The sequence below is a fragment of the Eumetopias jubatus genome, unplaced genomic scaffold (assembly GCF_037043125.1).
Source record: "Eumetopias jubatus isolate StellerSeaLion01/CBP00866 unplaced genomic scaffold, mEumJub1_p1.0 scaffold_7, whole genome shotgun sequence".
NCBI classification, from domain to species: domain Eukaryota; kingdom Metazoa; phylum Chordata; class Mammalia; order Carnivora; family Otariidae; genus Eumetopias; species Eumetopias jubatus.
In genome coordinates this window covers 5,110,014-5,231,909 of record NW_028274813.1, presented here as the reverse complement: position 1 = coordinate 5,231,909, position 121,896 = coordinate 5,110,014, and the positions used below count along the sequence as shown (strand labels likewise).

The 121,896-nt window shown below is 55.2% G+C and overlaps 2 protein-coding genes across 2 annotated transcripts; one reads left to right on the top strand and one right to left on the bottom strand.

Annotated features, from left to right (window-relative positions):
- Positions 1-1,221: 1,221 nt before the first annotated feature.
- On the top strand, positions 1,222-75,037 carry EVL (Enah/Vasp-like). The gene is made up of 14 exons (XM_028099485.2): positions 1,222-1,407; positions 19,690-19,858; positions 25,841-26,018; positions 56,231-56,294; positions 59,554-59,624; positions 61,306-61,535; positions 62,273-62,394; positions 65,445-65,505; positions 66,928-66,991; positions 68,654-68,720; positions 68,822-68,884; positions 72,281-72,347; positions 72,657-72,714; positions 74,554-75,037. Exons 1-14 carry the CDS (start codon positions 1,397-1,399, stop codon positions 74,589-74,591), a joined length of 1,263 nt encoding a protein of 420 aa, XP_027955286.1. The 5' UTR covers positions 1,222-1,396; the 3' UTR covers positions 74,592-75,037.
- Positions 75,038-77,230: 2,193 nt separating this feature from the next.
- On the bottom strand, positions 77,231-95,710 carry DEGS2 (delta 4-desaturase, sphingolipid 2). The gene is made up of 3 exons (XM_028102579.1): positions 95,629-95,710; positions 79,189-79,931; positions 77,231-77,377 (listed from the first exon to the last, which is right to left on the bottom strand). Exons 1-3 carry the CDS (start codon positions 95,708-95,710, stop codon positions 77,231-77,233), a joined length of 972 nt encoding a protein of 323 aa, XP_027958380.1.
- Between the last annotated feature and the right edge of the window lie 26,186 nt (positions 95,711-121,896).

The window sequence follows — 121,896 nt, the reverse complement described above, 5'->3', positions numbered from 1 at the left end:
AAGCATCTGCCTTTGGCTTGGGTCATGGTCCCAGGGTCCTGGGATCGAGCCCCGCATCGGGCTCTCTGCTCAGCGGGAAGCCTGCTCTCCCTCTCCCACTCCCTCTGTTTGTGTTCCCTCTCTCGCTGTCTCTCTCTCTCTATCAAAATAAATAAATAAAATCTTTAAAAAATAAAATAAAAAAACACCAAAGAGTGAGAAATTAAAATGCTTCTAAATAATCCATAGATAAAAGAAGAAATCATATGGAAAAATAGAAAATATTTTGAAGTAAAGGAAAATGACAAGCACAGTTATGTCAAAATTCATGGTTTGCTCCTAAAGCAGTGCTCGAAGGGAAAGGCATATCTTTGCAAGCCTCTTGAAAGACATGTTCAGCATTCAGAGTGCTTTTAGCTGTCCAGTGAGAACTGCTCTTCCTTTCGGACAGTACTCTGGGCAGCTGTTTTTCACTGTATCAATCGTAGCATTTTAATACATGTGTTCATTAGCATTCCAGTGTCTTTCTAGACTCCGAAAGCCCTTCAAGGACTTTAAAGATTGCCATCCTCTTCAGCGTTCCGTCTCTTGGTTCTGGCACAAGGCCTGAAAGAAAGATTGGGAATGAGCCTCATCTCCACGACAGCCCGGTGGAGGCGGGCAGGGTCAGGCTGTGAGCCCCACCCCATGACCGAGGAGACCGAAGCCCCAGCTCACTGAGTGAACAGGTGACAGAGCCAGTTTTCCAGTATTCCTCATGTATTTCCCTGGCAGGCCCTCAGCTGCTGACGGAGCTGTCAGGGTTAGAAGTGTCTCCTCAACGGAGGGGCAAAACTGCTACCAAAGTCACTGTTAAACCTTCAGCAGCTATCAGAACATCATCATGTAGCCTTCTTGCTCCGGAGGATCGGTGAGGGTACTTCTCAGTTCTCGGAGGCTTTTCATAAAGCCTGGAGGACGCCGTCCACACTGACCCCCACTTTCTGCGGCAGGTGGGAAAAGCGAGTCCTGGATGTGTCGGGGGGCTGTGGCCGAGCGGGGAGGCAGTGAGCAGGTGGGGGAGCCCGCAGCCCCACAGGTCCCACCCCCAGCCTGCTGCTGCACCCTCACAGGAAGTGCTTCAGGGCTTGAGGCCGGGGCCTGGGGGTTCCGGGTGGTGCAGTGGTTGCGCCGCCCACGCCAGTGAGGCTCTGCGCACTGAGCCTCTCGTTTCTCTCTCTGCTCCCTAGGTTTCAGTTTGTAACTGGGGTTTGTTTCCCCTTTGTCTCTGGTGCAGCTTCCTTTTCCTGTTTGGTTTTAAGTAGAGTCTAAAAATCAAGTTGCTGCCCTCCGAGGGTCTGTGGTCCTCTGATCGGCATAGGCTGTGGGAGTACAGGACTCACCTCCTCAGATTTCCCTGTGCTAAAGCCTTTCAGCCATGGCCACGGGGTGAGTATGGGGACCAAAAAGGGGACAGAGGAATGTCAAGAGGAAACCTAGACTCATAATGGCGTAGAGCTGAAGGGACCATAGAAATCATTCCAGATCCCCTTGCTGTATTAATGGGGAGATCAAGGACTAGAGGGCTAGGGACTTACCCAGGGTCACACAGCAAGTTGGTCACAGAGCCCACCCACTCTCCATCTGCTGCTCTGTCATTTCACGGGCCCATGGCTCCTGATGTCTGTGATCTTTAATGGCTTCTGTGTTGAAAGCCTTACTCAGAAGTCAGCTGCCTCAGATTGTAGAGGGGGTCTCAACCATCTAAGGGGGTTGTGGTTTGGCTCTGAGGTCTTTGGCTCTTCTCTCCAGAATGGCCTGAAAACACTCAGGTTGTTTTCTCTAAATACGGGGCAAAGAGGGGGCGCCTGGGTGGCTCAGTTGGTTAAGCGACTGCCTTCGGCTCAGGTCATGATCCTGGAGTCCCGGGATCGAGTCCCGTATCGGGCTCCCTGCTCAGCAGGGAGTCTGCTTCTCCCTCTGACCCTCTTGGATCTCGTGCTCTCTCTCTCTCTCTCTATCTCATTCTCTCTCTCAAATAAATAAATAAAAAATCTTTAAAAAAAAAAAATACTGGGCAAAGAGGGAAGCACTGAGGTTCCTTTTTTAGTAGAAACTTCATGAACTGACTAGCAGAGTCCTGACCTACTTGAGAGGCTGGTGACTGACTCAGGCCATCGGCCGCTCAGACTCCTGCTCAGTCCGTGTGTAGGCGGCAGCCAGTCCACATTGTGCACGTCTAATTGTGAGTGCACTCTCTAAAGATGGGGTGGCACTTTGGATGTGATTGTCCCCACCGTGCGACCCCATGAAAGATTGTAGGTGATAAGACAGTTTCATCCTCTGGGATTTTTGATGTTTGCTTGATTAACTCATTACAGCTTTGTGTCTCAGCATGAAATGATAATCCCTCACCTTACAAAATACTTCACAGTTTCCAAAGTGCTGTTTCACCAGTTTTCTTACCTGGTTCTTTTAGCCGCGTCGGGCGGATCAGGAAGGTGCTGTCACTCCTGCTTTGAGGAGGAAGAAGCCTAGCCTCTGGAAAGCAGTGGCCCTGGCCCAGGGTTGCACGGCTAGGAGAGGCAGGACAGCTGCACCCTGCATTTTTTCCAGGGCTCCACACAGGCGCTCTGGAAGCATTTGGCGGTGAGCTAATAACACCGGCCCTACAGGAAGTAGCTCTTGGCGGATACTTCTTAAGCTCAACAGAAGTGGGTATTTGGTGAGGGGGCGCAGCAGCCTTAGCCGGGCTCTTGGAACCCTTTCCTCTAGGCCCAGTCGCCAGAGCCAGGGAAACCCGCTGTCTCTTTATGGTTGGCTTTATTCCTGCTCCTTTGCAACCGGGTTTCTATCATTTTAGTAATTTTCCTGTAACTTTAAAGGACTTGTGGGTGGAGCTGTGGAGAACAGAATACTTTCAAAGGCATGTGAACTTCCAGAGTGGGTAAGAACCAGAGTCGTTTTCAGCTGTGAATTACAGTGTGAAAAGCCCAGGCAATTTGCTCTATCCTGTCAACTGCTGCTGCAGAAAAATGAATCTGAAGTAAATGGGGAGGAAGCAAAACAATTTTTTTTTTAAAGGTCTTTTAAAATAGTAAGAGTCTTAAGAGTTTTCCATCTTGAAAGGCCCTTAGAGACGATCCACAGTCGATCCTCCAGGTTAGTGGTGCTTTAGGCCTTTTACCCTCCACTTCAACCAAATTAACTGTCTTTTTTCTTGTTTAAGTATTATTCAGTATTTCTTTGAGGGGGAAAAAAATGTGTATTGTTGGCAGTGTTGGTTTTGAAGTCTGAAAACTTCCTAGCGAGTCCAGTTCTGAGGTGTACAGATCAGGAAATGGAGGCCCCGAGTCCAGGCAGGACTGGTCTGGTGACTGAACTAGTGGCCCAACCAGAGGGAAAGCCCAGGTGTCCTGCACCTGCCTCCCCATGCAAGGCTGGTGGGGCACCATCGGTAGCTAGAAAACCTGCAAGCTTTTTGGTTCTCCTCCTGCTGACCTAACGGGAATATAACATCTAGGTTCCAGAGTCACTGTCGTGCCTGTGGTGGGGATCCACGGGGCCTTCAAACAATGAAAACTTGTCTTCCAGCCCCCACTCTGGCCACCCATAAGCCAAGAAACGTTTCCCCGAGTGCTTAGCCGTGGGCTGGGAGCGGGAGTGCGCCGAGCCCATGGCTGTGTCCAGCCTGCTCTCACTGGCAGCGTTGCCTTCCATTCTGTCAGCAGTCCCGCGGGCAGCAAGTCTGGTTTTTATTGCTTCCATTGCACAGAGGAAGAAACCAAGTTAGAAAAGGAGCACCTTGCCAGGAAACATAGCCTTGAGCCCCTGGCTCCTGACTCCAGAGGCTTTATTCTTTGCCCTTCCGCACTGACTGAGAGCCGGTGTCTGCTCAGAGATGTAGAGACACACAGGGGTGGGGAGACCGCACTCAGGAGTGGAGAGCCGCGAGTCCCCAGCGCCATGCGGCACACACAGTGATGAGTGTAGACGGGAGGGGCAACAGGAGCTGAGAAGTTGGGGCTGCCAGGAACGACTCTGAGGAGAAAGTGGGACCTCGGGTGAACTCTGAAGGATAGCGCATGATCTTTAGGAAGGAACCAAACAAGCATCCCGGTCAGCATCGGCCAGGGGCTGCTCTAGGTCCCAGGGAAACGGGAACAAGACAGGCCGTCTTGACCTGAAACTGCACTGGAGGCAGGGTAGGGAGGAGAGTCAAGAACACGTAAGCCAAAGATAAGAGAGAGACCAAACAGTACCAGAGGCTGGTCGCAAATGACTGGGCACCAGGTGAAGGACATTTATTCAGACACCTCAGCCATCAGGTCACGAGGCCACCCTGCAAAAATCTGGAGATGGAACATGAGGTGGGGGCATGTGGGGAGAGACGGCAAATGTAAAGGCCCTGACAGGGGAACAGTTTGGTGGGGTCAGGGGTCAAAGAACAGGGAGGCTGAAGCTACATGAACCAAGGGAGAGGGAAGGGTGATACGGGCCGAGAAGTGGACATGCCTTCTCACACAGAGCCGGCAAGCGTGGTGAGGACGTTCGATTTTATTCGTTGTGTCTCAGGAAGCCTTTGGAGGGTGGTTAGCACAAGGAAAGGCATCCGATGGAGATTTAGGAAACTCATTCGGGCCACTGGGTGGCTAATGCTATGTGTTGTGACAAGAGTGGAGGCAGGAAAACCTCCGGGCACCCTTGCGGTCATCCAGGTAGGAGGGGGCAGCTGGGCCTGGGGCTGGGGCGATCAGTGTAGGTGGGGAGCGGTGGCCGGATTCGGGATGCGCTTTGGAGGTACGGCCTCCAGGACATCCTGCTGGGTCACCTGTGGGTATGAAGGAAAGTGAATCAAACCAGACTCAGGTGGCCTGTGGTTTCTTTTGCCACAGTGGGGGTGGGGGGCTTGATGTAAGCAGCTGGAGTGCCAGCTGGGGGGTCCGTAGGGTTTTTGAGCCTGTGCAAGACAGGCTCCCGGTAAATGTCAGTCAAACAAGTCTGCACTAAGTGGGAACCAGCTGATCCCAGAGTGCGGTAGGAAAGGCTCCGGGAGAGTGTCTGCCCCTTTCCAGTGGAATCAGCTAATTTCAGTCCCTTCCCTTGTCTCCCTCTTGTCCTTATTGTGCTTGGCTGGTGTTTTGTTTTTTCTAAAGGCTTATCACCTTCCAACATACTACATAACTTATTTTTTTTTAAACCTACATTGTGAAGTTCCTTTTTTTTTTTTAAGATTTTATTTATTCATTTGAGAGACAGAGAGAACACAAGCAGCGGGAGAGGCAGAGGGAGAAGCAGAAAGCAGACTCCCCACTGAGCTGGGAGCCAGACATGGGGCTCAATCCCTGGACCCGACCTGAGCCAAAGGCAGACGCTTAACCGTTTGAACCACCCAGGCGCCCCTTACTTATTATTTTTATTATTTATCCATCCCTCCACACCTGTAGAATCTAAGTTCCAAGAGGGGAGGGACTTCTGTCTGTTTTTCTCACTGATGCAAAAACAATATACATTTATCAAATTGCTGGATTTAATTAACTACTTCTGATGTATGGTTCTGGAGATGCCCGGGCTACCAAAGCTCCTAATCAATGGTGCTTCCCAGTGTGGCGTGGTAGAGAAGAGGCCAGAAAAGCAGACGTTTTGCTTGCTCTCAGGTAGTGAGGGTGCCACAGCTCCCCGTACAGTCGGTAGTTGGTGGGCTGCTTAGGCACACTAACTGCTGCTTGCCCCCACTGCCCTGCAGATGTTGAATTTGTGAAGGTGTGAGAAGCCTCACACAGCCTGAGTCCGGCCCACACCTTCGCCTCTGCAGCAGGGCTTGGAAGACCCCCTCTAAGAGGAGCTGGCGTTTCCTTGGACGTCTTATCCTCACAGGCGAGTCAGAGAGTCCCAGAAGCTTACGGTCAGACCAGCCCTTGCAGATCACGTTGTTCAGTAGCTGCTCCCAGGGATGTGTAGGCAGATCATTTGGAGAGCTTCTTGAAACTTCTCTGTCTTGTCTTGTTCCAAAGAATCAGATATGCCTCCAATCGAGGCACATTACCACAATGATTCTAGGCCGTTCTCATGAGAGTGTGTTGTGTTCCTTGGGTGTCCTGGGCCGAAGATGGCTGACAACCGGTCTCATCCAGTGGTTTTACTTTGGTAGCTGAACCCGTAAAGGCGGAAAAAGAACAACAGCTACCCTTTCTAGAGTGTTCCGTGCCAAGCATTTTTCCGATCATGTGATGTACGCTGTATTTAATCCTCATCCTCTGAGGTGTGGTACCGTTAGTCCCAGCTTGCAGGGAAGAACAGGGGTCAGCAAAGAGGTCACTCATTCCAGGTCACGGTGGTATCACTTGACAGAGTTGGATTTGAAACCAGATCTCTTGTGTTCTCAAAAGCTAAGCGTAGCTGTATCCTCTTGAAGGAACTTGCCCCAAACTGCAGAGTCAAGGTTAGGATCAGGGCCTCCTAATTTCTGTTATCCTCTGCAGTCTCTGATTTTACACCGTTCCTACCACGAGAGACAAGGAGACCTCCTCTGTCCTCCTGTGGCACCCTGTGCTGTCTCTGTCAGTCATTCACCATCTGCGCACCCAGCCTGCCACAGGACGTGGTATCACTCCTTTCTGCCTGTCCCTGCACTTACTTAGATGTGTAGTGAACTGAGCCGATTGCCATGCTGATGATCAGGGATATTAGCTGCGGCTCGGCCAGGTCTCGGCCAGGTCTCGTTCCTCGGCTATTAATTTACCCTTGGAGATAAGCATACTGCCCCAGTCCTTGGTCCAGCCAGATCTCTATAGCTGTCCCAGGGCTGTGTTGAAACCCATTCCATTTCCACACGTGAGCAGAATCATAGACTGTGAGGACACAGGCACATATTGGAACTTATAAATGTTTTTGAGCTTTGAGTAGCACCAGTGTCCACATGGACAATCAGATGGCTCCCCACGGAAACGGCTATGTTGGTGGCCTTGAGAGAAAGTGTGGGAAGGAGGCGTGAGACAGCTTTTGTCTACGAATATCAGACTCTCTCAACAGTTGGTTGGAGTGTTTTTTCCAGATTCCACTAGACTCCACAGAGAAGTGGAGAGCAGCTGTCCAAGCATCTGGGCCGGTGGCATTGTAACAGGGAAAAGGCAAACATCTTGATTGCAGGTGACGTAGCAGTCTGATCCTCCCAGCCAGTTTGGATGGAAGAAAAGATGTCTGGGCTCACACTGAATTTAGGGTTGATTCACCCAAAGCCTTCCTTTCATTCTGACGCTTACAAAAATGGGCTCAAACAGTCAACATTTGAGTTTCTGCGTGTGAAAATACGCGGGCCTCGCCCACTGCTTTCGTTGCTGTAGTTCAGCCGTTCTCAAATGTGGTCAGGAGAACCGCCCTTGTAGGGGTCTGTGAGTCAAAACTGTATTTATAACAACACTAAGACACTGTCTGCCTTTGTCACTCTTATCCCACAAGCACACAGTGGAATTTTCCAAAGGCCACCTGACAGTGTGTTGACATTGTCACTGTGACAGGTAATGAAATGTGTGCTTGTGCGTTCCTGTGTTTTAAAAAAAATTCTGTTTTAATTTCAACTATGGTAAATACAGATAGACTTAACCTACCTAAACAGAAGCTTTTTAGCATCCTCAATAGTTTTTATGGGCATAAAGGGGTCCTGAAACAAAAAGTGTCAAGAACCACCTCTGTAAAACAGTCCATTGTGTGCATGTACTGCAGGCAGCATGCATAGAGTTGGTAAGCACACTGTTCAAGACAGCGGCTCCTGCGGCAGAGGAGGGGCCCTGAGATCTGGGGAGAAGGTGCAGGGTTCCACTTGAGGTGACACCACATTCCTAAACTGTGTGGTGGGACTGTGGGAACCCACTTCTCACAGGTATGAAATATTTCAGAATACATGTTTTAAGCTGAGAAGATAACATTAAACATGTTTCGAACCTGTTGCCCCTAAAGGGGGAAAAAGTCACCCTATGAATGGTTAACTAACTCCCAAGGGGGGAATGTACCTTACACTGGAGAGATCTGGCGGCCATTCCCTTAATCCACTTTGCCTTTGGAAAAGGAGGCAACTCCCATTATGTGCCTCCCGCTGGGCTGGAATCCAGTACGTACGCACCATCACCTATGTTGGGTTCTTGCCGTTCACTCTGAATCTAGCCGTGAGGAAACAGTCCAGAATGTGGACAGCCTACAAGGCAATTGGCTTGAACTCTTCACACAAAAGAGTCAACATTGATGAAAAACAAAAAGTGGCTTAACATTCTAGCTTAAGAAAGAGTATGCACAGGGGCGCCTGGGTGGCTCAGTTGATTAAACCGCTGCCTTCAGCTCAGGTCATGATCCCAGGGTCCTGGGATCGAGCCCCACATCGGGCTCCCTGCTCATGCAGGATGCCTGCTTCTCCCTCTGCCTGCCGCTCCCCCTGCTTGTGCTCTCTCCCTCTCTCTCTCTCGCTATCTCTCTCTCTGTGTCAAATAAATAAATAAAATCTTTAAAAAAAAAAAAAGAGTATGCACAAAAACTAAGGATGTAATGTATGGTGATTAACATAACAATAAAAAATTTTTTAAAAAAGTATGCAGACAGCCCATCCAAATGTAAGGCATGAATAGATCCTGGACCCATAAAAATCAAAACATTTGGGGGAAATTGGATAACTTTATATAAGGGCTCTGTATAGCTATTAGTAAAGTATTTTCTTAGATGTAATAATGGTATTTGAGTTATACATTAGAATGTCCTTATTTTAAAGAAATGTGTGCTAAAAACCTTAGGATTGAAGTATCATGATATCCGCAACTTTCAAATGGTTCAGAAAAAAAAAAAAAAAACATAAAGAGATAAGTCACATGTGGTAAAAATGCTTTACTAAGTAAAGCAGAAAAACCCCACTGTATGGCAGAAAGGAAGATCTGTGGTCTAGACACGGCCCTTCCACAAAGCACCACAGGATGCTGGGAAACATACTCCCCTTCTCCAGGCCTGTTTCCTCATCTAAATAAAGTACTTGTGATTATTTCTCAGCTCTGACAAAGCTGTGATTCCAAGTCCCTCTGTTCCTCAATCACTGAATTGGGACATCGTAGTGTAGGCAGATTTATCCAAAGGTATTTATTGAGCAATCACTAGTCACAGGTACTAGGGCTACAGAGATGAACAATGTTTTTACTTTTTTTTAAGGTTTATTTATTTATTTGACAGGGAGAGAGACCCAGCGAGAGAGGGAACACAAGCAGGGGGAGTGGGAGAGGGAGAAGCAGGCTTCCTGCGGAGCAGGGAGCCCGACGCGGGGCTCGATCCCAGGACCCCGGGACCATGACCTGAGCCGAAGGCAGACGCTTAACGACTGAGCCACCCAGGTGCCCCTGAATGATGTTTTTAAAACAAACCAGAAAAAGAACCATCCTCATGGGGGAGAGAGAAAACCAAAAGACCTTCAGTACAGTGATAAGTGGTATAAGGAAAAGTGAAGCATCCTCTTCTCAGTGGGAAGGGATCACTCTCCCAGGAGGTGACACAGAGGACAGGCTGGAGGAGAGTCCCGGCAGAGCAGGGCCTGGCACTTGAGCTACCCTGGCATCAAGGCCTGGCTGGCGGGCTCTGCGCCTGCCCCTCCAGGGGATGAGCCCAAGCTCTGGACACTCCACAAGACAGAACCCAACGGTCCAAGTCCCGCCTGGAAACCCGAGGTGATTCTCCAGGCCACAGTGAAGAATCTGCTGGAGACCTTGGTTTTCTCTGTAGAGATTGACAGAATAAGAGGTCATGATGGCTCTGCGTGTGGGGACAGAGGCACTTCATACTGATTCCACCCAAGTCTCCACTCATGCAGATCTGCCATTACGAGAGCCGACATTTCCTCACTCAAGATGGTAGCTCAGGAGCTAATCATGTTGGTAAACTACACTCCTGTTTATCTTCTCAGATGTATCCAAGCTCCAAGAAACTTAAAACCTAGTCAAGAAAGAGCACATCCCTCATTTTACAGAGCCTTGCATATACTCCCCTGAAGCCAAGTGGCTAATGACAGGCCACGCCTGGGCAGAGCTCGGACTTCGATGCAGGGCTCCCTTCACTTCCCACACCGTCTCCATGATGGACAGTGTTGATTGGATGCCCCTGGCTTGTGTTTTTGATATACCTCTGGTCCCTGGCTCACACCAGCCACCCAGACTTTTCCTGACTTTCTGCCCCTGCTCACTGGGAAACACTGGTCAGGAAAGAGGCAGTGTAGCAATGAACCAAGCTACTAGACTGTCAGAGAGCCAACAGAAAGTTGCAGAAAGGGGCTAGGAGGGGGCACCTGGGTGGCTCAGTCGTTAAGCATCTGCCTTCGGCTCAGGTCGTGATCCCAGAGTCCTGGGATCGAGCCCCGCATCGGGCTCCCTGCTCAGCGGGAAGCCTGCTTCTCCCTCTGCCACTCCCCCTGCTTGTGTTCCCTCTCTCGCTGTGTCTCTCTCTCTGTCAAATAAATAAATAAAAATCTTAAAAAGGGGGGGGGGCTAGGAGGATGAGAACGAGGGCAAGTCTGTCACCTCTGGCGACTGGAAGGCCACCGATGGCCTGGAGAGAGGGGCTGGAGTGGAGCAGGTGGGGGCCTGCACTCTGCTGGCAGGGGCCCGGAGGAGCCGGCATAGTAGGCAAGGGGCGAGGGGTACAGCGTGTGTCCATGGAGGCGGAGTTGAAGGGTGAAGGAGTGAAGCCCTAGAAGCCAGCAGAGGCCTCCAGAGATGGGAGGAAGACATGTTGGGGACAGGTCACTTCATGTAACATGGGGACAAATGTGATCACTTGCTCATGAGGGTTGTTGAGCATCCCATGACACCACACGGGCTTTGACTGCGAGGGACCTGCACATTGGGCAAGAGGGGCGCTTCATGCTTCAGAGAGAGAGGGTGGCGAAGGAGAGGACGGTCCCCTCCCCACTGCACCTTGCCGTGGTGCTGGGGGGTAGCTTCGCACACCGGAGCGCCCAGACAGGTTTCCATGGCCCCCGCCCCCCCCCCCACGGCAGCTGCCCTGGTGCCAGCCGAGGGGCTTCCTTCCGGATGCTTCTCAGCCCGCTTTTCAAGTTCACTTTTGTTGCTTACATGTTGAAAGTAAACAAGTCAGGACTTTACCAGCTGCCTCAGAGTCTGGCTCTGTTTGTGCTTGGCTTTGGGAACATTTATTTATGGCCACTTCTCTCTGGCCTCCCCTGTTCCCTCGTCATTTACTAGTTCGCTTAGCGGCTGCTGAGCCTGAGCTCGTGAGGGCCGTGGCCCCGGACTACATCCGGGAGGGTGTGGGGAGGAGCTGATGGCTCACACTGGGGCCTGCCCTCCAGCAGCTCCCCTTCTTGGGAGGAAGATAAGCCAGAAATAGCTATCACCAAAGCTTGAAAGTGATCGGAGGACACAGAGCCAACGAGGGTGGCAAGGGGCAGACACACACTTGTTGAGCACGTGGACTGTACTGGGTACTGGACACCTGCATAGAGAAAAATAGCTACGTTTTCTTGGCTCTGTTCTATAGAAGAGGATTCCTCCCGCAGAACCCATGATTTCCCCGTGATGGCACTAGCATGTGCCCATTTCGTAACTGTTCATCTTTCCTGCTAGATTGTGATATCCTTCAGGGCGGGGACATGTCCTGTTCATCCCCAGAGGCTCGCAGCGTGCTTTTCCCTTAGTAGTTACCAAATGAATGGGAATGAACCAGATGTTTGCTGAAGGCAGTAGCACTTGGCCTGAGCTTTAAGAAAAGGTGAGGCGCAGACCTGTGGACGTAGGAGGGAGAAGGCACCTTAGGCGGAGGGAACTCCTTTCTTCTTCAACTTCTTGAGTAATACTGGCAAGACATTTTAACTGGCCCAGCGTCAGGAGGATGCTTTTGCAGTCAGCCCAGGTTTTACCACCAGGCTGCCAGTTGGGCTGTGCGGACAGACTGCCCTCCTTACAGTTGGTGCCAGGCACAGTGTGGGCAGCCCAGTGCCCAGAGAGCACAAAGAATTTGCCCTATTGTCTCGAGACACCAAAGACAAACAGGTGGGACAGGAATTGTGGCCTAAGCCTTTGACTGCCCCACAGGGAAGCCTTGAGGAAGTGGTCCTTGTGTTGGTGGCACTCATGGCCAGCAGAGGGACCCGAGGTAGAAGGCTGTTGGGAGTCCCCTGCCGTGAGAGCTGTTCTGTGCCAAGGCACAGGATATGCCAGCTGGGTTCAGAGAAGGACCATCTAACTCAGCCTGGGGCTTCCAGGAGAGCTTTCTAGCGGAAGTAATATGTATCTCAAGTCTGTAGGATGAGTAGGAATTATCGGTGAGCTAGGCTGGAAAAAGCATCCCAGGCCGAGGGCATAGCAAGAACTAGAGCAGAGAGGCCATAGAGAATAGGGACAGGGGTTCACGAACAAGGTAGGCAAGGCACGGAATGTGAAGGGCCGCCGGCCAAGAGCGGGGAGCGTATCCTACTCTCTGGTGCTGTGGGGGCTCCAGGTGCTGCTCCAAGTGTTTGTACATGTGAAGGATCTCCTGAAGAGGGGTCTGAGAATTTTGCATTTTAATAAACACCTTACCTGATTCTTAGGCTGCACAGTTTTGAGAACCATGGGCACAAAGGGAGAAGAGAAGAAATTCCAAATGGTTCGCATTGGGGAGCACCAAAATTTAAAGTGGTTTTACAGTCTGTTTTGGAGCAAAGACCCCTTGAGAACACAGTAAAAGCCTCCTTCAGAAAGTTTGCACACTCACTTTTGCAAATAATTTCAGGGAATTCTTAGACTCGTTAAGCCTTTCTGTGGCCCACTTTAACACCCATCCTGTAAGTGGCAAGTAGAAAACTTCAAACGGAGAAGCCTTCAAGGAGCCGCCAAAGAGAAATGGGAGCTGGGGAATAGACCGAGGCAGAGGCAGGAGAGATTTTCAAAAGTATGGACATTGTCACGGCATTTGTTCAGTAAGAGAGATGAGAGGTCTGAGAACTGCAGAGCAGCTGCCTGCACTGGGAAGTGCGCACCAGCGACCTTGTGCGGAGCTGTTTAAGTGTACGTCAGGGACAGACGCCAGGTTCCAAAGGGGCCTGGAGCATGAGCAAGTGTCAAGGAAATGGGGGAAGCAGGCAGGCAGGAACCTGATGGAAGAGAAGGGAGAGCCAAAGGGAGCAGCCAGCGGTAGGCAGCGGGCACCCACTTGCACCGACTGACATCAAACTCTACGTTCATGGGTGTTTAATCAGGTGCTTAACCCTGTGATGGCTATTGAGTGAAAGATAAAGAAGGCACTCTCAGGAGGGTGACTGCTCACCCTGGTCTACCTGGGACTGTCCAGGTTTTCGTACCAAATAACCTGCCTCCCAGGAAACTGTTCAGTCCCAGGCGAACCCAGTCCCCAGTCCTGCCAGGGAGACAAGAGTCGGACAGTGTGATGAGCTGTCTGCAGGGGGCGACTATGTCAGGGCACTGGGCTGAGCAGAGGGCTTTGCCAGAGCTGGGGGACAGGGAGGTACCATCTGAGGACTGGGCGTGTGGCTTCTTGGCCAGAGGGGTTGGGGAGAGCAGCCTGCCCTTGCCCAGAACAGCCTTCCGTCTCCCCGGGCCTGGGCAGGCAGGCGGGTGAGGCTGAAGGGCTCCCGCAGAGGCGGCCGCCTCCCCGGCACTGGGCACGGTGGGCCCACGTCAGGAGTTGCAGCTTCCTGACTCTCCAATCCCAGCCGTCATGAGACAGAGAACAGCGTTGGTAATCTGTGACAGATGCTTCTACTTGGCAGCTACTCGCCCTCTGAGAATAAATGGAGTAGGGTTGTAAATGGAGCGTTCCCACGGGCTCACAGTCATAAACGCACTTACTCGGAGTTGTGTGTTCAACAAACAGTCATCAGTGTCTACAACATACAAGGGACTGGAGTTACAAAGGGGAAGACAGCAGGGTCCCGCTTCGAGGAGCTCACAGTCCAATGGGGAAGGGGATGCAGACGCACATACTGAGGAGCAGGACCAGCTGAAGAGTGCTGTGATAAGCCGCAGGGACAGCACTTCGGGAGCTGCCTCTGGCCAGGAGGCTCAGTGCTGTACTGTTCCCAGCCCAACCCCAGACCTAGTTCCCCTGCAGGCGTCTGTGGTTAGCCCTGTTCCTCTCTGTTCCCTTTTTGGCTTTATGTCCTTTGTCCTTACTTGAATTTACACACTGTCCTTTAAGCGTTTGTTGAAGAAGCCTTGAAAGATACTTGGAGGGTGGAAGCACTGCTGCCCTGGAGAGCACGTGGCTGGGATGGAGTGTGTGAGCCTGGGAGAAGTTCAGAAACTCCTTCCCAGTCATGTCAGTCCCACGGCTGGTGGGGCAGAGATCCTGCACTTTTCCAGAAGCACTGATAGGGCAAGAGCGTAAGGTGCACTTCCGGCTGCCTGCGGGGCAGGCTGTGCCACAAGCCAGTTTTCTCTCCAAACGCATGAGTGGTTTTTTTTATGTCAGGTCGAGGAAGATCCCTGGTTGCATACGGAAAGTTTGGGATGCGGCTTGCTCTTTTTCTTTTTAAGTGAGGGATTTCAACAGATCTTCAGTAGCAGTCTCCGATGTGTGGTCTGAAGGGGTTAAATGCTGAACCAGTGACAAGACCTTGCTTGGGGCTGGGCTCAGTACTGGGGGCGCCTGGGTGGCTCAGTCAGTGAGGCGTCTGCCTTCAGCTCAGGTCATGATCCTGGGGTCCCGGGATCAAGCCCCTCAAGCTCCCTGCTCAGCGGGGAGCCTGCTTCTCTCTCTGCCCCTCCCTCCTGCTCTGCTCTCTCTTGCTATCTCTCAAATAAATAAATAAAATCTTTAAAAAAAAAAGTACTCACTGCTGTCTGATGGACCCCCAAGGTCAGATTAGCCTTGAACGGATGGGGAAACCGAGGCCCAGAATCACACAGTCTTTCTCCTCTAAGCTCCTGACAAAAAGTTTCTTCAAAGCTTCGTGAATGTCTCACCTGCCACTAGGAGGGAAATGACAGGCTTCAATATTTTACAAATTCCTGTGCCCACAAATACCTGTACAAAAGCCCAGATAAGGGGGTATAGCTCAGTCGTAGAGCATTTGACTGCAAAAGCCCAGATGACAATGGGATTGGACGACTTTGTTCCAAGAGAACCTTCTTCTGGGAGAGAGACTGGTGGTTCCTACTGCTCAGAGCAGCCTGTTAGGTCCCCAGGGGGAAAAGTCCACCAGCCGGGTGATGCGGCACCATATGAAACAAATCAAACACTGTATTTTGACTGATTTTCCCCCACCAATCAGCTCGTTGTTTTGATCACAGAAAGATAGCCCGTCAGAGATGAAGCCCCCCTCAGAACTGACCTCAGCTTTCCCCCCAGCTTCATGCACTTTGGGGCTCCTCAGAGCCGGGGAGGGTGGGGAGCTCTTGAGGCCATGTGGGCACAGGCGCAGATTATATTCAGCCTGCTGAGGGGGAAGGAGGAACTGTCTGTTTTCAGTTAGTAAAGGGAATTTTATATGTAGGTTTTTCATAAATAGTTCATTCGTTCATTCAGTAATAGTTTTAAAAAAGAAAACATTTGTCTGACAGCCCTCAAATGATAACTGATGTAGACAAATGAAGTGTCTGATGCCTGTGGATAGTACAGAGTTTTCATATCCAGGGAAGACGCAGAGAAGACCATTGTCTAGGTGGAGCTCAGAGACAATGTCTGGGCTGGGTGGCAATCAAGATTTTATTAAAACAAACATCCCAAAGGGATATAAGCAAAATGAATCTTAAGTGGAAGAAATGGGTATTTTCTTGCATTTAGGTTTTGTTAGTGGATATAAAAGAAGCTGAGATTAGCAAGCGCTATTCAAATGGGGAAGAAAGAATAGGGTTTTTTGGAACTCCAAGTTCAATTTGAACCTGAAGTATTAACAAGGAGCCGTGGCTATAATTAGAACAAGAAAATTCGTTCTTGGTGTCCCAGCACCTACTAGGGGCAAGCACAGTAGTGGGTACCTTCCACTGTCCCCCACGCCACCCTAAGAGATGTGTGGTGACCCCAGGCACACGCCAGCCCCCAGGAGCTGCGGTTCCTGGCAGAGCACTCTGGCTGTGCGTCTCCCCCACTGAGAACCCCACATCCCCGTCCTCAGCTCGCCTGGGGTTGCAGCTCTTCGTCTGAAGCACACGCAGTGTTTTCTTCAGAAAGCCCCTCCAGGTTCACTGAAGTGTGTGATGAGTTGTCTCATTTTCAGGGTAGTTGCGAGCTGTCTGAGGGCAAGAACTGTCATATTCGTCCCTGCATCACTAAATGTTTTTGACTCACTGGCATCTGTGCTTGTCAGACTAAGATGAAAATATCCTACCCAGGGGCGCCTGGGTGGCTCAGTCGTTAAGAGTCTGCCTTCGGCTCGGGTCATGATCCCAGGGTCCTGGGATCAAGCCCCGCACCAGGCTCCCGGCTCGGCGGGAGGCCTGCTTCTCCCTCTCCCTCTGCCTGCAGCTCCCCCTGCTTGTGCTCTCCTTCTCTCTCTCTGTCAAGTAAATAAATAAAATCTTTTAAAAAAGAAAAAAAAATCCTACCCAGTCGTGGGACCCAGACGCTCAGGGAACACGTGTCAAAGCAGGACTCACTGGAGGAGAGTGCCCGGCGTGACAAGGGGGCTTGCAGCTCTGCCCCGTGGATAACGGGTGGGAGGACGAAGGTGTCCCTTCAGCTGTCCGGCGGGCTGTCACGGCCTATCCAGAACACCTCTGTAACTGCAGGGCAGCGCGTGCCGTGTCGCTCAGAGCAAGGCAGGACGGCCTCACAGCTAAAACCACGTCACAACAAAATGGGCTGCTTTGGAGAGCGGTTTCTGTTGAAGGCTTAGTCTGCCTGCACGTAGGGCTGCTTTAGAAGGCATGCCACATGGGACGCGACAGTGTCCTCTCTAGGCCCTGAGATTCTGCGGTGAGCGTTGATTAAGCATCTGCTACGTGCCAGGCTCTGGGCCCGCAGAGAACGAGACAGGCATGCCCCACCTGCGCTGTAGGCGCAGGGCATGTCACTTTGAGTGTTCCAAGAGACAAGACACCAAGACCCTTCAGATGATTAGGGTGCAAGAGATTTACGGGGAATCCTCAGTGAAGCACAGAGGGAGCAGGCAGGGGGAGCCTCAGGCCATGAAGCAGGTCTGCGGTGTGTGAAAGAAGGAAGGGTGCAAGGGCTGAGTGAGAGGCATCTCAGGCTGATGTGGGGCCCCGAGTGAAGGTTTCCCCCATGGAAGAGCCACATGTCAGGCAGGAATGAGCCAGCTCCGTCAGCCCTGCTATGTTAGTCATTGGTAGAGAGTGGCCCAGAGAAGCATGGCCTCTATGCATGCCTCGGGGAGGTTGGGGGGAAGGGAGGCGGCAGCTGGGACGTTGGTCAGCTCTGCTCCCAGAACAGGTTCTCTCTTTTTTTTTTAGATTTTATTTATTTATTTATTTGACAGACACAGCGAGAGAGGGAACACAAGCAGGGGGAGTGGGAGAGGGAGAAGCAGGCCTCCCGTGGAGCAGGGAGCCCGATGCGGGGCTCAATCCCAGGACCCGGGATCACGACCCGAGCCGAAGGCAGACGCTTAACGACTGAGCCACCCAGGCGCCCCACACAACAGGTTCTCTTGAAGGAGATCTGAAGGGCACACTTCAGTGGCTGCCACACAGGGATTCTAGAAAGCGTTGCCCATCACACCATATCTTCCCAATTTGCTTCCCCAGAATCCTCTCGAGGACTTCCGTGGTCACATGCCAACAGGTGGTAGAGCTGGGATTTCAGCTCAGATCCCTCTGACTTATGAAGTCCATGTTTTGCTGCGTATCTCGGGATCTCTCCTAGCTCCTGAGAGTATCAGGAACACACACCTGCTTGCCTATTCACGGTTAGCCACGGAGTGTGTCAGCAGCCGTAAGTGACACAATTTAGCCCATAACTTGATCTGTGCTCAGTTCACATTGGGATGGAACCATGATTTGAGCCAAGGTCTTTCTGCTTCTGTGGACAGTTTCCTCTCACTTCTACTAGACTTCATGAGAACAGGGCCCCAAAGACATAGCCAGAGGAGGAGGACTCCTCCTTAGTATAGTCTTTTGAGAAATACATGGTTTCGGGCTCCCAAACTCAGAGAAGTCAAAGCATAGCCACATTTTTGTTTTTTTCTTTTTTCTCCCTAATATGGCTATCTTCTGGGAGGACCCACGCCTATTTTGATCATCACTGATTTCCCCTTAAATATTTGTTGAATGAGTGATGAATTATGGGGGGGGGGGAAGTAGCACAGTTGTACAACCAAACCCTTACAGTTCACTCCGATACATCTGCTACCACAGAGCTCTCACACGGCGTGGTCGGCTGCCATCAAGCACATGCGAGACTCCTGAACCCCAGAGCACAGCTGGGGGGCCAGCAGGAAATTGGAGACCCAGCACTGACACATTAAGTCAGTGGCTGGACAGCTGTGAAATGTGTGTAGAGGTTCCTATAAAGCCAAGTGGAGGAAGATATGTGGGAAGGCTTGTATATGCACCGGACACAAAATTGCTGTTAAGATTATAAGTCCATACACCGGATCACCACTGTCTGAGTTACGTGGCAGCTGGGGCCTGAGGAAGCTCAGGCCTCTGGAACACTCAGGAACTGACTGTGTAAGCCACGTTTAGGTTTCCAAGTCACTGAGGGCTCATGCCATAGAAACCACTATTTTGTCACCCAACCACTGGGGGTGGGGAGAAGGATCGTTCTCAAATATTTTGTTTTCCTGTCTTCTTAAATATGGTAAAGTGGACATAACATGACTTTTTCTCAACTACTTAGTCTCATCGTTATGATTATCCGTGACTATACACACTTTTGCTTCTGTACTAATTGGCCTCAATTTGTTGGGCTTCAAATATGGTTTCTGATTCTTAAATTGTATCTGTATGGCCTTGCTTTCTGATAACCTCCACTCCTCACTGTTGTGGGCCTGCCTGCCTCTAACAGCATGCCTTCCCTTTTCAATTTGGGCATTCTTATATGCTAGAGACTAAGAAACTACATGTTCAAGATTATTTGGCTCATGTGTGAATGAAGAGGCCAGTGGGCTCTGAGAGACTCCCTCTGAACACCCTGGTCATGACCATTTTGTCTCTCCAGGGGCTTCTAGTGTTTGTTCCCTGGTTTTCTGTCATGTTCTGAACAGATGAAGTTGTTTGGGAAATGTCTTCAGCGAAGTTGGGTGCAGCCGTCTATTTAGTTTTATATATATCGCAGTGTTCTGTAGAAGATCATCTAATCATTTTGTTGGATGTTGTGGAGAATATTATTTATGTCATGTGCTTTAGAGTCAACAGAACTGGTTGGAAATCCCAAATTTAATCCCTGAATACCTTGTGAATTTGTATAAATCTTCCCAAGTCTCTGAGCCACTCTTTTCTCGTCTACAAAATGGGGGCAGTGAATGACTGTGTCCTGAGTCAGGACACTTAGGTGCTCTAATGCAGTGTCTTATCTAATGCAGTGTCTTATCTAATGCAGTGCCTAGAAGCACTTTCTCCCTGAGAAGAAAGCTGTAAGTCTTTTCTAAGCTATGGAAGCTGTTGGCACAGAACCTCCTCTCTACTTCCTGTGGTCTTTGGAGGATGAAATTCATCTCAGAGATCAGCCCTTCCAGAGACAGTTGGACGCTCTTTGTATCAAGGAGCAGTTGGCCTGTATTTCAGAAAAGGGAAAGCCCACTTCCCTCCCTTGTAGCTGAGGCTGACGCTTAGCTTTTCTGTTGGTCTGCAGTGAACAGAGTATCTGCCAAGCCCGGGCTTCCGTGATGGTCTACGATGACACCAGTAAGAAATGGGTACCGATCAAACCTGGCCAGCAGGGATTCAGCCGGATCAACATTTACCACAACACTGCCAGCAACACCTTCAGAGTCGTCGGGGTCAAGCTTCAGGACCAGCAGGTGAGCACTGGAGCAGCAGGCCAGACTCATGGGCACACCCCTCCCTACACACGTATAATGAAAAGAGGTTAGAAAAAAATAAGGTCAGGATTTGGAGTCAAAGATCCGGGTTCACATTCTGCCTGCGTGTTCTCATACTCCAAGGTAGGAGACCATGAGCACGCTATCTTTTCTGAACTTCATTTTTCACATCTGTCTTACAGAGACAGTAATCCACACGCTGTGTGCCTCACTGTGTTATGATCATATTAGAATAAAATAATAGACGGGAAACAGCTGTGAAAACGATACTCCAGGGCTGTGTTAATGTCTCCTTCCGCCTGCACAGCCGTAAGTGACATGCTGTGAAGATGTTTGGTTCCTCAGCCCGCAAGGCTTACTTTGGAAAGAATATCAAGATGATTTGGGGGCGCCTGGATGGCTCAGTTGGTTGAGCGTCTGATTCTTGGTTTCTGCCCAGGTCATGATCTCAGGGTCGCGGGATCGAGCCCCGAGTCAGGCTCCGTGCTGGGTGTGGAGTCTGCTTGAGATTCTCTCTCCCTCTCCCTCTGCCCCTTCCACTCATGCACTCTCTCTCTCTCTATCTCTCTGAAATAAATAAATCTTAAAAAAAAAATGATTTGAAGAATCTGGGATCATTTCTGTCCGTAAGGGTACCTCCTGGGCAAATCAGACAAGACTGTTTGTGAGTGTACCCGGTAGGTCTGTGCAAATGCAAGTCCAGCTCTGTCAGAAGTAGCCATGGAGGCGCCTGAGTGGCTCAGTCGTTAAGCGTCTGCCTTCGGCTCAGGTCATGATCCCAGAGTCCTGGGATCGAGCCCCGCATTGGGCTCCCTGCTCCACGGGAAGCCTGTTTCTCCCTCTCCCACTCCCCCTGCTTGTGTTCCCTCTCTCGCTGTGTCTCTCTCTGTCAAATAAATAAATAAAATCTTTAAAAAAAAAAAAAAGAACAAGAAGTAGCCGTGGACACATAACTAAGAGTAATCTGACGTGACACAGACTGAAACAGAGACTTGGAAGAAGGGATTGCGTAGCTTCACCACAGTGACTTTGGTTACTACTTCACGGTTCTGCCTCTGCTCTCTCCTTAGAGATCGACAAGGACATTTTTAGCAGTGAAATTAACAGTTCTGCGGTTTCAGCATTTATGAAAAACCCCTCCTGGCATCCTTTGTTGGTCAAGGCCTTGCTAAATCGAGCAGCAGGTTAGCTGCTATCTCTGTAAGAATCAGCACATTAGCAATTAGAAAACAAAGAACAAAAACTTGGGACTCTATTTTTAGTATGTTGCCTGTTGAATGGGTTTCTGCTTTGGCCAAAGTGGCCCTATTAAGTTTCAGATTCTTGTGGCTGAAAGGGACAGCCCCACTTCAGGACCCCTGGTGAAAGGTCCAACCTGGAACTCTTGGTACCTTCAGAGGCATCGCTTTCCCTTGTCAATGAGCCTTACTGGTAGGAAGGTTTTTCTAGAAACCTTCTGGAAGCTGCTTCCCTGTTCTTCCAATTCATTGGTTCTGTCTCTGCCTTTTAGAGGTATGCTGTGCTATATATTGCAGGATATATATGGTGACAGTTATGGTGACAACCAGAAGCATCCACACATTTCCCTAACATCCATGGGCGCAGGCCGGCAGGGCAATACCTCCCTGCTATGTGCCTTTGCCATAAGGTCCATGACTTAGTGCAGCTCCTAGATCACAGTGGGTGTTCCCTGAGTGATTTCTTTAATTGTGACAAGTTTCCCCCGCCCTTCGCACCTCATGGTTGCCCTCCAGGACACACTAGGAAGCCCCACGGTGTGCTGGAAATGCCACAGCACTGGAGAATCAGATTTCCCTGCAACCGACCCGCGCCGTGTTTTAGGAGCCTCGGCACCTCACAGCCGCCCTCAGCAGAAGCCACATGCCAAGGCTCGTGTGGGAGGAGACCTTTTCCCCACGCGGGGAGGGACTGTCGGCAGTCCTCAGTGGCCTCCTGGGTAAATTCGAGGCTGTGTTGACTCTAAGAGACTCCCAGAGTCTGACAGAGAAGTTACCAGCACAGCCTTCCCCCTGGAATTGCATGTTCAAGAGACAGGCTCCTAGAATGTGGTTGAGACTCTTTTCCCCAAATGGATGAGGTGTACGTACATACATAGTATACATACATAGCAACATACAAGGGATTCTTAGTAAGCCAAGGTATTAGAGAAAGTAGCAGGAAGCCTGGTCCACAGTAGCTTCTGTGGACCTCGGGAGAAAAGATTGATTTTCACAGATCTGTTTTCCAGTGTCTTTGGACTGCAAGGTTAAACATTTTATGATGTTTTGTTGATGATTTGATGTTGACAAGGTTAGGTAATGCCCTGCCGGCCTGCACCCATGGGTGTTAGGTTTATAACCAACTCGGGATATCTTACACATTTAATGTGCTTTATGGTTCATGGAACACTTTTCATGTCTACTATTTCAGTCTCCCAGGAACCCCAGAGGATAACAGTATTAGCATTTATCACCCCCATTTTGCTAAATAAGTAGGTGTAAAAGCAGATGGTCATTTGTGGAGGAAGGGACTAGTACATTGTAGTATCATTAGCTAAGGGCTAACCTGAATCTTACATTACAGGTGAAAAAATATCAAAAGATTTTTAGCTTAGAATGAGTTATGGCCACGAAAAATGTTAGTGAGTTTCCAGGCTGAATTAACGGTAGAAGTCCAGGAGAAGCGAGATTATAGTCCTGCTCTGCTGTGCACTGGTCAGACTACACCAAGAACGTTGGGACTGAACGTAAGTGCCACAAGCTGGAATCTGTAAGGGGGAGGGCATCTGGTCTGGTGAGAGGTCTGCCAGCAGTGTTCCCTGTGGAACAGCTGAAGGGGGCACAAGAGATACTTCCCAGAAGAGAAGAAAACTGAAGAGGGCAGGGCCACAGTCCTTAAACCTTTGTCAGGCTGTGTGGGGAGGAGAAGGCATGCTTTTCTTTGTACCCTTGAGACAGGGCTAGGAATACTGTGTGGACACTATCAGGAAGAAGATAGGAGCTCCGTGGGGCGCCTGGGTGGCTCTGTCATTAAGCGTCTGCCTTCAGCTCAGGTCATGATCCCGGGGTTCTGGGATCGAGTCCCGTATCGGGCTCCCTGCTCAGCAGGGAGTCTGCTTCTCCCTCTGACCCTCCCCCCTCTCATGCTCTCTCTCTCTCTATCTCATTCTCTCTCTCAAATAAGTAAATAAAATCTTAAAAAAAAAAAAAAAGCATGCTGGACAGTGTTTGGAGTTGCAGAGCCTTTCCTTGAAAGACAAGAAAGGCCCTCTCCTCAGTCCTATACCCCTCCCCCAAACATGATACCTATGGGCTCTTGAGCAAAAAAAAGTAGGACCTTTTAAAATAAGTTTATCCTGGGGTGCCTGGGGGGCTCAATCGGTTAAGCACCCAACTCGATTTCGGCTCAGGTCATGATCTCAAGGTCGTGAGATCAAGCCCCACATCAGGCTCCACGCTTTTGGTGGAGCCTGCTTGGGATTCTCACTCTCTCTCTCCCTCTGGCCCTCCCCTCCGCCCTGCTCATGGACTCTCTCTCACACACTCTCACTCTAAAATAAAATAAAATACAATAAGTTTATCCTTCAGCAATTGTCCAGATCAGTCCTTCCAAAGCTTGGAGAATTATTTTTAAAATAAAGCTGATAAGGACACAGGCTGAACGTGGGAGAGTGGAAAAAGGCAAACCTTACAAACACCAGAAGGACAAACTACAAACCAGAAGGAGCTGGTGTGAGTGTATTAATGTTAAATACAATAGGCTTTAAGACAAGAAGTATTACTAAAGGTAAAGAAGGACATTTTCAATGATGAAAGAGTCAATTGAAAATTGTACACATCTAACATTTTCAGATATATAAAGCAAAATTGGACAGCTCTAAAGGCAGAAATAGACAAATCCAGAAGCAGAGTTGGAGGTTCTAATCACCCAAGGTTCACAACCTCCAAGAAACTGAACAAGTAGAAAGAAAGTAAAGAGAGAAAAAATTGACCTAATTTACATTTATGGGAACTACAGCCAACAATGGTATATAGTCTTTTCAAGTGTGCACCGAACATTTACTGAAATAGACAATTCGCAGCGGTCGTGACACACTGGAGTCTTCTTTAATCTTGCTTCAAGATCCCTTAGCCATTCTTGATATAATGTGGTTTCCAGCCCTCCTTCCATTGAAAACATTTCCTTCCGGCTTGCTCTGGTTTTGTAATGTCCACCAAAAGTACAGCACCAAAAACCGAAACGCTTGAACACAGAACTTCTGGTATGGTCTTCCTGTGGCAGAAAGGAACAGGGTCTACTGCCTCCCTCTGGTCTCTACACCACCATGAGTGTGCTCTCTTAAGAGCATTTTAACCCGAGGTCACTATGCTCCTTACCATGCATACACACCACAAAACCTCCAGCCCTTTCCCTGAGGATCTGGAGCTAAACCTAGAGAACCACCCCAGGAACCTGGGTATAGACGCTGGCCAAAATTTCCTTGTGTCAAGATGTGAAACAATTGCATTTCTTTAGCTGATTCGGCTCGCCTGCTCACTTGCGCACACTCTCTCTCTCTCCACTATGGGATGACCCAAACCCACCTTTCACCTGGCCAAGACCTAGAAGAAAAGCTGTTGTGGATATTGGCCATATTTGCTGTCCTCTGGCCTTACCCAACAGCACAGCCGAAAGGAGAGTAGAAGAGAGTGGTAAAGCGGAGGTCACGTCTTAGTGCCCAGCCCACTGGCGAGGTGGCTTGGCCACGTCCCTTTGCATCTCTGAATCTTTTCCTGAGCTCCCCTTCCTGACTGGGGGCTGGGGCTGGGGTATAGGAGACAAAGCTGTCTCCAGCTTCAGATCACAGAACCATGGAGCCTCCGAGCCAGAGGAGGTCTGAGCAGTCCTCCTAAACATCTCCTAAAGCAGGTTCTTCCCACCACATCGCCCACGGGCTCCGGCAGACTCTGTAGGGAGCTCACCATATCCCTAGCACTCACTGACAGCCTACTGTGTGTTCTCCCAATGGACCATGGGGGTGCCATGCCACAGTCAGGGCGCACTATCCCCACTTCCCAGGCCAGAAAACTGATGGCTCGTAAGTCCCTGAGGTCGGCTCACATGACTCCGAGTAGAGTAACCGCTCCAGGCCTCCCACTGCCTTCCCTGAGCCGCACCTACTACGTCTCACCTTGAAGAGCTTGGAAGTCCTTCTCTGTCAGATGTCTTGAGAGAGTAGCTCCAAGTTCAGGCCGACCTGGAGCAGCTGCCCCGACCACTTGGGAGCCCCTGAAGCTCTGGGCTTGGCCCTGGTCTACTTTACCTTTCCCCGCTGGGCCTGGCTTGTTCCTTGCAGACAGTTGACGTTTGTTGATTGACTAATAATGTTGTGCATTTGTGCGGTGCATTAACTTTTCTGACTTATCCTTTTAATTAGTAACCCATTTATTAATGCATTCTAAGTACTAGACACTGTGCACACGGCAATGGGAGGCATAGATAGGGCTAGAAGATCCTGCCTTTAGGGTCTCCACGCCTAGAAATCTAGATAAGGTATGCATCGCAGTGTGGCCTTCCCGGTAACCCCACTAGGTTGGTAAAGCATTGTTACCCCTGTTTTATAATTGGAGAAACTGGGCCCCTAAGAAGTGCCATGACCGCCTTGGGTGACATGGCTGGGAGGAGGGACCAGCCCCTGGACTCTGGGAACCTGACTCCCAGCTCAGGCCTCTCGTCTGGAGGGCGTGACTATGCCGCATTGCTAGTGAGATGAAATAGCTGGTTCTCAAACCCTCACCGTTCTGTAGGTCTTACTGAAAAGCTGCCTGGCCACGATGTCACCTTCTCCTGACCCCCCCCCCAACCTCCCTGTCCTCTGGTAGCCCCAAGGGACACAGTATCCCTGCCCTGGAGCTGTGCTCTCCAGCTCACTTACTTACCTCGTATTTATTTACACGTATTTCTGTCTCTTTTCTCCTCCAGGTTGTGATCAATTATTCAATCGTGAAAGGGCTGAAGTACAATCAGGCAACGCCGACCTTCCACCAGTGGCGAGATGCCCGCCAGGTCTACGGCTTGAACTTTGCAAGTAAGGAAGAGGCGACCACTTTCTCCAATGCCATGCTGTTTGCCCTGAACATCATGAATTCCCAAGAAGGAGGTAAGTGGGGCTTTGTCTCGGCCCAGTGCCGAGACCCCTCTCCTTGACCTGAGCCCTCCCCCGGCTCCCTGGTGTCCCAGCCCCACAAGGGCATCAGGCTGATGTTCTGTGGGTTCTCGGAGAGGCCTGCTGCCTGACTCCAGCCTGAAGGGACATGTTAACAGTTTGAAGGAGGAGAGAATGGCGTTCACACCTTCTTGCCATTTGTGAGATACCACTTTGTACTGATACTGATGTGTTCCTGAAGCTAAATATCCTGATATGTTTTACGTGTGCCATCTTCCTTCTGTATTCTAGAACACGTATTTAGCAGAGGTGGGAGGAAATGAGCAACAATTTATTGTTGAATTCAAGCATTCGTGTTGTTAATGAACTTTTACTAAATATTCACTGAGTGTAAGAAACTGGCCAGACAGAATAGGTAAGGAATGAATAGATGGCGTCCTGCGCAAGACACGCCTGAGTAGATAGATTCGTAACCTGCTAACACCATGGGTCATGGTGAGTGCTGCAGACAGGTCTGGGTGGGCTACTTAGGGAACACAGAGAGGGACATCTGGGCTGCAGTTTGGAAGGGTGAGGAGGAGCTTACAAGGCAGAGGGGGGACAGCAAAGGCATCCAGGCCTGAAAGCCCAGTGTGTGTGGGAGAGTGCACTGCGGTGTTTCTGGGGCCTCGGGCACACACAGGAAAGAAGCTGGGCATGAAACTTCACAGTGAAGGGCCCCAAGGACCTAGAAGACGATGGGCAGATACTTGGGGTAGACAGTGGGCCTGGGGGAGGGAGCGGGGCAGGGTGGGGATAGCAAAAGTTTCTAAGCAAGGCAAAAATGCATGTGGCTTTTATTGGAAATTCGCAACCTTAGCTTCAGAGAGAACACAGAAGCCTTCCCGGGTTCAGGTGTCTTGACGTCCACGGATACGGTCCTGTGCTTTGCTAGGGGTCTGAACCTTGGTAGAGCTAGTCAAGAACAGGGTTGATGTTTGAGTCCTGGTTCTGCCACATTCTGGCTGAGGATCCTTTGGACAAGTTACTTCATTTCCGGGGCTTCAGTTGTCTTATCTGTCAGATGGCAGTGATAAAGGGTGGCTTTTAAGTTTCAGTGGGCAGAGTGTGCAATGCTTAGCAGGCTGCCCGACACCCAGCAGTCACGCGGTGTTGGCAGTTGTCCGTAGTGTCACTCCCAGGGTGGCCGCTGCCGCCGTCGCGGTGGCACGTGGGGGATGTGGTCCTTAGAGGGAGACGGCTTTTACAGGCCTGTTGGGCCTGACAGATGGCAGCTTTGGGACCCAGTGTGAACCCTAGGAGGATTTTTCTAAGTAAACAAAGAACATGTTTTGAGTATGCTCCCCGTGGGTCAGGTCACACACAGAACGGGGGCTTGTGTTTGCCCCACCTCAGCAAGGTTCCACGGTTTGTGGGAGACTTGGGACACATGGTGGGGAAGCTGCCCGAGCACAGCTGTGTTGAGTGACAGGAGCAGTGCCCAACACATGGTTCTTAAACTGTTTTCTACCCAAGAGCCTTGTACTTCCTGGTGAAGTGAACTGGGTTTGGGGTTTCTGATCTGAACCACCTCGCCTGCCCCAGGATGTGAGAGTTCAGCTTTATTTGATCTGTACAGGGGGACACATTGAGGGTCAAAAACGAAGTTTTAATTTAATCAGACAGCTAACCCTTGCGAAGCAACTGCTCATTAAATAAAAACTACTAGTTATTTTATTAAATTTACTATAGTCCCAGGGATATTAGCTAATACAACCCTCATTTCCACATGAGAAACCTGTGACCTTTATGAGGAAGTCACTCACCCATGGCAGCTAGGAACCCCGACCTCCTCTGCCTCCTTTGGGCTGGACGAACGCCCTTGTTGGGGTAGGGGTGGGGCCACCGTGTGAGGGTGGCCTAATTGGCAGCTTGCACTGTGAGTAGCAGGGGCCTGTCCCAGTTCATTGGCTGAGGCCCCATCTCCTGCTTCTGCAGATGTGACCTTTGGTGGAAGGAGATCCAGGCCCACTGAGCGAGTTTTGCTTTCCCTTCACCTGAGGTGTGACCTACTGACTGTACTGTTCAGCAGCTGGAGGCGTGTGGCTCAACGAGCTTTTATACATGTATATGCCAGCACCCCCCCCACCCCCGCAGGTCCCCAGAGAGACCATATCCCTCCCCCCTCTCCCCCCAGGACAGGGGGACAACAGCTCTGAGATGACAGAGCAGTTCTGCCTGTGTTTGAACTTCACTGTGTGTGTACTTCATACAGTGCATACGTTGTATCTGATCTCTCTCCCTCGGCATTGTGTTTGCGGGAGTCATCCGGGGAGTGGGTCACCTCTTTCGCTGGCTGCCTGTGACTGCCGTGTACCACTGCACGGTGCGGCTGTGCCACGTGGATCCACCCACCTCTGTCCACCAGCCACTGCAGAAGGCCTCATGCTGCCAGATCATTGTGCTGTTTTCTAGTGAATCCCCTCTGTGTCGGGAAATCCCAGCCTACCCTCCCTTGGTGGGAGGCAGTTGGCTGTAGCGTAAAAAGCATTTGTTGGGGGGCAGCTAGATCTTATATTAAGTCTTTGTTCCGCCACCTGTGGCCCTGGGATAATAGACCCAACTTCCCAGGGTTGTTATGAAGATTCCTTTTGAGATGTTGATAAAGCACTTAGCATCTGGTGCCTGGTATGTGATAGGAGTACAAATAATATTGGCTCTTTGCCTTTTGTTCTTGTTAAACGTGGTCATCTTCTGTAAGCTTCAGTTTCCTTCCTGGTACCGTAGGATTATCGTCCCGCTGCAGAGCTGCGGAGAGGACTCGAGGGCCCAGTAGGTTCTCTCCTTCAGCTCCTCCCTCCCCTCGCTGGCAGGCCTCACCCCCTGGCAGGCCTCTGGGCTTGTGCCTTCTAAGACTCGGTGTCTCCTCACGTTGAGTCCTGCTGGGCATTTCCCACCTCCGCCTCCGCGAGTGGGGGCCCCTCCGGGGTCTCTAGAGCCTGGCAGATACCAGATGCCTACATACAAACCTGAAAGTCGCCCGTCAGAGCAAACCATGGATGCCGAGCACTGTGTAGTGAACGGTCTTCACGCCCCCTCCTCTCCCCTGACTCTCCCCACAGCCCTGCTAGAGGAGGGCCCAGGTGACGTCTGGGTTAGCAAGCCGAGGCTCAGGGAGGAAGGTGACTTCCCGTGATTCCACCCCAGAGCTGTGCTCGCTCAGCAGTCTGCACTGTCCGTGTGCTGACCACCGGCAGAGAGCCACGAGCCTGTGCTCCTTCTTTGTTCCTTCCTGCCTCTCTCCACCTTGTGGGACTCACTGTTGGCCAGGATTCTTAAGGGTATTCTAGAGAAAGAATGGGCACAACACAGTCCTATTTGTGCTGCCTCATGCCTACATGGAAGTGATGGTCAGGCACAGGACCCTTGGAAGATCTGCTTGCTGACATCGTTCCTTGTAGCCACAAAATCCACTTTTCTTCAGCAGTGCCTTACAGAGACTCATTCGTCAACTTCAGGCCCCAACCCAGAGAGCCTAAAGTCCATTTAGCAAGTAAAATAAATAAATAAAGTAATCACCCGGGAACTCGGTGGCTTCAGTTCCCTGGGTGGAGGACAGGGGTGCAAAGCCAGCTTAGGGTTCTCTTGGGGACCCACAGTCTCTGGGTTCAGGGATGATCCCAGTGGCCAGGGGCAATCACTGGGTTATTGGGGCTTTTTCTACAGGAACTGACATGTGGAGGTGGTTTTGGGGGAGGTGGCTGTCTTAGGAGCACTACCTCCGTGTAGCCCCCGTCGGTGGAAATGGTGGGTCCTTCCTCGCTGTGATCACCGCTGTCCATGCAGGTTGATGGCCCCTGCTCTTCACTGAGCTTGGCTCACACACTGTATGGCTCAGCTTTTCTGGGGTTCTGGATGCTACATCACGGGGTGTGATGGCCAAGGATGGTGCCTGTGCTAAGGTAGGAACTCAGAATGAAGCTTCTTTGGCCTACTTGGATGACACAGAGTAATAACAATAATATCTATACTTTCTCTTAAAAGCCTGGGCACTTTGTTTTTTACCAGGCTACCTCTCCCACATGCCCCTTCCCTGCCCTTCTCAAGGAAAGGTCCACACTAATCAAACAGCCTCGGGTCGGGGGGTGAGGGCCACAGAAAGACCTTATCTGGCTAAGGAAGTACTTCCTTACACTCTAAAGTGCTTATAATTTGGCTTCTATCCCCAGGAGATAGTTAGGCAGCTACTGTTAAACACATTTATGCGGACGGGGAGGTGGGGGGGCACGGGAGATTAAAAAAGGTAGCACATCTGCCAGAACCTAGCAGTGGAACTGAGACACAAATTTCGGGCTTCTGGCTAGATATCCAGTGTTTTTTCTACAACTCCGTCTCAGGAGGTCATAGAGGAAGGCCAGCTGTGGTCTTCTCGCTTTGGGGATCACAGGGGCTTGGGCTGGGCAGCGAGCACAGCTCATGGCACATTACAGCAGCTCACAGGATGGCCGGAGACTCGGGCTTCTGTGTCCTGGGTCCACATCATCACGACCCCTGGGTCACTGATGTCAGCTCCAGAAAGCATTTCCCTAGACTTGCTCTGGGTTCTGTCCTTAGTGGGAGCACACCACCACCTGGGTAACGCCGGTTACCGGGCGAGGGGAGGAATGTTTACAGGCTGGACTTGGACACCCCAGCCTGGCTTGGCTTTCCTCCCCCTGAAGCGTATTCTCAGCAGATACCAGTTCACAGTTCAGTAGCCTTATAAACGCAACAGCTTCTACATGCTTCTCTGTGAGCCTGCTTCTGACCCACCATGTAACCTTAAACGTGGACCTCTCTGTGGGCCTTGGTTTCCCCATCTGGGGAAAGAGGGCTACAGACTTGAGCAGATCTCTGTAAGTCCTAGCAGTTTTGTGCGCAGCGTCGGTCAGGAGTGAGTTCTCGTTCACCACTGAGGGACCATGTCGCTGTGACCCTTGCTGGGAGCGGGCAAGAGCCCTGTGCAGAAACCAGAGTGGAGGGTTGCCCTCTTCACCTCTTGCAGGGCCCCTCCGCATCTGGGGTCCCTGAGCAAGTCGGTGCTTGGTTATCATGGAAAAGAGAAAATACAGACAAACAAAAATGGCCTGTAATCCCACAACCCAGAGATGAGTGCTGTTGACACTCATATACATCCTTCCAGACCTTTTTGTGTTCATATGTGAGTGAATAGCTATTCCTCGGAAATAATCTGTACATACTGTCCGTAACCTTTTCACACTTAGCACTAGGCTATGAATGTCTTTCCATGCCAAGACAGTCAGATCTTCACACCATCTGAGCGGCCAGAGTATCACGTTTGGGTGCCGTAAGACGATGCACCATGATGTCGCCAGTCTTCTGCTTTTAAACCTAAAAGCTGTCCCCATTTTTCACTGTTACATTCGTGTAATGGAGGACCTTCTTGTACATTTACGTATTTGTATGTATGCTTTGTGTCGTACAGGTGCATCCTTGCACACTTGTCCAGTTACTTCTCGGGCATATTTCTGAGTCAAACAATATACACATTTTTAAGGCTTTGATCTGTTTTGCCAAAATGCCTCCCAGAATGAGTGTACTAGTTGATACACTTCCCTGGCACGCATGGCAGTCACCTTCTGCCCCAGCCTTCCCCAGCACTGGGCATTCACACTCTTGCTAATCCTAGTAAGCACAAGGCAAGGGAAAACGTATCCTTTCAGTTTGTGCTTTTGTTTGCTAGTATGGGTGAACGTTTCGCGGACGTTAATTGGCAATTTCATTTTTCCGTTATTTGCAGCAGTGGATGTACTAGATGCAGGACAGCGTGGTCGAGTGTGGGCTTCCTGCACCTTTAGTCACACCTGCGTGACTTCCCACTCCCAAAATTGTGTGCATCCTCGAAGGACAACGGGATCTTGTATTTGCTTGGGCAGATGAGTGGAGGCAGTCTGGCGTCATGTGGTGGGAATCAGGCATGGGGTAGATCATAAATGTACCTTGCCTGGCAGGCCCCTGTGAAGTCGGGTCTGCGTTGTCTGTGTTTTAGGCATTGTTACTGTTCCTCGTGTCTGCACAGCCGCAGAAGAAAATCCTCTCTTACACTGTCTTTCATTCTCTGGACCTCTGCTTCCACTGGAGGAACTTGTTCAAATTCAGTATCTAGAGTTGTGGTGGTAGGTCACAGAGAGATTCCTTGGCTGTTCCTTCATCTGGCTTCTTAAAGGAGGGAAGGGTGATCTCAGAGTTAGACGACCTAGATTCTCCCAGAAGTGCAGATGGCAGGTGGGGTGGCTTGCCACTGGCCCCCCTCACCCTTCTCCCCCTCTTCAAGGGCATGTCTGGCCAGGGCATTTCCCTGCTGCCTGCTGGCCCTGGCATCCCCCGCCCCTCCTACTGTCCCCTGCCTTAAAAATGAACAGAAACCAGAGAGGCGGGATTCCATGGCTCTGGGGTTTGAGCAGGCTGGAAATGTTACCATTCTAAATTATCTCGGGAATATTTTTTAAAAGAAGAAAGGATACCAGGAGCACCTGGGCGGCTCAGTCAGTTAAGCATCCAACTCTTGATTTCAGCTCAGGTCATGATCTCAGGGTTGTGAGATTGAGCCCTGCATCCAGCTCTGCACTCAGTGGGGAGTGTGCTCAAGATTCTCTCTCCCTCTGCCCCTTCCCCCGCCCCCACTCAGGCTCGTGCTCTCTCTGTCCCATATAAATAAATAAATCTTTAAAAAAAGAAAAAGAAGAAAGGATACCAAATGTGACAAGAAGGGCAAGGAGAGCCTTCTGATGAGCTTGTGGTCTTTTCAAACACTATGCAACCAGTAGAATAAGGGCACGTAGCCAAGGACAAATCTAGAAAGGGCAGACATCACAGGGGTGGATGCCAAGCTTTTTCAAATATTGCTCCTTCCCTGGGGATGCTTCTTTCCATCTCTACTTCTCCCAGCCCTGCACTCCCTACCCTGCCCATCCAGCCCTGCCCTCCCTGCCCTGTCCATCCAGCCCTGCCCATCTCACCCTGCCCTCCCCAGCTCTGCCCTCCCCAACCCTGCCCAACCAGCTCAGCCCTCCTCCAGAAGCCCTCCTCCACCTTCTCAGCTCCCCTCCTCTGGCCTCTCTTTATTCATTCCTCCTTCTTTATGCTTCCTTGTGTACTTACTTTTCTCTCTCACTGGAATTCCTGTACGCCACCCCCTCCCCAGTCTGCGCCTCTCGTGCCGCCTTCCACACTCCTGGAGCTTCCCTGTCCACGTTGCCTTTGCCAACGTAATGCTCAAGCCTGGCTGCTGTGAGAGGCAGGGTCACGTCTGTCCTATCTCCAAAGCACCCCAGCACCTTCACCGTGCTTCCACATTCACAGGACCTGGAACAAGCCGTAGAGTGCTGAGTGCCTGAATGCATGCCCCTGAGAGTAGGGGTCGCCTATTTTCCATCTCTGTGCTCACAGCTGGGAGTCCAGTGCCCTCCGTGGTGTGAATCGTATAGGTACGGGGAGCAAGCTGCTTGATCTCTCTGTGCACAGGCTTCTAAACCGTAAAGATGGAATGTTAGTCATCACATCATGCCTCATGGGATGTCCTGAGGATTAGCTGTGCTCATCCCTATACAGTTTCCAGAGCAGTTCCTGACACATGGTACATGCCCGATAAACATACGCTCTTTTAAAACCCACTGTGATCTTTTCAGGGGGGCTGGGCTGGGGACGCACGCGAGAGCTACCAGCCTCTGCGTTCCCCAGTCCCAGAGGACTCTACTCTTCGAGTTCTTCTGTTTGTTGGGTGGTGGTTATTTAAATCTCCTCCCTCTCTGTCAGGCTCTTGGCCGTTACTTCTCATCTTTGATCAGATCCCTGGCTTTGGTGCTCCTTTTCTCCTATTTGTTAATGCCGATGATTCTGTTCCAGCCCTTGAGTTATTTCCCAGGTCATGCCTCCTAATTGGTGGCGTTGAGCCCATGGTTTGTTCGTGAAAATCCCAGGGAACGTGACGCTGTCTGCTGCAGCGGCACACATGTGTTGGCAGGAGGCCCCCCACACCCCAGCAGGGTGCAGTGCTCCAGGCCACTGCAGGGTCTGCTCCCCTGCGGTTCTCACCCCCCTTTTTCCCTCTCCATGGACAACGTTTCATAATCCCTGCGAAGCTCCCGTTACGGTGGGGGTGAAGTAGCTATGCGTTAAAAGTCATAGAAACGAAAACAGGAATAGTAATGGTCTTTGTTCTGTACTGTTGGGGTCTGGTGCTCATTGGAGACAGCATTTCCCTGAATGATTACCAGAAGTACCCTGGGGAAGAAATGCAACCGCTCCCTCGGAAAACCACCCATGCCGGTAAATTACTCCCTCGCTGAGCTACGCGTTTATATTTACTTATATTTGGAAATGAGCTTAGGCGCACCTGGATGGCTCAGTCAGTTAAGTGTCTACCTTCAGCTCAGGTCGTGATCCCAGAGTCCTGGAAGTGTGGTGTGTCCGTTGTCCCCCCGAGGTCTCTTACCAGGCCAGCGGCCGGTCACAGCCCTTTCTGTGTGGCGCTGGGTGAGCTGCCGTCCGTTCGGGGATTAAGAGGCCATGGTGCTGGGGAAGTCAGCAGACCCGGATGCTGGGCCTGGCACGACACTTAACCGATAGGCACCCTGAGCCAATCACTTCCCTTCTCTGGGCCTCAAATGCTTCGTCTGTAAGGTGGGTGGCATGTGTGCCTCCCAGCGGGGGAGTACGGGGAGGTAATGGGTGTGGACAGCTTCTGAGGCATCCTGCACAGCACAGGTAGGGAGGTCTGTGTCGGTGACCAGCTTGGCCACGTCCCACTAAGTAAGGAGAACGTCTCTCCTGCTCAGCATCTGAGTTCTGGGAACACCTGACCCTCCAGGAGTTCGCTTGAGCCCGTGGAGGAGCCGGGCCCGGATATGAGGAGTGCAGTTCTTGGCCCAGTCCGCCACGGCCTTCCACGTGGCTTCAGGCCAGCTCTAGCCCTTGTGTAGTCTAGAGCTGAAGTGGCGGGGCCGGGCTAGACAAGCCGTTCTCAGCAGGGACAGCTGGTGCTGGACGTCTTGCAGTGTGCACGGCAGGCCTTTGCATGTCCCACTGAGCACATGGAGGTAAAAAACTTTATCTGAGCCAGAACTTAGCTCTGTTTTAAGAAAAAGTACTCCTTTTTCCTTTAACCAGGTTTAATGTGCTTAATTTTCTAGGAATGCAACTACCACATACTTCAAACGAAAATTGTGAAATTTAGTTTGTTTGTAGCTTTACCAAGAATTATTTTCTGTTTTGGAAGCACTGTCACTTGAGAGATTGTTCGTCATCCAGCCGGCTCCCCTTAGTCACTGTGAATCTGGGCAAAGTGCAGGCATCGAGCGACCGCATCTCCTAGTGTAGCCAGGCCTGGTGCTTACAGCCTGCCATGTGTGCTTTATTACAGCTCACTCCTCTCTTTCTCTCCTTTACAGTACACTGAAGGCATTATTTTTTTTCTAATTTATGTAGGTAGGTTATATAACCTATGAATCTCACTGACGATAACACAAGGAACATTATAAAATGTTTGTAATAAAAAGAGGCTCTTGAGTCTGGAAGGGTGGACCAGAAGTTCTGTGAAAACCAGACTCATTCCTTCTTGATCTCGGCTGGTGTCTCATGTGATTGTCACATGACAGAGCCAGGTATTTAGCACATGTCTTTGCCCATCTTACAGCGGAGGAAACTGAGCCCCAGAGGGAGGAAGCAAGCCCTTGGCCAGGCAGTAAGAGGAGCTGGATTAGCTCACTTTTGTCTTCTCCTCCCTGAGCAAGGAGGTATGGTGGAAACAACCTGGCACAACGGGAAGAATGTCCATTTTGGCACCAGAGTTCCTTAGTGGAAGGAAGGCCGCTCCTGTCACACTCCTATGTGGCTCCTCTTCCCACAGTCCTTCACGGCTGACACCAGATGTGTGCGGTTTTCACACATCAAGCAGTCCGGTGGGGCCAGCAGGGTGTCCTACAACCTAACTCAGTGCTGACACCGTCCGCCAGGAGGTGGCGTCAGACCCTATAGGTTAAGGCTCCCTCCCACAAGACGGCCCCACCAGCCACTTCAGATGCCAATCAAGCCCAGGTCGTCACCCATGCGTCTGGCCAACAGGCTGTAAATCGGAGGTTCCCACAACCCCCTGGGGTTTGATTAATTTGTGAGAATGGCTCAGAGAACTCAGGAAAACATTTTACCTCATTTATAATAAACCAAGATCACTGGTTTATTATAAAGGACATAACTCAGGAGGAACCCGATGGGTGAGACGCAGAGGGCAAGGTGCAGGGGAGGTCGAAGGAGCTTCCATGCTCTCTGGGTGTGCTGCTCCCCACACTTGGGCTCAAATTTCTGCTCTACTGCTTACAGCAAGTCAGTGCGTCTATAAAGTGGATATAATACCCCGACTGTGGGAGGATTACCGGACACAGGCCCTGTGTAAGACTCATACAGGTGTCCAGTAAATACAGCTGGTTTCCTTCCGGCTGCCTGCAGCCTTGTTTCACCTTCTGTCCCCAGGGCCAGCACACTTCTGTTAGACTACTTGAGGTTCTCTTAGAATTTACCACAATCACTGTATCTTCATCTCCCACTGTTCCAGAACAGTAGGGCCCTAGTGACACCTGAAGCGAGACCCCAGGGTGATGGGATCCAGCCAGCTGGTGGAGGGAATTTGAGAAAAGCTTCCCCCTTGAAGCCACTGCTGGTGTGGAAGACAGCTGGTTGAGGCCCAGGTGTGCCGATGAGTGGGAACCAGGAGAGAGCCTTGGGTGTCATGAAACAGAGTATACATTCTGCAGATGACAGAACTGAAGCCTGGGGAGGGAAGGACTTGCAGGTCACACAGAAAGTCAGGAGCAGAGCTGGGGCTGCTCCTGAGGTCTCTCGTGCTAGCCCCAGAGACCCAGGTTTGATACGCCTGTTCCTTCCTAAAAAAGGGTTTTCCCTGGGACCTAGGACCAGTGGTTCTTTGAGAAGAGACCTGAGGAATGTGAAAGTCAGTGCTCAGGAAGGCTTGGAATAGCTTCATTTGTCCACTGTTTTCCCTTTTGGTTCTGATGACATTGAGTCCGGTGTTCCTGGTGGTAGAACAGCCTGCCCTTGTTGGCAGGCCCTTCCCCATTTTAGCCTCAAGGAGCCCAGGGCCTCACCTTTCCTACTGTCAACTCAGGACAGAGTGGAGAGGCCCCAGACCAAAACAGAGGGTTCACTTCTCAAATGCCCACTAAGACCCCAAGAAACTTTTGAAATCAGAAGATCCAACAACCTCCAACTCATGCCAAAGTCATGGCCTCTGCCAGTAGGTTACTAAGAATGACGGGGGGGGTGGGGGGGGTGGAGACTGGCCAAACTTCATGTTGTGACTGAGCCAGAATGTATCAGGAAGGGTAGAAAAGAAAGCCCCACAGTGGTTATGAGGCCTTCCACACAGATCTCTGGGGTCTGGGGCCCATGAACACTTCCGGTGGGCAGCCGTTTTACCCAGAGCTGGAGGAAGGAGCCTCTTCCCCAGGGGGTACACTGGAGTACACGGGTCCCAGCATCTGGCCTTCTGTAGCAGAACAGGCTGTCTGGGACAGCGGCTATCCGGCAGATGGTAACGTGAGGCTGCATTGCCAGCTTGAAGTCAGATAGGCTGTCTGGTCCCCGGCAGGACTGTTCCTCCGAGCCTCAGTCTCTTCATCTGTAAAATGAGCAGGTAATGCCTATCTCAATGAGATCCAGGGTATCCAGCAAAGCACAGTGCTGGTGGCAGGAGTTCTGAAGGCTAGCTGTCTAGAAATGAGGAGTTCATGCCTCGTGTATCCAACTCAGTGCTAGAAGGCAGATTTCCTTTACAGGCCTGAAGCCCAGACTGGACCCAGGAATGCCCGAGAATGTTAAAGCCTGGTGTTGGAGGGCTGGGCAGGGGCTGGAACAGAAGCAGTAGAGTGGAAGGCAATTTTGTTTATAGTTTCTGGGTGGGATGCAGTGAGTTTCAAACTGTTATTTTGAGGAGTTCCAAGGGTCCAGCTAGGTATGCCAGGGACCTCACCCTGCCACAACCAGAAGTGTCCCACTTTATCTGTTTTATCCATTTGGGCTCTGAAAGAAAGAAAAAGAAGAAAAACCTAGTAGCTTAGTGGAAATCCACATGGAGTGAATTAAAACATGATGAAGGACATATTTTCATTGGCCTCAAGGAATGTAATGGAATATCCTTTCCTCTCTTGGTTTGCTTGTAATGACATCATTGGTACATTCCGAGATCTGATTGTCCTGGTGCTGGACGAGGAATGTTCTCCTGGTTTTCCCAGTGTCCCGTGTCCTTAGCCGATCCCCCACGCAGCAGCGACACAGGCGTGGGAAGGAGGCCCAGCAAGGGACTTCTAGACACCCCTTCTTGCGAAGACAGGCCCAGCTCCATTTCTTCACATTGTTCTACTTCATAGCTTCTTAGACTTAGGGCTGAATTTCACTTCTCACAAACCTTTCTATGGAAAATGACCTACCTTTTCCCCTAAGAAAAACACTTGGCTGTCTTCATCTCTGGCCTGCTGAGGCCGTTGGCACTTTCCGCCTCACCTGTGACATAGCCAGGCCCCACCTGAATGACGAACTTCCTCCCACGTCCTACCCCCTCCTTCCTGACTACCCTCTGGTGGCCGGTTCCTGACTAGCCTCTGTGCTCAAGAGTCACAGACGGTGGGACATCCATGCCCAGTTACACCTGCTCGTCAGCACACTTCCCGGCATGCCCCTGGGGTCGTCCTGCTCACCTCCCCACACTTTCAGGCCCCGCTCCTCCTGTCCAGAAGTTCCCCCTCAGATGAAGCCTTCCCAGCCACTTTGGCAGCCTCATCCACCCCTACCCCATGCTTTCCTCCTGCTTCCACTTGACGTTGTCCCATGGGAATCCAGTCGGGTTGGGTGTCATTAAGTGTCCTGTTTGTCTCTGGACCCTCAGAAACCAGCACACTGTCTAACTTAGGAGCTCTTGTATCCATACCAGGTTGAATGAGCAAATCAAGACCCAGGGACTTGCCATGTGTTGGGGCTCAGCACAGGCCCCCAGTCCCATGCTCCATTGTGCCAGTTTACACTGATGAAGGTGTCCACTGCGCCCCACCCCGTCACATCTCTGACTCAGTCCATATGCTCGCTGTCTGTCCCCTGAAGCCTCATAGCAGGACCCTAACTGGTCAGCCTTTCTTCCCTTCTTCAACCTGTCCTCCCTGCTGGTGCTTTCAGCATGACCTTTCTGCAGAACCAGGTCAGGTCAGCAAGCCTGCTTACATTCTCCTCATCCCATGTGCATGAGTCGCATCAACTGTGCCATGCTGTCCCCTCCCAGGGCTACACTGCTGGGTCCTCGCCTGTGTGTGCTGCAGGCCCACCCCTCCTTCATGGTGCCATGCCAGGGGAGCCTCCCGGCACCCCAGCAGACCTCAGGGCTCTCTCCTCGGCTCCCAACATGCAGTCATCTGTCCAAATTGGTCTAGACTGTGAGCCCTTTCGAGGGCAGGCGTCTTGCTCCTCACTCTCCGGTGCCCTGGTGTGGGGGAGCTCTCCACTTCATTCCCGTGTCTGTTCTGTGTGCCTCACGTAGCCTGGCCCTTCCTGGCATCATCACGCCATCGTCTGCAGACCAAGACGGCAGTCCTGAACCAGCATCGCTCGCCAGCCTGTGAAACTGGGAGCAAGGTGAGGGGTGCTATCTGTGATTGAGGGACATGGCAAATAGAATTGTCTCACACAGAAATCGCACCCGTCACCTTGGCCCGCCTACCACCACCCCTAAACAAAGGAGCGCACCTTCCTCGGCCAGCAGCCCTGTGTTCAAGGACCTACGTTGTTTGCAGCCCTGAGGTGTGTGCACGTCGGACATGGAGTCAGGTGGATCTGGGTTCAAGCGCTGCTTATGCCAATTGCATGCCCTTGGGCAAGCCACGGTCCTTTCTGAGACCGTTTCTCCCTCTGTACGACGGATTCATACCTACCTCACAGGGTTGTTGTGAGGGTAATGGGACATACTTTGTCACCTGGAAATTACTCTAACAATTTGAAGTTACCCCTTTTTTTTCATATTTGAAAAGTTAACTAACAATATCAACTCCTGTGGTGATGCTGACCACCCTGCTTCGGGACACAGAGGGAGGCCAGGATGCAGGACTGGGCTGGTCAGGAGGGGGGGGGGGGGGCGGGGCTGGAACCTGGCTGTGACGCTGGGACTGAGCAGGGTGGGAGCAGCCAATTTGGGACTTCAAATCTTGGCTCTGGGAAGAAGCTCTGCCTGACCTTGGGGTCTCCCTCTGCCCACTGACAGCACTTTGTATCCTTCCTGGGGGCCCCTGATTTCCGAACATCCCACCATTGTCTTCCTTTCAAGAGCTGCTGATTTGTTTGCAGTTCACTTCCCGGAGAAAAAAGACCCCCTTCCACCAGCCCCAGGATGTTTTCCCTAACACTAGTGGGTAGATTTCTTTGGGGCTTTTGGTTTTCCATAGCTACGGCCTGCACACCAGGGCCCAGTCTGGGCTTGGGATGCTGCATGGTCTGCCTCATCGGTTCCTGCCCATATGCCTGGGGTTGGGGCACGGTGAACAGCCTGTGGTTGGCACAGGTGATTGGCAGAAATGACACAGACTCTCGGGGCAGATGACAGGGTGGCAGGCCCATGCTGCTGGCCCGGCGCATGGAGCAGCCGGGCAACCTTGAGCAAGCCCGTTTGCGGCCCCCAGTTTCCTCATCTTTACCATGAACACGGTAGCCACCTACAAAGTTGTGGTAAGGCCCAGTGAGACAGTAGATGGGAATGTGATCTGTCAGCTGTAAAGCATCCTGAGAATACAAGTGGAGTGTCATTGTTCCTGGAGCACCCAGTTCCAGGACACTGCCCTAGGACCTCATCCCTCAACAATGGTAGAGTCATTACACTGGGTGTGGGAGAAGCTGTGACGTGCCCCAGGGGCTCACCCACCCGCTCCTCAAGGAGAGCACATGCCCGCATTTCCCACACACTGTTGTGCTTGCTCATCCCACTGGGTCTTCACAGCATCCTCTGGGACCGGCAGGGAGACATTAGGATTGTTGTCCCCACTTTATGGATGAGGAAATGAAGGCTCAGAGCGGGGAGGGACGTAGCCCCAGCCTCCTAATTGCCAGTTCAGGTCTCTCCCGTCGCACAGATTGCCTCTCAGAAGAGACGCTGGTCAGCCAATGGCCTCCACACTTTCTACCTGATAGCCCAGCTTGATCATAGGTGGACAGTTACAGGCACTCAGCCTGGCCCATCTCTGTGGTCAAACGCCTGTGTCTTCTGAAGGACGTTGGAAATTCATTAGCATCCCTGTTCTGTTTTCTCACCTAGCATCTGTTTCTTTCCTAAAGAATGATCATTTCACAGGTCAGCCTTCTGCCAAGTTTAGCTCATACAGGATAGGAGCCAGCTCATATCTCTTAGTAAGTAATTGTCACAAGGACTCAGGAACCGAAGTGCTGAACTTGAAGTACGACTTGCAGTTTCTGGAGAGGACAGGGTGTGAGCGTTTGAGGCCCTGTCCCCCACCTGTTTGCTTCCTGCCTTCATTCTCCCATTTTATTCACTCAGCACATGACTGGGTTTTCACAGTGGACACCTACATGATTTGCCTGCTTCTACGCTCAGCCCATGATGGTCTGTTCTTCATGTGCAAGCACATTGGTCTTTTCAAGTCTAGGTCAGGTCAGTCTTTGCTCAAGACTCTCCAGAGAGGGGCGCCTGGGTGGCTCAGTCGTTAGGTGTCTGCCTTCGGCTCAGGTCATGATCCTGGGGTCCTGGGATCGAGCCCCGCATCGGGCTCCCTGCTCGGCGGGAAGCCTGCTTCTCCCTCTGCCACTCCTCCAGCTTGTTCCCACTCTTGCTGTCTCTCTGTCTCTCTCTCTCTCTCTCTCAATTAAATAAATAAATTTTTAAAAAAACTAAAAAAAAAAAAGACTCTCCAGAGACTTCTAGTCTTACTCAGAATCAAACCCAAATCCTTAGCAAGGCCTGCGTGGACTACTCAACCCTGGCACCTTCTGAGCCCACCTCCCCCGACTCTACTTCACCCCCCGCTGACTTCCCGTCACATTGGCTTCCTTGTTGCTTCCCTGTGCATGCCACTCATGCTCCTGACACAGGCTCTTAGACCTCATGTCCCTTTAGCCTAGAATGTTCCCCCCTGCAAATAGCCCGTGGCTCATTCACCTCTGCTCACACGTCACCTAATTGTCACCTGCCACCTCCATTTTCTTCCCTGCTGTGTTCTCGTTACATGTAGGTCTTGGTTGCATAAGTTCCAGGGGAGTGGTTTGTGTGCCTCACATGCTGATATTTGTGTGATGAATGAATGCACAGACATTTATGGAGCATCCATTCTGGACCGTGCCCCAGCACACAAAGATGAGTAAGCAGGTTCCGGGGGCTCAGGGGGAGAAGGGAGACTTGATGACACGTTGTGGCAGGTGCTCTGGCAGAGGGCAGGCAGGGCCTGTGGGAGGCGAGGGAGGAGGCCTGGCACGCAGGCTGAGGTAGGGGGACAGGGCCGGCAGGCCAGCCTGATCTGGGTCTTAAAGCGTGGGGAGAAGTTTGCCAAGGAGAGAAGAGACAGTTCCAAAGGGAGGCAGCCACGCGTGCAAAGCACAGAGATTTGCCAGAACCTGGTGCCCTTCACGGGAGCACCGCCCATCCAGGTGCCCTTCACGGGAGCACCGCCCATCCAGGTGCCCTTCACGGGAGCACCGCCCATCCTGGTGCCCTTCACGGGAGCACCGCCCATCCTGGTGCCCTTCACGGGAGCACCGCCCATCCAGGTGCCCTTCACGGGAGCACCGCCCATCCAGGTGCCCTTCACGGGAGCACCGCCCATCCTGGTGCCCTTCACGGGAGCACCGCCCATCCTGGTGCCCTTCACGGGAGCACCGTCCATCCTGGGCGCTGTGGGAGGTGAGGCTGCGGAATAGGCAGGGGCCAGGTCCTGAAGGACAGCCTTTTTGAGTATGACATTCTGAGGTGGAGCCCTTGCCCCAGAGCTGTGAGGAAGGAGCCGCCCCCTACCCCAGGCCCAGCCCTTCACAGCCTCCTCTCCCTGCCAAGCAGATCTTCAGAGATGAAGAATCACAGCCTGGATCTTTTTCCCCAGGCGGCGTGGCTCTTAGCAAGGGCCCAGCAGCTTCACAGTTGGCTCGCAGCTTCCTGAGGCCTGGGGGCTTCGGGCTCTGCCTGCCTTGCTTCTGAGCACCTCTGACTTCTTCCCAGTGGGGTCCGCAATGGTTTGCTCTGGAGGCCGGCCTCAGCACCCACAGTGCACAGACACCAGCCTGTCTCCCAGCTTCAGAGCAATGCAGGCCCTGTTCACGGTGGCAGAAAGGTACAGCTGAAAGATTCCTGGCTTGACCCAGCTCTAGATGGCTCTAGATGGGTGATTCATGCCTCTGAAACTCCATTTTCTGATCTATTACACGGGGCAACAATAACAGCTTGTCGCATTGTTTTGAGAATTTAACAAGGCGATGTGGAAACATAAATATAGGGTGTTTGTCTTATTCAAGGTGCTCGAAGTCCAGCAGGGGCGCAGACAAGCACCTAGACGGCTCTAATAAAAGGCAGCCTGGATGCCAGGCTGGGCAGGGCTCACAGGAAGAGCATTCCCTCACGCAAGCCCAGAGCAGGCCTTAGAGGATGGCGGACTTGTGGGGTAAAAGTGGGGACGTGCCGCATCGCAAGCAGAGGGACCACCAGGGAGAGGCAGGAAAGACAGAAATGTTTCAGGAAGATGCGGGTAACCCACTGGAGAGCAGCATCCGTTAGGCAACAGGGCCCCTGGGGCTGGGCTCGGAGTGCACGGGTGGGCCGTCAGTGCTGGCCGGGAGCCTGCCCCTCCTGTGCTGGTTGTGATGCAGCCCAAAGTTCCTCCAGACTCGTGCAGATTTTCTGTTGTACTCCATGATCTATCTGTGCTTATTTCCTGACTTTGAATTATTGACCTTTCAGTAAACCTGATTTCCAGGTGGTCTGTGTTCTCCGTTCCTCCCCATACCCCCAGAGTACCACCAAGCTGTCGGGGTGCTCATCCCCAGTTGGAAGGGCCTGCTGCAGCCATGGGAGCCCATTTCAGCTTAGGAGCAGAGGGCAGAGAGTAGACCGGCCTCAGAAGCAGAGGGTAGGAGTGACTGGCACAGGGGGACTGCTAGCCACCAGGTTTGACCCCGGGGACTCAGGCACAGCTGGAGATGAGCCAAGTCAGGCACCATTAACAGAATGTTCTTACATGATTCAGGCTAGAAATTACTTCCCTCAATTGCTCTCCTCCATCAGAGTACAAAATTGGGAATAAATGTTGAAGAAACAAATATATTTCATTAACTAGTTTGCAGAAGGCCTCATAGACTGCATCAGCCAAGACTCCAGTTTCTTTTTTTTTTTTAATTTTTATTTATTTTTGAGAGAGAGCAAGCACAAGTGAGGGGAGGGGCAGAGGGTGAAGCCGACTCCCTGCTGAGCAGGGAGCCCGATGTGGGGCTCGATCCCAGGACCCTGGAATCATGACCTGAGCCGAAGGCAGATGCTTAACCGACTGAGCCACCCAGGTGCCCCAAAACCCCGGTTTTATAGATGGAGAAACTAGCCCGGAAGGTCAGACTGCAGAGGCAGCGCTCTCAGGTCCAGCTACCTGTCTGCCTGCCCGTGTTTTGGAGCACACGTCCTCTCCCTTTTGCAAACGCTGATACTGGGACTTCATTACTGGCCTCCTGGGGCACCCAGCGGCTCAGCCAGGGTGAGGCCTGCTGGTGGGCATGGGCCCTGCCTAGCTGGGAGGGCGTGCAAGGCTGCAGGGCCATCCAGTGCACCTTCCTCGGGGGAAAGTCAGGGAGAGACTGAAGCTGAAACAGAATGAGCACGTGGGCCCGCTGAACCTGCAGCCTAGGCATGTGTGGCCTCCCCTTCTGTTCCTCTAGCTCCTTTTCCCTCACAGGCACTGCTTTTTAAGGAGAAGTGGCCCACGGCCGGTGGGCAGGCCTTGAGCTGGCTTTCTGGCTCAGCACTGAGGAGAGCCTGCCCCTGACGGCCTCACCTCCGGGCACTTTCTACAGCATCACCATTGCGGAGGTGACAGTGTGGGATTGGCAGCTGCAGGACCCGGTTCTGGCTCTGACTCTGTCACTCTCGGATTTGATGTAGGCAAGCTTTTAATGTCTCGGGGCGTCCCTGGCCTGGTGGGGTAAGGATCACACCACTCCTGGGATGTGTCATGAGAATTTCACAGACACGAAATGTCACTCAGGCGGGACTACCTAAAACAGAAAGCAAACCGCATCGGTGGGTCGCACCTCATCAGACTTGAGGCTGACACCAACGTGGTATTGCTCCACACCCCGAGACAGATGGTGCTTTTGTTATTTTTCAGATAAGAAAACAGAGTTACAGTAACCAATCCAGGAGTAAGTGACAGAGCCAGGGCTGCATCTAGCTCTAAGTGACTTCAAGTCCAGGTGCCTGGAACAGTGCCTGGCACATGGTGGGCACCAAGTAAACGCTGGGGCCACTGTCAGCCCTGTGAAGCTGCCTCTCTAGTTCAGCGCCACAGACAGGAAAATACAGCCCCAGAGATAGACCGTGACCAGCTATTCCAGGTTCCAAAGACCCTTAGAAGGGATGTCAGTTGTTTGGGGAAGGATCTGGACAAGCAGGACCGTGTGAGCCCTGCTTCAAGGAGAAAATAGAAGGGGAGATGAGGTGCCAGCCTTCAGGTGACCCTCCCAGGTAGTGTCTGGGGAAGAGGGAGATGCCAGATTCCTTTCAAGTCCAGCGTTGTCCCTTACGAATGTGTGCATATTTTGCATACTTGCATTTTATACCTAGGGAAGGAAAGAGGGAACAGGGAACAGTCAAGTATCCACAAGGGAAAATGGTAAGGAAAGTGGGGTCTGGCCCAAGTAAGTCATTGGTTGGCCAAGAGGGAGCTGGAGAAGGCATTGAGCAGCTGGGCCAGGCTCTGTACACGTCCTGCTAGGCCCCATGCAGGGTGCTTGGGTACAAGGGAGAGGCATGGGATCTGCTCTCGAGCGCACAGTTCAGGGGAGTAAACAGAGGAGAAACTCCGGTATTGGTCGTGGGTGCGTTCCCTGGGGCACAGTGGCACAGAGCACTCCAGCAGGGCAGGCAGCGGGAAGAGGGGAACTCTCCCATACAGCCCCATGAGGAGCCAGTGAATACTAACCTAACCTGGATTCTGGGGGTCCCGGGGGGGTCACCAATCAGGGAGGTGCAGACAAGTATTCCCGGCAGAAGGAACAGCCTCTGTGCCCATGGGTGTGACGACAGGAAAGGGTCCCAGGGCAGTGGAAGAGACGCGTGCCTGCTGGCAGGTTGAAGGACTGAGCTCTTGTAGGCCTTGGAGCTGGTTGGGCTGGGAGAGAGACCAGGAGTGGCGGGGATGGGTGGGAGGAAGCAAACATGATGGCAGGGAGGGAGGGGAAGCATGAGGAACAGCAAGCCAGGTCACCGGGGAAACCGGGGGAGAGCAGGTGGCCTAGGCAGACCGGGCCCAGGCTTCTGCCTTTGGCCTCTCCCCTGTTCCATTCTGGCTCTGCGCCCACAGGGGACAAGAGGGGAGCCCCGGGGGCGGGGGGCTTTTCTGGCAGATACCTGGTGTCACCAAGGCCTGTGAGCTGACCCCACAAGGGGTCTGGACGCTTGTGCACAGCCCCCAGAGCTGGCTGGAATCAGGTAGGCAGGAGGGTTCTGATAGGTTAGCTGGGAAGCCTCATTAAAGATTGAGGCACTGAAGCCCATTTGACGGCTGGCTGGCGTATCGGCTTCCCGCTGCATAAGCCGGGCGTCTGCGGAAGGGAGAGGTAAGTGGCCGGGACGCGCGCAGCGCCCTCCTGCACCGCGCCCGGGGCCTGCCCGTAATGGTCAGCAGAGAGTGGACCTGCCGCTGCTCCTGCTTCTGCCACTGTGACTGCACCGTGCTTTGCAGAGTGAGCTGTAGGTGGCGGGGCCCCTCCCTGCTCCTCACCGGGTGGGAAGGGGGCCTCCAGTCCTCATGGGGGGCTCCTCCCTGCTCCTCACAGGCCTCTCCTTCCTGTTCTTCGGAGGGCGGGGGAGGGAGACTCCCCTGTTCCTCGCAGGGGCTCCTCCCAGCTCCTCACGGACCCCTCCTTCTGCTCCCGTCTGCTCGGGTGGTGGGCATGAGCTCTGGATCTTGGGACGAAGCACCCATGAGTGGCTGACCAGAGGGTAAGTGCTGTTTTGCACTGAGGCCTTGCAGAAGTGTGGACAGAAGCAGCAGGGTGCAAACTGGGCTCGGGAGCTGTGGGCTCCTGTCCCAGCAACGTCGGTCACTCGAGACACGTGTGTCCTTGAGCAGTTGCTCATCCTTTCCGAGCCTCAGTCTCCTCACCTATAAGGAGGTCTGATAGGCCCAGCCCTGGATACTTGAGCAGATTAATGACCAGAATCATGCAAAGGCACTTTGTCACGCACACCATGAAGGTGTGACAGATTTTTATTGTACTTTATTCTGTTCGAGATTCTTTTCAAGGTTTGTTGTAGGTTCTAAAGTGAGCTTATTAGGAAAGGGATAACAACTATTTCAGTAGGAAAATAAGTGGCCTGAGACACAGCCTGAGGGGGTGAGGCAGGCTGGCTGGCAGTGTCCTGGCCTGGAAGCCAGGACCCTAGGTCCCAGCCCAGCTTCTCCTGCAAGCAAGTCCTCCTTTTCCCCTGAGCCTTCTGTGCAAGGACAGGGACAGGGAGGTGGAGCTGCTGCTTCCGCAGGCCTCCGGCTGCCATCGGCACCATGCAAAAGGCCTGCTCTCTCTAGCCTCCAGGAGGGTGCATCGCTGCCAGGACGGGTAGGTGCTTCTCCCTGTGTGGCTGAGGCCTTAGCTCCCTCTCTGAATCAGTCCCGCATCTGCACTGGCTGACCTTCTAGGACTACAGGTTGTTTAGACACTGGCCCCTTTGATACAGCTTTAGCCATTGGTCACCACGGGGTGATGGTTGAACCCTAACTGGCAGGCTCAGGAATGAGGGTCTGTTACAAAAGTCTAGTGGGTGAAACCTCAGCTGCTTCCAGTGATCTGAGCAAAAGAAAACAAGCTGCCTCACATAAGAGCCCACGGTGAGCCTCCGTTCCTTAGTAAGGCCTGGGCAGGAAAGGACTGGAAGAGTCACCCAGGGTAACTTCAGGCAAGCAACTGAACTGTCATTAAAGCAGGAGGTGGCCGTCAGGATTGTCTCCTGCCGAGCCACCCTAGCTTTGTGAGCGCGTCAGTGGGGAAGACAGCTGCTTGTCCAACCAGAGCCCTGGGCTGGGAGACACTTGTCCTGGGCGCTGGTCCCGGCTCTGCCACCAATTCCTGTGTGGCCTTGGAGAGGCGACTCTGAAGCCTCGGGCCCAGATCACAGACTCCATTCCCACCCAGACACCAGCGTGCTCAGCAGTAGAGGCCTTGAAATGAGAGGGGAAGGAGCTAAGGCATTGGTCTAGGAAGGCTGCCTCCCTCTCAAAGGGCCGCTCTGAGTCAATGCAAAATGTAGGGACCCTCTGGAGAGAGGGGAAGGAGCCAGCCAGAGAAATGGCAGAGGGGAGGAGGGGGCCTCAGAGGGGCTTGGGACTCTGCCTAGCCCAGATTAGGTAGCTGTCGTTTGCTGGCCAGAAATGCCATCAAGCATCACTGAGCAGGTGCTGGATCTTTTGTCCCTGGCACTCCTGGGATCTCAGGTTCCATCTTTTCGGGAGGCCCAGGGGATGCCTTTCCTATAGAGACTAACTCGAAACCTAGCCTGTCCCTCCCACCCCAGAGGAGCTGGGGGGCTGGCGGCCCAGTGCCTCATGAATGTTAATGGACAGGCGGGGGACACCCTCTCTCAGGAGGAGGTGTCCGCAATGCCTCAGCTTATCTGCGCACCTCAGGCTGTGTAATTTAAAGTGGGGTTTCTGGGCCAGGAGCTGTAAGGGCCTCCACATGCCCTGCACCCCCAGACTTAGGGGGATAGAGTCAGAGTCCCCGCTTGTTCCCTCCTTGGGGACTCCCAGCCCTGTGTTTCTTTATCATAAGGTGACACATCAGAAAGAGAAATAATCCCATAATCTGCAGATAACCACCGTCCCCATCTTGGTATATTTCCTTCTTCGTCCTTTTCAGTTGTAGAGATTTAGAACTGGTGGTTCTTGGTTCCATCCTTCTCACTTTATGGTAAACTGAGGCCCAGAGAGGGGAGGGACTCCCCAAGGCACCTAACTACTTAGAGCAGAACTCCAACAGGACGTTGGGTCTCCTGGCCCCAAATTCACTCTGGAGGGGATTTGTATAAACTGGAGCAATACAGAAGAGGCCAGCCAGGAACAGGGCAAGGACTGGCGAGTGGGACTGAGGGGTAGTGGGAGGCCTGGGCTGTCCTCTTTGGGGGGGGGGGCCTGAAGGGGCATGAGCACTGTCCACTGCCCAGAGGCCTCTAGGCCAACACTTGAAAGACCGCCTGTCTGGTCCCGGAGGGGGCCTTTGGGAGCAGTGCTAGCAGGATTCCCGCCCATGAGGAGGAGTCCTAGCAGTGAGAACCCTGCACGGGGCCTGGGCACAGAACATAGTAACTACTCGGTAAGCTTGGGCGCTCTCTTCCCTTATCCTATCCGTGGTCATTCCCGAGCACCGCCTCTGTTGGAGACCTGCTGTCATATCGTAAGGCTTATGAGGCACCGTGGCCGGCTTGGCCACTGAATGTTTTCCAGCCGTGAGCCAAGAACTTTAAGAATGTGTCGCCTGCTGTAGTCTCAGTGTTTGGTTGGAGATCTTCACACAGTCTGCCTGGGGCCTAATCAGTCACTTATCCAACAAATATTGACTGAGTGTTGACCGTATGCCAAGAACTACAGTATTGTGCTGGGAAGACAGAGAACGAAAGTTCTGTCCCTGGAGAGTAAAAGTCAGACCGCTCTGTTTGCCTGGGTCCGTTCGGTGGTCTTTTCTGGTCCGTGCAAGCCGACACGCGGCGTCCGAGTGGACTCAGCGCCTGCAGAGTCCCCGCAGGGAGGCGCCCTTACAACCGAGCAGACCTGGGCCGAGCCTGTTAGCCTGCGCGCTTCTCGGCTCCGCAGCGAGGCTGGGGGTCCTGGGGCATCGCACACATCTGGTTCGTTCTCCTGGAGCCGGTCACGCCACCAGGTTTTTCCTCCCACCCCTTTCTGTTAAACCAGGGTGGCTTTCCCAAAGATGATTGTACCTCACGTTGGAATCCTCTGTCAAATCTTTACATCCAGGACAGATGCTGTAGAAGCCTTTAGAAAGCACCAGTGCCACGTATGCTCTCGTCCCACCAAGGAACAGCCCTGTGTAGGGTGTGGTGATCATCAGTACACCAAGGTCCCAGGAAGAGGTGCTGCCCCTCAGAGATGACCTCAGACCCCCTGGCCCCACTTTCTCCTTTGGTCTGGCTGACACCACTGCCCCAAGGGCGGTCACACTGACTCTCCCTTTGGTCCCTCAGCCTCTGTGGGCTGAGGGCCAGCCCCATCCCCTCTAGCCAGGCTCCCGCGTCACCCCTCCCAGGCAGGCTCGTGGCTGGAGTCTGGCCCAGCCTCCGCCCCATCTAGCTTTTTCCCCTCTTCTTCTCCCACTTCATGACCCCTAAGGATGAACGGTCCTCCCGTGGGCCACCACCGTGTTCTGTAGGAGCAGGTGTTTGGTGGAAGCCATCTGGAAAGTGGGCCTCAGAGAAGGCAGGAAGTCAGCCCCTCCCCCAGGAAGCATCACTGTCCAGGGGGACTTGGAGCAAACGGGCCTAGCTGCGAGTGTCAGTGTGGGCCTCGCCCTGTGTCCCCTGCCCCTCACTCTGTTCAGACGGGAATCAGCCAGGCCACGGGCCACCCTCTCCCAGGCCATGGGCTGGGCCCACACACCAGTCATGCACAGGCACCCTGCTTCTCCCCACCTTTGTTTGCTGTTCCATCTCACATTTCCCTTTCTCTCGTTCACACTTCTGTGGTGCCGATAGGTTCTCTATTTGATTTTGGCAAAACTTCTCTGAGGCAAGTGAGAGAGGATGAGAGTTTTCCTAGTTGGAGCCCCAGACCAGCTCCCTACTCAGCAAGCTGCGACACTGAGGTCAGCATCAGGAGCCCTTTGGCCTCAACACGTCCACTCACCTCCCAGAGACACACCACCCCTTGTGTGGGGCTGTCGTTGGACCAGGGCAGGCAGGTGGTGGAGGCCAGCGGAGAAGGCAGCCCTCTGTAGTTGGGGAGAGAGGCGCCTTCCTAAAAGCACTAGCGGCCTGATTGGGGTCAAGGGCCGTTCGAGTGTGCAAGAACACAGGCAGGTCAGTGATTAGCAAGAGATGTTGGACTCTGTGGAGAGGCCAACCAAAGAATCGGCCTTTTTTTTTTTTAAGTAGGCTCCACGCCCGGCACGGAGCCCGACACGGGGCTCAAACTTCCGATCCTGAGATCAAGACCTGAGCTGAGATTAAGAGACGCCTAACCGACTGAACCCAGGCACCCCAAGAATTTGCTTTGAATACTAATAAAAACAAATAGTTTCCCGGCCTTTACAGTTTACAGAATACTTTTCCATGCAGTTCATTTATCCCTCACAGCAGCTCGGTGAGGCGTCACTGTTGGCTTTAGGGGTCCTCTTTATATTCATTTTATAGACAGGGAGGCCCAGCTAACGGGTGTGGGGCAGAGCTCAGGCCAGGCCTTCTCCCTCCCGACTCTGCCCCCCACCCCCGCCTGCCTGCCCAGATCGGTACCTTGGGAGGAGAAGGCAGTTGAATGTGCTCTCCCCAAACGAACGTCTGTCATACGTGTACAATGAGGGGTGTCAGCACACAGCTGCGTGCAGAGCAGGTCAGATGCCATGCCCTGTGACAAAGGCTGGGTCGCGCTGTCTCTCAGGCGTCCGGTCAACAGCTCAGTCCTGGTTATGGCAGGGAATACTTAGCCCGGGGACTGTCCCTTGGTTGGCCTCCTCTCTGAACAAGCCTGAACTTGGGGATTGCTTGTGTTCCTGGGGCTTATCTCTTCAGTGATTTTTCTTTTTATCTGAGCGAATTCACCCCCATCCCTTCACCTGTGCTTCCCCCACCTGGGCTGGTGGTTACGAGTTCCCTCTAACCGTCCCGACTCAGCTCAGCAGAATAGACCAGGTGTCCGGTGTGAGCCGGGCACTGTGCATGGGGTGATGAGTAGGAGATGTGCTCTCTGCCCTCAAGAAGCGCAAGAGCTCCTAGGGAAGAGAAGACTGCTTTCAAACCTTCAAACCTCTATAGTATTAGAGAGTTGGGTTGTGAGAGAGGCCCTTGCGTGTGGAGCAGGGAGGAGTGTGAGGGTGTGGGAAGACTTCCTGGAAGAGCAGACGATGGAGTCGAGCCTTGCAGACGGTACCCCAGGTGGATTGAGTGCCCCACACGAGGACAGAGAGGTGGGGAGCACAGCGTGTGGCGGCCAGACTCAGGGAGCAGATGCGAAAGGTCTGCTGCAGAGCTGGGGCCGGGAGCAGCGGCCGCAGCGAGGGCTGGAGTCTCTTCCACGGAGGGGGCACCCAACCCCCTGAGTGTCAAGCTTGGGTTTTCCACAGATCATGGAGCTGTGATGTCCGTGTGGAAGAGGGGCGGGAAGCAAGGAGAGAGAGAGTGGAGGCACAGGGTCCCCGTTGGTGGCCTGACGCATCATCCAGGAGAGAGATGGAGAGGCGGGCGGGCTCTGATCTCAGACAACGCCAGATAAGACCTGATAACCAGTTCGAAGTGGGGGGTGCAGGAGGAGGAGCCGGGTCCCCACCTGCTCCCTCCCCTGGATCCTGAAGGCCAGGTGCGGCTGACTCAGGTGACTCCATGGTGGGGGCCCTGCATGGCCTCCACCTTGGCTTCCAGTTGCACCACACAGGGACTCATCAGAAACAACCCAACGCTGGGACAGTGTTCCCACCCTGGGATTTCCCACTGAAGAAGCTCCTGCAAGGGGGCTGTGCCAGGGCCTTCCCAAGGAACCCTAGACAGCTCAGAAGGGGAGATCCTCCTCCCTGCCCCTCATCCCTGCCACTGGGGCCACTGGGGGGAATCGGCCAGGAGTAAGGAGACAGTGGGAGCCTCACGTCTGCTGCAGAGACCCCGTGTGACGCTGCCAGGCCCCTTCCCCGGGCCCCAGCTCCTACCTCTGAGACAGAGGGACCGTGCTTCCTAATGGCAAGGATCCTTGTAGCTCAAAACAGATTCACATTTTCTTAGTTTGAGAAGAACGGAAAGCCTTACGCAGCCAGGCGTTGTCTCTTCCTGCTCTGTAGGGTCTAAAATTCCAACCATCGGGTTTTGAAGTGTGTCTGCAGTACAGGGGGCTGGACCCCCTGGGAGCAGCCAGGCTCCCACTCTCTGGAGGAGCAGGCTGGCGGAAGGTATTGGGAGGAAGTCCAGCCCAACAGGCAGAATGAGGGACGGTAGCACAGGGCCACCACAGACCACGGTGTAGGCCGTTGGTTGCCATCGGGGGTCCTAATGAAGGGATGGGAAACGGTCCCAGTGCCCGAAGCCAGACCAGGCGGGCAGACACAGAGACGTCTGAGCCACTAGCAGAGCCCAAGCATCACGCAACCTTAGTGCTAGGGTGCCTGGCTCGGGTAGGGGTGGGCTCCAGTCCTTAGACCAGGTGCTAGACAGGGTCTCCGGGACGGGCTCAGCCCTGGAAGAAGGGCAACTCCAGATTCAGGCATGGGCTCGGCAGCCGAGGCCAGGCCCCCAGAGTGAGGCAGAGCAGCTCAGTTTTCCAGAAGTCCAGCCAGTGGCAAAGCAGCTCAGGCCTGAATCCCAGAATGGGGCGGGGAGGGGAAGCTGAGCTGTCTTGAATCCCTCCTGCCTCAGCCAGGACAAGCGGGTGGAGGCACAGAGCCTCTGGGTGGGGGTCAGAGGACACCTGTCCAACCTGTGGACACTGTGTGAGGGCTGCAGCCCCCTGTCCTGTGGCTCTTCTGGTGGCGTGCCAGCCTGCCACCTTCATTCTTCACCCGGTCCGACCCCATGGTGTGACTGAATGGGAGACAGTGGCCTTTTGTAGGTCTTGTGAGTCTGGCTCTACCACTCACAGCTGTGTGACCCAGAGCAAGTCATTTCCTCTTTGCAGCCCGCCTCACCCAAGACAGGTCCTCTCGGTGGCTGACAGCGTTGTGAGAACAAAAATGAAGTTGAACTAAGTTAGGAGAGTGCCTGGGCTCTGCCGGGGAGCGGGGTTCCCCTGCCCCTGCTTCCTGAGAACAAGGAAGAAGGTACGCTAGGACCAGGGCCTTGCCGAGTAGGAGACAAAAGAGATCCTTGTCAAGGATCTGGTTTTTAATTTGTTTTAAATTTTCTCATGTCTATACTGAACACATACTACATGTTACTTGTAGTCAGAAAGTCCAATTTCTATAAAAAGCAAAGTGATATAGGTTAAATTACTTCATTAGCGATGGGGAAAGCAAGCTAACATTGATCTCGTGCCTGTCATGTGCCAGGCTGCCAGGCCAGGTATTTACAAAAGGCATGTCTGCGAAAGCGTGCAGGCACCTTCTGTGCTGCCCATCATCTGAGCGCGGCAGGAAGGCAGCAAGCAAGGGCAGGGTCGGGCTGGTCTACCCAGGGCAGCATCTTTCCTTGAGTGCTGGCAGGCCCTCTCCTCCCACCGAGCAGCAGGCCCACTGCCCACCATCTGGATCCTCCTCCTTCCCCAGCTGAAACATTCACACGGGGACCAGCAAGGCGGCAAGGCGTGGCTCCCTGAAAACTTGACTAGAGCCGATACTGGGGCCCGGGACAGCAAGGTCTGGAAGCCATGGCCGTGGAAGCTCACTTTGGGCTTGAAAAGATTCAACCCATGTTGTGTCCCACCTAGTGGTGGGGACAGGACCTTTGAGGACGGGGAGGTTTGAGACCTCCGTGGCAGAAAGCCCGTGGTCACGGGAGGTAGTGGCTTCCGTTGCTGAGATCAGGCAGGAGGACCAGGCTGGGAGGCACACAGGAGACTCCTGTGCTGGGCCGGAGCCTGCCCTAGAATCAGATGGTCTGTTTCAGCTTCGGGATTCTGTTGCTCTCTATCCCGCTGTGTCCCTGATCCAGGGGACGACCTGCTAATCCCTCAGCGGCTCGAAGCACGTGTGGGAAAAGCCTTCTACACATCATAGATTTTGTTGTGGGCTGAGCGTGGGTGCCCTTTGTCCTGGGGAGGAGACAGGCCCCTTCCGCGTGTAGTCCAGGAGGAATGAGACCAGCCTGCCTGGAGTCTCTGCCCTGTCCCTATGACTCTGTGCTGTTCCCCAGTGACACCCGAGCTGGCAAAGAGAAGGAACAATCAGCTCGTTCTCAGTTTGGGGCAGAAGCCTGCCTGTTCTTGTGAATGTGGCTTGGCACCAGCCTCCATCTGAACATAGGGCGCTCGTAGTAGACCCGGGCTGCTCTGGGCCCTTGCCCCCAGGGCCAATGTGTGGCCCGGTCAGTGACAGCCTCTGCCATCTGTGCCTTGCTGTGTCCTGCCCACCCCCAGCTGTGGGCTCCTGGATGCGGGCAGGAGGGCCCTGCATTGTGGTGAGGAGACCAGGCTGTGTCTCCACTAGACCAGGTGTGAGTCCCTGGCTCGGACACTTAACCCACCGTGACAGTCATTCCTTTGCTCACAGGGCAGGACAAAATGGATCTGCTGGGGGGGCGCCTGGGTGGCTCAGTCGTTAAGCGTCTGCCTTCGGCTCAGGTCACGAACCCAGGGTCCTGAGATCGAACCCTGCATCGGGCTCCCTGTCCCACGGGAAGCCTGCTTCTCCCTCTCCCACCCCACCCCCCTGCTTGTGTTCCCTCTCTCGCTGTGTCTCTCTCTGTCAAATAAATAAATAAAATCTTTAAAAAAAAAAAAATGGATCTGCTGGGTTTGGTGATGCTGAGTGCACCGGTGGTTTTAGGCGGAACGGCTTTGTGGGGCAGCCCGAGAGGGAGGGTGAGAGGGCCTAGTAGCCGAAGGACTGCCTCTGAGCCGTGTGAGCAGCACAGGGTGGTTCGTGGGCTCTGGGAGAAGAGCCCCGAGACACGGAGAGAGACGTGATTGAGGGGACAGTCTGGGGACGGCGTTGTACCTGTTGAGAGGTCAGGGACGGCTCCTGTGGGCCAGGCGGGCAGAGACAGGGAGAGTTCCAGGTTGGTTTGCCAGGGCCTTTCTTCTCCGCTAACCTCTGCGCTTCTGTGCTTCTCTGCCCCACAGGCCCCTCCACCCAGCGTCAGGTGCAGAATGGCCCCTCTCCTGAAGAGATGGACATCCAGAGAAGGTAATCCCCCACCCAGCAGGGCCAGTGGCACCCTTCGACTCCCAGAGACAGGCACTGAAGGGGGGACAGGCCTGACCGGAAGGAAGAGGGAGCAAGGTGGTTGCGGCTTTGTCAGAGTGAAGAAGGGGATGTGTGGTCTCATGGGGATTTGCAGTCTGCAGCATCCTGAACTCAGGATGAACTCAGCCCTCCCACATGTGTCAGGAGGTAGCTGTCACGACGTGGAGGGGTTTAGTAACGTGACCAAGGCCGCGCTGCTGGAGATGGGCAGACAGATGCCCAGGGCTGTCTGCCTGACGCCTGTGACCTGAGCACCGTCCTGTGCTGCCCGCCACTCCCTCAGTGGATGCCTCGGGTGGGTGCCACGGCCTCTCAGGAGGATCTAAACCCCGGGCCCCTCACCCCCCGGCGGAGACTAAGGTGGACAAAGGCCGTGAAAGTTCTTCGGGGGCTGCGGCAGCTCTTCGACAGTTTGGCCAGGGCTGTGTAGTTGTCCTTGTTTGCCAGCCTGAGAGGAGGCAGCTCCCATGGGATGTGGGCCATAGGACGACACCCACCCTCGCTCCAGGGAGCTTCTAAAGTGCTCAGACTGGGAGGAAGGACCAGTGTCATTGTCCTGAAGTTACAGAAGAGTCATGGTGGCCAAGGAGGGAGTAGCCACCCCAGGTCAACATCGCCAGGGAAGACAGGGCCAGGGCGTGCACCCAGCCTGCCATCGCCTTGGCAGGGGCTCTGTATCTCTGAGAGGCTCTGAATCGGGCTCTGTGGGAGCTGTATCCAGGACATGGGCCTGGTGCAGGCCCTCCCCATCCAGGTTCTCGGAAGAGGGGCCAAGCTGGGGGCCTGCAGCTAGGCTCACGTGGAATCCTGGGCTGGGATTTGGGGAGGCCCTGTCCCCACCCCTCCGCTAGCTGGGAGGATCTCCAGGGCCCTCCTTCCTCTAGCCTCTCCCCCACTCTGAGGAGTAAAGGCTGAGGCTCGGGAACCTCTGGGCGCCTTCTTCCCCGATTAGGGGTACTCTGTAACCATGGGCAGGTTCCTGCTCTGGGCCTCAGTTTCCCATTGGAACGTAACAGTGGTATTCCTCGCTCCGCTCACCTCAAAGAAAGGAGGTAAAGATGGGAATGTGCTTCTAGATGGCCTACGGGCAAGAGAGACTCCTTTTATCAATTCCCACAGGTCTCTTGATTCCGTGGGCCTGTCTTCTGGCCTCTCAGAAATACAGCACATTGCTGTTTATTGAAGGGCTTTTACAGCTTTTGGCTTGTTTTATTCCTCACACTAACCTTCCGGGGCTCCTGTTACTGGTACCGTTGCTCACACGAGCCAGGAGAGCAGAAAGGACTTGCCCAAAGTAATGAGAAGTTAGAGGCACAACCAGGACCGGCAGCCTGTCTGGCACCAGCTCAGCACTCTGCCGGGTCCTGGGGCTGCCTCCAGCCCGAGAAGGGCATGGGTGAGCCCCACCAGACTCAGGAATGAACGTACAGAGCAGATGGGCCCTAAGCAGATCTCTCAGAACTGGTTAAACACCACCCTGTATTACCCTGACCCACCACCCAAGTCCGGCATTCCTTCCCGAGACCTCCTGCAGTCCCCTGCCTGTGGGCCGGAGCGCCCCCTGGAGACCAGGCTGTGAACTTCAGGAGTCACCACAGGCCACAGGGCGGGCACCCCACCCCTGTGTGTCTCTGCTGGTCACCTCACACAGAGGGAGGCCCAGGGGAGAGAGGACTTATATGGGGCCGAACACCAGGTGGTGATTCCAAGCACAGGAACCTTGTATTCTCTCACAAACAGAGTCTTAAGTCCACACCTGATTTTTAAGGATTTCCAAGCACTTTCATTTTGCTGAGGGCATCTAAGCATATGGATCCTGCTGGGAAAGTTGAAGTTATGGGTGATGTTTCAGCAGTTTGGATAGAGAAGCTGATGGAAGCACTGCTGGGAGCTTTTCCAACACTTTTCGTGCCAGAAAGGTCTTTTCCATTATTTTGTAGGGATCGCACATAGTCCTTCTGAGAGCCCCCTGAACACGTGTTGTGCTTCCTCTGCAGAGAAAAAGCTGAGGCCCAGGGGAGGGGCATGACTTGTCCATGCTTACAAAGCCACAATCCCAGAACAGGAGCCAGAAAGCTCACTGCCTCTCGGTGGTCTTTGCAGTAAACTCTGGGTCCCCTCTGGACAGGTGCTGTATCACTGACCTTTCTTGAAGATGAAGGCAGCTGTATTTTTTCCTTCCTCCATGTATTTCTTGCTTCACAAAGCACTTACTGAGCAGCTGCTACATGCCAGGCGTGGTGCCCGCACCGGAGAAGCGCCGGCTCACTGTAAACTGAGAGCGCGGTGCAGACACGTGGCCGGCAACTTCCCATTCCACCGGCCGCCCTTCCTGCCTTACCTGCCAGGCAGAGACCGCTGCTTGCCTCCAGCGCGCTCTCCTCCTGAGCCCAGAGCAGGTGTCCGAACATCCCGTGACCCTGGGCTTCGTCGGCACAGCTAATTAGAGTCGGCTTGCAACAGTTTTTGAAGACTGGTCCCTCTCCAGGATCAGCATGACTCCTTGAGCCCCCCTCTGCCCCAGCATCTCAGTCCCAGATTCCGTGGACATATTCGTGCGTCGGTGTCCTCACTGCGCCAGCCCTCAAGAGCACCGAGGTCACTCTGCCTTAAGGAGAGGGGACATTTGTGCCCACTGAGGCACACATAGCATTGCTGTCTAATGGAGGCCTGGCCTGTGGCTGGATCTGGGGTAAAAAGAGTAAGGACGTGCAGCCTTAGTGTCCACTTCTCCTGGCAACCAGCAATGCCTAAATTGTTCCAGGAAATGTAGTCATGTGTAATAAGAATGGGTGACCCTGAGGTCAGGGCTGCTGAGGCCAGAGGCTCCCAAAAGTCAGATAAGCCCGTCCAGCCTGGGGAGAAGCTTGGTCTCTCAGCCAGATGGTCGCCCCAGCCTTCATGAGGGGCTTCCCTGTTGAGGTGTGCCTGAGACAGTTCAGGGGGTGCTGCCAGCGCTGTCCTGTTCAGGGACCTGGAGCCAGTCACATGTCCCGCCTCCCGTGAGTGAGCACAGCGAGCCCGGCGGGCAGGGCCGGAGCGGACGGGCCGAGCTCACCGCCGAGGCCCCCGGCCCGGGGCGTGCAGCGGCGGTCAGGGAGTGCCAGCGAAACCCGACTCCGCAGCCCGGGCTCCCGGACACAGAGCCCCATTGTTCTCGGTGCCGAGACGTCAGGCCTGCTCTGCTGTTGTTTTTCAGACAAGTGATGGAGCCTCAGCAGCACCAGCAACAGCGGCAGGAGTCTCTAGAGAGAAGGACCTCGGCCACAGGTGAGAGCCCCTCCGGGGCCTGCTCCTCTCGCTGCACCCGGCCCCTTCACTGGGCACCCCGCGCCCTCCGGGAAGAGCTGCCGGCTGTGTAGGTCTCAGTGTGTGACAGTCACATCCGATGAAAGCAGGGGGACAGGGGCACAGCTGGGGGGAGAGGATGAGCTCGGCTCGGCCCGGCCCTTGCCTTCCGGCCTCTGGTCCCCCCTCACTGGCTGCCTGAGCAGATGCTCCGTGGGCGTGGGCCGTGGCTCTGGCACTGTGCTAAGGGCTAGGGACACAGAGCGGTGAGCCAGGCGGATGCCGCCCCGGCCCGGGGAGCTCAGTGTCCAGTTGGGGGCACAAACAAGTGGAGGACACGGAACATCAGGGTGCACACATGGTGACCAAGTCAGTGCCAGCTGCGAGGCCACACAGAGGCGGGCCCCGCCGGCCCCGGGGCTCAGAGCCCCTCCGGCCGAGGGGCAGGGTCGTCCTAACCGTTGACTGGACCTGAGCTCAGGGAGGCCAGAGAAGGTTCCCTGAAGAGTGGCAGTGCTGATTAGTAAGCACAGGACTTCCCAGCCCCGTGAGTGCCTTCAGATCCTGCGTTTTACGTGCTTCTCCCAAACACCCTGTGCAGTAAGCCAGGGAACGTTACCCCGGGTCACTGATGGGAAGACCGAGCACCACCCCCTGCCCGGAGGCAAGAGCCCCCACTCCGGCAGAGGCTGGCTGGTAGCAGCCCCTCTCAGCTAGACTCCTGCACCGAGACCCCTGTGGGCCCCCTGCCCCACTCTGGCCCACTGTCCACATTCTTAATGCACAGCCATCGCTGGCCCACGTCACCCCTTCCCGACACCCCCGTCCAGGCCGGCCTCCTAGCAGCTCCTTCCACGTTCTCCAGCACCTCTCCGGCACGACCCGTCTTCTTCCAGCCCCGGCCCCACTCCTCCTTCACCAAACTCAACTCCTGCTCTTCTGTCACCATCCCAGCACGGTGGCCACCTCCCTGAGGAAGTCCCCGAACTTCTGGCCCTGCGGTTGGAGCCCTTCTTCCGTAGGCCACCGTGTGCCCACTGCCGATGGCACACGCCATCCCGCCACCGCTACAGAGGTGCATCCGTCTGTGTGACTGGCTCACTGCTTGCCTACGAGGCCGTGAGCAGAGAGCCTGTGGCCGCGTTCCCCAGCACCTGACGCCGCGCTGGCCACACGGGGGAGCTTGCTGGGCGCTGGGTGGAGGGCTGTGCGGATGGTGGACCGAGGACTGCCAAGCCTTGGCATTGTTCCCCAACATATGCCCCACTCGGCCCCGCAGCCAGTTACCTGCCACCGCACTAGCTGCACCTCGGGGACCGACGGGCCGGTGCCTGGGGTGGTGCTGGGTACAGGGAAGGAAAGAGAGATACAGTTGGTGCCACTTCATCCCCCACGGGAAGAGCGCGATCAGAGCGAGAGAAAGTTAGCTGAGCTCAAGGGGTGTTAGGTATGTGACGCTCTGGGTCCAGCCAAGCCCACCCCAGACTGCTGGGGAGACCGGGGTCGGGAGTGACAGACCAGGGCTGGGTGCACCCCACAGGGGCTTTCTGGAGGAAGCACCTTGAGCTTGTCCCTCAGAGGAGCAGGCTGCCTTCTGTCCCTCCTTCCAGGGAAGTAGCAGCTGGGGACTAGGGACCGACTAAGCCCCACCCTTGCCTTTCAGGACCCATCCTCCCACCGGGGCACCCCTCATCTGCAGCCAGCGCCCCCCTCTCGTGTAGCGGACCCCCGCCCCCGCCCCCACCCCCTGTCCCACCTCCACCCACGGGGGCCACCCCCCCTCCCCCACCCCCACTGCCAGCCGGAGGAACACAGGGTGCCAGCCATGACGAGAGCTCCGTGTCCGGACTGGCTGCTGCCTTGGCTGGGGCCAAGCTGAGGAGAGTCCAGCGGGTAAGCGTCCATGGGTGTGGGCGGGCCGGGCTGGGGGCCGCCTTCTCACCGCCCAGGGGACAGTGCCCTCCCTCGTCTGCAAGACACAGGAGAGCCCCCCGGGGAGACGCCACCTCTGCCGCCTGGGGCTGTGGCAGCCAGAAGTGCTGTGGGTTGCTGCTGGCCCTCCCGCTGACCGTCACGGGCAGGGCGAGAAGCACCCCCTTGCAGATGAGGAGACTGAGGCATGGGCGTGGGAGCAGTTGGCCCACCAGGTGGCGGTCAGCTGCGGGCTTCGGACTCAGGCCCAGGTCTCCTGGATCTAGGTCCCTCCCGCCTCCCACACGGACCCTAGAGGCCCCCCTGCCTATCCCAGCACATCTGCGGCAGCCTGGAAGGGGGGGCGGCCATGGGGCAGCTGAGTGTGCCTGTGGTTCTGACAGCAGCTCCCAGACAGAATCTGGCTTCCTTCCCCAGAGCCGCCTCCTCCCTGGCACGTCACACCCACCTTAGCAAGGGCATGGACGTGAGCCAGCAGAGCTAGGCAGTGTCTGCTGACCGACCAGCCGGTCCCGGTCCCTTGCTGGACTCTGGTTTGGTCGCCGGGGGGCTGGGGGGCGGGGTGGGACTCGAGAGCCTCGGGCCTCTTGCAGTGCCACCATCATAAGAATCCCGTCCGGGCTTGCACGCACCCCCTCCCCCTCCAGTGACGTCCTGCCACAGACACGAGACTGAAACGCCACGTCCTTACCCCTTAGCCAGAAGATGCATCCGGAGGCTCTAGCCCCAGCGGGACCTCCAAGTCTGATGCCAACCGGGCGAGCAGTGGGAGTGGAGGAGGAGGCCTTATGGAAGAAATGAACAAGCTGCTGGCCAAGAGGTGAGTGTTCGGGCCCCCCCCAGACTCAGCCACTTGTCAGGGATCTCCTGCCCCTCAGCATCAGTGTGCAGCCCATGCCCAGCCCCAGGCATGTCCCCTGGGCTCAGCCAAGCAGGGGACTGTCAGTCAAGTTCACCTGCTCGAGGGCTCAGCCTGAGGCGTCAGGCCCAGAGGAGTCCTCTCAGCTCTGAGCCCCTCCTCATCTGGTTGATTGACGCAGCCTCCTTGCACCAGCCTCGCTCCGAGCAGAGGGACGTTTGGAGGTCGTCTCGGAGATGGGTACCGGGGGAAAGAGGCTCATTCCCCACACTTAAGATCCCAAACATAGATGAGATGTCTCGGTGCTGGCGCCTCCCAGAGTCTCCCATGGCGAATGCGTGCTGTGGGGCCGGCCCTGCGGGGGCGCTCGTGGAGGGCACAGGGAAAGGCCTTCTGAAGGGGCAGGAGCCCGGCAGACACCACCCTGGGAGACGGAGCAGGAGTTCCGCCCGTGCCCCAGCTGGGCGCTGGGGCCCAGGGCCTGGTCATCCCCTTCTCCACCACAGCGGCAGCTGTGGCTCCCACTCGCCCAAGGCCATCAGCCTGTCACTGTGCCTCACGGTCGCGCCCCAGCTGACACTGCGGCAGGCAGAGGGGCCGGGCAGTTCCTTCTCAGGAGGGCCGCGGAGCTTGGATGTTCCTCGTAAGTGCGGCGTGGCAGCAGGCACATGCTGGCGTATGTTGTCGCCGCCGCGGCCCCCCGGGGCCTGTCAGCACGCTCCTTCTCGTCCGCGGAAGCCGCACCCAGCCTCACTCCCACAGCGACAGCCACCCCCCACCTCCTCTCGGTCCCCTTCCAAATGGGCTCGCCCCGCCGAGAGCTGGACTGGGAGTGTCCCCTCACTAAGTGCACCCAGCTCCGTGAGGATGAGGTGGGAAACCCAGGCCCCCCGAGGGCAGGTCGTTGGCCTGGTGCTTTGCAGCAGGGGCAGAGCCAGTGTTTCCTGCGCGGGAGCTCCGCACACACGGCCAGCGGCAGCAGGGGGAGCCTGCGGGCAGTGGCAGAGGAGCCGTGAGGCTGCCCCACGGCACACATAGGTAACCCAAGAGCAGGGGCAGACTGTGAGCAGTTGTCACACACGGAACGGAGGCTCGCAGGGTAATCTGGCTACCCGCCAGTGCAAGCCACTCCCTGGGGAAAGCCAAGGAGGGCTTCCCAGAGGAGGTTCCACATGAGCACAGCCCGGAAGGAGGAGAACACTTGTCCAGGCTGAGGCGAGTGGGCAGTGCTGCAACACGGGGAAGGCTGAGAAAGCCGCCGGGCCTGCAGCCCGGGGCGTGGAGGAGAGTGACCGAAGGTCAGGCTGCAAGAGGTAGCCTTGTCTGCATGCACTTTGGACTCCATCCCACAGAGGTGAGCGGGGCCTTGTGTAAAAATAGATGTTTTTCAGAAAGAAAATATTCACGCTTTGCTCAAGTCCAAAATCAGTGCGTCAGCAATAACAACTAGGCCTAGATGGTTCAGACCAAACGCAGGGGAAGTGCCTGAGGACAGGAAAAGGTCGGCATCGCCAGAACCCGGTGAGACGCCCAGATGCTGGGGGGACAGTCGAGGCCCTGCCAAGAAGAAGCATGAGTGCACCCCGCTGACAAGGGTTCAGCGAGACGCTCTTTGAAGTGTGGCATTTCTGCCTGTCCCTCGGGGGGCAGCGGCAAGGTCTCTCTCGCAGGAGCCGGGTATAGGCGGGAAAGTCATCATGGCCAAGAGCTGTGTGCCGGGCCCTCCCGGGACTGCCATGCCTGCCTGCTCTGTACCTTTAGAAAATTAAAGGCTGGCTCTGGAGAGTGTCAGAGAGCAAAGTGGTGATGGGGAGCCCAGCCGGGAGGCCGCTGTTTCCAGGAAGAGGTACTGCCGGCTGGCACTAGGTGTCCAAAGTGAAGACAGGAGGGCAGACTTGAAATACGAGGCAGAGGCAGAATTGGCTCCACTCTTTTTTTTTTTTTTTTTTAAGATTTTTATTTATTGAGAGAGAGCATGAGCATGAGCGGGGGCAGGGCAGAGGGAGAGGGAGAAGCAGACTCCCCAGAGGCCAAACAGGGAGCCCAACGCAGGGCTCAATCCCAGGATCCCGGGATCATGACCCGAGCCGAAGGCAGATGCTTAACGCCTGAGCCACCCAGGCGCCCCTGCATTGGCTCCACTTTTGTGAGAAAGAGGTTGGTGGGGAGGATTCCCCAGGTTTCTAGGAGGAACGACTCCCTGCGGGCCTGTGCCCTGGCCGGGACAACCTCACCTCCTGAGTTACGCGAACGCTGTGTGCCCCGGCAGCTTCGCTGAGCCCTGGGGCGTGTGTAGATGTGGGAGTCAGCCAGATGTGGGTGACCACCGAGGCCAAAACATAGGGGTGGGCTTCAGAGGCTAAGGGATGGCGTCCAGGCAAGTGGGGAGCAGGCAGATTGAGCAGAGGGCATCAGTTACAGCTCTCGGGGGTCCTCCCCTTTCTGAGCGGGCCAGGCTCACAGTGGTGTTCCAGATCAGGGAGGGTGCGGCTGCAGGACTGCGTTCCAAGGTAGGAAGAGGTCGTTCTCCTTCCCACAAGGTAGTGAGGTTCCCTTCCCTCAGCCAGTCAGCCTGAAGACAGAATGCTCCCCCAGCCCTGACCTGTGACCGGGGCCACCTCTCCCTGTCCCACGTGGCCTGGCCTTGAGTGTCTGGGAGGCACAGCTGCCACGTGGCCAAACCCAGGCACCCGGGGAACCTGGACAGGGTGCATACCAACTTCTTCCAGCCCTCAGGTGCTATAAACAGACATAGGAATGCCCCCTATTCTGGGCTCTATTCTCCCTGCCCAGGCCCGTTTTGTGCCCAGGGTCATGGGACAAGCACAGAAGACCTGGACACTCACCTGGGCATCGCCAAGGCCGCTCGAACAGTTGCCTCCTTCACACCAAACAGGGGTCAGATCCCCACCACAAGTTCCTCTGAGGACCAGGCTGTGCCCAGCAGAGGCATCTGGGTCAGCGTGAGAACTTTCAGGAGCTGATTTGCACCTTCTTCCTCCTTGTATTAGGAGAAAAGCAGCCTCCCAAACAGACAAGCCGGCTGATAAAAAGGAAGACGAAAGCCAAGCGGTAAGCAGACCCCGGTCCTCGCTGCCCTGGGCGCCCACCGGTGGGGGACACCAGGCCTTTGGGGCATTGACGTGCACCCGGTTTGAACATACCTGTGATAGAAATTTCACCGGGTGGTTCACAGGAAGACAGGAGAGTTTGGGGGGACCAAGGTGCAGAAGAGCCTGCGGAGCACCCCCACACTCCAGGGGGCAGGCCTGTGCTCTCTGAGCATCTAGCAGGCACTGCTTTGCCCTAGAGCTCACAACTTCACGAGGTCAAATGAGAGGCCGAGCAGCAGGATCCAGCCCCAGAGTGCCATGAGGGGAAGGCCTGCAGTCTGGGTGCACAGAGGGGCCACGCGGACAGACCCCGCCTCTGCCGGGAGAGGACCCAACAAGCAGACAAATAAAGTGCTAAGGGCAGAGAGAGAAGGAGCAGCAGGGGCCCTGGGAGTAGAGGGAGACATCCTGAAACCATGCCTCGAGCCCCCAGGAGAAGTGACATTTGCCCTGAGCTTTAAATGGTGAGCCTGAGTTTGCAGAGTGGAGACACAGTGGACGGGGCTGTGGGGACGGAGGCTGACACGCAGAGGGGTGGGCGAGTTTGCAGAGCGGCGTGGGGCCCCCCCAGCTCTCAGGGTTCTGCCTGGCCCGCTGGTCAAGCCTGCCTCCCCCAGCAGGAGGTACTTTTAGCAGCGGGGTACTGAGGACAGAGCTAAGTTTTAGAGCTCGCTTAGGCAGCAGCACTGATGAACTTGTGGGCTGGTTGGGGATAGAATGAATTCTTACCATGTCCTCCTCTCTTGGTGAAAGACGTGAATGGGATCTTCCACAACCAGGACGTAGGCTGTGCCCTGGGCAGCCCTGACCTACAGGGCCGACTAGAACCTCCCTCCCCGGGCCCTGCCCTGCAGCAGCCCACCTGCACAGCCCCCTCTAGGATCACTTGCCTTCTGGTCCTCACAGCAGCCCATGGAGATGGGAGCCAGGCCTGGAGAAGGGAGGTCCCTTCCGTGGTCCTGCCAGGCTGCTCCCACGGGCAGCAGGAGGGTCCCAGTGGACAGTGGTACAGAAGCTCCCCCGGAGCTCAGGCCATATGCTCGTGCTCACGAGGCGCCGGCCTCAGTAATGGGGCTCAGTAATGGGCAGGGCTTGCTGCTGGCCACAAAGAAAGTCGGCCCTGCTCTGCTGGAGCCCGCGTCTCCCCCCACAGCCTTCTCCTTCCCTGCCTGTCCACGGGCGAGCCGCACTCCCCAGCAAGATTTCAGGCTTGCACTTGTTAATGGCAGTACTCGTCTGGCTGATTATAAAAGTAATACGTGCTCCTTAGAAAATGTAAGAAACTGCCGTTTCCTTGTGACCTGGTCAGAGCACCCTGCTCTTGCCCCAGCTGGCCTTCCTAAGCAGACTCTGAGGGCAGAGCTTTTCTTTTCCATTTCAGGAAGAGCCGAGCACCTCTCCATCTCCGGGGACCCGAGCAACCAGCCAGCCACCTACCTCCTCAGGTAAGGGGCGCTGTCCCGCCCTGCGACGGCTACGAGGTCTTAGAGCAGGAGGGCCCCCCCCCCAGCCAGATGATGCAACCCAGGGCCTCGCTTTACAGATGAGCTGTGAGGGCCAGTGAAGTGACACTAGCGGGTCTCCCAGACACCTTCTGGAAGCCCCGAGCCTCCGGGCGGAGCCGGGACAGGCGCAGCTGTGGCGTCCACGCTGAGCCGGAGCAGGTGCTGGTGTGGCCACCTGGGCTAACAGCCCCACGACAGCAGAGCCAGCCGGGCCATAATGGCCCCTGCAGCCCTCTCGTGTCCCACACGGTGGGAGGAGGGCACTGCCTCAGGGGCTCAGGTTCCTGGCCTCAGGCCAGGGCTCTGACGGGGAATACGGACCCGTCTTGCTCGTTGTGGCGCTCAGAGGAGGTGTGCCCGGTGATGCTTGCAAAGTAACGGGTGAGGACACACAGCCCCGAACCCTGCTCAGAAGCCCGTGGGAGCTGCACGATGCGGGGATGTCATTAGGAGGCTGCGGAGCGGAAAGAAGCCGCCGTGTCTGGGCACTCGGTCGTTAGACGCTCGTGCAGCCATCTGCTCCGAGCCGCGCCTGTGCTCCTGAGCATGGCGGCAGAGGCAGAAGGGAAGCCGGGCCCCCGCCCCCCCGTCCCCCCAGCGGAGGGAGGCCCTGAGCAGCTGCGGCACCGGCCTCTGGTCCTGCTGCCCTGCCGGCCAGGCTGCCGCTCCTCCTCGGCGCCTCAGTGCCCGGGGATTCTTGGAGAAAGACTCCACGAACACCTCACACCCCAGTGAAGGGGCAGACCTCCCAGAGGTGGCATTTGAGTTGACCTGGATGAGGAGGAGCCTGCCCTTGCAAAGAATGTGTTTCCCAGTTTAGGAGGTGACGTGTTTGGCTCAAGGCCACATGCCTGGCGCCCGGATGTGGTCCCAGCCCTTGTGCCTGTGGGCCCAGTGTGCACCCCACAGTGTGGCCTTGGGGAGACCCTCCTGAGGACAGGGTCTCCTGAGACCTCCCTGCGGCCCCTGGGGGTTTCTCTTCTGTCTCTCTGCCAACCCTGCAAAGTCAGGAATTCAGTTCAGTCTAGCTGCTCTCTTGAAGTAAAACAAAATATTAATTTAGCCCCACTTGCGAGCGATAATGGAAGGAGAAACCAGCTTTCGGGGCGTGAGGGGGAAGGGAGTGTGGAGAGTGTGGAGCAGACGAGCCTCTCGGGGCAGCAGGGGGACATGTGGGCCTGCGGGCTGCCCTGAAAGCATCCAGGCCGAGGGCTTCCTCCCGCCCCACTCAGCCCTTTGCTGGCGACTCCAGGAGTCACGGTTAAGAGGTTCCCTGACCGCTGGTTCACACTCCCAAGAAGAGACCCAACCATAGTGAGAGGACTCAGAACCAGGCCACAGTCAAGGTCAACCAGGTCGAGGGAATGGGAGCTGTGTCCTGAGTGGGGAGACGCAGGGTGACCGCAGCGCCCTCAACAGCCCTGCAAGGGCCAGACCGGGAACAGAGAGCCAGGTTTTCAGCTCCACCCGAAGCCGACCTTCCTGACGGGGCAGCTCTGCGCCCTCAGCATCGGGGGCCCTCCTGCCTGGAATGGGGTCAGGGGGTGGCCGCTTAGAGTCCTCCCAGATCTGAGGCTCTCTGTCCACTGTATGGATTGACAGAGGCTGGCCGGAAGCCCTGGGAGCGGAGCAACTCGGTGGAGAAACCTGTGTCCTCGTTACTGTCCAGGTGAGCCGCCCTGGGAAGGCGGAGCTGTGAGTCCGGGAGGTGGGGGGGGCGCCAAGGCGGCGATGGGGCGATTCATGTGTCTGTTTCATTCCGTGCCCTAGAACCCCGTCTGTGGCCAAGAGCCCCGAAGCTAAGAGCCCCCTTCAGGCGCAGCCTCACTCTAGGTACTGAACAACCCCGTCTCGGGGGCCTCCTCTGTCCCCTGCCCGTGACTAACACTCCAAACCCGCCCCGTGTGCTGTCACCTAACAATTTGCTCTGGGAAAGGGCGGCCTGTTCCTTCAGACCTGGGGAAGGCAGGGCCGGAGGGACTGCAGGGGCTGCGCAGAACTGCTCCCGGCTGTCCCCTCGCAGAGGGAGAGACCGGGGCCTGGGGAGGGCGATGAAGTGAGGCTGACGTCGAACCCCGGCTCCAGGCTCACTAACCGTGACCTCGGGCAAGCCGGGTGGCCTCTCCCGGCCTCCACTCCTCCCCCACCCCGTAAAGAGGTCTCTTAATCCCTGCGTCCTGTGCCAGCCGTGTGGGGGGCCGCAGCTGGACACAGGAAGTGCTCACTAGCCACAGCCGCATCCCGCGACTGGCCTCCTCTGCCCACAGCACACAGAGCCATGTTCCCCCAGAGAAACCACGTTTCCTGACTGTATTTCCCAAACCAAAAGCTGGCATGGTAGCAGGATAGAACATTCAAAACTGAGGGGTCCCCAAAAGTGAGAGAGGCAAAAGCCACATAGTCCCCATGGGCCAAGTGTGGCCTGAAGTTGCTGGTCTCAGGAACCCGCACTAGGAAAGGTCTCCACTGCCCCGCACAGACTGAAGGGGAGCCGCTCCTCCCACAGAACAGGCCACGCTGGAGCCTGGTCTTGCAGAGTGGAGCCAGGCGCTCTGGGAGAGCTCCAGCCTGGCTCTGGCGGGAACGGGGATGACAGATACTGCTCGTCAGGAATGAGGTCTCAGTGGTCAGCCAGGCTCTGAGCTGGGTCCTGCAGGTCCCTGCCAGCAAGGAGCCTGTTTTCTGTCGGGAAGGCCCGTGCACGAGGCAGCTGTGTGTTCTGAGAGGTGCTGTGTGGAAGACAGGGTCACATGGCAGTCCGGGCTGGGGACAGAGGTGCTTTAGTGCATGGGCTGGGGCAGACCTCTCAGAGGTGGCATTTGAGTTGACCTGGATGAGGAGGAGCCTGCCCTTGCAAAGAACGTGGGGACAGCCTTCCAAGCTGGAGGAGATGGTAAGTGCTGAGGCCCTGTGACCAACCGAGTTCACAGAGCAACAAGCCGGCCAGCGTGGCTAGCCCATGGCGGAAGGTGGGGTGGGCCGAGGGAGGTGAGCTTAGAGGGGTCAGAAGGGGTCCCGGGGCTGGAAGGCTGTGTCTCATTTGTGTGTGCAGGACCCCAGTCCTCAAGCTTTAAGCACAGGGCGCCGTGCTGGACCAGCACTTTCCCCGGCTGTGAAGGGCCTGGGGACCAGCATGGGCCAGGAGCCAAAGGAGGGGCCCCAGGACGAGGGAGGAGGCCGGGCCGCCAGAGCGGCCCCTGCAGCTCGTCCACACGGCCAAGGACACTCTCTGGGGCTGTCCCCTGGGGATGGGGCTCTCTGCCTCTGAGAGCAGTCTGTTCTCTAGCTTCACAGAGGCCCCGGGAGGTGAAGCAGCTTGCCCAGGTGGCCCGGGAAATGGCTGCTGGAACAGACACAACCCACAGGCCGGACGTGTGGAGCTGGGGTCTCAGGCTGCGCCTCTTTCCCCATCGGGATCCAAAGTTACTTAGACCCCTTGGCCTCTTTCTTGAGTTCAGCCAGGAGGGGCACAGGGGCACATTCTACGTTCTTATTTTGCTTCTTTTTTTTTCTTTTACGATTTTATTTATGAGAGAGAGACAGAGCATGAGCAGGGAGGAGAGGGAGAAGCAGGCTTCCCGCCGAGCAGGGAGCCCGACACAGGGCTCGATCCCAGGACCCTGGGATCATGACCTGAGCTGAAGGCAGATGCTGAACCGACTGAGCCACCCAGGCGCCTCTGCTTTTTTTGTAATCCAGGCTTGGGCACTGAACCACTAAACTTGATTTATTCAGGGGTTTGTTTTCTCGGCTTTATTAAGATATCATCGCCATCTAACATTGTCTGAGTTTACATGGCGGTCCACGTGTGTGCATGCGGTGAAATGCCCCCTGAGATCAGGCTGGCTGACAGCCACCCCTCAGCTTCCAAGCTGCTCTCACGTGTACACCTTGTGCTTAGCTATAGTCCCCAGGCTGCACATGAGATCCCCGAACTCCCTCGTCGCCACCCGGAGGTGTGCGCCCTTTGACCCTCCTCCACCCGCCCCCCAGCCCTCCCAACCCCCAGCCACCAGCAATCTCCCCCATTTCTGGGCCTTGGGCTCCTTTGGATTCCGCACATCGTGGAGACCGCGCCGTGCTTGTGTTTCTCTGCCTGGCTTATTTCACTCCGCGTCGCGCCTTCCGGTCACCCCTGTTGTCACATGCAGCAGGTGTCCTTTGTTCTGGCTGGGCGGCTGTGTGCGCCCCATCTTCTTCATCCCTCCGTCAGTGGACACCTGAGGCTTTCGGTCATGCTGCCATGACCGGGGTGTGGGGGGGGGCCCTGTCTTCAGGACAGTGGTTTCCTTTCGTTCAGACACACTAGCCCTGGTCTGGCTTGTCCGCAGTGGCCGGGCCTGCTCTCGCCCTAGAGAGGGCCCCCCCCACCCCCCCGCAGCCGGGCTGGCCCTGCCAGGTCGCATGTCTGCGTGCCATCACCCCCTCGGTCCCCACCACAGCTGGGGCCATGCCATTTCCCCGGACCCGCAGGCCCCAACCACCATCTCTCCCCAGGAGATTAAGTGGGACCCAGACAGCAGAGCCTTGCGCACCGCTGCCCTGCTTTAAGAGGCTGAGTGGCCAGAGGAGCATTTTGTCAGGATTTTCCAGGGACGGTTCACGTACGAGAGACACTGAACAGCAAACTAGCTAACCTTACTTAGTTCAGCAGCTTTTCAAGGAAATACAGTCCATGCCTCAAAGAGCAAAACCACTTCCGAGGACGTTTCCTGAAAAAAGTTACACACTAGGTAGGACTGGTTACCAGAAGTGGGTGCTTTTAGGATGAGTATGGACTGTGCAATTTTGTGCTTACTGCCGCTTTCCCCGAGCCTCAGTTTAGCCGGGAACACAGACCCCTCACTGAGGAGTAGCCATTCTTTCCGGAGGGGGCGGCATGTGACCTGCACTGTCATATCTGTGTATGAGCTCGCAGATCAGCAAACAGCCCCGTCGCCGTGCCCCCGTCGTGCCCCAGAGCTGGGAAGTATGGTCACAGGATCCATGAGACCCTCTTGAGGTGGAGACGAGCTGTTAGATTCTTGTTAGAGTAGCTCCAGAGTGCCAGGGGTAAAGCAAAAAGCATTTGAAAGACGATGGGAAGAGGGCCGTGCTTGGCCTGCGGTCCTCGGCCCTGAGCTTGGAGGCTCTGGCACACCCGGCCTGCTCTCTCAAGCTCTGTCCCCGCGTGGGGGGCACCCGCCGGCCCTGCCGCCCCCCCTTACCGCACCCTGCCATCCTCTTCAGGATGAAGCCGGTGGGGAGCGTGAATGACGTGGCCCTGGATGCCTTAGATTTGGATCGGATGAAACAGGTGAGTGTGACCTTTGAGGCCATGACAGAGCCAGAGGCCGGGACCCTCTCGGGTCCACGCGGGCAGGCAGGCTCGGCAGGGCGGCCAGAAGTCGCTCAGGGAGCCAGCGGTGGAGGAAGGGGGCACCCACGCTCAGCTCTGCGCCCCCAGCCCCGTCATCAGCAGAAAAGCACCCCTCTGCCCTTCTGGACACTCCAGCCTGCTCCGGGCGCCCCCACCCCCACCCCCACCCCTGGGGCCACCCCTGGTAAAGCCAGCTTCCGGGACTCTGCTTCCTGTTCCTTCACATTGAGGCTCTGCTCCCAACAGGAGATCCTCGAAGAGGTGGTCCGAGAGCTGCACAAAGTGAAGGAGGAAATCATCGACGGTGAGTGCGGGGCCTGCCCTGGGGCGTCACCCAGGGTCGCAGGGGAGCGGCAGGGCAGCCTGGCTCCCAGGGCTGCAAGACAGCAGAGCGGTGGCGGCCCAGCCAGGGAGACCCTTCTGGGCCCAGAGGCCCGCGGTTCCATATCACCCCCATTCTCTGGTCAAGCAGACTGAGGCTCAGTTAAGTGAGGTGGGGTGACAGCTCGCTCCGCACTCCCCGGCTTCCTCCCTGGGACGCACGTGTGAATGTGTGGACGGGAGAGGAATCAGAGAACGCATTCCAGAGCAATAGAGTTGAGGCCGCCTCCAGTCTGTCCCTCGTCCGTCTCAGTATCTGTGCACTCAGACTGCCTTTCTGGACTCTGCTACCTTTGATCACCGGGTTTGGGTTCCGAGCGTGGCTGCGGCCTTCCCCGGGAGGTGGTTACCGGGACCAAGAAGCCACAGAACCACCTGTGGCTCTGACGCAGTCCCCCGCTTGCTTGGCCCCGGGCCGGGCAGCAGGCATGCAGCTCCCACGCCAAGAGCCGCTGGCTGCAGAGACTAGGGCCCCGGCACAGGGCATCACAGCCGTCCTGGCTCAGGTCCTGCGCCGGAGGGAGAGGAAGGGTTTAGGCAGAGCGGGCTCGCCCCAGGAGCGGGCAGTGAGGCGCAGCCCGGGCCCAGCCCGCCTCCCTCCCCCTCCTGAGGCTGGGCCTGGTCCCCACAGCAGCAGTGGGGACCTGGGCAAGAGGGGGCTCTGTGAAATAAAAGGGGTGCGCGCTGGTGGCAGGGGGCTGGAGAGGGGAGGCCAGGGTGGGAGCCCACGTGCGGGGCCTCGGCCCCGAGCTGGGACCGGCCAGGCCCTGTCCTTGCCCCAGCAGAGCATGCTCAGTTTGTGTCTGTCTGGTGTGTGTGTCCGGTCGTCGTCGTGTCATGGGGAGTGTTCCCCCGCGCGCCAACAGGCCTGGGCTGGGCAGATAAGGAGTTAATGAATGAAGAGCAAGGCCGGGCCCTGGAGCCAGAGAGGAGACACCAGGCTGACTATTAACTCTGCTTTATTGCTGCCCCCCTCCACACCCGCACACGGGAGGGGCCGACGCTCTGGCTCCAGGGCCAGAGCTGCTGTGCGGCCAGCCTGGGGGGGGGGGGGGCGGGCAGGGATGGAGGCCCTGGGAGGTGCTGGGACACATGCCCCTGGGCCTCGCTCTCCAGCCGCAGGAGGCTGGGTAGGCGCAGCCGCCGGTGGAAGCGGCCACGTGGGCAGCGGCTGGGCCCGTGGGAAAGCACGGGCAATGTGGGGGCTCCGAGAAGCACCCCCGTGTTACTGGCTAAGTGCCCAGCATTCCACTCTTTCGGCTCCAGACCCAGCGGGGTCTGTCTGGCGAAAGGCCCCAGTCTGGGGGGTGAACCGTGAGGGGTGCGGACAGGAAGCCAGGGAGAAGAGTAGGAGGAACCCTGCTCAAGGCCAGGCCCCACCTGCTGCCGCTGCCAGAAGCGGGGCTCCGGGTCCCCGAAGCAGCACTAGGTGCCCTGCTCTGAGGCGGGAGGCAGGCCAAGCACCATCTGCGCCTCGCCCCCCAGCTCGCCCTCTACCTGGGAGGGGCAGCACCCCCCTCAGACTGCCGGCTCGAGGAGAGCCTACAGGGCTCTGTAGTCGCCCCCGTCTGTGCCAGAGCCCTCTGCGCTGCTGGACCTCAGCCTGCGCCTCGTGACCTCCGGGAGCCTGGCTGAGGCTCTAGGAGACGGAGCAGGGCACACACCAGAAAGGTCCTGCCCGGGGGCGTGGGCACAAAGCCCTACAGACAACCAGGCAGGCCTTGTCCCTGCTGCACCTGAGCCTCCCTGTCCTGTCCCTCAGCCATACGGCAGGAGCTGAGCGGGATCAGCACCTCATAGTGTCCTTGGCCCCTGCTGCTGCCGCCCAAGACACCAGGCCAGCTGACGGCGGGGGACAGCGACGGCCCGGCGGCCCCAGGCCTCCAGCACACGCAAGCCCGCACTGAAGCCGGGATGTGCTTCATTTAGAAGTCTTAACCTGTGATAAAATATTAAAATGAGGAAACAAGTTCAATTTCTGGATTTTTTTAGATCCTACCTGACACAGAACACCAGGTCTACTCGCCTTTTTTGTATTTTATATTTGCCTATTTAAGCGTACATTTCTTTTGGTTTATAGAGAACTCCCCAAATCACGCACTTCATTAGATGGTTTCCGAGTTTTCTCCTAGGTGATGCTGTTAACACCTTGGCAGTGGCGAGCTGTCCCCAGCGTCGTGGTGGTGAAGTCTGTCCACGCACCGCAGTGTCTGTGTCCACGTGGTAATAAACGCTTACTGTCCACACCCCTGGCTCGGGCTCGCTCTCTCATGCCGGCTCTTGGCCACTCCGGGCTGAGGATGCCCCCTTCTGGGTGGGCGGCCCACAGGCCTCGTGGCCAGGAGCAGTGAGAACGAGGTGGTGGCCCTGGCGGGCAGCTGGGCTGCATGCGGACAGGGGAAGGCGGGAGCGAGGGCAGGGGCTGCTCAGGCACTTCCAGCCAGGGGTCCTGGGGAGGGCTGCCCCCCATGGCCTCCCCTGAGACAGGCCCTGAGCGCCACCCACACCTGGAGCATCAAAGGGGCTGGCTCCATTCTGACCACAGCTCAGGGAGTGGTGGCTTGGGCTTAGCAAGGCAGCAGGGACAGGGAAGTTGACAGGCTGCATGGTCCAGGGAGGACCATGGCCCTGCCCTGCACGCCCACCCAAGGCCCACCCCAGCACTTCTCAGACCCTGTGAGTCCCCTTTGGAGCCAGAGAGGATCTGCCCCTGGGCCGGGAGCAAGCTGGAAATGCTGTCCCATCTCCTGACCCCCAGGGACACAGTTTGCCCAGCCATCCTCCGGGGGATGGGGGCAGAGGGGGAGGGGATGAGGTGGGGCCCCCCAGTCTGGCTGATGACAGGGGACTGCTGTTTTCTGGCCAGGCTCCGGACACCCCAACCCATCGAGTGCTCCCAACAACCCAGAAGATGGGAGTAGCACTGTTCTGCCTGTTGGGGGGTGAGCAGCCTGAGGCCTGATCTCAGAGCGGCTGCCCCCCCCACCCCGGCCGGGTCCAGCACCCGTTCTAACCCAGTGGTGGGGGGGGGGGTTGCTGGCAGGTGGTGACAGAGCACACCTTTCTCCCTGGGCAGCCTCCTCCCCAGGACAGCTCTGCAGGAGGCTGTGCCGGCAGCCCTCAAGCGGGCCAGCCACCTGCCCAGGCTCCAAGAACTCTGGCCAAGCTGCGCTTCCCTCCCACAACAGCCGCGGGGCCGGCGGCCTCTTCCTAAGGGCCAGGTTCGGTGTCTAGGGGACACGGGTGCCTGGCATCTCAGGAGGCCACTCCCAGCTCCCGGCAGGAAGTCCGCGCTCAGCACCTGCCGGGTCTCAGGCACAGGGTGCGGCACCAGGCCTTCCTCCCGGGTCAGCCAGCACAGCCCGGCGGCGCCCATCCAGGGGTGGTCCTCAGCCTCCCCGGGGGCCCAGGTACCCCTCCTGCTCCTGCTCCTGCCTGCCGGCCCCTGGGAGACCGGGAGCCCACGCCTTGCAGCCCCCTAGGTTTCAGCCGTGCCCCCGTCAGTCAGGACAGGGTCATCCCAAGGACACCGGCCTGCTGCTCCCGGAGCTACAGTTCGCTCAGCCAGTCCCCTATCTGTCCAGCCCCGTCTACCCTCCGTCTGGCCCGCGGCACCCGTTCCTGAAGATCTCTTCAAGTCCTGAGGAAGCTAGTCAGGGAGCCAGACCCCACCCTGTCCAGCCTCAGCCCTCTGGGGCTCAGAGAGGGCAGCCCTCAGGCCAAGGCCTCAGGGTGGAGCAGAGGCAGGGGTGCGACTGAGGAAAGCCAGTGTCTGCAGCGCTCAGCGGGGCTAGAGAGGCGGGAAGGCTGCTAACGAGGGGCTTCCGGACCCCAGGGACCCCCACGCCCCAGGGCATGCAGGGGCCACCCATAAAGGCACAACCCCCTCCCCCCCGCCTCCCGGGGATGCTGCCTAAGCACCAGCGTGGAGAGCCACAGTCCCTGAGGGTGGAGAGCAGAGGGGCCATGGCCTGAGCTGTCCGGGAAGGAGGCACGCAGACCTGAGGCCCACTGGGGGGTGCCAGCGCCCCCTTCTGAGGCCTGGCTGGGGCCTTGACCGCCACTGGCAACCACGATCTGCGGGTGTGCAAACAGAATGCAGGGTGTGGGACCAGCAGAGAAATCAGCTCCGTGGAGAGTGCTGCACGGAGCACCCAGGGCGGGGCCGGCAGAAGAGGAGGGCCCACGCCGGTGGGGGGGCGACAGTGCAGATGCAGACCAAGCCTCTCCAGGCTGCAGCCCGTGCCCAATACGGCCAGACGTGGCACTGGGCTCTGGGACAGAGTGCAGCCAGGGCGTGGGAACCAAATGCAGCCAAACCAGTTTTGGGCCCTAGGCTGGGGGGGGGGGCGGGCGGAGAGGGGAGGTGATAGCCAGCTCTGCAGCAGGGGAGCCAAGGGGGCCCACAGGGTCCCCCTGACTCCCATCACGAGCAGGGCTCACAGACCGTCCTCGGCCAGCCTGCACACCCGCTTCACCCTGGCGTAGGGCCCCAGGGAGTCCTTGAGCACGAAATCCCAGAGCACCTTCACCCACGAGTGGTGCTGAGGCAGGTGGTCGTAGTACTCGGGAGCAATCTTCCGCACCTGCAGAGAGGGTGGGCAGGGTCAGAGGCCGCGGCCGGGCGCACGCCTCCCCGCCACACACATGCACGGGAGCACGGGAGCATGCACACAACCCTGCGTGGGAGCACGTGCACGAGCACAACTCACACACACACGCAGGCGGGCACACACACCCCATCACCGCCCAGGGTACCCGTGTCCAGCACAGCCAGGCTGCTCAGTGCTCCCTGACGTGGAGGGGCCGCTGGCCTGGGACACCGACAGGCTCCGAGCCCCCTGCCCCAAGTCGGGGTGAGGAGTTAAAAATGCACCGTCCCCTCTCTAGAGCCCATGCCAAGTTTGTGATCCAGGAGCCCCAGGTGGGCCCAGCTCCCGTTCCCCCAAGCACCTGCAGACTTCTGAGGCACAGCCTGGCTTGACTTCTGCTGAGTCATGGTCACGGCCACGCTCGTCCGCCCAGCGTCCCCTGCCCTCTCCTGCCCCCCGGCCCCTCTGGTCTCAGCTGACACCAGGCCCCCACCCCATCGCCCTCCTCCCAGCCTTAGTGCTTCCCATTTCCCAATGGCGTGGAGCATACATCTCCCTCTAGCCTCCTGCCCCCTCTGCACCCACACCCTCAGCCCACCTTCTCCCGGAAGCCCTCCCAGCCCCAGCACCTACACGGGCACCCCCACCGCCGCTCGCCAACTGCCGGGGATGCCCTTCACTCCCCCCAGGGGGATGCACCCAGTGCTCAGGGCCTGCTTTATAGCGGAAGACGGGGGCTCGGGAGACCAGACCACCTGCTTGAGGCAGGAGCGGGGAGCCTTGACTTTGCCGGGGAGAAGAAAAGAAAGGCTCACAGCTAACAGCACGTGCTTCCGGCCGGCCCCTGCCTGAGCCTGAAGGTGGACAACGGGGAAGGAGGACGCCCGCTGCCCGGGCCCGGCGTGAGGCTGAGATGGTGCCCGGCGCACAGTGGGACCTCAGGAGCGCCAGCAGGAGCTGCAGGGGAGGCGAGGGCCGGGGGCTGCACAGCCAGGGCCAGACACACTGCTGGCGGCCGGACTCCGGGGTCACCCGCATGCCCAGACAGGTGCTCACACACGACCACATGCACAAACACGTGTACACACGACGGCACACTCGGACACAGGCAAGCATCTGCACACGGGCGTGCACACACACCTGCAGGAACACGTGCACACAGGGCAAGGCGCACACACAGACTCCAATGCTCCGACATCCTCCCCACCGACGCCTCCCCCAGGCGCCCTGGGCCTCCCGTCACCCCCAGCTCTTCCTGACCCGCCAGCCCACAGCTCCTCCTCTCCTCTTCCTCCCCCTCCCTCCTCCCTCCTTCAGAAATTCCCCAACCCCGGGGGGCGGGCGGGGGTCACAAAGGCCAGGTCCACCCTGTCCTCTCTACGCCAGGAGGGGGCCCTGGAGGATCACAGGGCAGTGACGGGAAATGAGCAGGGACAGGGGAGGTGGGAGCCAGGAAAGGGAGGTGTTTTGCGTGCAGTACGGCTGTGCCGGCCCGTCTTAAGGAAGGGGCAGCCGAGGCACAGGGAGGGCAAGGGGCCTGCCCAAGGATGTCCAGCCTGGGTTCAAAAAGGTTTCCATTCCCCCCCTCCCCCCGCAAGCCCTTGCCCTTCCAGAAGCCACCTCCTTATTCTGCAGCCGGGCCCCCGCCTATCCGGGGGTGGGGGTGGGGTGGGGGGAGGCCTCTCCCGCCACCCTGGGACCACAACTGAGACGGCGGGCAGACGGCGATCAGCAAGGCCTGGAGAGCCGGGCTGTGGCCCCCCGCGCGCGCCCCACGCCCCCCGCTCTCCGGCGCCACCGCGTACCAGGGGCAGGTTGCAGCCCGGGATGCTGGGGAAGTCGTGGTGCTCCACGTGGTAGCCCGCGTTGAAGGTGATCCAGTTGAGGGGCCCGTAGTAGGAGTACGTCTCGTGGCCCTTGACGAACATGTAGTGCTCGGCCACGAAGTGGCCCGAGATGGGGTGCAGGCCGAGGCCCAGCAGGGAGCTGGCCAGCAGGTAGACCACGGGCTTGAGCCCCCACAGGGTGAAGAGGGCGGCGTCGGCGGCCAGCTGCACCAGGGCGTTGAGCACCTCCATGCGGGTCACGGCCTTGGGGTGCACGCAGAGCGGCCGCAGCGAGTAGAAGAAGGGCTGCAGCAGCAGCCAGAGCAGCTTGCGCGCCGGCGTGCAGAAGAGCCAGCCCTCCAGGCGCGTGGGCACGTCCACGTCCAGCCCGTGGCCACCCAGGTAGCGGTGGTGGTCCACGTGGTACTTCTTGAAGGAGGCGGCGTAGGGCAGGCCCACGGGCAGGTTGGCGAACACGGCGAGCCAGCGGTTGTGCCCCGCGCGGCCCGAGCCGAAGGCCGCGTTGTGAGAGATGTCGTGGATGGCCAGTGTCAGCGCGTGGTTGATGCAGCCGCCGAAGGCGTAGGCCCAGAAGAGCAGCCAGCGCCACGGCAGGTCCCGCGCCAGCCGGCAGGCCAGCAGCTGCACCAGCACCAGCCCCAGCACCGTCCACTTGAGCCGAGGGTCCGGCCGCATCAGGGCCTTGAGGGCCGGGTACTTGGCTGCGGGCAGGACCGAGGAGAGAAGGTGAGGCGGGTGCGCCGGCCGCGTGGGCCCCTCCCAACCCCCCACCCCGGACAGAGCTCGGCCTCCCCCCTGCCTCCTTCCTGGCACCATCCACTGAGCCCCAGGCAGTTGACAGCAAGGTCCCTCGAAGACCTGGCCCTGGCAGAGCCAGACACGCCTGCCTCCCCACCACCTGGGGGCCCCGGGGGAGACTTCCCAGGGCGGGGGCGGGGGGGGGTGTCTTTGCCACCGGCCCAAGGAAAGAGCAGGTGTCACCACAGGTCACAGAAACATAATGCCCAAAATCCAAGCAGCGGCCGAGAGCTGCGGGTGCTGTGCGCTGCCGGGGGCTTCCAGCCCGAATGACGGGGTGCGTGCGGCACCCGGATGCATCGGGAACCCCGGGGGGCACAGGGGTGGCCAGGGGTGGGGGGCGTGGAGGGCTCTGGCTCTGCCTCCGGTGTTTCAGTTCCTAAACAAGATCTAAGGAAACATGATAAAATGTTGAATGCATTTATTTTGGGGGTGGGGGGTGCTCGTTACAGAATCTTTTGTCCTTTTCTGTAGTTCGTTCTACAGGAAAGAAAAAGACAATGATGGTGTGAGTGGGCCAAGCAGGGGAGGGCCTTCCGGCCAGAAAGCAACCAGACCACCCTGCAGGGGTAGCCCAAGAGTGGAGGGGGGGGTGCCCTTGGGGCAAGACAGCTGTGCCTTCCAGAAACCTCCCTGGCTGCTCGGTGGGAGGGCGGCAAGGAGTCTGGCGCAGGGGTGGGGATGGACAGGGCCAGGGGTCATCCCATGCTCAGGGGGAGACGCTCCCGGGTCTGCTCTGTGCCCTGGTTCGCAGGCCCTCGGAGGCAGAGCCGCGCTGTGATGCACAGATAAAAGAAACCGAGGCCCCTGAGGTCAGCGGGACTTATCCCGGGCACCCGAGAGAGCCAGTGCTGGTCTCCAGGGTCTTCACCGCTCCTGCCTACAGAGCAGCTGGGCTGCCTTGGGCCCAGCCTCCCCAGGCTGGCCCACGGACAGGGCCCAGAACCATCCAGGCCAAGGGCAAATCCTGCCCAGCCCTGTCCTCCAACTGACCCAGGAAGTTACTTCCCCTTTGTGCTTAGAAGGGAAGGATGTGACAGCTCTGCTCAGCTGCCCAAGGTCCCTACAGCCAGGCTCCTCCACCTTCCTCCTCCCAGCGCACAAACCTTTCAGTGAGAGCCACCCAGCAATGGGACAGGCCGCTTCAGAGGTAGTGAGCTGCTTGTCCCTGGGAGTATGCAAGCAGAAACACACAACAGGGGCAAAGGGAGTCTGCCCCAGTCAGAAGGGAGACTCAGGCTCAGACTCCTCCTGCCTGAGCTGCCACCCCCCAAGCCCATCTTGGGGTTAGTCTTGATCTTGCTATGTGGCTGGGGCTACATCCCTACCCTCTCTGGGCCCCGGTGTCCCGGCGTGTGATGGCAGGGGTATGATATGCTTCACAGGGTTGTCTGTCCCCACTAAACGATGCTGGCTCCGTGACAGCGAACAGCCCGCATCTGCTGGAGATGCTGTGGGGAGCTGGGGTTCCCAAGCCCTAGAACCCCAGGCCACCTCTGCCCGGAAGCCAACAGAATCCCCCAGGCAGCCCTTACCCCAGCGCCCCCACCAAGCCTTCACCTCATCGGGCAGCTACCGTGGCTTGAGCTCTAGCCCAGGGAGCAGCGGCTCTGCACAGCCCTAAGCACGGCCTTCGAGCGGCCGAGGTGGGGTGTGAACCCCATGGTGGACAGTACCAGGGCCCCCTGCCCCCCCGCCCGCGGCTCCCACTGCAGCTGCCCACCCCCCTCACACGCAGGGGCCGCCTCCGGCCTGGGACAACGCCAGTCCCCCGGCCTCCAGGCTGCACAAAGCCGCCGGGGCCCTTTGATCCTGGGAGCTCTCTCCCTGGAGCTTGGCCAAGGACCCCGCCGGGACGCTGGTCACAGCACAGGTGTAGACACAGAACTTCAGACAGAGCAAGCAAGCCAAGCGACAGGTGACAAAACTCAGGCCCACTCAACGGGGAGCTCAGGAGCCACAGCATCGCGGAGGGCTGGGAGAGGGCCGCATTCGGAGCAGGTTCAAATCCTCACTCCAGATGAAGGTTTAATATCCAGAATATATAAAGACTTCCCACAACTCAACAACAAAGACAAACAGCCCAACGTAAAATGGACAAAGGACTTGAACAGGCAGGTCTCCAAAGATGTGCAACCAGCCAAGAAGCACAGGAAAAGATGCTCTGCATCAGTAGTCACCAGGGAAATGCAAACGAAGACCACAAACGAGATCCCCCTTCACCCCTGCGAGGACGGCCAGAGTCAAAAATGGACAACAGCCGAGTGTTGGCAAGGATGTGGCAATACCGGAGCCCTTGCTCGGACACTGCTGGTGGGGATGCAACATGGTGCAGCCGCCATGGGAAACCATTTGGCAGTTCCTCAAAGACGTAACCGTAGAATTACCATAGGCCCCAGCAATTTCACTTCTAAATACAGACCCCAAAGACTTTAAATTGGGGGCACACACAGATACTTGCACACCAACGTTCACCGCACCATTCACAGCAGCCAAAAGCTGAAACCGACCCCAGTGTCCATCCACAGGTGACCAGATAAAACAAAATGTGGTGTGTCCACGCAATGGAATGTTATTCAGCCATAAAAAGGAACAAAAGTTCCAGTCAAAAAAGAATTAAGTCCTGAGGGTGTAACGTAAAGCATAGCCACTACAGTTAATAACACTATGTGGGGGGCGCCTGGGCGGCTCAGTCGGTTGAGCGTCTGACTTAAGGTTTCAGCTCAGGTCATGATCTCAGCCCCATGTTGGGCTCCACGCTGGGTGCGGAGCCTACTTCGAAAAAAAGTAGATCTTAAAAGTTCTCATCAAGAACTTTTCTCACCCGAGAACTCAAGAACAAACGTTTCTGTAACTGCGTATGGTGACAATGTCAGTTAGACTCACGGTGGCGATCATTTTGCACCACAGACCGAGGCATCCTGTCATACACCTGAAACTAATACCATGTTCTATGTAATTATACCTCAATAAAAAAATGTCTATATTGAATTTTCCACCGTCCCTATTGCACAATGCCGACACCCTACTCCCGCTCCCTGAAATGGACTCCCAAGTAAACGACTGGCTCCCCAAAAAAAATGTGTTTAGAAGGAAGAAGTGCTGACCCAGGATACACATGGATGAGCCTCGAAGACATGATGCCGAATGAAAGCAGCCAGCCACACGGGCCACGTACCCCATGACAAGTGAAGGGTGGAGAACAGGTGCGTTCCTAGGGACGGAAAGGAGCAACCGGTCAGCAGGGGCTGGGGAGGGCGGCGGAGGCGTGAGGAGGGGGCGGGAACAGGTCTGTGTGGAGCCAGGAGGTGGATTTGCAAACAGCCACGGTGCACGACACCCTGCATGCCACCAAATCAGACGCGTCAACATGGTTCCAAATGGCAAACTGTCGGTTCTGTGTGTCTGACCACAGTAAGAAGAAAAGTTTCAGACAAACTGGCCGCTCAGGGCAGGTGAGCTCAGCCACGGGGCTGGGCGTGCGCACCCGGCGGGGGTCACCGGCAGGACTCACGGATCAGCCCTGCAGGGCTCGGCTCACCGGCCCGGGGAAGGCACGCACAGCGGCCCGGCTGCGGGGTGACTGCCGGGGTGCGCGGGGGAGGCCGGCCCCGCGGAGGCCTGCAGCCGCGTCATCGGGGCACAGGGACTGCAAGGGGGCAGAATACCAGGCTGATGAACTGCTTCCCCTACCCCCCGGGTCCTGCCCACACTGCCTCACGGCCTCTGGCGTCGTGCCCGCACCGTGGGAGGTGACCCGGCTGCCATAAAGGTCAGAGGCCCCGTGGGGTGCTTGGCGCCCTGCGCAGGCAGAGGAAGGCTCGGGGTGGCCGGTGCCACCTTAAGCCAGGAGACCCCGTTCACAAGCTGGAGAGAGAGGCTCCTGGCAATGTGGGGGGCGGGGGCGGGCAGGATAATGGCCCCCCAGAGACATCCACATCCCAACCCCATAAGCTGAGGAGGTTCCAGCCCCTGGCAAGAGAGAACCAAGGTTGCACAGGGGAGTCAGGTGCTAGCAGCCGACCTTACAACAGGACGGTGACCTGGATCATCCAGGTGGCCGGTGTCATCCCAGGGCCCGCCCTCTCCGGGAAGCACAGGCAGGAGAGAGGGTCCCGGGGGGGGGGGGATTGGGAAGGACCCCATCTGCCCCTGCTGGTTGTGAAGGTGGAGGTGGAGGTGGAGGTGGAGGTGGAGGTGGAGGTGGAGGAGGGGCCCCGAGCCCAGGAGTGCAGGTGCCTGCAAAGCTGGAAAGGCCTGGAAAGGGCTTCTTCCCCGGAGCCCCCAGGGGCGTGGCCCTGCGACACCCTGACTTCAGCCCCGTGACACCCGTGTCAGACTTCCGACCCCCCAGAGCCAGTAGAGAACACGTGTGTGCTGTCTGAAGCCCCCCAGTTTGTGGTCAGCTGTCACCGCGGCCCAAGGAAACGCCGGGCACCTAGACCAAGGATGAGGAGACCGTGCTCGCTCCCGCAGCTGGGCCCGCCAGGGGGTCCACTCCTCCAGCCCTGTCCCTCCTCCGTCCTAGCACCTGGCGCAGGGCCCAGGGCGACTCACGCTCTGCCTGCCCCCCCCCAAGGGCCCCACAGCCCACCAGCCCTGGCCAAGCGGGAGGAGCCAGCACCGCACCTGCCCGGTGTCATCCTGCCGTGCGGGACAAGAGACCAAAGGACCCAAGCCTGGGAGCGGGGACGGCCATGTGGGCCCCACTTGGGAGGGGGGACAGGGGGCAGACCTCATCCCAGCTTGCTCCTCTCCCAAAAGGGGGTCAGAGTGAGAGGGGACACTTCAGAAAGTAGGCCTGGATTGCCTGGGAAGAGAGGTGCTTCCGGGGGATGCTGGGGGCCCCGGGAGGTGGGAATCCTGCAGCCACGGTGAGGTACAGTGGGAGAAAGAAATGGTTTCAGGCCAGAGAAACCGTGTGCGGAGTCCCCCTGACCTTTGCATAGCTGGCTATCAGGTTGGGACCACAGGCCACAGGGCCCCACCAGCCTCCCGCTCGCCAGGGGCAGCCTCTGGGCACCAGCCTCCCCCCCCCACCCCGGGCAACCAGGAGCCTGGCCCTCACCTCCCGAGGCACACCTAGAAGCCCCAGGTAGCTGGAGGCCACCAGCTTCTCTCGGGCTGGTTCCCATGCTTGCCCTTGGAAGGAGGCCAAGCCTGGGGCGGGAGGGCAGGGCAGGGCGCACCTGCACCAGGTAAGCAGGCTGGCATGCTCTGAGGCAGTGGGACCCCAGCTCTGGGATCAAGGCCAGCAAACAGGCCACTCCCGTGCTCCGCAGAGGCAGCTCTGACCTTGGATGGTGGGCCCCAGATGCCCCATCTGTCTAACAAAGACAGTAATCCTACCGGTGGGGAGCAAAGGAGCGCACCCCTGAGGTCCCACCCCTGCCGAGCCCACCTTCAGGGAGCCCGGTACCCCTTCCTCCTTTTCCTAACAGTTTCCCAAAGACTCAGCTGCCCCCAACTCGGGTGGTCCCACAGCCTCCCAGCCTTGTCTCCACAGAGGAGAGATGGGGAGGGCACTCCCGCCGGCCCATCTGGGCTGTGGCAAGGGGCCCCGGGGGCTCTCCACTGTTATTAAATGCAACTTTCTGAGCTGAGGGTAATAATGTCCTACTTCTGATCTTTGGGGCCCTGGGAGCTACTCTTGCAGGCTGATCTGGCCCAGCTCGCTTTGACCTACGAGAACAGGGCCAGCGCTCCCAGGCCACGAGGGTCACTGGGCCCAGCCATCCTGCTGGAAGCAGTAAAAGATGGGGCCGACGTCCAAGCTGGACTCCAGGCAGCACAGGGGCGATCCCTACAAGGGGCCAAGCACGTATGCCCCAGGTCACCTCCACACCTCCCGGACCACAGAGCCGGGACGAGCCCAGCAGCCACCAAGAAGGCAGAGCCCAGGGGCCTTGGCCGAAAGTCTGTGGGGCGAGACACCAGAAGGGCTCCGAGACGGTGCCCAGGGATCCGGGAGCGCAGCGGATTCCAGGGGGGCACGGGTGGGCAGGCCCCGCTGAACCCCACGGGCCTTCCGTGGAGACCCCAGGGAGGCCCCATCTTAGGAGTGGGGCTACTCTGGACCTGCCTGCGGAGAAAGTCAATCCCCACTCAAGGAAAACAGTGAGTACCTAACTTTTCAAGTCCAGAGCTTTCCCGTTCCCTGGGGAGGGAAGAGGTCGGGGGGACCTCCCAGGGGAGATGCTCTGGGGACGACCAGCCACTCAGACCAGAGGTGGAGGTCACTGGGCACAGGAGGGACCAGGGTTAATGCAGCCAGGGGCTTGAGGTGTCTGGCTGCTGGGGTCAAAGAGGGTCATGGGCAGGAGGACAAGACAAGGTGCCCCACCGGACTTAGCAAGGTCATGAAGGCCCCACGGGGAGCCACGTCAGCACATCTGGGGCCAGACGGCGGTGGGGCAGGGAGGTGAGGGCGGAGAGGGTGAGTGCGGGATCGGGGTGGGGGGGCCTGGCTGGGGGGTGAGGGGGGGAAGAGAAAGCACCAGGGGCTGGCAGAAGGACCGGACAGAGACGCTGGGGCAGGGGTCACGGAGCGGGCAAGGGGGTGCTGCCCGACAGAAAGGGGGGGCCTCTTCCAGGGGCTCTGGGAAGGAGGACCGCAAGAGGGAGGGAGCCCCAGGGCTGCACAGCGTTGGGCTCCATCTTCTCTGGGCCCCCGGCAACCCCATGGAGGAGCCCCGGCCCCGAGCGGGACACCCTAGCCCGGCCCAGCCCGACCAGGCTCTGCCCCGCTGTGGGGCGCCAGCCGAGCACGGGGGTCCCGGGCCCACTCAGGCCTCCAGCTCAGAGACAGCCGTAGCGGGACGAGGACACGCTTCGAGAGCTCCCGGCTCCACGGGGGAGCTGGGAGCCCAGCATGGACGGCCACCTGGAACCAGAGACAAACAGACCCACGCCAACGTCCGCCAGCGGCGGCCCCGGGCGTAGCCCAAGGCAACTGGGCAACTGGCCATGACCAACAGCCATTGTTAGAAGTCACACTGCCCAGGCCTGACACGGAACGGAGGCTCTGAGGTCCAGGGAGGCTCGGGGAAGCGTCCGACAGAGCAGGGCGAGGCCGACACTGCCAAGACTTGGCCTCAGGACCCCCAGCTCCAGGCGCCCCCAGCAGGCTGCACGCCGGGGCCCAGGCGAGGGCTATAGGATGCCAGCCAAGCGCTCCCATGCAGGGAATCTGACACTCACTCAGCCTTTACCACCCTGCCCGGGAGGGGGCCATCCCCCCATCGCAGAGATGGGGAGACAGGGTTTCCACAAGGGGAAACAACGTGCCTCACTTCCAAAGCCCCCCACCCACCCAGCGAGCTGGAAAGAGCACCCTGCAGGGATGCTCAGCCCCCGGGGGACCTGGATCCTGGGGCTGAGCTATGTGGTCGCCAGGGCAAAGCAACCAGAGAAAATCCTGGGTCCCAGATCAGGAGACCTGCGTGGAGCCCGGCTCAGCCCCACTGCAGGGTGTCCTTGGGCACGCCCCTGTCCCTCTCTGGGCCTGCGTCTCACTCTCCATCTTGAAGGCACTGGCTCTGACAGCCCTCGGGCTGGGAGCAGGTAGAGGCGTTCTCGGGACCACCAGGCCCCACTGGTGTGGGGAGCTTGGGGCCTGGAGAGCTGTGACTTATACGCATCACACGGACCCACACACACGACAGACTTGTTCGCAGGACCCAGTGGGCCCCAAGTGCCCCCACACCAGTCCCCGGGAACAGCCTTACCATGGACACTGGGTCATCCCCACACTTCACCAGACAAAGCCAGCTGGGGGGGGGGGGCGGGAGGCAGAAGCAGGCAGCCGGTCGGGGAGGCTGCTGGGCCCTTGCCCTCTAGAGGCAGTCAAGGAGGTCCCAAGGCCGGGCACCGGGCTCCTCCTCCCAGATGCGGGCCTTCTGCCCACCCCCTGCTGACCACTGGCCTCTGGCAGGGGCCCCAGGCACACACGGGGCTTCTTCCGCCAACACTCCGGACCCTCCCCTGCACCCAGGCCTGGCACCATCTGGACTGCATACTCCTACCACCTCCCCAAAGAGGCCAAATGCCATCGTGTTGACAGTCTCGAGAGCTATAGGAGAGCTCCTTGTCATTGCCGCTCATCACCTAAGTACTCCCAAGTCTAGAACATTCCATCGCACACAGCAGCTCACTGCCGCCCACCTGCTTCCCGGCCAGGTGGGCTCAGAGCTCTTTCCCTCCCATCGCCTACCCACTGTTGAATAACTTGACGACTCTCCCCTGACACTCCTCTGAGGAAGGCACCTAAAACCCTCTTAATCTCCTCCTTCCTAAAGGGCTTCCTTGCAGCCCCGCCCCAGCTCAGCGGCCTTCCCACCACACAGTGTTCCCTCTCTGAGCCAGGAGGCAAGCCTAACGCCGTCCGGTCAGTGTGGGAGGCACTGGGGGGACCTGGTGCGACGCAGAACATGTGGGAAGTGGCCCAAAGTGCCTTGAGGAGTCACTTGCCCGCCTCCTCACCTGCCTCTCACGAAACCTGCTTTTTGTTCAGTGACAAATATTTGCTGAAGGTCTTTGGCAGCCAGGCCCCAGATCCAAGATGGGAGGGGTTCCCCGGCTGCCTGGGGTGGGGGGGTGCTGTTCTCACGGGACGTCCCAGGAGAGGGACACACACACACACACACACACACACACACACACACACACACACACACACACACACGTCCGACGTCAGAGCCGAAAGGGACACACACACACACACACACACACACACACACACACACACACACACACACAGGGTGCTGTTCTCACGGGACGTCCCAGGAGAGGGACACACACACACACACACACACACACACACACACACACACACACACGTCCGACGTCAGAGCCGAAACCCCAAGGACGTGAGACCCCGGGGGGTGACTGCACATGTTCTCAAGGGATCTTCCAGGTGATGAAAATACTCCCAAACTGGATTATATAACTTCCCTAAAGTCACTGGCCTGTGCCTTTCAAATGAGGGGATTTACGGTATGTAAATCCTGCCCCATAAAAGCAGGTACATATTAACGAACAAGAGGAAAAGGGAGGCCGGGGAAGGACAGGGCGCGCACGGCCGTGTGGAGGCCCCGATCCGAACCTGGCAGCTGTGCATGCCTTGTGTGGCAGGGACAGTGGCTCCCTTCGGGCGCCAGGGACAGAAGAGGGTGGACGAGAGGCCTGCCTGCCCCCGGACCGGCTGGGGAGCCGGGCATGTGACTCACTGCGCAGGGAGCGTCAACGTCCCTGCATCAACATCCGGAAGGCAGACAAAAGAAAAGGCAAGGCAAAAATGCTCGATATGAGCGACAAGCACAGGGCCACTAGAAGTCATACACAAACGCTCACCCATCGGGAACAAGGACTAGGCTTGCTCGGGTGGAAAATGGAGCCCGGGACAGGAGAAGAAAGTTCCCGAGGGAAGAAAGACCGTGAGATCAAGCGGAATCCTCAGCCTCACTGCTTGGTTCCGTCGGGTTGTCTCCCAGCTCGCTGGCTGGCGAGGGTGAGCCCTGGAGCGAACCGGAGCTGCCAGGTCCCAGGCAGCGCTGGGAGGGAGGGAAACCCGGGACCTCCTTGGCAGCCGCTGAAGCTTTGTGCGGGTGCCTGTCGCCGACCTGTCTGGGGAGCGCTGCAGGCCAGGCCAAGGAACCGCGCTGGTGGTGGTGGGCCTGGCCTGCCTTTGGGGAGGCTCAGACGCGGGAATGAAAGCAGTTGCCCCACAGACACCTGCAGCTACCGAAGAGGCCAGGGCCAGGAGGTGAAGGCACCTTGCAGGAGGGTGAGGGAGGAGGGTGGAGCAGGGGCCTGGAGGGGAGGTGAGTACTGCAGGCCACCCACACGCACCCCTCCCTTCCCAAATCCCTGCTCAGCAATGCGTGCTGGTAGCTTGAAATTGGCCACGATAAAGTATCTGCAGAAACAGCCACGTGCCAATTTGCACATCAGGGGTATTTTGTTCTCTCCAGCGAGCACCAGCATCATAGTGTGTGTGTGTGTGTGTGTGTGTGTGTGTGTGTGTGTGTGTGTGTGTGTGTGTGTGTGTGTGTGTGTGTGTGTTGTTAAGAGTGTTTCTGAGAAAAGGGCATTGAGGCTGAGACCTGAGGGACACATAGGAGTTTGGTTCATGAAGAACAGGGGAGGGGGAGACGAACCATGAGAGACGATGGACTCTGAGAAACAAACTGAGGGTTCTAGAGGGAGGGGGGTGATGGGTTTTTTTTTATTTTTATTGTTATGTTAATCACCATACATTACATCATTAGTTTTTGATGTAGTGTTCCATGATTCATTGTTTGCGCGTAACACCCAGTGCTCCACGCAGAATGTGCCCTCTTTTTTTTTTTTAAAGATTTTATTTATTCATGAAAGACAGAGAGAGAGAGAGAGAGGCAGAGGGAGAAGCAGACTCCCAAGGAGCAGGGAGCCCGATGCGGGGCTCGATCCCAGGACCCTGGGATCATGACCTGAGCCGAAGGCAGACGCTTAACCATCCCAGAATGGGCCCTCTTTAATACCCATCACCAGGGGGCACCTGGGTGGCTCAGTTGGTTGAGCGACTGGCCTCTTTAGAACAGTACCTCTTTAGAGAAGAGGCAGTGGAGGGGGGGCCTTGCCCATCACTGTCCCTGCCCACTGACCAGCCATACGACTCACAGCTCTGGCCAGAGACCGCAAGGGGCGGTCATGCTCCTCGGGTCAGGAGGTGAAGGAGGCAGCTCTCTTTCTTCTGTGCAATCTCAGAGTTGGGGGGACGCAAGCCCAGCAGCGGTGCAGCCCCCTGGCAGGGGAGGAGGCCCAGATGCCTCCTGGGACAGGGACATGGGGTGCGGAGAGAATGGCCCGCCCGCTCCCCACCCCTGGAGCCGGCATCTCCATGGTTGGGTGGGGAGAGTTCACGTATTCCCCGAGGGCTTCAGCCAGTTCTGTTCTGGATTTTACCGCCCAGCCCAGCCCGAGAAAGGCCCCAGCAGGGGCCTTCCCTAGGCAAATAACCCAACAATTGCCAAGAGTCTTACTTCCTTGTTTCCTCTTTTGTTTTCCTTTGATTATTTGAATTTGTGTTTCGTTTTGTTTTGTTTTGTTTTACCATGTTTGTGCCCTGTTTCCATAAGAAAAAAAAAATCACAAAGCTATTTGTTTTTAAAGACAAACCCAAAGTCCGCTTCTTTCCGTGGCCACGCCTGGCTTGGCCTCTGGTCAGCTGTGGGATCACAGTCCTGCTGGCTCTGTTCCTGCCTTCAAAGTACAGGGAGGCTCAGCCGTGGCCTGGGAGATGTGGCTCTTAGGGGCTGCATGGGACTCCATTTACTCAGGACACTGTGCCCTGGGGAGCCTGTCCCCATTTAGGCAGGAGCTGGGGATGGACTTTGGTTCTGCCTCAGAGAGCGGTGCAGCCCAAGGGCCTCCCCCTGGGTTCTGACTCCCTCTCAGATTAGGATCTTTATTGAGCATCCACTGGCTCCTGGGGGCTTGGCATGAGCGGCAGGAGAGGCCCGGTGGGGCTGGAGCACATCCTCAAGTTCACCGCACACCAGCCGGGCCTTGGCAGCCTCCGGTCTGTGCAGCCCCACACAAGTCGCTTCCCCTCTCTGAGCACCCCCTCCACTGCCTCTTCTCTAAAGAGGTACTAGCAGTTACACGCAGAATTTCTCTCGGGCTGGGAATGGCACAGGCGGCCAGAAAGGAGAGGCGGAAAGGCATTCCCTGTCCTTGGGGAGAACTTGGGCCTGTGTGCCGAGGCAGTAATTATCATCGGAGCTAACATTTATTGTAGCATTTATTGCGTGCGAGGCTAAGCACTTAACATTACCTCATTTAATCTGCACAACTCTGTAAGGAGTAACAACCCCTTTTAACTCAACCAAGCCTCTATTTGCTCATCTGATGACTGACCTGCCCAGGGTCACATGGCTAGTAAGTGAGTAGTGTTGAGGTGCCTGCCAGGAGATGAGCTCCACGGCCAAGCTCTAGATCCCCGAAATCTGCTGCCCCACATTGTTAAGAACCTTGATGGGTCGGAGCCGTGGAGGGAAAGCCCAGAGGAATGTCCTCCCCCAGCAGAGGCCAAAGGCCAGGAGGGTAGTCAGGGGGCCTTCCTGCAGGAAATGGGACTGAGCGAGAGCCCTAATAAAATTTCAACGGCATTTTTCAGAGAACTAAAACAAATAATTCTAAAATGTCTACGGAACCACAAAAGACCATGAATAACCAAAGCAACCTTGTGAAAAAAAAAGTCAGAGGTATCGCGTTCCTGGATTTCAACCTATACTACAAAGCTGAAGTAATCAAAAAACAGTGTAAGTTAGCATAAAAATAAACACAGAGATCAATGGAACAGAATAGGGAGCCCGGAAATAAATTGACACTCATATGGTCAATCGATTTACAACAAAGGAGGCAGGAATATGCAATGAGCAAAAGACAGTCTCTTCAGCAAATGGTACTGGGCAAACTGGACTGCTTTCTCACACCACACACAAAAATAAACTCAAAATGGACTGAAGACTTGAAGTAAGACAGGAAAGCCAAAATCTTCCGGCGGTAAGCTCCTTGACATCAGTCTTGGCGATAATCTTTTTAGATTTCACGCTGGAAGTAAAGGCAACATAAGCGAAAATAAAACAAATGGGACTACATCAAACTAAAGAAAAAGGTTTGCATGGTAAAAGAAACCATCAATAAAACAAAAAGGCAGCCCGTGCAATGGGAGAAGATACTGACAAATCACATACCCAATAAGGGAATAACATCCAAAGTATATAAAGAACTCATACAACTCAATAGCAAACCAACAAAAATTTCACTAAAACTTGAATAGACATTCCTCCATGGAAAACATACAAATGACCAACTGGCACATGGAAAGATGCTCAACATCACTCATCGTCAGGGGAAATACAAATCAAAACGACAATGCAGTGCGGTCTCACCTCACACCTGTCAGAACGGCTAAAATCAACAACATAAATAACAGGTGTTGGCGAGGATGCAGAGAAAGGGGAACTCTCATGCACTGTCGGTGGGAACGCAAACTGGTGCAGCCACTCTGGAAAGCAGTATGGAGGTTCTTCAAAAAATTGATCCAGCAATTCCACATCTTGGTATTTATCCAAAGAAAACGAGAACACAAATTCAAAAAGATATATGCACCCCCCCCCCCCGTTCCCTGCCGCATTATGTAGAAGAACTAAGATATGGAAGCAACTTAAGTGTCCGTCAACAGATGCGTGGATGAAGAAGCGGGATATACCCAATCAAAAATTACTCAGCTGTAGAAAAGAATGGAATTTTGCAACAACATGAGTGGACCCTGAGGATACTGTGCGAAGTGAAGTCAGTCAGACAGACACAAATACTGCATCATTCCACTTACATGTGGAATCTAAAAGACAAAACCAAACCAAACCCAGACTCAAAAGACAAAACCAAGCCAACCCAGATTGGTGGTTGCCAGGGGGGGAGGGACATGGAGGGATGGGGGCCAGGGATCAAGTACAAACTTCCATTTATAAAGTAAGTGACGGGCATGTCATGTACAGCAAGGGGACTGTAGTCCATGAAATCACAGTAATTTTGTACTGTGAAGAATGGTAACTAGACTTATACCTGAAACTTACTAACGTCATATCGCATGTCAATCATACTTCAATAAAATTTAAAACGGAATAAAACAAAACTCCAAAGGCAGCAAGCAGCGCCGAGCGGGAAGGAGGGGACATCCAGGCAGGGCAGAAGCTGTCAAATGCCAGGGAGTGAGGGAAAATGGGACATGTCAAGTTCATGAGTTCAAAACCAGACGTGACCGGAGGAATCCACAGCACCCAGTGGAAACTGGAAATGAGCTAGAGGTCCCTGAAGGGTGGGCCCCTGAGACCTGGTGCCCAAATCACCTCCTGTCCTCCAAGCCTTCCAGCCTTCTGTGCCACCCCGTCCAGGAAAATTCCCCTATTGGTTTCGGGGCCCGTGGCTTCTCTCTTCTGACACAGATCCTTTTCTCCGTGTTCTGGAGTGCTGAGTACCACACTGGGCACCTTTTAACATCCAAGATCTCCTTTTAACATTGCACCCTCTCTGCCAAACAGGATGACTGTACCCATTTTGCAGATTCAGAAAGTGAGTCTGCAGCCCAGAGGGTCTGAACCCCTCTGCGGGGCAGGGTAAGTCTCCCAGCCTTCTCCACGTGGGGCCAGGTGCCCAGTGAGTCCTGTAACAGCAAGGTGGGGCCTGCCAGGGGAGGGGAAGGAAATGGAGCCCTGCCTCAGCCCTGCTGAGGGGAGCAGCCAAGACACCTGCCCTCTAGGGAGAGGCAGGACCAGATGATCACCAAGAGCCCTCTGAGCCACCCCAAGAAGTTCACAGGTGTAGGGGAGGATGCTGCCACAGGTCAGACCACAGCAGTGCTCGGTTATTGTTCACCTCACAGCAGAAAGCCACCTTAGACACAACCCCCCCCCCCAGCCTTCTCCAGCCAGGGGGCAGCCACAGCAGAGAACAGCCCTGCATGAACCACGCAGTGCATCCGGTGTCTGAAAGCCTTAAAAGTAATAGGATGGATATTTCATAGTCTTGGAGTGGGGCAGGAAGACACCAAAGGGAAAACTCTAAAGAAAAAGCCAATCCATTTGAATGCATGGGGGAAAAAAAAAAAAAAAAGCTTCTGTGAGAGCAAAAGACAAGGGTAAAATATTTGCAACACGTAAGACAAATAGTTAAAACCCTACTGTACAAAGAGCTCTAACAATCAACAAGCGAGAGACCAACCCAAGAGAAAAAAAAAATTAAAGTGGACAATTAAACTTTGTAAACAATCATCCCCAAACTGCAAATTAAACACAATGAAATAGCACATGTCACCTAGTCAACCTGATTAAAAGGTTTGCCAACCCCAGGTGTAGGCGAGGGAGTGTGGAAACCACAGCCTGGCCATTTCTTGGGAGGGAGGGTAGCACGTCCACGCTGCTGGAAGCCGGCCTGGCACTGTGGGGGCGATTTGGTGGCACCCAGTAGAAACTGTTCTGGAGGTGCGAACCCTTTTACCCGTAGTCCCCAGGAAAGAGACTGTACATTCCGGGTCTAATAGGAGCCACTGGCTTGACTGACCACAACTACGCTGGTAAAAACGACTTCGACTTCCCAGGACACTAAATGAGAGAGGGGCGGCCACCATGCATTAAGCTATAAAATACAGGGCAGAATGGACAAAAGGCATTCTTTGGCGTTATCTTTGTGGGGTTTTTTCTTCAGGTGTATCCCGTACACAGACGGTCCCCTGGGGACGGACCCCGCGCCCCGAGTTCGCGCCCGGTCCCCGCCCCACGACTGGCTGGCGGCCCACCACCAGGATGCTGCAGCTGAGGTGCGCTCCCCAGGTGCGCGGATCCGGGCTCGGGTCCTCGAATCCTGGACCCCAGGACGGAGGCAAAGACGCGAGACGGAGGTTTCAGACCCGGGCAAAAAAGACCCTCGGGCACCCGGGCCGAGGACCCCCGTCCCACCCTCCCTGAAGCAGGGGCCGAGGAGTGCCCGCTGGGCACCGGGGCCGGCGCAAGAACGACCGCTGTCCCCACCCCGCGGCAGGGGCCGGGCCGCGCTCACCGAGCATCTCTTTGCGCCGCTGCGTGTGCGGCTGGTCGGTGTAGACCCACTCGAAGTCGGTGCGGCCCGCGCGGTTACCCATGGTGGGGCCCGGAGCGTAGCACCGAACGCGGTGGACCGCTCAGCTCTCCTCCACCTGCCTGCCCAAGCGCGCTGCACCCCGACCAGTTTGAGGCTCGGGGCGGGGCCGGGGGCGGGGCCTCTCGCGGGGGCGGGGCCAGGTGCGCCCCGGGAGGCGCGAGGGGGCGGGGCCCCGCGGGGCCCGGGCGCGGCCCAGACCTGAGGCGGGAGGCGGCGGTTCCCCAGCTTCGGTCACGTCCGCGGCACATGGAGCTGGTAGCGCGCCACCCGCGGGAGTCCCCGGCCCCCAGGTTGTGCGGGGACGCCCCGGTGCGCTCGCTGCCCCCCCACCCCGCCTGGCTCGCCTGCGGCCGGTCGTCGGGTGTCACGCACGCCCCACCCGCCGAGCGCCAGTTCTCCCCGCGGCCCAGACGCACTGGCGCGCCTGCCGCCCCTGCCTCCGGGGACGAGCCGGGGTTAGCGCCCACTTGGCGTGGGGGTGGAGGTCAGGAGGCTAGACACTAAATGCTTGCAACAGTGCCAGTAAACGGAAGGTGCTCGGAAAGCAATGCTCCCTTCCCCCACCCGGCCCTCTCACGCAACAACAACGCAGTGGGCAGATGATGTGACTGTGGCAACCTCAGGGAGGTGAGTCAGGCCCACCCTACCTTCGGGAAAATCGAGGGACACAGGGACACAGACACGGAAGAGGCCCATTATGACTCAGGGTGAAACGTGCCATGACACAGGGAGGGGTGGTTAGGGTCCAGCAGGGGCGTCTTTTGCATTGGGCCTTAAAGGATGAGTAGGAGTCAACAGCTAGAAAAAGGGGAAGGGCACTGGTGGTGGAGCAAACAGCAGATGCAAAGGCTCAGAAGCTTGGAAGAACCCTGACATTTTTTTAAATAACAGAGTCCAGGGTTTGGGGGAGTGGGGGCACGGGGCTCCTTATTTTCACTTTTTCAGGGATTCCGCTCACTCCTTCAGAGCTCTGTAGGGGGTGGTCGAGTCACCTCTGTAGAGCCTGTAGAGCCTGGCCTGTGCTGGGAGCTACCTGGGTGGCAGAATGGCCTGGCAGCCAAAAGTACCACAAGGCAGGGAGGCAGTAATGGTGAGTTTCCATCCAGGCTCCTGGAAGTCCATGGCCCAGGGGGTGTGGTACACTTGGCAGGCCTCCCTTAGCCCAGGGCCAAATGCAGTCCCGGCCCAGGCTGGAGAAGAAAACAACTGTGTGTGGGCATCCCGTGGCAGCCAGCCACCTGCCCAGCTCAGGTGTAGGAAATTGGGTCGGCACAGAGGCTGGATTCCCAATCCAACAGGAAGACCCTCGGAGCCTAGCGTTGCCATCACCCCTTGCAGCACCCGACAGGGTCACCTGGCCCAGCTTGCACAGCCTCAAAAACAGAACTCACTGTTGCCCAGAGCAACCTGTTCTATTCTCAGCCAAAGGGACCCTCCCACCAGCTGGCACTTTACAGATGAGTAAACCGAGGCTCAGAGCTCAAGAGGGTCTTGCCTAACTACTCAAGAATAAGCAGTGAAACAGGGACAGACCCCTGATCTTTGACCCGAAAAGCCCAAAGTCGGCGTGTGGGCCCCCATGTTGCGCTCAGTGAGATGTGGGTCCCGGCTTGGGCTCTGCCCTCGGATAGCGTCACGCCTGCCGGCTCCCTCCACCCCAGGACGGGGTCAGGAAACTTCATTCGCCATCTACCCCAAGACTCAACCTGTCTAGATGAAACTAGCCCAGTGCCTCCATTTCACAGATAAGGAAACTAAGGCCAAAGAGGGGACAAGTCAAAGGACACACTAGAGAGACAGGAGGGTGGAATAGGAGTTGAACATACGTGACTCCGCATCCAGCGCCCTGGCCAAGTACTTCCCAAGTCCCCAAGCCAGGCGGAAACAGAAAGACTGACTTCAAGATGGTGAACTTGATCACAGCACACATGACGGCCTCCCCACTACTCCCCTGGGCCCCGCAATGACAGGGAATACGTATTTGTCTGTAAGGTGGTATCCTGGGTGGGAGCCTGGACCAGGAAAAGGGCATGAGGTAAAAACTTAGAGAATCTGACTGAAGTATGAACTTCAGTTAATAATAATGTACCAATAGTGATTCACTAATTATAACAAATGCACCATACTATTACAAGATCTTAAAATAAAGGATGTTGGGTGTGGAAGCTATGTGAACTCTTGATGCTATCTTCCCAATATTTCTATAGATCATAAAAGTTTATTTGTAAAATGAAGTTTTTTCTTCAAAAATCTTTGTTATACATTGTATGTTATAGCCACTCCTCTGTGACTACCCCCCCAAACCTTCCCTGCCCCCATTTCTCCTGGGAGGAGCAACAGCCTGGGTGGGGGGGTTCACTGACTCTCAGGAGGGACCCTGACTGTAAGCCTGGCTGTCTTCCACTGCCTGGGAGGAGTGGGGGGTACCGACACCCAGAAGTCTTAACTGTAGTATCTGTTGTCCTAGCACGAAGCCCTCTTCTGCCGCACAGAACATCTGTTCGCACGTTGTTCTGGGGGGGCGCGGGGGGGGGCAGGCCAGAACGCATTCCGTACAGTCCCTCCCGCCCCTGCCCGAAGCCAGGGGAAGCTAACAGCCCATGACTCACAGTCAGTCCACGCGAGAGAGAGTCACTGCGGGAAAGAAGGGCAACCATCCCAAGAAAGAGAAGAACTTCCCACCTGGCAAAAGAGAGCTATCGGAAAAGCAGAACCAGGCTGAGAAACGAGAATGACATTTTCATTTCAGGAGACACACAAGGCTGTTGCCATTTCACCAATAAAGTAAATAAATAAATAAACCAGAGATGGACAGGTGTAAGTGGCTTGTTTCAAAAAAAAAAAAATCTTCTCTTAGAAGAAAACATAGGCAGGAAGCTCTTCCACATCAATCTTAGCAGTATTTTGGGGGGGGGGCGGGGGCAGTCTCCCTAGGCAAGGGCAGCAAAAGCTAAAATAAACAAATGGGACTGCATCAAACTAAAAAACTTCTGCCCCAGTGAAGAAAATCATCAGCAAAACAAAAAGGCAACCTACTTAGAGGAAGAAGATATTTGCAAGTAATACATCTGATAAGGGGTTAATATACAAAATATATAAAGAACTTACACAACTTAATATTAAAAAAAAACCACCTGGTTTAAAAATGGGCAGAGGACCTGAACAGACATTTTTCCAAAGAAGACATGCCCATGACCCACAGGACAGGAAAAGATGTGTCATCAGGGAAACGCAAATAAAAACTACAATGAGAGGGGCGCCTGGGGGGCTCGGTCGTTAAGCGTCTGCCGTGGGCTCAGGTCATGATCCGGGGGTCCTGGGATCGAGTCCCACGTCGGGCTCCCTGCTCAGCAGAGAGCCTGCTTCTCCCTCTCCCTCTGCCGTTCCCCCTCTCGTCTGTCTCTCAAATAAATAAAATCTCAAATAAATAAAATCTTCTAAAAATCTTTTAAAAATTAAAAAAATAAGAATATCGAATCACTGGGGCTCCTGGGTGGCTCAGATGGTTAAGCGTCTGTCTTCGGCTCAGGTCACGATCCCGGGGTCCTGGGATCGGGCCCCACATCGGGCTCCCTGCTCGGCGGGAGGCCTGCTTCTCCCTCTCCTTATACTGCTCCTCCTGCTTGTGCTCTCTCACTCTCTCCGTCAAATAAATAAATAAAATCTTAAAAAAAAAAAATCGAATCACTGCGATGTACACCCGAAACTATAGGATGTTGTATGTCAGGCATGCTTCAATTAAAACAACAACAACAACGCTGCTGTGAAATGAAGCACGTGAAAGAAGAGACATGAGGGCAGGAACTGAATCCCCAAAGTCTGTCCCAAGAGATTTCTAGAAGGACAGAGAAAATGGAGGAGGGGCAACACTTATGTGTCCGCAGCTTTGTTTTTGTCACAGAAGTCATCTCTCACTGAAATTGTAATTATAATTTAATTATATGGCAGCATGATTATTCCTATCTGAAATAAATCTTTATAGCATGTGCTTACGTGCTTGATTATTGTCTGTTCCCTCCTGTGGAGCGTCTTCTTCTCGTGGGTTGGCCCCTCGTGTCCCCAGTGCCCAGAATAAGGATGCCCTCAACAACAATTTACTAAATAAAACATGGATGAGTCCCGTCAAACAAGGAATAAATGGGGATTCCCCAGATCAGAAGCCCTGAGCCTTCCGCCTGAAAAGGCGTGAGGGTGTCACCAAGATTGGAACTTGGTTCAACCACTTTGGGTAACTTGCAGCGACATCTCCCAACGCACTCACAATTCCTTGTGAGGCAGGAATTTCACTGCTGGGCACATGGCCCAAAGAAATGAAAATAGATACCTACCAAAGACATGTGTAGGAATATTCATAACAGCTTTACTGGTAAAAAGCCCCATCCTAGAGACAGCCCCAACCTCCCACCACAGCAGAACGGACGGACAGACATCCGTGGTCAGTTCACGCGCTGGAATGGTGTGCAGCAATGAAACAGAAATGCTCTACGCACACCAAAAACCGTGTACTATTCATGCCTTCTGGATTTTCTCTACCTCTTTTTTTTTTAAAGTAAACTCTACAACCAACATGGGGCTCGAACTCATGACCCCAAGATCAAGAGTCGCACGCTCCACCGAGTCAGCCCAGCACCGATTCTCTATTTCAGATGCTCTGACATCCCCTGACCCTGACAGACTGCCCCTCCCAGGGCCAACCAGGTCCTAGCGCTAGTAAATGCCTAGCCTGGGAGCCTTCCCCATGCAAACTCACCAGTCCGGAGCCCATGCACCTCACCACCTCCTCCAGTGGCTCACACTCGGGGCCAGGATTCCCCGGCCCTCATCACCCCAGAGCCAGGTTCCAGGCAACTCAACAGACAACCGGAATACAATTATTCAGACTGCCCAGTCCTAAACCTGCTTACCCTGCCTCACCACTTCTTCCCGGGGAAACCACGTTAAGGCACCTGCCCAGGCTTTCCCGTCGCCCCCTCGGCTCCTCTCCCCGTCCCCTCTTTCTCCTGCCTCCCACGGGTCCTGCCCTGGGAACTACACCTAACAAACTCTCAGGCTAACGGCAGTCCTCTCCTGATCTGTGGGCCTCACCGCAATAATAATAAAATCAACATTATAAAACAAGCAGGGTGTGAGCAGGGAGGCCCGGCTCAGACTGGGCTGGTATGCCCCTAGGCTGCCTGGGGCCCACCTACTGCCTGCACTGGGTGTGAGCTGCAGCCTGGCCAAGGGGCCACCTGCTAGTGCCACCGCTGCTGCTGCACTTGCCTGGTGTGGCCATGGACTCCCACCTGGAACTCGGAAGCCGGGCCCTCCCTAAGTTCTGGTCTGAGCTGTTACCTGCCTAGATTGCAGGATGACATTGCAGGGCACCCCCCTTTGCCTAGGGGTCTAGCTGAGTTTCTGAAAGGCTCCTCTGAAGGGACAGAGGTAGGCCTTACTTCCCTCCCAGGGCCGTGGGCGGGCCTGAGCAGGCAGCACCGACAAGTGTGGGCAAACCGAGGTGCCGTGCTCCCTACTTTTCAGCCTGCCCAGAGGAGCGGGGGGTGGGGGTGGGGAGCACTCCTTCAAAGTACTGGTGAATTTCAAACCACACACTGAGTCAGTGCAAGGGCAGCCCCCTCAGGGACCATGGCACCCCCCAGGTCCCTAGTTGTGTTGTTTGCCTGCTAAAGTCCTGACTCCTCCCCTGACTTGGTGGGGTAGGAGGGATCACATCCATAGAGAATTTGGAGGGAGGGAGGAGGGAGAGGATGGAGGGGAGGAGGCGGGGGGAGAAGAAGGAATCACCCCAGCTACTGGCTGCTGCCTAGAGGCAGGCCAATGGGCCCCCATACCCCAGACCCAGTATCGCTAAAATTAACTCCACCCACGGCGCCTGGGGGCGCTCAGTTGCTTAAGTGTCTGCCTTCAACTCAGGTCATGATCTCAGGGTCCTGGAATCAAGTCCCACTTTGGGCTCCCTGCTCAGGGAGGAGCCTGCTTCTCCCTCTCCCTCTCCCCCTGCTTGTGGTCTCTCTCTCACTGTGTCTCTCTCTGTCAAATAAATAAATAAAATCTTTTTAAAAATAAATAAATAATTAACTCCACCCAACCAACGCCAGTAGAGATTTTGCTCTTACAGATTTGGCTAATGTGTTCTACTCAGCACCCATTTCAGTGGCCCCTCAGCCTGTCTGCCTTCCCCCCTGCAGGGACACACACCTTCACCAGGCTCCTCCGGGGGCCTCAACAGCTTCGCCTGCACACACCATCCTTGCAGACAAGACCTGACCGCATCACCTTCCTCCAGGAGCACAGCTGTGACGTTACCAGGAGGACCCCTTGCTCTAGCGAGATTCATCGGACACGTTCCTTCGGGTCTTACAAACCAGCGTCCTTTTTGGCTTCTGGAAGCAACATGTTCCTCATTTAGAAATTCTACCTCAATCAAACTCAGAATCAGCTCAGGGTCAGCAGGGCCCCTCTAATGAAAGGCTCTAAGATCCGTCCAAATTAAGTCAACAGGCACTCCCTGCCGGGCCTCCGAGACTCCTTCACCGTAGAGGCCTGGGCAACCTCCTCTCCTGCCCCTGGGGTCTCTGGACCACCCAGGATGGCCCTTAGTTGTCCAAGGGCTTCTGATGCAAGAAACTGCCTCTCTTGTCCTCATGCTAAACACCATTAAAACCAAAATTGCGGGCGCCTGGGTGGCTCAGTTGGTTAAGTGACTGCCTTCGGCTCAGGTCATGATCCTGGAGTCCCGGGATCGAGTCCCGCATCGGGCTCCCTGCTCGGCGGGGAGTCTGCTTCTCCCTCTGACCCTCCTCCCTCTCGTGCTCTCTATCTCTCATTCTCTCTCTCAAATAAATAAATAAAATCTTTTAAAAAAAATTAAAAAAATAAAAAAATAACAAATAATAAATAAATAAATAAATAAAACCAAAATTGCTGGCTACATAATGGGCTTTCCTAGAAATAGAGGCACTCACAGACCCTGAGCCTGGGACCCTCCCAAGGCAGGGGCCCCTTTACTGGGGTCACAGAAACTGCACCCCACAAGCTCAGCACGGCCGATGAGGCCTCCTACAACAGGAAGGAGCCAGACCTGGGCCCTCTGGCATATTCTACCTGGCCTCCTCTGGCCTCAGTCCCTGGCCAGGAGGAAGGTCACCCCTCCCCCAGGAGCCCCCCATTACCTGAATGAACATCAATGACAGCTTGTTGACTGTGTGAGTTGCACCACCAACCATCATAAAGATGACAGCACTCATTAGAACATTGCTGCTTTTCATCTCTTAGGATGTTCCAGACAAAGGTCAGAACGCAACGGTCAACACAGTTGGCCAGACCTCGGGCAGTCATCTTGGTACTGGAGTTCTGGCCAGCAACTGGCCCCCTCTCTACATTGTTTATACACACTGTTGGGCTATTGGCTGAGGGTAAAGGACTCGGAATCTCTTGCCCCATAGGGACACCCCAAATCACACCTGTCTCCCCATATCTGAAGGCCACAAAACAAGGCCTGGCCAGCCCACTCCTATCCCTTCTGGAGTTAGACAGGACTGGTAGTAACCAGGTACACATTTCACTTCTCAGAACGGGCTCTTGGAAAAGGCACTCAACAGAACTTTCCTGGTCCTAATAGGGCCAGAGAGTTAGAGCTCAGAGACATAATGGTTTCCTCAAACATCTTCTTTTCCAAATTCCAATCCAGCAAATGGACCCCAAACAGGGCCTCTTTCTTGGCCAGGCCTTAATCTCTCTTAATTCAAGGTCCTTGGCCAACTCAAAACTCAATGTCAAATTTAAAAATGTCCTACACTCCTTTCCTACATTTATTTTTTTTTTTAAGATTTTATTTATTTATTTGAGAGAGAGAGAATGAGAGCCAGAGAGCACGAGAGGGAAGAGGGTCAGAAGGAGAAGCAGACTCCCTGCTGAGCAGGGAGCCCGATGTGGGACTCGATCCCGGGACTCCAGGATCATGACCTGAGCCGAAGGCAGTCGCTTAACCAACTGAGCCACCCAGGCGCCCTCCTTTCCTACATTTAAAGGGGGATTTGTCTCCCCTCCATGGTCATAAAGACGCATTATATATTATATACAGGCCTCTAATATTGTCTCCCCCCATCTTTATAAATTTCCAATCTTGCCCCTATCCCAGAAGGGCTGGAGGCCACAGCGAAGGCACCTATTCTCCTAGAACCCATTAACCATAGGTTGTCCCGTGGGCCAGGCCGCTGCTCATCTGATAGAGGGCCCATCCGAGCCTAAACTTACACACACACACACACACACACACACACACACACACACACACACACACAGAATAGACACAAAACCTGTCAAGTGCAACCATACACCATTCTGTTGACTACTGGTCTCATTACTGTCTATCTAGGAGCTTTCATTGGTTTGTAATCAAAGATCCACACCCTCCAAGTGAGCCACTGTTTCAACCAGGCAAGAGTTTGCTTAATACGTGCCCCACAACCCAAAGACCTCGCCACTTAGCTATCACCAACCAAACCAACAACTGAGGCAATGAGCCCGCAGTAAGGGGGCCTGCCTACAGGCTCACGCTGGAACCCCAGCCCAGCCTTGTCTTAACACCACAGAGCCACAAGGCCAACAGCCTCATCTCCCTGAGCGGGGACCCAGGCCCACATTTCAGATGACCTCTCCGTGGCCCAGGAGCTGGCTGCTGGAGATCACTGGGAAAAGTTCACCCCGACTCTCAAACCCCTGCCCCAGCCATACCCACAGACTGCCTCTGCTAAGGCACAAAGTGGACACCGACCCTGACTGCTTTCCTTCCTTTGGGATTAGGGATTCTATGATGTTTCCGAGCTTGCTGTCTGCTTGGTCAGGATCCTGGTTAACTCCTTGCTCTCTGTGGAAACAGACACACCTATACGTATGTGCCAACACTCCACGCCCAAAGGGAAATCTGGCCAAGGTCACTATTATCTGGACCAGTCTAACAATTAATGGAGATAATGCTTTCCCCCAGGGGGCACCTGCCTCATACTAGTGAACCCTACAACCCCCTTGGGGAGAGGACTGCCTACCCCCCACTGCCTTTCCCTACTAACCCTCCAGCTTTCCACCAAGACCCTGCGGTTCCCACCATAACCACGACCACCCTTCCCCCTGATTACACACAACAGCACGCCTCCTCACAGACTTCACTAAACCAGCAGTTCACACTCCCAACAGCATCACTGCTGGACCTGCAGCCTGACCTCCCAAAAACATCCACCAAGACAGTATTAGTGAAAGAAAGTGAAACAAACAACTATATACATCTACATGCTTTTAACAATCTACCACCCCACTGAGCTATTGTTAGAAACCCTGGGAGGGCGCCTGGGTGGCTCAGTTGGTTAAGCGACTGCCTTCGGCTCAGGTCATGATCCTGGAGTCCCGGGATCGAGTCCCACATCGGGCTCCCTGCTCAGCAGGGAGTCTGCTTCTCCCTCTGACCCTCTTCCCTCTCATGCTTTCTATCTCTCATTCTCTCTCTCTCTGAAATAAATAAAATCTTAAAAAAAAGAAAAGAAACCCTGGGAATTTCAGATTGACTTTCTTGGACAGTGCCATATAAGTAAGAAACTTAGGTATGGGCCAGCCCAGAGGGGCTCCTGCTATTTCTACTGGTGTCACTCCTTCCTAGTCTTATGATACAATTTTTTTCTATGCTGTTCAGGAAAACTTATACCCTACTCTCTAAAAGTCCCCTTATCGTCACCACAAAGATGCCTTAACGTGATGTCAAAGCATCAGAGGGCGAGGGCACTGTACTAATCATGCCTTTTTCTTTTCTGTAATTCTCAAGGTTATGCTATCTTGTTGACCCTGAGGAGACTGCCCCTCGCAGGGCCTGCTCCTAGATATAGTTAATGACTTGTTTGGAAGGGTGCCTTTCACATGCAGATTTATCAATCCAGAGCCCACGCACCACAATAGGAAGGAATAACAAAGTCAGAGGACTCATTAACTACAAGACAAGGGTCCTGGGACCAAGCAATGGGCTCCCTGCTCAGCCTGGGAGTCTGCTTCTCCCTCTCGCTCTGCTGCTCCCCTTGCTTGTGCACGTACCCTCTCTCTGTCTCTCTTTTTCTCTCTCTCAAATAAATAAAATCTTAAAAAAAAAAAGAAAGAACAGACACATAGATCAATGGAACAGAACAGAAAGCCAAGAAATAGACCCACACACATGTAATCAACTGATCTTTGACGACAGAGCAAAAGCAGTTCAGTGGAGAAAGGACAGGCTCTCTGGGATACTCTCCTCAGAGAGCCTATCCATTGGACGTCCGTATGCAAAAGAATAAAGGAACCTAGGGCGCCTGGGTGGCTCGGTCGTTAAGGGATTGCCTTCAGCTCAGGTCATGATCCCAGGGTCCTGGGATCGAGTCCCACATCGGGCTCCCTGCTCAGTGGGAAGCCTGCTTCTCCCTCTCCCACTCCCCCTGCTTGTGTTCCCTCTCTCGATGTCTCTCTCTGTTGAAAAATAAATAAAATCTTAAAAAAAAAAAAAAGAATAAAGGAACCTAGACCAGACCTGACACAAAAACTTACTCAAAATTGGGGCGCCTGGCTGGCTCTGTCGTGGAGCGTGCCACTCTTGATCTCGAGGTTTTAGGTTTGAGCCCCACGCTGGGTGTAGAGATTACTTAAAAATAAAATCTTTATTTTTTTTAAGATTTTATTTATTTGACACAAAGAGAGAGAGCACAAGCAGGGGGAGTGGCAGGCAGAGGGTGAGGGAGAAGCAGGCTCCCCGCTGAGCAGGGAGCCCTATGTGGGGCTCGATCCCAGGACGCTGGGATCATTACCTGAGCCAGAGGCAGACGCTTAACCGACTGAGCCACCCAGCCACCCTAAAATAAAATCTTAAGAGAGAAAATTTACTCAAAATGGATCACAGACCTAAATGTAAAATGCAAAATGACAAAACTTCTTGAGGAAAATATAGGAGAAAAACCCACATGACCTTGGGTTTGGTGATGAGCTTTTTTTTTTTTTTGAAGATTTTATTTATTTATTTGACAGAGAGATAGCGAGAGCAGGAACACAAGCAGGGGGAGTGGGAGAGGGAGAAGCAGGCCTCCCGCCGAGCAGGGAGCCCGATGCGGGGCTCGATCCCAGGACCCTGGGATCATGACCTGAGCGGAAGGCAGACGCTTAATGACTGAGCCACCCAGGCGCCCCTGGTGATGAGCTTTTAAATACGACACCAATGGTACAACCCATGAAAGAGAAAAAAATATATAGTTTCAACTTTATTAAATGTATAACTTTGGTTCTGTGAAAGACAATGTTATAAGAATGCGAAGACAAGCCACAGACTGGGAGAAGATATTCGCGAAACACAAGTCTGACGAAGGACTTGAATCCAAAATATATAAACAAATATTAAAAGTCAACAGTAGATAACAACCCAGTCAACAAATGTGCAGAAGACCTCAACAGACAGCTCCCCACAGGAGACGAATGACGATGGGTGCCTGAAAAGATGCTCAGCATCATTTGTCATCAGGGAAATGCAAATGAGAGCAATAATGCGGTACTACTACACACCTATGAGAATGGATAAAATCCTCAACACCTACAACACCAGACGCTACTGAGGATGTGGAGCGACAGGAACTCCCATTCCTTGCTGGTGGGAATGCAGAATGGCATGGCCGCTTTGGAAGACAGTGTGGCAGCTTCTTCTTCTTTTTTTAAGATTTTATTTATTTATTTGAGAGAAAGAGAGAGTGTGTGGGGGAGGGGCAGAGGGAAAGGGAGAAAGAGTCTCAAGCAGACTCCCCACTGAGCGTTGAGGGGATGCGGGGCTCAATCTCCCAACCCTGAGATTATGATCTGAGCTGAAACCAAGAGCCGGACACTTGCTTAGTCGACTGTTGCCACTCAGGCACCCCAAGTGTGGCAGCTTCTCACAAAATTAAACATGGCCTTACCATACGATCCAGCAGTTGTGCTCCTCAATGTTTGCCTAACTGCTGTGAAAACTCATGCCCACACAAAACCTTCATGTGAACATTTATAACAGCTTTATTTCTAGTTACGTAAAATGTGAAGCAACAGAGGTGCCTTTCAATAGGTGCATGGATAAACAAACTGTGGTCCATCCAGACAAGGGAATATCAATCAGAGATAAAAGGAAATGAGGTAGGAGCGCCTGGCTGGCTCGGTGTTTGGAGCGTGCAACTCTCGATCTTTGGGTCATGAGTTTGAGCCCCATACTGGGTGGAGAGATTACTAAAAAATAAACTTTAAAAAAAAAGGAAATGAGCTAACAAGTCATTAACAGACGTGGAGGAATCTTAAATGCATACTGCTAAGTGAAAGAAGCCAGTCTGAAAACACTATGTACTGTATGATTCCAGTCATATAACATTCTGGAAAAGGTAAAACTATGGAGACTATAAAGAGAACAGTAGTTGCCGGGGGTGCTGGGGGTGGTGAGGGTTGAACAGGAGCAGCACAGGGGAATTTTCAGGGAGGTGAAATCATGGTGTAGGAGACTGTAACAGAGGATAAAAGACATTAGCGTCTGTCAAAACTCCTAGACCTTGATATCACAGAGCGTACTTCGATGTACAGCCACAATTTTAAAAAACCATTTAGGAATCAGGAATGCCAGGAAAGAACACAGAATGCAACAGAAGAATCTAATTGATGAGAAACATCTGAAACAGCTTTGCTGAAGGGCAGGGGAGAATCAGATGCTGCCCTGAGTAATTTCGGAAATGAGAGTCACAGGACTATACTCTAGTTGATGAAGCTGCTTCCCATGGAATCACCAGTTAATAACTCTAGAACCACTAAACATGTACTGGAATTGAACAATTAAGTTTTTTTTTAATATTTTATTTATTTATTTAATTGACAGAGAGAGAGAGAGAGACAGCTTGAGAGGGAACACAAGCAGGGGGAGTGGGAGAGAGAGAAGCAGGCTTCTGGCTGAGCAGGGAGCCCGATGCGGGGCTCGATCCCAGGACCCTGGGATCATGACCTGAGCCGAAGGCAGTCGCTTAACCAACTGAGCCACCCAGGCGCCCCGAACAATTAAGTTTAAAAAAAAAAAAAAGGCAGATATCTGGTGAGAGCCAGGTTTCTCCAGGTTGGAGCAGATTACAGATAAGTAGAGAAGAGGCTAGAATGTTCCACGTGGTAACTGATTAGAGGTGGAGACACCAATATAAATGTTTAGCTTAACACAGATAAAGATGATTACTTGTAGAAATAATTATAGATGCATATACACAAGGATTAGAATACATAAATATATTTCCTTGCTTTGTCAGCCAACAGCACCCAGAAGGAAGGACATCCTAGTACCTTCAATCACATGTGATCTTGATTTCTAATACCCTTCCCCAGTAAAAGGAACCAGGGCTCCGTGGAGAAATGGCAGATTCTAGGACTGGAGCAAGAAATATACGAGATGAGCCTGGAGCATCTTACAACTCCAGAAAGTAAGGAAGTGCTCAGAACACACACACACACACACACCACATATACACACACCCCATACACACGCAATGATGGGGTACATCAAAGGGACACAGGAGCCAACTGAAAGAGCTCCCAATGGCCAAAGCTAGAACAATTTGAGCAACAAAATAATAAGACAGCATTAGACTTTAGCCCAAAGTATTAAAAAAATCTCGTGAATCCATACTCATAATATCAATAAATAATTGAGTAACAAAATGGAGAAGAGAGATCTTCCATGCAAGGAATTCCAAATAATTTAGGCAGATACCCCACCTTCAAGGAGGTGGAGCACAACTCCCCACTCCTCAAGCATGGGCTGTACAGTGATTTCCTTCCAAAGTGTGGAAGCTGGGAAAAGAGTCACCTTGCAGTGGAGAAACCTGGCCAACATACCTCTGCCAGGTGACTAAGGTCAACAGGAACAGTGATAGGTCAGGTTGATAGGATGCACCCTTGAAATGATGAAATCGTCTGATGAGTAGGGCACGTCACCTCTGTGATCTTCCTCATCCAAAGCCATGACTCCAGTCTAATCCTGAGGAAGACACATCAGGCAAATCTCAATTCAGGAATATGACACAAAATACCTGGCCGGTACTACTTAAAACTATCAAGATCATCAAAAGCAAGTAGTGGCTGAGAACGTGTCACAGCCAAGAGGTGCCTAAGGAGACATGACGACTGAATGCAATGGGGTGTCCTGGCTGAGATCTTGGAACAGAAAAAAGACGTTAAAGAAAAAACTGAGGAAATCTGAATGTAGTATGGATTCTAGTTAGTAACAGTGTATAAAGATTTTATTAGTTGTAACTTACCATACTAATGTGAGATGTTAACTGAAGGGAAGGGACACCTAGATGGTTCAGTGGGTGTAGAGCACGTGGCTTTTGATCTCTGGGTAGTGAGTTCAAGCCCCTTGATGGACCTAGAGATTACTTAAGAATTTATTTAAATAAACAAAAGGGGAAACAGGAATGGAGATATGAGTTTTCTGCACTATCTTCCCAGTAATTGTGTAAATCTAAAACTGTTCTGGGCACCTGGGTGGCTCAGATGGTTAAGCGACTGCCTTCGGCTCAGGTCATGATCCTGGAGTCCCGGGATCGAGTCCCGCATCGGGCTCCCTGCTCAGCGGGGAGTCTGCTTCTCCCTCTGACCCTCTTCCCTCTCGTGCTCTCTGTCTCTCGTTCTCTCTCTCTCAAATAAATAAATAAAATCTTAAAAAAAAAAAAAAGAAATTTCTGAACGCCCACCGAAGAGAAAAATCCCAAAAGCTTCCAAGAAGAAACAGAAAAGGCATTACCTGCAAAGGAACGCGGGTCACCCTGGCCACAGACCTCTCACCAGCAAGGCGGTGGGTAGGTGGGCAGCGGAGCAGGGGGCCCTGCCCGCCCCCGGGCGTCTCTCCCACCGCCGCCCCCCTGCCCGCCCCCCCCCACGCATGCGCACCCGCGTGCGCGCACGTGCGCACCCACGCGGCTGAGTGCACGCACACACCCCTCCCTGTGTCCCCAAATCTCTCATCCCGCCCACCTGCCTCGTCTGTCTCCAATCTCTCCTGCCCAGTCCAAGAGCCGCCTCCTCCCAGAAGCTCCCCGAGCTGTCGGCCCGAGCTAGAGGCTCATCTTTCTCTCTGCTCCCCTAGGCACCTGGGGCTACCTCTGCCATCCGCAGGGGTCCGCGGGGAGAACCGGGCTGCCGAGGCTGTAGGAAGTCATCAGCTGCCCAGTGAAGCTCACCAGATCACCCAAGGCCTCCTCCATCAGGCCCTGGGAGCCGGGCCAGCAGAGAGCCAGGCCCTGAGATTGAATTCACGGCACCTCTTGATTAAGTCATTTTCGGACCTGTGGCTTAAGGACAAAATAAAAACCGGTTGGAGAAGTCGGCCCTGTTTTGGGGAGGGGAGGAGGTTTTCAACTGCGCACCACATACAAACAAACTTAGTCGGGTGTGGACATTCGGGGCATGTCATGTGCTGTCAGCCCCAGAAGCTGGGCCCTTCTCCAGCTCCATGCCAGGGCCAGCCCGGGTCAACAGTGACGGTCCCTGCTCTTTGCTATAATCTGGGAACCCTCACTCTTCCATGTCACAGTGGAGGAACTGGGCTCAGCTAGAAGCAGAGGCATGAGCTCCGCTCTGGCCTGTCTGGCTCTTGCGCACTCCACCAGGATATTGACGGCCACGGAGCTGAGATTTCCAAATCAAAGCTCTAGAATGTTCTCGGCTCCAGGCCTGGGTGTGACAGCGTGGCAGGCAGGCACTGGAGCAGCCTGGGGTTGGCACACTGCACACTCATTCCTCTCCTGTCTCCTCCCTGCCACCTGTCTGTGGGTCTTGTCAGGATTCACCCTCCACGGGGCCAGCTCCTGGCCCTGACAGTCTGCAGAGAGAGACCCATTCGGAAGCTCAGATCGCGTGGGGGTTGCTGCTGGTACAACCCAACGCTAACCCAAGCCGGAGCCTGGAGCTGGTCGGTGGACCCAGGAGGCTGAGGGTCCAAGGGCTGGCGGGGAGGCAGGAAGATGCTCAGCTCCCCAGATCCAACACCATACTCATCATAGAAGTCATTGTCAACCACTCAGCCCCACTGATGGACTCCGCTGGGCTTAGGGTCACCCTCCCGGTTGGAGTACAGTGGATTTAAAGAGGAAAACCCCAGAGCTCCATAGAGTGGGGGGTAATGTGGAATGGCAGGCAGAGTGAGTGGGGCCCCACATGTTCAGACACACCAAAGACCCTGGACCTGGGAGAGCCCTCTCCTTAGGGGTCTCAGTTCAACGGGATTGTGTTTTCAGGGGGATAATCCATGTTTGTGGCTGACACAAATCTGGAGAGCCCCAAAGGCCTCAGACATGTCCCTCACAAAGGTCCAGGATCAGCCCCTGCCCAGCTGCAGACCTCTGCCTTCTCCTCTGGTCGGCTCTGCCCTCACGCCCCACCCCCATCTTCCTGAATCCGAAGGCATGGGTGATACCCCAAGCCCGCGCAGGGCACCCCATCACCACCACCCAAACAGCCCTGGCAATGTGTCATGGGCCACCTTGCACCTTGCAACTTCAGCCCTGCCTCGGCCGCCACGGGAAGGATGGGTTGGAGACGTGGAATGCCTGCCGATGGAGCGGGAGGAGAGCAGGAAAACCTGCAAAAAGACACGGTGTGGATTCGTCACTGGGCACGTGTCTGCATGGATACACCCATATATCCATATCCAGCGCGGAATATTCCGGCCAACCTCTTCCTGCAGTCCGAGGGTTCCCACGGGTGTGTGTGTGTCTGTCTGTCGGTCTGTCTGCGAGCGTGATGGTACCTGCATGTGAGTGTGCGTGGTGTCAGAGCAAGTGCTCTGGAGAAAACCTGGAAGGAATCTCCCAAGCCGGAGGCAGGGATGACTTCCCGGAGGTCAGGAGGTGAGGTTGTGGGACCAGGGTTGTTGTTTTAACGCCTCTGCTCTGTTTTACAAGGGCAGATCATTTAAAAGAATAAAAGCTATCTAATGTTTTAAAACTAGCGGACCGCTCAGGGCCAGCATCCCTGAGCCTCGCCCTCCTCCCGCTCCCCGCCCTGCGCCCCCTGCCGGCGGGAGGTCAGCCAGAGCGCCCCGCGCCTGCGCCAGGGTCTTGACGGCTCCCGGGCCTTTGCGTCGCGGTTACATCGCGGTTACGCCCCTGGGAGCAACCGCTCTCAGGCCCAGAAGCCAGGCACCGCGCAGGAGCTTGCCTCCCGTTTCTGGCCCCGGGGCTTTCCCGGGACCGGGATGTGCCTGTGGCCGGTAGGAACTGCAGTGCGCCGGTGCCCAGGGCCCCCCATCCCACCCTCCCACATACGAGGACCACGGAGACAGAGGGCGTCTCAACACTGGGCAAAAGGAGGGGCAGAGAAATTTGCTTTTGGAATTCTTATTTTAACCTCTTTTCCACTGGTCTATAAGTCCTCCATCTGGGCGGACCCATGGTAACACCCCCGCCCCCACCCTGTCTCCACCCTGGGACACGATCAGGGCTCTGTGCACCCCCCAGGTGGGGGTGGGGGTGGAGGGGAGAATCGCTGGTGGCTAAGACAGTGCCATGGCCTGGGTGGGGGACGGGGGAGTCCTGAAGGTGTGGGTGGGTCTGTGGGTTCGGTCCTCCAAGGACCAGGGAGAGAGAGAGTTCCTCATGGAAAGAAAAGAGATTCCCAGCAGAAGAAAGGCCTGGCAGTGGGAAGGAGCCAGCTTGCTGTGTTCCTGGGTGGGGAAGGGTCATTGCAAGAGGCTTGGGAGGGTCTCTAGCGGTTGGGGGGTGAGAGGTGGTATGGAAGAGATGCAGCCACAAGAGACGACCATTAAAAGTCCTGTAAAACAAATCCATCCACAAGTGAATCCACCTTGAACATTTCTTTTTGAGTCCCTTGCTCCTGGGGCCAACTTGGCAGCAACTGGGTCAATGACACTTCCCCCTCTGCAGAGAGCAAAGGCAAATGTGGGACTGCAACCGAGACCTTGAAAGAGACAGGCACACTTAGCCTGTTGGTCACTGATTGAACCAGGGGCTGCCAAGCCTTTTGTCAGCCCCACCGGATATTGGCTCCCCTGGAGAGTGGAGTGCAGGAATGGCCTGCTCCAGGAGGCAAGACTAGACAGCATGCCTGGGGCTAATCCTTGTGCTGACTTAATCACCTCGTAGGCCGAGGGGCCTGGCTCATTCAACCCTATCTGCCTTCCCTGCACTGCCTGCTTTTAAACCCCAATCACTGACTCACCACACCCCACCCCCATTCATCCATCTGCCACAGAGAAGGATTTATCGAGGGCCAGCACAGGGTCACACAGAGGGTGGAAGGGAGAGTCTACAGCTGGGGTCCTTTTTTTTTTTTAAACAGGCTTCTTCTTCTTTTTTTTTTTTAAGATTTTACTTATCCATGTGATAGAGAGAGAGATAGCCAGAGCAGGAACACAAGCAGGGAGAGTGGGAGAGGGAGAAGCAGGCTTCCCGCGGAGCGGAGGGCCCGATGCGGGACTTGATCCCAGGACTCTGGGATCACGACCCGAGCCGAAGGCAGACGCTCAACGACTGAGCCACTCAGGCGCCCCAAGAGCTGGGGTCCTATACCCCCAAAACAGTCTCAGCATTCACCAGTACCACCCCCAAGCAGGGTGTTTGACCAGCTTCAACCAAATCTCCCTTCTGAATGCTCTGCTCACCCATGTAGCCTGGCACCTTTCACACTCGTATGCCTTTGCTCAGGCGGTTCCTCTGCCTGGAATGTCCTTGGGCCTGGTAGAAGTCCCACTCACACTTCAAAGGCCACTTACTTGGTGAAGCTGTCCCAGACACCTCTCCTAAGCATGGCTGTCCTTGGCCCAGACAGGTGGTCTTGCCTCTGGGTTGTCAGCGCCAATACGGGGCACACAGTAGCTATCTGATAGGTGCAGACTGAGTGCATTCCTCATCCACTCACTGAATAAAGACTCAGTCTGCACTCTGAGCCTTGGTTTCCCAGCTGTGGAATAGATGCTGGGAAGAGCAACCATGGCCTGTCCTTCTAGAAGTGACCTGGTGCACAGGGACCTTTGGGAACCCACCCCCTGGGAGCCTCTGGGCTGCCATCAGCCCAGAGATTTCTTTTTTTTTTTTAAACTTTTTATTTATTTATTCATGAGAGACAGAGAGAGAGAGAGAGAGGCAGAGGGAGATGCAGGCTCCCAAGGAGCAGGGAGCCTGATGCGGGACTCGATCCCAGGACCCTGGGATCATGACCTGAGCCGAAGGCAGACGCTTAACCATCTGAGCCACCCAGGCGCCCAGCCCAGAGATTTCTATCTGCAGACCTTGGGGCAGGTTGAGGGGATGCTTTTTCCCTTCGAGACCAAACCAGGGCCATCTTGCATGTCTCACCTCCTAGATGCCCAGTCTAGACCACAAAGGACAAGAGCAGGAGTCCACTGGACAGGCAGAGACACCAAGCCTAGGCAAGGAGCAGGCCCTTCCCCAGGCTGGGTCAGGGAGGGGAGGAAGGTCAGGGCCCAGCGTGACCCTAAGGGAGGATCACAGCCACCAGCCCAAGGTGACCCAGGATGCTCCCAGGGGCATTTATAAACAGCCAAGCCAAAACGCAGATACCAGCGACCTGAAAAATGAGTTCCTTGGTGTGCTCCAATGTTCTGATTTGCACCTCCAGTGCCTTTTTCAACAACAGATTTTTTTTTTAAAGATTTTATTTATTTATTTGACAGAGAGAGAGACAGTGAGAGAGGGAACACAAGCAGGGGGAGTGGGAGAGGGAGAAGCAGGCCTCCTGCTGAGCAGGGAGCCCGATGCGGGGCTAGATCCCGGGACCATGACCCGAGCTGAAGGCAGATGCCCAACGACTGAGCCACCCAGGCGCCCCTTCAACAATAGATTTGGTTCAGGTCACAGTCTAGTATACAAAAAAAGCTGAATGGGTCAAGTTCCCTCAACCAAGACTCTATTAACTAACCACTTGCCATGCTATTATTATCATTACAACAACATATAGATAAATAACATATAATAATGTTGAGTGAAAGGAGGTAGATTGGAGAGAGCACATACTGCATGATGCCACTTAAATAAAGTGCCAAAAACAGACAAACTTAATCTGTAGTGGCAAAAGGCAAAATAGCAGTTGCCCCCGGTGGAGGCTCCTGGGGGCCTGAAATGTGCGATCACTTCATCTGCATGGAGCCACAGGGCAGACATATGGAAACATTCATCTGGTTGCTCACGTAAGATTTTGTACTTTAATGTAAATACACCAATAAAGCTACTTATAATAACATACCACGAGGACTAATGTTAGTCCGAGCCCCTTCCATGCCGGCAGGCCGGGCTGTCTCCACTGCTGAGGCCCCAGGGCCAAACACAACTCTCTCCACCCATCCTCACAATGGGGAACACTCATCAATATCCCCATTATACAACCACGGAGACTGCAGTTCTGTGGAAGCTGGTCCTGCTGGACTCCAAAGTTCTTCCCAGGAAGTTCTGTGGCCACCCCAGCTCTGGGAGGGGAGGCAGAGATGTGAGTCAGAGGATGGAGCCTGAGCTTCTAGCGAGCACCTGGGCCAGCTCCTATAGCCAGGACGTGAGGAGCCAGAGAAGGAGGAACGGAAGCTTCTGGGAGGTGATGTGCAGGCTGAGTCTTAGGGAACGGGTGAAGTTTCGGCCAGCAAAAACAGCCGCCCAGGTGGAAGAAACAGCAGAAGCAAAGGCCTGAGGGAGGGGGGTACAAGGTGTGGTCAGGACAGGGGTGCCCTGGCCGGGCTGGCACACAGGAGCTGGAGGCTCAGCAGGGCAGGTGTGACTGGCACAACCACAGGCCGGAGCCGGGGAATGCTGGGGTCTTCTGGGAACTCTGGGGTCCTGAGAAACGTCCAGAATGCTTTAGTAAGATGGTATCAGACGTGATTTGCTTTTGAGCTAGTGTCAGCCAGCTATGCCCAGATTCAGAAAAGAGGTACATCAGGCAGGATGGATCTGAGGTCATCTACCTAGGCACAGAGCCTTGGGCCGCCTGAAATCCAGGGTGACACAACCCAGCCCCTCCACCCAGGTGGCTCCTGTTGAGACACACATGACTGTGGTCCTTGGCAAGGACACCGGATGCCTCCTCCAAGTGGTCGTAGGGAGGACAAAGATCTCAGGCAGCCTGGGTAGGGACATAGGGACATAGGGCTCAGAGGGAAGAAAATCAAGATGCCCTCGAATTCCATCTCAAGCATGGCCACTGTTAGCTCTCCTCAGGGAATGTGGAATGGGACAGAGTTTTATTTTCCTTGGAGAAGCTGTTACTACCTCAGAGGAGCATCTTAAAATCAATGACATCTTAGACACAAGGATGTCTGTAGGTATATATGTGTTTGTTTCCACTGAAAATTATACTGTGATAAGGACGGTGGAAGGAAGGAGAGAGAAAAAACTTAATAATGTCATCATTACTCATAGTTGGGAGCCAATAGATAATCTTTAGAGAAATAAAGGATGAAGTGTGTTATATAAAATTATGAAGGTAATCACGAGTACACAGCTACAAAATTTCCAAAGTATCAAAAGAAACACTTGTGCCCAAATTAAGCAAATATTTTATAACCTACCAAAATAGAAAGCATAAAATAAGATGACTTAATTGAGACTGAGACAGATTTGTCACATTGATACGTGTAAATGGGTTAACTCATCTGTACAAAGAAATGCCTGTCAGATGGTTCACATTCAGCTGTAAGCTGCAGGCAAAAGACACTCCCCAAATAAGAAGACTCAGAGAATGAAAATAAAAGGATGGTGCAAGGGGCAATGCCAACAAACAGAAAGCAGCAGTCAAGTTCAAGGCAAAATACTGGTGGTCAAGAGGAACATTTTGTAATGATGATAAATGCAAGTCACAGTGATGATAGAACATACCTACTGTGTGCTAAAGAGCATACATTAATATGTATGCATCAAATAACACGGCGTCTGCATGCATACAACAAAAGGAATACGCAGAGAAAGAATAAAAAGTACATCAGTAGTAGGAAGGTTTTTTATTTTATTTTATTTATTTTATTTTTTTTAAAGATTTTATTTATTTATTTGACAGAGAGAGACATAGGCGAGAGAGGGAACACAAGCAGGGGGAGTGGGAGAGGGAGAAGCAGGCTTCCCGCAGAGCAGGGAGCCCATGCGGGGCTCGATCCCAGGACCCTGGGAACATGACCTGAGCCGAAGGCAGACACTTAACGACTGAGCCACCCAGGCGCCCCAGAAGGTTTTTTTTTTTAAGATTTTATTTATTTGAGAGAGAGCGAGATAGAAAGAGAGAGAGCATGAGCAGGAGGAGGGGCAGAGGGAGAGAGAGAAGCAAGCTCCCCACTGAGCAGGGAGCCCGATGTGGGGCTCGATCCCAGGACCCCAAGATCATGACCTGAGCCAAAGACAGACGCTTAACCAACTGAGCCACCCAGGTGCCCCTATAGTAGGAAGTATTTGTTTAAGATTTTATTTATTTGAGAAAGAGAGCGCGTGTGCCAGGGAGAGGTCCGCAGTGGGGTGGAGCAGAGGGAGAGGGAGAGAGAGAATCTCAAGCTGACTCTGAGCGCTGAGCCTGGAGGGTGCAATGTGGGGCTCAATTTCACCACCCTGAAATCATGACCTGCGTGGAAACCAAGAGGTGGATGCCCAACTGACTGAGTCACCCAGGTGCCGCAGTAGTAGGAAATTTTAATACATCTCTCACAGATATGTGTCCAAAAATTTAAATAAGGGGTGCCTGGGTGGCTCTGTCGTTAAGCATCTGCCTTCGGCTCAGGTCATGATCCCAGGGTCCTGGGATCGAGCCCCGCATGGGCTTCCTGCTCTGCGGGAAGCCTGCTTCTCCCTCTCCCACTCCCCCTGCTTGTGTTCCCTCTCTCGCTGTCTCTCTGTCAAATAAATAAATAAAATCTTAAAAAAAAATTAAATAAGGTTAGAGAAGACCTAAAAATGTAATAATTGAGCTAGCTTTAATTACTTTTTTTTTTTTAATTTTATTTACTTATTTGACAGAGAGAGAGGGAACACAAGCAGGGGGAGAGGGAGAGGGAGAAGCAGGCTTCCCGCAGAGCGGGGAGCTCGATGTGGGACTCGATCCCAGGGTCCTGGGATCAAGACCTGAGCCAAAGGCAGACGTTTAACGGCTGAGCCACCCAGGCGCCCTCTAGCTTTAATTACTTTATATCAGACTCTACCCTAAAAACAGACTACTCCTTTGTAACTGAGCTTCTGAATATTCACAAAGATCGACTATATGTTAAATCATTTTTATTTATTTATTTTTTATTTTTTTATTGTTTTTAATTTTTTTAATTTTTTTATTCATGAGAGACAGAGAGAGAGAGAGAGGCAGAGGAAGAAGCAGGCTCCCAAGGAGCAGGGAGCCCGATGCGGGACTCGATTCCAGGACCCCAGGATCATGAGACGCTTAACCATCTAAGCCACCCAGGCGCCCAATCATTTTTTTTTTTTAAGATTTTATTTATTTGACAGAGAAAGACACAGCGAGAGAGGGAACACAAGCAGGGGGAGCGGGAGAGGGAGAAGCAGGCCTCCCGCCGAGCAGGGAGCCCGATGCGGGGTCGATCCCAGGACCCTGGGATCACAACCCGAACCAAAGGCAGACGCCTAACGACTGAGCCACCCAGGCGCCCCTGTTAAATCATTTTTAAAAAAAAAACAGTATATTCCAAAAAGTAGATCTAGAACAGACAACATTCTCCAATCATAATGTAAATCAGAGCAGAAATTAATAACCAAACTACAAGGCAAAACAAAACCAAAAAAAAAAAAAAAACCTTACTACCTGTAAATTTTAAAACTCTTAAGTTGCTCTGGAGTAAGAAAGGAAATCAAGTTGAAATTTCAGGATATCTAGAAAACAACCATAACTGAAACACTGCATATCAGAATCTAAGGTAAACAGCTAAAGCAGTACTTCAGAGACAAATTCATAGTTTTCAATACTTACATTAACAAGAATGAATGAAAATTAATGAACTAAGTACCTAATTCAATATAGAAAACACACACACACGAAACAGGATGGAAATAATAAAGATAAAAGTGTAAAAATATGAAAAAAGTGTAAAAATATGATTTAGAAAAGAAAAACAGTAGAAATAATCCAAATAAAATAAATCCAGTAGAAACAATTTTATTTTTTTTTTAAAGATTTTATTTATTTATTTGATAGATAGCAAAAAAGAGCACAAGTAGGCAGAGAGGCAGGCAGAGGGAGAGAAGCAGGCTCCTCGCTGAGCAGGGAGCCCGACATGGGGCTCGGTCCCGGATCAGGCCCTGAGCCGAAGGCAGCCGCTTAACCGACTCAACCACCCAGGCGCCCCTTAAAAATTTTTTAAATAGTTGGGGCGCCTGGGTGGCTCAATTGGTTAAGCCTCTGCCTTCAGCTCAGGTCATGATCCAGCCGGCAGTCTGCTTCTCCCTCTCCCTTGGCTCCTCCCCACTGCTGGTGCTCTTCTCTCTCTCTCTCTCTCTCTCTCTCGCTCTCTCTTGTATAAATAAATAAAATCTTTAAAAAAGTTTTTTAAATAGTAAGTCAGTCATTGATCTAGTCAAAAAAAGAAAGGAATAAGGGGTGCCTGGCTGGCTCAGTCGGTGGAGTGGGGCTCTTGATCTCAGGGTTGTGAGTTCCAGCCTCACGCTGGGTGTAGAGATTACTTAAAAAGTAAAAAAAAGAAGAAAAAGAAAAGGAATAAAATCCCAACACACTAAAGAAAAGGATAAGGAGGTACACTTTTCACTGCACCACCTTCGGTGCCTTTAGAGCTGACCTTCTAGAGGGGAAGAGGCCATAGCAAGACAAAGCACTAAGGTCCGAGTTCACCTCCCCTGCTTTGGCAAAGCCCTTGCTGCCACAGGGGTGAGTGGCCTCCGCAGCAGCATCTGCTGCCCTCTAGGAGAGTCCGTTTTCCAGAAGATCCGCTCTGTGCCCGTCTCAGAGCGTTTCCTTACTCCTGATGCCAAGTTGCATGCTGTTCCCATGGGTTGAACACTGGGGGCTAGGGTTGCTCCCGCGGACGCCTTCTAAGCAGCATCTCCCTTCGCCCCACGCCTCCCCGACCATCTGAAGGGTCCAGGCCACTCCGTCGGTCCCCATCTGGACCCAGCGGATCGGAGTCCGGAGAGGCCAGGGGGCACTTCCCTGGCTCCCAGCCTCCGCACTTCACGCCCTTCACGAGGCACCTTCGGCATTGGCCAGGGCCCCCCCATCTGCATCTCCCTCCAGTCAGTTGAAGGTAGGTGAGGAGGGGTGGTCCGGGCCAACTTCCGCCCTTTACCTCGCCTTGATGGACCCCCAACGAGCTTGGGGCCCCGGCTTTGGGGGGGAGGCGGGCTTGCCCAGGCCGTGCCCTCTGGGAGAAACATCCCCAAATAACGATACTTCCAGACCGGGAGATCTGGAGTGCCGGGGAGTCCGCCGCCCGGGCTGCAGGGAAGGCTTCCCGGAGGAGGCGGACTGCAGGTAGGGACCTCACAAAGGGGCAGGGGCGTTGTGGGGGAGAAGGAGAAGGGACTTGTAACTGCAACGGCCCCCTCCAACGACCCTCAGAGGCCAGAAGCTGAGGCTCGGCAGGGCGAGGTAGGACGGCGACAAGGTGCCAGGCCGCACAAGAAACGATCACTGCCCGGGGACGCCGGACGCGGGGCGGCCTCGGAGAACACACGTCACAGGAAGTTCGTAGGAACTGGTCATCTGGCCAAGTGGACGTCCCGGGAATTGCTAATCGCCAACTTGCCTTGGGGCCGGAATTGGTGCTTCCGGGCCGCCTGACCCGCCCTGTGCCGCCCCCTGCCGGTGCCTCTGTCCGCGGCTCGCGGCACAGTCCGCGCCGGGGCCGGGGCGGGCGGGGCTCCGCAACCCAGCGCGGCGATTGGCCGCTCCGCATCAGGTGTCCCCGCCCCGGCCAACCAGCGAGGGAGGTGGAGCCTCGCCGTCGGGATGTGGGCGGGGTGGCAGGGCTGACGGCTCCGCCCAGAGCGGTGGGGTGTTGGGGAGGCGATCTGTGTCAGCGCCCGGCCTCGCGGGACCCCAGGCCCCAGCGCTTGGAGCCGCCGCTCCCGCCTCCCTTCCCCACTTAGCGGCCGTAGCCAAGTTTTCAAACCCTGAAGTGGCTTTCTGGGGATAAAGACACAAATCCTTGCCAGGGCCCAGGCCCTTCAGATC

Bases quoted from the DNA above. Each gene is read 5' to 3' on its own strand.
- EVL (XM_028099485.2), top strand. The intron at 19,859-25,840 runs GTGAGCACTGGA...TTTCTCCTCCAG, and splicing joins TCAAGCTTCAGGACCAGCAG to GTTGTGATCAATTATTCAAT. The intron at 68,721-68,821 runs GTGAGCCGCCCT...TCCGTGCCCTAG, and splicing joins GTGTCCTCGTTACTGTCCAG to AACCCCGTCTGTGGCCAAGA.
- DEGS2 (XM_028102579.1), bottom strand. From the start codon at position 95,710: ATGGGTAACCGCGCGGGCCGCACCGACTTCGAGTGGGTCTACACCGAC. The intron at 79,932-95,628 runs GTGAGCGCGGCC...TCCTGCCCGCAG, and splicing joins GCGGCGCAAAGAGATGCTCG to CCAAGTACCCGGCCCTCAAG. The intron at 77,378-79,188 runs GTACGCGGTGGC...CCCTCTCTGCAG, and splicing joins CGGGCTGCAACCTGCCCCTG to GTGCGGAAGATTGCTCCCGA.